The sequence below is a fragment of the Camelina sativa genome, chromosome 20 (assembly GCF_030686135.1).
Source record: "Camelina sativa cultivar CO46 ecotype springtype chromosome 20, ASM3068613v1".
Classification (NCBI taxonomy): domain Eukaryota; kingdom Viridiplantae; phylum Streptophyta; class Magnoliopsida; order Brassicales; family Brassicaceae; genus Camelina; species Camelina sativa.
Window position 1 is genome coordinate 12162349 of NC_141899.1, and position 123507 is coordinate 12285855.

General features: G+C 35.8%; 14 protein-coding genes, 2 long non-coding RNA genes and 4 pseudogenes across 19 annotated transcripts; 10 read left to right on the top strand and 10 right to left on the bottom strand.

Annotated features, from left to right (window-relative positions):
* The first annotated feature begins 9458 nt into the window (after nt 1-9458).
* Nucleotides 9459-11678, top strand: LOC147918757 (uncharacterized). Its single transcript, XM_087503686.1, has 5 exons — nt 9459-9742; nt 9816-9954; nt 10015-10139; nt 10251-10327; nt 10582-11678. The coding sequence occupies exons 1-5, from the start codon at nt 9459-9461 to the stop codon at nt 11676-11678; spliced, it is 1722 nt and encodes a 573-aa protein (XP_087359812.1).
* A 125-nt stretch (nt 11679-11803) lies between these two features.
* LOC147918758 (uncharacterized) lies at nt 11804-12313 on the top strand. The gene has a single exon (XM_087504802.1). The coding sequence runs from the start codon at nt 11804-11806 to the stop codon at nt 12311-12313; it is 510 nt and encodes a 169-aa protein (XP_087360928.1).
* Nucleotides 12314-14614: 2301 nt separating this feature from the next.
* On the bottom strand, nt 14615-15722 carry LOC147918759 (uncharacterized). Of its 3 annotated transcripts, none has more exons than XR_015592140.1 (3): nt 15550-15722; nt 15299-15466; nt 14615-14905 (listed from the first exon to the last, which is right to left on the bottom strand). It is a non-coding gene; the product is annotated as an uncharacterized LOC147918759 (long non-coding RNA). The 3 variants fall into 3 exon arrangements; XR_015592141.1 differs by having other exon boundaries at nt 15267-15466; XR_015592142.1 differs by lacking the exon at nt 14615-14905 and adding an exon at nt 14942-15198.
* Nucleotides 15723-26820: 11098 nt separating this feature from the next.
* Nucleotides 26821-27354, bottom strand: LOC147918760 (uncharacterized). Its single transcript, XM_087503687.1, has one exon. The coding sequence runs from the start codon at nt 27352-27354 to the stop codon at nt 26821-26823; it is 534 nt and encodes a 177-aa protein (XP_087359813.1).
* Nucleotides 27355-39681: 12327 nt separating this feature from the next.
* Nucleotides 39682-40008, top strand: LOC147918761 (uncharacterized). Its single transcript, XM_087503688.1, has one exon. The coding sequence runs from the start codon at nt 39682-39684 to the stop codon at nt 40006-40008; it is 327 nt and encodes a 108-aa protein (XP_087359814.1).
* Nucleotides 40009-40756: 748 nt separating this feature from the next.
* LOC147918762 (uncharacterized) lies at nt 40757-41915 on the top strand. Its single transcript, XM_087503689.1, has 3 exons — nt 40757-40999; nt 41048-41192; nt 41494-41915. Exons 1-3 carry the CDS (start codon nt 40757-40759, stop codon nt 41913-41915), a joined length of 810 nt encoding a protein of 269 aa, XP_087359815.1.
* Nucleotides 41916-48420: 6505 nt separating this feature from the next.
* Nucleotides 48421-49340, top strand: LOC147918763 (uncharacterized). The gene is made up of 2 exons (XR_015592132.1): nt 48421-48635; nt 49144-49340. It is a non-coding gene; the product is annotated as an uncharacterized LOC147918763 (long non-coding RNA).
* A 524-nt stretch (nt 49341-49864) lies between these two features.
* LOC104772460 (protein RETICULATA-RELATED 1, chloroplastic-like) lies at nt 49865-51808 on the bottom strand (annotated as a pseudogene). Its single transcript, XR_015592131.1, has 6 exons — nt 51528-51808; nt 51153-51373; nt 50923-50992; nt 50760-50835; nt 50546-50604; nt 49865-50157 (listed from the first exon to the last, which is right to left on the bottom strand). The product of XR_015592131.1 is annotated as a protein RETICULATA-RELATED 1, chloroplastic-like (transcript).
* An 8595-nt stretch (nt 51809-60403) lies between these two features.
* Nucleotides 60404-63265, bottom strand: LOC147918764 (protein RETICULATA-RELATED 1, chloroplastic-like). The gene is made up of 7 exons (XM_087506465.1): nt 62397-63265; nt 62215-62313; nt 61904-62127; nt 61675-61744; nt 61507-61586; nt 61279-61343; nt 60404-60875 (listed from the first exon to the last, which is right to left on the bottom strand). Exons 1-7 carry the CDS (start codon nt 62961-62963, stop codon nt 60682-60684), a joined length of 1299 nt encoding a protein of 432 aa, XP_087362591.1. The 5' UTR covers nt 62964-63265; the 3' UTR covers nt 60404-60681.
* Nucleotides 63266-63291: 26 nt separating this feature from the next.
* Nucleotides 63292-64780, bottom strand: LOC104772461 (F-box protein At1g30790-like). The gene has a single exon (XM_010497071.3). The coding sequence runs from the start codon at nt 64729-64731 to the stop codon at nt 63565-63567; it is 1167 nt and encodes a 388-aa protein (XP_010495373.2). The 5' UTR covers nt 64732-64780; the 3' UTR covers nt 63292-63564.
* A 1386-nt stretch (nt 64781-66166) lies between these two features.
* On the bottom strand, nt 66167-67738 carry LOC104772462 (F-box protein At1g30790-like). The gene has a single exon (XM_087506462.1). It carries the CDS (start codon nt 67593-67595, stop codon nt 66411-66413), a length of 1185 nt encoding a protein of 394 aa, XP_087362588.1. The 5' UTR covers nt 67596-67738; the 3' UTR covers nt 66167-66410.
* Nucleotides 67739-70268: 2530 nt separating this feature from the next.
* On the bottom strand, nt 70269-71424 carry LOC147918765 (uncharacterized). The gene is made up of 2 exons (XM_087503691.1): nt 71034-71424; nt 70269-70888 (listed from the first exon to the last, which is right to left on the bottom strand). Exons 1-2 carry the CDS (start codon nt 71422-71424, stop codon nt 70269-70271), a joined length of 1011 nt encoding a protein of 336 aa, XP_087359817.1.
* Nucleotides 71425-74068: 2644 nt separating this feature from the next.
* On the bottom strand, nt 74069-76542 carry LOC104770620 (uncharacterized). Its single transcript, XM_010495075.3, has 2 exons — nt 76145-76542; nt 74069-76052 (listed from the first exon to the last, which is right to left on the bottom strand). Exon 2 carries the CDS (start codon nt 76026-76028, stop codon nt 74391-74393), a length of 1638 nt encoding a protein of 545 aa, XP_010493377.1. The 5' UTR covers nt 76029-76052; nt 76145-76542; the 3' UTR covers nt 74069-74390.
* A 2990-nt stretch (nt 76543-79532) lies between these two features.
* Nucleotides 79533-82470, top strand: LOC104772463 (putative disease resistance RPP8-like protein 2). The gene is made up of 3 exons (XM_019241857.2): nt 79533-80475; nt 80579-80725; nt 80822-82470. The coding sequence occupies exons 1-3, from the start codon at nt 79557-79559 to the stop codon at nt 82468-82470; spliced, it is 2715 nt and encodes a 904-aa protein (XP_019097402.1). The 5' UTR covers nt 79533-79556.
* A 7486-nt stretch (nt 82471-89956) lies between these two features.
* LOC147918766 (uncharacterized) lies at nt 89957-90787 on the bottom strand. Its single transcript, XM_087503692.1, has one exon. It carries the CDS (start codon nt 90785-90787, stop codon nt 89957-89959), a length of 831 nt encoding a protein of 276 aa, XP_087359818.1.
* A 2264-nt stretch (nt 90788-93051) lies between these two features.
* LOC104772464 (uncharacterized) lies at nt 93052-96150 on the top strand. Its single transcript, XM_010497074.2, has one exon. The coding sequence runs from the start codon at nt 93052-93054 to the stop codon at nt 96148-96150; it is 3099 nt and encodes a 1032-aa protein (XP_010495376.2).
* A 3345-nt stretch (nt 96151-99495) lies between these two features.
* LOC104789092 (uncharacterized) lies at nt 99496-102808 on the top strand (annotated as a pseudogene).
* A 929-nt stretch (nt 102809-103737) lies between these two features.
* On the top strand, nt 103738-104393 carry LOC104789025 (ubiquitin-conjugating enzyme E2 4 pseudogene; annotated as a pseudogene).
* A 4809-nt stretch (nt 104394-109202) lies between these two features.
* On the bottom strand, nt 109203-113553 carry LOC104772468 (uncharacterized). Its single transcript, XM_087503693.1, has 13 exons — nt 113223-113553; nt 112396-112943; nt 111954-112298; nt 111814-111867; nt 111473-111643; nt 111249-111389; nt 111128-111181; nt 110993-111049; nt 110702-110898; nt 110512-110593; nt 109787-110227; nt 109563-109701; nt 109203-109452 (listed from the first exon to the last, which is right to left on the bottom strand). The coding sequence occupies exons 1-13, from the start codon at nt 113551-113553 to the stop codon at nt 109436-109438; spliced, it is 2577 nt and encodes an 858-aa protein (XP_087359819.1). The 3' UTR covers nt 109203-109435.
* A 1367-nt stretch (nt 113554-114920) lies between these two features.
* Nucleotides 114921-116627, top strand: LOC104772469 (F-box protein At1g30790-like; annotated as a pseudogene).
* Nucleotides 116628-123507: the final 6880 nt, after the last annotated feature.

Genomic DNA, 123507 nt, shown 5'->3' on the forward strand with positions numbered 1-123507 from the left:
TTTGATATCATCTAACTTACCATATTAATTTTCTTTGTTGAATTATTCATCAAATAAAATCTTTTGATATCTAACTTAACATATTGATTTGTTAATTATCATTATATGTCACTTCTCATTCTTATATATGAGTCAATTTTGTGAAACAAATAAATTATCGTATTATTCATTATAGTTAAAAAATAGTATTATTTCTGGATATACCATAAGTTCAATTTTTAAAAACAAATATAAATTGTTCAATCTATAAAATATTCAAGCTTTAGTAATATTATTCTTTAAAAATAATATCTATTTAATTAAAAAATTACTGAGTAAAGGGTAAAATTTTGAATATTTCAATTCAATTTCATATTTTTTTTGTTGAAATTTATAATTTTATTTAATATAAACTTTAAGTAATTTATTTTGAAAATTTTTTAAAATATTGAAACTTGATATAAAAGTTAGAAACTATAAACACTCTAAATTGATTTGTTATAGCAATGTCAATAATATGTCACTATGATATGAAAGAATTTCAAGAAAAAAGTATTAAAATATATTAAATTACACATAATATAATAACTCGCTTTTAAAACTAAATTTACAAAATTATGTCTTATAATGACATTCAAGTCATGATGTAGAATATACATTGTTGAAATAACTTCCATACATAAACTAATACAACATATTAAAATTTTCTAAAATATACAAAATTTTTTATAAAATAAAATTTAACCAGTGTTATATCATGGATACTTATCTAGAATCATTAACAATATAAAACTTACAAAATATGTGTCTTTTCAACGTATCTTATTTAGCATATGATTTTATTTCATAACGTTTTATCCAAAAAAATTATTAAAAAAATCAACATCACATAAATTATATTTATAAAAATTTAAATATAAATAAAATGAATTTCAATCTGTGTCCTAGCACGGATCTTAATCAAGTTCCGTATTAGTTTTGCTGGCTATATATATATATATTGTATGTTCGTGCTAACTGTGTAATTATGATGATGTTCTTATAATTAACTTTATATATATATATATATATGTATGAGTAGAGAGTTTATATTATGAGTATTCTGTCAATAACGTTTTGTGTTTCTTTATTTAAATTCTTTATTGTGGTTGTAGAAATTTCTTGTTATAAGTTATAACCAAATATCTTCTAGTTATGTCTAGCTGATGGCAAATTAAAATGAGACAAAAATCCAAATAGTTTGTTACAATGTGTTTTTTGTTTATTTTTGTTTTTACCAACTCTCTTTTTCTTTTTTTTTTGAATATTACGTTCGGACCAAATGAATGCTTTGTTGCCATGATTTGATTATTCAAATTGAATCTTCATTTATAAGTGTGTTGGGTTTCAGAAATATAACTTGAGTGGTGTATTAAAGTATTTGAAAAATATTTCTGCATATTTAATTGGCTTTTCGAATAGTTCATATCACTTGTATGATATTTGGCTTATTTATTTTCACTTTTAGTGTGAGTTTGTCAACAGAAAATTTGTTGTCTATAGATATGATTTTGCATTGGCACAATATAACAAATGCTGCGTTTGCGGGTGGTAGCGGTTGCTAGCGATTGGTACCAATCACACAAACCGCTCTTAATCGTTTCCAAACGCTCCCAACCGCTTGAAACCACTGTATTCCAAAAGCTATTTCCCACAAGCGTTTGCGGCTGCGATTGGATTTTTTTTATTTAATAACTTAAAATAAATCAATGATACTGAAATATTTTTTATATATCTTCTACTGAACCATTTTACCAATTAAGGATGAGAGAAAATGAAGTACGGATACGACTGAGAAAATTATAAAATAAACAATTACAAGAAAATAAGATTCCAATTAACAATAACCTGGAAAACATGATGTAAAATTAACGGCACATCGCATATAAGTTCAAAAAAATCTAAATAAATATAACATTTCATTAGAAATTTCAGAAAATAATATTATTTGTGAAAATATTAAAACAAATAACCACTGATTCTTCTCAACTCTCGCTTGATCATTCCTACTGATGCTTGATCATTCTTACCGATGCAACTGCAGCCCCACGGAACTGCATTACAAAAATCGTTATGTGAGAGTCAAGAAAACTAAAAATATGTCTCTTCCAAACATCAAGTACATTGGTCTTTCATAATTATTTTATCTTGGCCTCGTGATTCAATGTGAGGAACTTATTGAGGGCCTGACTGGTTCAAACGCAGCGTTTGCGGTTGCGGTTGTGGGAGATTGCGGAAGCGGGCGATTGCGGTTTTAAGCGTTATTAAGCGTTTTGAATGACTGGTTTAGCATTTTAAAATGGGTGCGTTTGCGGGAGTTTTATGATTGGCTGACAAACGGTTGCATTAGCAGTTAAAACATAATAAATGTAATATATAATTATATAAATGGTTAAAAACCAAAAACTTTTTATGTTAAAAAGGTTTAAGCTTTTTGGGAAATTTGTTATGTCATACGCTATTCAATAATATTACCAAAGTTCTACAATTTGTTAAAATAAGCATTAATAACCAAAAAACATTACATATCAAAACTAGCAAAATGAAACTATATAGATTTGATCATAGAGCTTAGCGGAATTACAAACTGATCGATGAACCTGCACTAACTTTTTCCATAAATCAAACACCAACGTTTAGTGGGCTCTGTTTGTGAATCATGGTATAGATTTACCTATACACATTACAAAAATTTGCTATTAAATATATGACGAGGTTTTTTTTTTTGATCTAACAGATGATCATTCCATTAAAATAGAAGGTAACATATAGGGTAGAGAAAGTTTTTAGGATACAAAATAAAGGGAACTTGTCCAAAGCATAAAACAACATAGAGACATAAGTAGATAGGGACAATCGATAGTAGCTTGAGAGCTATGGAGCACATGCTAGGAAGCAAACTGGAACATGTGAGATCAAGACAAGTCGATGTGAACTCCATGAGCAGGTCAATGGAGGAATGGGTGGCCATTGTTTTGGATCGAATATTATTTGGCGATGAAAGGGTCAAAGCTGACTGTCTCACCAGAGTGAGGGGGGCTACTCTAGGTAGAACTTTGATAAGAGGTCGAGCAAAGGTAGGGCTCTGAGGGCTGATCGCTACTAAAGTAGTTGCAGGTCCAAGGTTGAGTGAGAAGAGCTTAAAGAGCTTGTGGTAACCACTACTCCATAGAGTGGGGCCATAATGCCACTAATCTTCAAGTTTCTATGAGGGGACTTCATAAAGTAGATGATTTGCTATTTTGGGAGCTTTTTAATCAGGAGAGGTGGAGATAGGAGGCTGGTAAAAGCTCGGTAACCCCAACTATGTATAGGTGGGATCGTAATGCCAAGCTTCACCAAGCTTTCTCCATCAAAGAGAACATCCCTAGAAGATCCGATAAACACGGTTTTCAAAGGACTCTTATGCCAGTCTAGAAACAATGGTGACTTAGAGATCAGAAGCAGTCTTGGAACTAGTGATACCACTAAGCAAATCAAGCGTTGACTAGGGTGGAAGAGAGTGGAGTTTAGACCAAACATGGATTCAAACTGAACTCGACACAAAAGATACTCAAGCAAATTGTAAGAAACCAATATTCTGCTATCGTGGGAACCTCGTCTTGACCAAGCATAACACACCGGTGCTAAACAATTTGAACTTGATATAAAGCAATTTAAGGCAGGTGTGAGTAGGTTCCAGTGCAGGGATGAATCATAGTCTAGGCAAAGTAGACTATCTACCAGGGTTCCGAGATAAGATTGGGGACCAAACATGGGCCAAAGAGATAACAAGGTTGGGACAGAGCAAGCCGAGGTTATGGGTTTCTTCGTCAAGATCTTCAATGGCTCCAGCGTCAACACAGAGCTCTCGTCCAGCTTAAGCCAAGGAAAATACTTGGAGAGAGGATATAAATCCGAGGATAGGAGAGATGTTAAGGTTGACTATGGAAAAAGCCAGATCGAGAGATAGTCTCCAAGGTTACCAGGGCATTCGGGGGGTTGAGGGGTGAACTCAGGCAGTTGGGTACTCAGACGAGTAACCTCACAGAGAGAGGGAGACAGAAGCAGAGGAGAGATGGTAAGTAGATGAAGCTGATGCAATATCGGAGTTGAGATCTGGACTCTAAGGAAGACTCCGGTGAAAATAAAAAAGGACATGAGCGAGATTTGCAGAAAGAGGAGAGGACAGAGATGACGCAACCAAAGCCCAGCAACGCCGATCGGTCTTGGCGCCGCCGGGTAAAGGAACCTCGATGGTTGTGCAAGAGAGAAGAAGCAGCTAGGACGAACCCATAAATATATGAAGAGGTTAGGCAAATAATCTATAGTGGATATCGTAACAGAGTCTTATCTGTAAGTATCTTCTTCTTAGCCAGTTTTGGTTATAACTGGTTCTAATTTTCACAGTACGAGAACAAATAAATGAAATCAGATAGTGTGTTTTAAAAGGGAGTTCTAAATAGCACATCTAAGAACAATCAGATACATGATGTAATCTATTAAATAAATATAAAGAAAAATTAAACTATTTACAATCGTATTGGATCAAATAACAACAATTTTTTTTTCTTTTTATGTGGAAAACATGACAACAAATTTCCGGACATCAAAACAAAAATTGTAAACAAATCTAACTAAATTTCTGAAAAAAAATATGTATGAACATGAAAGTATCCACATATAAACAGAGAATATTACCCAAACTCTTTTGATAAATGAATGAAAGTTAAAAAAGAAAATTAGAATCTTACCATCTAATATATTAAAGGAGAAGTCGAGAGGGCTCACAGCCAATCTCACAAAATTTGACCTCTCTTGCCCTTAATGAAAATTACCCCTGAAAAATTTTCGGACAAGCTTTTGATCTCTATTTAGGTTGCTGAAACGCACCACATTCATCCTCAGACTTAAGATTACTAATTTGCCATTAATGAGAATCCAATCTGGACGTTTTTACCCTTCAAATTAATTTAGAAAATTATAAAAAGTTTAAATAATTAAATATCTAATCTATATAATCGTCAAAACGTGATTTAATAAATTTTAAAACGCTAAAACCTAAAATAATGGGCTTTAAAAAAAAACCCAACCAAAATATACTGACCTATTCGAAACCCTAAAATTATAGGTTGTAAACATATATATATATATATAATAGGTATAACCCTAATCATTCTCTATAATCTGAAATCTTTAAAATAAAGAAAACCCTAATTTTCTCTCATGTTCTTCAAATTATATATGTATTATAGTTTTGATGATCCCTTATATAGTTCTTCGTATTCGTGTTCGTGTTTTAATGATTCATGTCCTCTTTCTGTAGTATTTGTTTGGAACGCAGGTTCGAGCATTACCAAAACTTTGAGTATGGTTTCATTATTACTTCTTATATTATATTGTATAGGTTTCTTGATTTATTAACTGTTTTGTAAAAACGATTATACTAATTCTTATGTTTCAGGTGAGTTGGTACATGGTCGTGATCTTAGTTCTATATTCTCGGACAATAAATCTAGGTCTTTTATTTATTAATACTTTAAACTTTAATCTTTATAGTTTGATGATGCTAAATAGAAAGACTTATTTCTATATTGCAGGAAAGCTTCTGAAGATGATCATAGTGATGAGAGATGTTTGGTAATTTAAATTTTAATAGTAAATTACTCTATCATCGTTATAAAAATTAATTTATAAGTATGTGGTTCTAACAAATAAATATAAAAAATGAATAGGTGGAGGTGGCGAGGGCTATCGAAATTTTTAATTTGAATTCTGCATCTTCAAATATATTGCTAAAAGGTATGTTGCTAAACTTAAAATTCCTTATATTAATATATTTCTAATGATCAAATTAAATTTAAACATTGTTTAGATGAATCTACCAATGATCGTATGGTGAAAAACATGTATTTTTATTTTAAAAGGAAAATTAATTTTATATATAAATATATTTGATTCAGAAAATCATATTAACATTTGCATTTACTGACTATTATTGCAGAAAGACGGTGAATGGTGTCGATAATATCCCAAAAGTTATGGTATATTTTTTTAAATAAATTAATAGTTATTGTTTTAAATTAATAACTCTTATTTTCACGGATATAACAACATTTAGTGTGATTAATCAACAGATTAGAGTTTCAGAGTCAGCAGCACAACGTCTTTCGGCTATTGTTCGGTAGTAATTCTATGTTAAAAAGTGTTTTTAACACTAATTATTTGTTTGGATCATCCTCAAACGTTTGGTATTATTATACAAATCAAAAGTGTTTTGAAGTCATCTTGATACGAAAATTTAATGAAACAAATTATTACCATTTGTCTGTAAATTCTGATCTTAATCCTATTTTAATGAATATTTGCAGAGAAGCTATTGATCGCAAAAAAACAGAGTCGTTTCCGTTCCTTCTAAACTACACGGTAATTATCTTCAAATAATCTCAATCAAATTCCATTATATATAATTTATAACATTGTTATTATTTTTAAAAATAGGCAGCGTATGGAAGAAGATATGATTGGTGTCGTTGCAAAAAATCAGGCGTGAAGAAAGGAGGAAGACGATTTTTCAAGAATAGTAGGATGAATGTTATGCGATCTTATAATCGTATTTTTATTGATATTGTTTTAGATGGTTGAATATTTTATGAGATAGAAATAGTCCAATGATAATTTATTTTAATAATATAAGATTATACTTTAATAATGACAATCAAATGACCGAATACCAGGGTGCTTGATTATTATATAAGAACAAAATAAAATAATAAAATGTTATATTCATAACTATTATTAACATAAAAAATGTTTAAAATTATGTCTAATATTTTGAATAATTTTATTAATTAATGAAAACAATCTGCATATGGAAGAATAATCCTTGGTGTCGTAGCTCATATTCAGACGTAAGGATAATATAAGCATGATATTTAGAGAATAGTATTATGAATATTATGATATCTAAACGATCGGTTACAAAGGTTCTTGATTATTATCTCAATTTTGAAAAAAAATAGAGAAAAGACATAATGATGCTAATATTCTTAAAAATGTGATAATTATTATGTTCAAAAATTTGTAGATCATTGTTAGAAAAATCTAAAATTGTTATTTTATACCTTATGTAAAGTAGGGTTGAAAATCTTAAGAGATATTCTATATTTAAAACAGTTTAGAATATAATGTAAGATCATGATTTATTTTTTTTTAACAAAAAAAATTACGCATTTTAAGCCGTAATGATAATCATTAAGAAGATTACTATTTAACTCAAAAATAGAAGGAAATATAAAGATATATCAATGTCTGGAGATCTTTACAGAATAGTAAAATGATTTGGTAAACAGGAATTTAAAAATATCACTTCCGAAAAAATGTAAATTGCGAATATATAAAATTGTATATATATACGTCTATTCGACACTTTTGATTTTTTAAACCTAAATCAGAGAAGAAAACCACAGAACACACGAAAAAAGCAAGAAATTATGGTTAGGTATAGCCTTTTCGATGATGTTTCGCGTTTGAACTCTTCAAAATATGAATGGAAAATTCGTGTGAAGGTCTTATGTCTGTGGGAAGATAAAGGTCCAAGTTTGGAGATGGTTTTAACTGATATTAAGGTATTTACTTTAATTTAATTATAAGCTCATTATATATTTCAAACAATAAGTTTATATGCAATTATACCTGAAAGTTACAAATCATAAGGTTTTAAAAATATTTTAAAGACATGTAACAAAATCGTATTATCCGATAATTAATAATACTATGTTTTATTAGGGTGTAAAGGTCCAATGCTCCTTTCGTGGAGATGTTTATGATCGTTTTGTCTTAAAGTTCAAGGTTGGTGATTGGCTTGATTTCGAAGACTTTAAGGTTGTTGAACAGAATGGTTCATGTTTAGCTACTACACATCGTTACAAAATTGTTATTTTGTACAATACCAAGATAAGAGAGAATTCAATTGTTGGAGGGGAAGAATTCTATGATTTCGTCGATTTCAAACTCATCCATGATGGTACCCAATGTGAAGATTACTTAATCGGTAAGGGAATAATTCAGTTTTTTTAAAAAAGAAATTTCAAATACTATTTGAGATTCATTATATTTGAACTAATGTAAATTTTATACAGACATTATTGGTGAGGTTGTAAATGTTGGCGAATTCAGATGTAATTTCAGAGAATTACAACAAAAAGAGGAAATCAAAGGGGTGGAAAATAATGGAAAACATGAGGATGTCACACAAAGTGATAATATCCGTATGTTATTTAAGTACTGTACTCGATATGGTTCAGATCAAAAGAAAAACATTACTTTTCATGATCAATATGAAACAGATTGCACGATCTTTGAAGACTCTGATGATGACATTGATGTTGGAGATCAGGACGATGATGATTATAAAGAAGATGAAGAAGAGGATGATACTGAGGAAGAAACTGATGATGATAGCGAATACCAAACAGATAACAGTGGTAACAATGATCAAGATGACCAAGATTATGTCCAAGATTTTGAAGAAGATGAAAAAGATGATGAGCTGGAAAGTACTGAAGATAATCTTAAAATTAAAAAAAAGGAGAGGATATCTCAATTAATCACAAAATCTCATTTGATCTTCGTGATTTCAGGTAAATTTTAAAACTCATATATATTTTATATTATACATAATCATACTCTTAATCCATTATTTTAAATCACACAAATTTTAATTCTTTAATTTTAGTGGAACCCTACTAAGGTGTGAATTATTCGAAAAAACGGCTGGGGAATTCTATGATGCTTTAAAATCATTCCAGGGTGAACGTTTAATTTGTGTTATTCGTTGGGGTGTTATTGAAGATTTCCAAGGTATATTTCCAAGGTATAATTTGTGTTATTGCATATTTATGATGATCGTGTATTTAAAGGAATAAATTCTGTTATAACTTTGCAGGAAAAAGAAGTATATCTTCTACAGTTTGTACGCGAATAACACTCAATCCTTGCAATTCTGAGGTTGCGAAAATGATGGAATTGTAAGAATAACATCTTAGTTCATGCTATAAAATAGATGAAAACGAAATTCGTTTATAAACTTTTTCACGTTCTACTTAATTGAATTATAGGAGATCGAGGAAGAGGACTCGCGGATAGAAGACTGGCTTCCATGAATTTTTATGGCGTTCTAGGGATTTTATTGGATTTTAATTATTTTATATTTAGTTAGTAGTTGGATTTTAAAAAATTCTTGCTTTGATTTAAAATGAAATATATTAATTATTTATTTACATATAATGAGCTAAACAAATTAGTTACATATAACGAATTATGTTTTTAAAAACCAGTAGTTTTCTTTAAACATAACTTTAAAAATTAGCTACATATAAATTATTTAAAAAGAAATATGAAGTGGAAGACTTTTAGTTTTCCAATGAAGTTTCAACAATAAATTCTTCCCAAAACCATTCATGGATAATACTGTTGTCGACGATGCTGGCTATCCAATATATAGACGACGTAACGATGGGAGAATCGTGGAGAAAAGAGGATTTCAATACGATAATAGTTACGTTATTCCCTATAATCGTGATTTATCACTCCGTTTTCGTGCTCATATAAATGTTGAGTGGTGCAACCAGACACGTTCAGTTAAATATTTGTTCAAGTACATCACTAAAGGTCCGGACTATGTTAGAGCCAAAGTAGGAGAAGAAGATCAGGAAAATGAAATTAAAAAGTTTTTCAATTGCAGGTAACAACTTAATAGGATTGTTAAATATTCTCATATTAAATTATACGTGACAAACTAATCCAATATTTTTTAGGTATGTATCTGCATGTGAGGCTTCTTGGCGAATTTTTGCTTTCCCGATTTGTTATCGTACTACAGCCGTAGAAAAACTCCCGTTTCATCTTCCAGGAAAAGAATTGGCTATTTACAATCAGGATGATCCAATAGAAGATGTATTGCAACGTACAACAAATAGAACTTCTAAATTTTTGGGCTGGATGGAATGAAACAAGATTTATCCCCAGGCCAGAGCACTTACGTATGCTGAATTTCCATCTAAATTTGTGTGGAATAAGAGAGAAAAACTTTGGAAGCCAAGATCAGAGAAACGGAAAAGTTTTGCAATAGGCAGAATTACGTATGTACCGCCTTCTGTAGGACAAGCCTATTACTTGCGAGTACTGCTTAATAAAATTCCAGGACCAACAAGTTTTGACTATTTAAAAACAGTCAATGGTGTACTTTATAGTGATTTCCAAGAAGCTTGCTATGCTTTGGGATTATTGGATGATGATAAGGAGTACATTGCAGCTATAAATGAAGCAGGTGAATGGTGTTTTGGGGAATTTTTAAGAAAGTTATTTGCGATCCTACTGCATACAAAGAGTTTAACTGTTCCTCTTGAAGTTTGGAATAAAACGAAAGACATCTTGTGTAAGGATATTTTGTTTAAAGAAAGGAGAAACAGGAACGATCCAGGTATTTCAAAAAAATATTTTCTTTTATCAAAATATTCCGTTTTCGAAGAAAAAAATATATATATTTATATATAATGAAATGTTTAAAATTTTCTGTGGTAGGTCTAATGTTGTCGCGGACTCAGATAGAAAATATATGTTTAACTGAAATAGAACTCATGTTACGATCGAATGGGACATCTCTTACGGCCTTCGAGACAATGCCTAGACCAGATGATAGTATAATGAACACAGGAGAAAATAGGCTTATCGCAGATGAGAGAATATATAAGCCTCAAAAACAACAGGAATTGTACAATAAGTTGTTACCTATGCTAACTGATGAGCAGAGACGTGTTTATGAAGAAATTATTCACTCTGTGAATCACAGTAAAGGTGGTATGTTTTTTGTCCATGGTTTCGGAGGTACTGGAAAAACTTTTATGTGGACTATTCTTGGTGCTGATATAAGGTCTAAAGGTAATATTGTTCTTAATGTTGCTTCGAGTGGTATAGCTGCTTTGCTTTTGGAAGGTGGTAGAACGGCTCATTCAAGATTTGGTATTCCAATCAATCTTAATGAATATTCTGTTTGTTTGATAGATGCCGAATCTGATCTTGCTGATTTAATTAGAGAAGCAAAGCTCATAATATGGGACGAGGCTCCAATGATGAACAAGCTTTGTTATGAGACTTTAGATAGGAGTTTGCGAGATATCATGAAGTGTGACCAGATTTTTGGAGGTAAAGTTGTTGTGTTAGGAGGTGACTTTAGACAGATTTTACCAGTTATTACCGAAGGTGGAAGGGTAGCCACAGTTTTAGCATCTATCAACTCATCTGTTCTTTGGAATAGTTGTAAAGTTCTTAAACTTACCGAAAAGTTGAGACTTTGCAAAGCACGTAATAGTATGGATGCAGGTGCTCTTGCTACTTTTTCTAAGTGGCTTCTTGATATCGGGGATGGCAAAATTAACGAGTCAGATAGTGGGGATGTGGAGATAGAAATTCCGGATGATTTATTAATTAATACAAGTGGAAATCCTATTGAAGCAATAGTTAAAGAGATCTACGGAGAACAATTTACAAGGAGGACTGACCCAAAATTCTTTAGTGAAAGAGCTATTCTAAGTCCAAGAAATGACGATGTTGATAAGATAAATCAGTTTATGCTTACTAAGCTTCCAGGTATGCAAATTAAAAAGGATATAGAAATTTAATTTTTTGAAAATTTTCTAATATTCAAAACATATACGAAATTTAATTTTTAAATTTTGCAGGTGAGGAAAGACGATATCTTAGCTCTGATAGTATTGAAACGTCTGATACGAGCGGACTTGATGATATGATCTACACTCAGGAATTCCTAAACAGTATTCAAGTTTCTGGACTGCCAAGCCATGTTTTGACTTTGAGAATAGGAGCACCTGTCATGTTGTTAAGGAATATAGATCCTAAGGGAGGTTTATGTAACGGTACGAGGCTGATTATTACTCAGATGGCCAATCATGTAATCGAAGCAAGAATCGTGACAGGAAAAAAGGTTGGAGATAAGGTACTTATCCCTAGGATGTATGTTAGTCCACCTGATGCAAAGTTTCCCTTTCGTATGAGACGACGACAGTTTCCTATTACCGTGGCGTTTGCAATTACTATAAACAAGAGTCAGGGTCAGACGCTAGAACATGTTGGATTGTTTCTTCCGAAGCCGGTTTTCACACATGGACAGCTTTATGTTGCATTCTCTCGAGTGACAACCAGAAAAGGATTGAAGGTGTTAATTACTGATAAAGATGGAAAATGCCAGAATAAAACACTTAATGTTGTTTTCAAAGAGGTTTTTGAGACTGTTTAATTATTATGTTTTTAATTGAACATTGTTTTGGATTTTTAGATTAAATTTTATTTTCCATAATTAGTTAAACAAATTTTTATGAACTTTGAAATACAATGTTACTCATAATATTCATTACAATTATCTGTAATATAATTTAAATTGTGGTATTTTGCTATGTAATTAGAATAGAAATTATAATTATGTAATGGTAAAAATTATTGTTTAAGGTATGATAAAGTCTTAATTTTAACAATTAAATCTCAAACATATTTAAATTAGAACCTTGCAAAATATATCTATTAAAAACGAATCCTGTCTTTCACTTTGTTATCATAATTTAAATAATAATATATAATAGTGAAAAAAAAAAGTTGTATCACTAAACATTAAGCAAGAATCGTGACAGGAAAAAAGGTTGGAGATAAGGTACTTATCCCTAGGATGTATGTTAGTCCACCTGATGCAAAGTTTCCCTTTCGTATGAGACGACGACAGTTTCCTATTACCGTGGCGTTTGCAATTACTATAAACAAGAGTCAGGGTCAGACGCTAGAACATGTTGGATTGTTTCTTCCGAAGCCGGTTTTCACACATGGACAGCTTTATGTTGCATTCTCTCGAGTGACAACCAGAAAAGGATTGAAGGTGTTAATTACTGATAAAGATGGAAAATGCAGAACAAAACACTTAATGTTGTTTTCAAATAGGTTTTTGAGACTGTTTAATTATTATGTTTTTAATTGAACATTGTTTTGGAATTTTAGATTAAATTTTATTTTCGATAATTAGTTAAACAAATTTTTATGAACTTTGAAATACAATGTTACTCATATTATTCATTACAATTATCTGTAATATAATTAAAATTGTGGTATTTTGCTATGTAATTAGAATAGAAAATATAATTACGTAATGGTAAAAATTATTGTTTAAGATATGATAAAGTCTTAATTTAAACAATTAAATCTCAAACACATTTAAATTAGAACCTTGCAAAATATATCTATTAAAACGAATCCTGTCTTTCATTTTGTTATCATACTTTAAATAATAATATATAATAGTGAAAAAAAAAGTTATAACGCTAAACGTTAATACGCAACGTTTAATCGTGACTCTTTGATTTCTTACAGTTCCGAAATCCCCTTTTCGTCTCCGACAAAGAGAGAAAACAGAAAAACCCTAATTCGATAGAATCATGAATATCGATTATATTTCTGATCTTCATCGGGGAAAAACCAACTGGTGTATCCAAGCCAAGGTCTTGAATTCTTGGTATGTCTACGAATTCTTCAGCAAACGAGTTCTTCTACTTGTGGATGAAAGGGTTAGAGAATTTCCCAAATGATAATTTCTACTGATATTTGATATTTTTAAAGTCTTATATATTAGATTACTAACACAATTTATCAATTTTTGAAGGGTGACACAATTGAGGTGGCCTTTGTTCCAACAACACTGAAAAAGCTCCAGAAGTATATTTATGAGGGTAAATGGTATGAGATTAGGACTTTCAAAATCATCGATCCAACCCTAAGGGAGAGGAATACTCATCATCCTTTCCAAATCAAGTTTACGGAAGAATCAACCATGAATCAATTGGAATCAGTTAATTCAAAAAACTATTTCCGATTCGAAGATTTGGGTGATATATATCGTTCAAGAATCCATCATCCCATTTCTTTTGGTACGTTTTAAATATACGGTTTAAAAAAAATTCAATTATACCCTGTGGATAAAGATTTTTACTATCTTTGAGTTGTTTAATCTTTAGACTTTTAATAATTTTGGAACTTTGTGGATTGGTCCCTCCCATATAAAGTACAAATATAGAACTTATACATAAGTAGTTTTATGTGGATGATAGATTCAGAAACAATTATTCTTAGATATTGCTATCTTTGTGTTGGTGAATCTTTATACTTTACATAATTTTAGAACTTTGAGAATTGGTTCTTCCCATATAAAAGTACAAACAGAACTTAGAAACTAAATAGTTTTATGTATATGATAGATTTGGAAACAATTTTTCATCTTTTTGAAATAAAAAAATGTCTTTTTATGGCAAAAAATAGATGTTTGCGGATGTGTAGTAGCTGTAACTGACAACAGAGAACATGCTGGCGAAGTTGTTTTCACGCTATTAAATGGCAGGTAAGACACATTTATTCCACATTTGATGTTGCTAAGATTTTTAAGTCTCACTCTTTAAAAAATGTTTGTATTAACTTCATCTGTAGGTATGAATCTATCAAGTGTCGTGCAGTAAATGAAACGACCGACTTTTTTTTTTTTTTAATAATAAATAATAATAACAAATATATAATATAATATAATAATAAACTACAACTAGTGGTCCCATACCCACTAGCCACCTAACCACAATCACAATCATCAGCGGAAAACATTACCAATATCCAATAAATATAAATAGCCAATATTAATTACAATCACAAACTAATGATCCAAACAACATCCAAAGAACCAGCAATCCTAAACAACATTCTAGGACTCCACTCTAGCAACCTAACAGAAGCCAGACAACCAAACGAACCACTAGAACATCCTCCTCTTCATCGCCCTGATTCCACGGTCACACTTTGCCTTTACCTGCACCACAAACACATATTGCAATGCATGAGTGTTTAATAAACACTCAGTAAGGCAATCCTCCCATCTACTGTTCTATACACACAAGCAATAGAGACATCTCTAACCATCAACCATCAACCAACAATCATCAATAAACAATCAACAAGCCAAACAACACATAAACAAGCATATTAGAAAAAATCTCCAGCTTAGATAAGCCATGGTCCTGCACTTACTTAACAAGTGATTCACAAAACTAAATACAACCAAATGAGAGGCTTTCCAATATCCAAGAACAACCAAACTTGTTCCTACAACCAATCACAACAACAAACAAATATTGTAAACAAACTACCAGAAAAAAATAGAAAAGAACAACCTCACAAGTGAAACCACGAAACCAAAACGAACCGTTAACTTTCTAATCCCTCCGGTGAAAAGCAAGGTATATACGTCCAGAAGCTTCCCACAAAATTTCAGCACGATCAGATTATAGATGAAACCGCAATCATCCCCGTAACACCCGCTGGTCTCAATCCGCGAATGAGAAGAAACGCCCCACGAAAATGCCAATATCTCCTAGAATATTAATCCAAATTCACTTCTGTAAAAAGGCGAGTGTACGAAAATCTCTTAGCTACAACCCTACCAAAAATCAATACCTTTCAAAACGATTTGACCCGTCGGATCTTCCTTCTCCCAAACCCTGACAGTTCTGTTTCTCTCTTAACACTAAGGAAAAAGCTTGATCTCCTTCTCTTTCTCCTTTACACTCAATAACCAAGAGTTAACTCTCTTTCTCTCCCTCTCTCTGATGACAATGTCGACCAAAGCACAAAAAGGAGGAAGTGTCGACAAAAAGAAGAAGAAATAAGGGTTTTTAGTTTTATTAAACTAAACCAGAATTTAATTAAACCAAAAATCAATTCCTTCGGTTTTCCCTACATCCCAATTTTAGAAAGAGGATGTTACAGTAAACAACTATGCTACCCTTTTCATGTATTCATGGGAGTCGTCAGGATGCCATCTCACATATCGTAATGAACCAGTGTTTTGTGTTTTGCGTTTCTGGAGGGTTGGAGAGTATGAAGGTATGATTGTTAATAGGACTTACAAGTTTTAATAAATGTTAAAGACTATCTATTTTCTATACTCATTTACAAAACTTTTATAACACTTTAAACATCTCTAGGTGAACCGTGTATTGAAAACACATTGGCCTCCTCCAAGATCTTTTTAAAACCGGATTTTGAAGGTCTTGAGCATCACAAGACTATGTAAGTTTAAATGTTTATTAATACCATGTAGTATATCATGCTAGGGTTTAACTTATGAATTTGCTTTCTATACTTAGCTCCGAATTTGCTGGATGCTACTACATAAATCGTATGATGGAGCATGAAGAATAATCGTATAAGGGGCTTAAGGTGAAGGCAGGTTATTTAAATAAAAATTATTATGAATATGTAAACTTTATAACTATTTGTAATGTTTGTATGACCTATAATTTATATTACTTTCAAAAATAATTTCTATTGTCTAAACGTAGTAAATTAATGTGACGCAAATCTTTATCCATCGTGATTTAATTAACCATACCGATTGTATTGGGCTCATCAAATTCATGAAAATTGAAAATGGGCTTCAAAAAAAATATATAAAAGTTTACATATTTATTAGAATAATATATATTTAATAAATGAGTCCATTTTTTAAAAAGTGAAATAAAATTCTTAAGGTACAACTTAACTGCTAATTTTGTATAATTCTAAAAATAGCAACCAATTAATCTATTAGTTTAATTATTGATAAAATTCTGACTTACCTATCTTCAAGAAACAAAAATTTAAAAGGTTTGAAACAATTGTTCTATATTGGTAAAAACATTATTTCTTAAAAAGTCTTATAAACCTATTATATGGAAGACAAAAATAATCAGACGACAGTATCCATCACCATAGAATATTCTTAACTAAGAATATATAGTCATGTACAGTATTGTAAATAGATGAGTTTCAAATGATACTATTTAAGAATATAATGTCTCTAGCTAAAACTCAAGTAAGACTTCTAATTAATTGTCATCTATTTTGTAATATGAATATTCCTCATATTTTTATTGCAGTAACAACTTTAATTCAAGCAAATTGTATAATTGAATATAGTGCATTATAAATATGAATTAATCAATTATGTATTATAGTTTCGATTAAAAAATTTATTATATTATCAAAATTAACCAATGCATGTATGGATGCAAGGACAAAAAAAAAGTGTTATTCTCAAAGTCTTAGCAATGATTAACATCAAATATACCGACTATAAAAAATACTACTAATCTGTAATTATAATCATAATTATACCTATTAAAATTATAAATACTAAAAAACAAAAAAAAGACACTAAAACGATTAAGACGCAACGCTACGTTTAATCGTGACTGTTTATATTCTTACAAATCCGAAATCCCATTTTCGTCTTCGAAAACAGTGAAGCAAGAGTACGAAACCCTAATTTGGTAAAATCATGAGAATCGATTACATTTCTGATCTTCATCGAGGACGAACGAACTGGTGTATTCACGCTAAAGTCTTGAATTCTTGGCATGTCACTGAGTTCTTCACAAAACGAGTTCTTCTTCTTGTGGATACGAAGGTTAGAGCAATTAATCGAAAATCGTTTTTACATAAATCTTTATTTTAATAGTGTTTATATGCTAGATTACTCACACGATTTTAAACAAACCTTGAAGGGTGACACGATTGAGGTCGCCTTTGTCCCAACTATACTTAAAAAGCTCCGGAAGTATATTTATGAGGGCGAATGGTATCAGATTCGAAATTTCCAAATCATCAATCCAACCCTCAGGGAGAGGAATACTCATCATCCTTTACAGATCAAGTTTACGGATGATTCAACCATGTTCCCGCTCGAATCAATCAACTCCAAAAATTACTTCCGATTCGAAGATTTGGATGATATATCGTGGAAGGATCAATCATCACATATCTTTCGGTACGTTTTTCGAAATTTAATTGTAATTTATTTATTTTAACATAGTATAACCAAATTGGAATGGATTGTTTTTTAGTTTTGTGTTGAGTTATCTAGAAACTCTAAAAGAATTTTGGAACTTTGTGTATTGGTACCTCAATAGAAAAGTACAAATTGAACTTTTACCAAAAGCTTTGGATACAAACATTCTAAAAATATTCTTGACTTTTTTCCAAAAATAGATGTTTGCGGATGTATAGTAGCTGTTGATGACAGAAGAAATCATGGAAATGGTGTTTCTAAAGTTGTTTTAACATTATTAAATGGCAGGTAAGTCACATTTATTGCATCTTTACTCATATTAAGATTTATAAGTCTGACTTTATTTTGTAGAGTGTAACAAGTATATTCATTTGTAGGAATGAAACTGTAAAGTGTCGTGCAATGGATTACTATGCTAACCTTTTCATGTCTTCATGGGTGTCAACTGGATGCCATCTCACATATCAAATTGAACCGGTGTTTTGTGTACTGCGTTTCTGGAGGGTTGGAGAGTATGAAGGTATGTACTATTAATAGAACTTGCTAGATTGTAAAAATTCGTAAGAGTAGGTTGTATACTCATCTAAATAATCTTTTTAACACTTAAAACATTCCTAGGTGAGCCGTGTATTGTAAACACATTGGCCTCCTCCAAGATCTATTTAAAACCGAAGTTTGTAGGACTTGAGAATCACAAGGCTATGTAAGTTTTTAATGTTCAAAAATATCAAGTGGTGTATCATGTTAGGGTCTAACTTATGGATGTGTTTTCTATTTTTTTAGCTCGGAATTTGCTGGACGTTATTACATTAAGCACATAATGCAGCATGAAGAGTAAACTGGAGAAGTTTAAGCTGAAGGCATATTTGTTAACAATCTTTTGTATATGCTAACTTTATAATTATTTTGAAGGTTTGTATGATCAAGTACTATAAACCCTTTTAAGGGTTGCTTTCCAAATTTTCTTGATGGTTTAAACGAAATATTAAATTATTCTGACCCAACTTCTACCTAATTTAAATTAACCAAATAATATGGATCAGGCTCAATGGATTTTTCCCATTTTGCAAATGGGCTTAACATTTTTTAAAACAAAATAATATATATTGAAAGTCCATTTAGAAATGTCAGATTAAAAGTTTAAAATACAAAATTAATTACAATTTAAAACATATTTAAAAAGAACACAAAACTAATTTGAAAATAGGTTTTTTTTTTTGACATTTTGATTTTATTTAACTCTTGCCCGCACAAGCGTGCGGGTAACTCTCCTAGTACAAACTAAATGTTTGTTGTTCACATACAATCTCAGCTTAGCTAATCGATATTGGTTCCGGAATTTGCTTTAACTAGGAGATGGGTTCGATGATAAACACGATTGATTGAAAGATTTGGGTAGATAAAGAACAATACCGATCCGTCGGTTTCTTTCGTAAAAATTATAGCTGTTCATCTTCTCTATTTTTTTTTATTACTTAATTTCCCACAGGTGGTGAAAACAAAAACAGCTTTCTCGTGGGCCATTCAATTCAAAATTGAGGCCCATATGTGCATTGTACGTCACAATATATGTGAAAGAAGTAAAAACCAAACTGTAAAATTGGGGGCCTAGAATAAATAAGACCTGGTCCATCATATTTCATCATAATGCATGGAATTGTGTAAACAAAACTAAACCCAAGAATTTCAGTAGGCATATCCTTTTTTTTTTTAACATCTACTTCATTAACTTTAATATGAGATTACAAATGTATCAATGAGCATACAATGAAAGTTGACTCTACAATTCATACAACCAAAACTTAAGTAACCCGAAATAAACGAAAAAGCAAAATTACACGTTGCTTTCTTTATTAGATAAGCCTTACATGCTAACAGATTGATAAATCTGTTATTTTCCTTGATTGTCTTCGTCTTCAATCTAATTTGATCTTCTTGTTTGGCTATCACTTCTTTTATGAAACTCCAATACTTTTTTTCAAGATCAAAAGGTTGTGATCCATCAGTTACATCACAAACCATATAATCATTTCCATCTTCGGCGCAAGGCAATGGCATTGTTGTGGTTGTAAATATCACCCATGAGTGTATCATAATCTCTGTTCTCTTGTTGATAATCTTCTTTGACTTCCAGAAATGAACGGTCCTTATGATTGCTTCATGTAACTTCTTCGACGGGTTGTCCTCCATTAGCAAAAGGAAAATGAACGCACGAATGCGAGAACGCCTCACACATTGTGGGACAAAAGATCATATAACTTTCGTCATCCTATGTGTTTGGCCATTGATCGTCTTCATAACAACCACGTTAGAGATAACTGATCTGTAATTGATGTAGCCAAAGCAACACCGTATTACGACCGATGTTGTAAGCATTCGGATGTGAAATCAGAAGATAGATGAACTGTCCCGTTGGTGAATCCTTCCACAGAGTGTTTCCCGAATCACCATAGGGTTGAAAACAAAGAGAATCACAAGTGTGATTCCATACTGAACCGTCTTATTCTGTCGAATGAACAAACTCCAATAACAAGAAGCGAATAACGATTGCAGGTTTTGAATGACAAAACCCATCCCTCGTTCGCCTTATTTCAAAGATAAAGAAACTAATTACAAACAGATGAAAGAAAAAAAACAAGAGTACGTCCGACGCTGGAGCCGACGTCGGGCGGGAAATCTGTTAACAGAAGTTGACGGTTTTGTCGTCTCTTAGATCACACTGTTTGATAGAGAAAGGAATGTCGCTCCAGTAGGCATATCCTTTATACTATAAACTTGACCAATAAAAATGCGTCAAATATGATTTATTTTGATATTTTAATTAAAAAATCACTAATAACAAAAATAAAAGAAAATAAAAAACTGTCAATATAAAATATATATATATATATATAAAACACTTTCATCCTTCTTTTTCTTCAATATCTCACTTTAAAAATCAAAAGAAAAAAAAGATCAGTTTCCTGATCCCTAAATTTGTTCACACATCAACCACCACGTCGGCCGAAATGAAAGACAACCAAGTTTTCAAACTATTTTGTCTCCTATTTAACTCCCAATCAACTCAATTTCTTATATATGTTCTCACCCTTTCCATCGTTTTGTTTTCTGAAATTTTCATCTTTCTCCCATAGTTACATCTCTATTATGTTGGTTAACCTCCCAAGAACATCCTTTAACAAAAAAAAAAAAAGATGTCAGTTGATCTCCCTCTACATATTTGTCATATTCACATAAATGTAACAAAGAAGCTAAACCATGGCTACTCCTTACTCAATTTCATTTCTCTTTATCTCATATTATTTTTTTCTTCTGATTTTACTTGGTTCAGGTTCAAGATCCAATGCAACTGGATTGTACTCCTTGAAAAAAAAAGCGTGAAAAAAAGAGTTCTATCTTCATAGACGTGGGAATTTTATTCCAAAGAAGTTACACGACATCCGAATTATTCTCATGGATGGATAAAAAAGGTAGACAAACCTGATTTTAAAAGTGATGGAATGATGAAAAACCAATTAAATTTTAATCAATTGTTTAGTTTTGGTTTTGTTTCAGTTAGATTTATGTTGGCCATACGAGGATATGTACGACTATGGAGATAGCATTGCCAATAGCCATCAAAATCCAAAAATGGTCACATGGTGGTTCTCTACGAATACTTCTAACTTGTATAATTCTTAATTATGGTATTAGATGAAAACGATTTCTTTAGTTTAGATTTTGTTTAAACAGATAAGACAAATCTAAGCATTGCTTGATTTGTGACAGGGAGATGGGATTTAAGCTAACAAATAACCCAATATTTGCTTCCGCATAAAGGAGAGTGCGAGTGAACTTGTGACAACCCGTCCCGTGGACCCTACTAGCCCCCCGCTAGTTGTCTTAACGGACCGTCCGTGGACCCTACTAGCCTTCCGCTAGCCGTCTCAACGGACTCCAAGCTGGCCCTGCAGGGCATCGATCCCAGTCCATCATTGTGGATATCCCAATCCACCAGTAGGTTATTGGTGCGCCAGGCGTTCCTCGAACCCTGGTCCTCACCCTTTAACAACCTTCCCACAGGACAAGTTGCCACCAATTGATCTGTAACAACCCGTCTCGGGGACCCCACTAGCCCCTCCCCACCCCCCCCCCCCCCCCGCTAGCCGTCCCAACGGACTCCAAGCTGGCCCTGCAGGACATCGATCCTAAACTATTCATCCAAATCCACCAGTAGGTTATTGGTGCGCCAGACGTTCCTCGAACCCTGGTCCCCACCCTTTAGCAACCTTCCCACAGGACAAGCTGTCACCAATTGATATTGTATAAACCCAACCCGCGGACCCCACTAGCCCCCCGCTAGCTGCCCCAACGGACCGTCCGTGGACCCTGCTAGCCCCCGCTAGCCATCCCAACGGACCCCAAGCTGGCCCTGCAGGGCATCGATCCTAACCCATCACTGTGGATGTGGATGTGGTTCAATTTTTATTGTAACAACCCGTCCCGTAGACCCCACTAGCCCCCCGCTAGCTACCCTAACAGACCGTCCTTGGACCCTGCTGGCCCCCGCTAGCCGTCCCAACGGACCCCAAGCTGGCCCTACAGGGCATCGATCCTAACCCATCACTGTGGATATCCAAATCCACCAGTAGGTTATTGGTGCGCCAGGCGTTCCTCGAACCCTGGTCCCCACCCTTTAACAACCTTCCCACAGGACAAGCTGTCACTAATTGATTATGTGACAACCCGTCCCGCAGACCCTACTAGCCCCCCCGCTAGCTGCCCCAACGGACCATCCGTGGACCCTGCTAGCCCCCCGCTAACCGTCCCAATGAAATCCAAGCTGGCCCTACATGGCATCGATTCTAACCCATCACTGTGGATATAAAAATCCACCAGTAGGTTATTGGTGCGCCAGGCATTCCTTGAACCCTGGTCCCCACCCTTTAACAACCTTCCCACAGGACAAGCTGTCACCAATTGATTATTTGGATGAATAGTTCCTATCCACCGTGAGGGGTTAGGATCGATGTCCTGCAGGACCAGCTTGGAGTCCGTTGGGATGGCTAGCGGGGGGAGGTTTTTTATATGACAACCTGTCCCGTGGACCCCACTAGCCCCCCGCTTACTGCCCCAACAGACCGTCCGTGGACCCTGCTAATCCCTCGCTAGCCGTCCCTACGGACCCCAAGCTGGCCCTGCAGGGCATCGATCATAACCCCTCACCATTGACAGAAACTATTCATCCAAATCCACCAGTAGGTTATTGGTGCGCCAGGCGTTCCTCGAACCCTGATCCCCCTCCTTTAACAACCTTCCCATAGGACAAGTTCCCACCAATTGATCTGCAACCCGGCTTATATAAAGGTAATCTCTCCTCCTCCTCTTTATTTTTCAGTTTATTGCTTTTAGTGTCTTCTCTGTTCTTTGCTCATCGCCGGAAAATTCATCGAGTTTTTCAGATCAATTCTATTCTTACTCGAAAACCATGATTCCTCCAAAATCCCCGAGTAAAGTTGTCAAACCGCTCATCCCCGGTGCTTTCGGTCCTTACCAGTCGTCTGTTCTTTCCTGGAACGACGAAGCAGAAATAAGAGGGTCGTGCGGGATCCTCTCAGAGATCGAAATCTGGTTCCCTAAAGTGCACGAGTCACCGGAAAATCCCCCTCCCGGTTATTGTTGTGTGTTTGAGTCTTTTTTCTCTGCGTGCGGATTATCCTTCCCGCTTCTCGAACTCATCATGCGGATGATGTTCGAACTGGGCTTCGCCCTTCCTCTGATGTGTCTGAATGTTGTTCGGACAGTTCTATGCCTTCAAACTCTGGCAGAACAGTCTGACTACTCATTGTCCTTGGCCGATTTTCTCCATGTCTATTCCGTCAAGACAGGTCGTACCAAAGGAACCCTCTATGTGAGTCCGCTCTCTGGGCTCAAATTTTTTGACGACCTTCCGGAGAAGGATGAGAAATGGAGAAAGTCATACTTCTTTTTCCTTGTCATAGAGCTCCCCTTGGGCTACTAGCGAGCTCGCATATTTTGAAATGGACTTCAAAAATTGGTAGCGTAGCACACTTCGCTTAATGTTAACTAATCTAATATCATTACTTCTTACCAATACTTCTTTTTTGTTTCAGCTCACTTCGAGCGAGGCCAGCTATCCGCTACATTTGCGGAATACTTTTCCCGATTCTGCAGCCAAGGCCAGAACGCATGGGATTCCTTCCCATGCAAGAGGATTTAAGAGTCCGGAGCTAGACTCAGAAGGCGCACCCTCGTTCGGTCATCCCCTCCTCTAGTTTTTGACACTTTCAACATGGACTATAGAGAGGAAAAGATCTTCAAGAGGGAGCTCAAGAATGCAGAGAAGGAGGTGAAGAGGCAGATGGCCGCTGCTCTTGCTGAAGGGAAAGCTCGCATTTCTGCTAGGAATGCTGATTCCTCCACTCCTGATGTGAGCGGGCCCCCAGCTCCCCTCCTTGATTCTTCCGAACCCTCCGTGATTGTCATCAAGGATTCTAGTGAGGAATCCCGGGAGGTAGAGGCTGCTCTTCCAGCTCCAGATAGCGGTCGTGCTGATGGGAGCTCGCAGAGGGCTGAGCAGACGAAGAAGAGGAACGAACCTGAGTCTTCTTCTTCTTCGCGCGAGAAAACCCGAGCTCGAACCAGTTCCTCGGGGGACGAGCACGGTAAATCCTGCCTGAGGGATGTAGCAGCTCCCCTCTCGGAGAAGAAATCCAGGGATGGAGACCCCGTCTCCGAAAAGAAGTCCAGGGATCCCCAGAGCGCCAAGGAATCAGGAGGTTCCTCTGTTAGTCTCCCCCCGAAGGAACAACGCCCCTCACCTCGTGGTAAGTAGGATTCCCGGGGTAATGGGTGTACATTTTTGACTTTAAAGTTGTATAACTTATCTATTTTATACAGCTCCTCCTACTTCTCCAGCAGACTTGATGAGAAGCTATGCCCGACCTGGAGTTTGTTTCCCGGCTTTTGCTGATATGTCTGAGACCAACCGTGGGAACTTCTTCTGGTTTGCACACAAAATCGTAGAGATTGGTAGTCCACTCACTCGGGTTTAATACAAACGTATATTCCTTGTTTTGACTTAACGTGCTGACTCCTACAGATGATGATCGAGTTCGACAACTCCATGGCGTCTTATAAAGACCAGTTGTTTGCCTCACCTTCGGTCTCCAAACTGACAAAGCTAAAAAACAAGGTGTCCAAGGTAGATGTCCAGGTGGCGGAGTTCACCCGATTGGAGGCAATAAATGCCAAAACTGTTGAGAAGGCCGAGCAGATTCGTTACCGGATGAATAAAGCCAAACTCCAAGTACTTGGCCTCAGAATTGCCAACAAGGATCTCAGGGGGAAGTTGAAGAAAGCGGGTGACCTTTATTGCGTGGCCTTGGAGAGCGAGAAGGCTGCCAAGAACAGGCTTCATGAGGTCGAACTTCGCAACCAGCTCTTGGAGGCTAGTAACAGTTGCAAGATGGAGAAGGTTCGGAGGGAAGAGCGCCAATCGCTGAGACTATCCCTTCGCCCCTTGATAGAGGATGTGAGAGCGCACTTCGAGGAGAGGGAGCGTCTAAACCCAGCTCTGGTCAGGGCTGCTGAGATTAAGGCAAACTGGATGCTGATCGAGGAAATCTCGAAGGGAGAGATTACTGACCTCGAAGCTGAGCTCGAATCTATCCGAGCTGATGAAGAAAAGGCTGACAGCGATGTCGCGAAGGTAACCCTCCGTGACTTTGATATTTCAGCCTTCTCCAGCCTCTTGGCGGACTCTCCCCCTAAATTGCTGTGCAGCGAGCCCCCACTGAGTATTATAATCGATGAATCTGGGACTAATATCGAGCAGATGTCGAACAAGGAACTGGAGGTTATCAGAGCTAACACTCCCAAGGCTGATGCACCCGAGGTGTCACTGTCCGAGCTTTTTCCTGACGTTCCCGAGGAGTTGACCGCGAGTGTTGTGGATCTCTGTTCGGGTTCTGATTCCCCAACTACTTCGTGAATTCTTTCTTAGGGGTTGTTTTGGGCCCACGTAGCCCCCCAGCCCCTTGTTGTTTTATTTATTTATTTTTGACTCGGTTCGAAAAGTTTTTGGTCTTGGTGACCCTCCCATAACATTTCCTGTTTTATCGGTTGACCATTTTTTGCTATATTTTGCCTGCTCCGTACTCATTTAGAAAAATGATTTTTTGATAGTCGCAAAATTAAAAAACTACTCGCTAGGGTTTACGAAGTGAAGTAATTCACCGAATAAACTTAGCGAAACAATTTCCGACGAAGAGCCATAAAATTATCTTAGAGCCGATAGAAAATTGACGAGGATTATTCTTTGGTGTAAAAGTTAATACAAAGTAAGACTTCGGTTTAAAGTTAATACGAAGTTTGCGAAATCAACACCGATCACAACTTTAGTACGGGAACTCGTTTAAATTTACGGAGTGAGACTTCGGCTCAAAGACATGAAGCGAAACTTCGGTTCAAAGATACGAAGTGGGACTTCAGTTTTAAGGGGACAAAGTGTGACTTCGGTTTTAAAGATACTAATGTCACGAAGTAAGACTTCGGTATTTTTTTGACTAATATCACGAAGTAAGACTTCGGTTTTAAAATTACGAAGTGAAACTTCGGTTTAAACAAATGTCACGAAGTAAGACTTCGGTACTTAAAATTTAATGAAGTGAAACTTCGGTTTTAAAATTACGAAGTGAAGATTTAAACAAATGTCACGAGTAAGACTTTGGTATTCAAATTTTTACGAAGTAAGACTTCGGCTCTTAGTGGCTGTGCGAAGTAACGCAAAAAGTTTATAGAAAAATTTTAGTTTTATTAAATGCGGATAGCTGGACCCGAAGTGGGCTGCCTACGTACCATTTTGGGATCAAGCCAATCAAAGTTCGATACAATGTTTAAAGATATAAAGATTTCCATGACCTCGGAACTGGTTCCCCGTTTGAATCTTCCAGTCTATAAATGCCATTTCGGACTTTGCAGGTGATCTTATATGGACCTTCCCAATTGATTCCCAATTTTCCTACATTGTTCTCTTCGGTGTTTTCATGGACCTTCCGAAGGACTAGATCGCCAACTGCCAAAGGCCTACTTCGGATCTTGGAATTATAATAGCGGGCAACGGCATTCTGGTAATTCTGCATCCGAACTAAAGCTCGGTCCCGACGCTCATTTATGATATCGAGGGTATCCTGTAGAAATTCCTCATTCTCCACGGCTCGGAGTGGGTTTAGCGTAGAACGGACTCCGGGTACTTCTATGTAAGCTGGGATTATAGCATCGACTCCGTAAACCAAGGAAAAATGTGTTTCGTTAGTGGCTCGGAGAGGTGTTGTTTGGATTGCCCAAAGAACTCCTTGTAGCTCGTCTGGCCAGCACCCTTTGCGAGAACCGAGCAGTTTCTTTAAGTTAGCTAATATGAATTTGTTCATTGCCTCGGCTTGCCCATTACCTTGTGGGTAATGAGGAGTTCACTTGCTGAGTCAAATTTTCCATTTGGCACAAAAGCCTTCGAACTGCGAGCAGATGAACTGCGAGCCATTGTCTGTGACGATTTCATGAGGAACGTTGTACCAGTAGATTATGCTTTTCAACACGAACTTCTCTACTTCCTCACTTGTCACTTTCGCGTAGGCCGCTGCGTCCAGCCATTTGGAGAAATAATCAGTAAGAGCTAGTACGTACTGAACTCCTCCCGGTCCCCGATGTAAAGGGCCAATGATATCCATAGACCACCTCATGAATGGATAAGGTGCAGACACCGAGGACAGGAGCTCGGTAGGCTGATGGATTGACAGAGCATGCTTTTGACACTTCTCGCAGGTTCGAGAATATTCCTCGCAGTCGGCTATCATAGTAGGCCAGAAATACCCTTGTCTCTTGATTTTGAAGGCCAGCGTCCGCCCTCCGGAGTGATTTCCATTGGGACCGTGATGAACAGCCCGCATTAATGCCGCAGGCTCCTCACCAGCGACACACGTTAGATAAGGACCAGCTACACTTCGGCGTAGGAGTACTCCGCTATAGATGCAATACTGCGCACTGACAAACGTTGAATGATGGATTGCTTATCCTAAACATTTAAACTCTTAATCCTAAACTATGACCACATGGATTGCTTATCATGGATTCAGTAATATGGTTTTACTACTGAACAAAGATAGTCTAACCTGAGGAAAGTATTCCCCTTTTAAAATAATAATTTCACAAATCATAACTGAATCAGCAACCCAAATTGCAAATTCTCAAACTCCCACCAAATTACATCCACCAAAAACACCTAAAATCCAAAATTAAACTTTCTACATCTGAAAAGCATCATTCACTTATTGTTCAAATCAAACATCAATCTAATTATAGTTTGAAGATGAGAGATAAAGAGAGGATGGATAAGAAAATTGAAAAATGAAAGTGTATGAGATAAAAGAGAGACACGAGGATGGAGAAGAAAGGGTTGAGTTTGATAATGAGAGAAAGAAAGAGATAGATACAATTAGAGAAGCCATGGAAGGAGAAGAAATTAGAGGCTATTGGTGTTTTGATAGAGTGAGCAAAGGAGAGAGAAAATATTAGAAAGATAGAGATAATAGAGGAAGAAAGAAAGATCTTAGATGTATTGTTGTTAATAAAATTTAAGTTAAGATGGTAGCATAGTCAATAAACATATAAAAAGTATATCAATAGTTGAAAGTGAATGTAGGTGATATTACTTTGTAGAAAAGTGGGTGTTTATGCAAAATTCTTTTTTTTTTTTTTTTTTTTTTTTTGACAACTGGTGATTTAGGCATTTGTGATGGCAAAACTTTCATTTTAGGTATTTTTGTCCATATTTACAAAAATGAGCATTTTTTAGGGTAAAAAGACTAAACTGTCCTTGGTGGAGCTTTGCTTTTTTTTGCTTAGAATTTCTAATCGATTCAGTCAAAATTAAAACATGTAAAAAATATGTTTACAATATAAGAAATTTACATATTGTTTCACGTTTTAACACGAGTAGAAGAAAGAGAGAGAGAGAGAGTTGTTGACTTCTTCTTCCAGAAGTTCTCTGTCTTTGCAACCAGCTCATCGATGTCACACATGATGTGAAAGTCAAATTACCTCATGAACACAGTGGACAGCTAGGATGCTCTCTTTTGCTGGTAGACTTCAGCTCATTGGCTCAGTCTTGTTTAGTCTAACCAATTTCTGGATTTCAGCGTTTAGGCTCCCTAAATCCTGCATTCGGGAGATTGATCGGCTATGTTCAGCTTTTCTGTGGTCTGGACCTTCTTTGAATGCAAAGAAAACTAAAGTGGCTTGGTCTGATGTTTGTTTGCCAAAGAGTGAAGGAGGTTTGGGGCTAAGATCAATCGCGGAAGCAAATAAAGTGAGCATGCTTAAACTTATTTGGAGAATTTCTTCGGCTAGAGGCTCTTTATGGGTTGATTGGGTGAAGAGGTCTCTTATTCGTAGTGGTTCGTTCTGGGCAGAAAAGGATAACACAACGTGTGGTTCATGGATTTGGCGGAAACTTTTGAAATACAGGAGCCTAGCAAAGCAGTTCATTAAGATGGAAGTGCATAATGGTGAATCAACCTCTTTTTGGTTTGATAACTGGTGTTAACTGGGATGTTTACATGATGTATTGGGGGACAGAGGTTTTATTGATCTCGGAATCTCAAAGACAAGCACCATGGCTGAAGTACTGACTAGGCAGCGGAGACGGTGACATAGGCTCTCCCTACTTAATATTGTAGAGGACGAGATAGAGAAACTGCAGCTTCATCACTCTTGTGAGATGCAGGATGTACCGCTCTGGAAGGGAAAAAATGACTCTTACCGAACCAGCTTCACTACCAAGGAAACTTGGTCACACATCCATGTCTCTCGCCCTCAGCTCGCTGAATACAGAGTGATATGGTTCACACAAGCCACTCCTAAGTATGCTTTTCTTACTTGGCTGATTTTCAAGAACAGAGTTGCAACAGGGGAAAAACTGTAGCAATAGTCTCCACAGGCTAACGCAAGCTGTATCTTCTGCAATCACCCGTTAGAGACAAGAGATCACCTTTTCTTTCAATGCTCTTATTCACAGTTAGTGTGGGAAGGGTTAGTGAAACAGCTCCTCGCAGATAAATACACAAGTCACTGGCAAGATGTTCTTTCTCTTCTTGCGGGTAATACTCTTGATAAAACGTTAAGATTCATCCTGGGTTATGCTTTTCAAACTACCATCTACCTACTTTGGAGAGAAAGGAATGGAAGAATACACGGTGAACACCCACTAACGGCAGAACACCTGATTAAGCAGATCGACAAGTACGTCCGCAACCGGCTAAGCACACTTAAAGGAGGTCAAAGCACATCCATTCAAGTTTGGTTTCAAGCTAGATTCTGCTGAATGATTTATTTTCAACCTGTTTTAAAGCATTTTACCACATACACTTTGTAAAACGTTTATTTTTCTTTTGAATATAATTTAACATTAAATTCAAAAAAAAAAAAATTACCTCATGAACATGCTCCTTGCAGTGTTTACACCTGAAGAAGGATAAATATAGATGACCAAGTGATAAAGATTAAGATCAAACACTAACAGAATAATGTTAAATCAGACATCTTTGTGCAAAAATAACAAACGCAAAAGCCAACATTTTAAAAGCAAATAACAATGTTTACCATAGATCAAACCGTTCAGATTACAAAAGTGCAACAATACCATGAGGTGTAGAAGTTAATGACTATGAATACCGTTCAGATTACAAATACCATGAGGTGTAGAAGTTAATAACAAGGAATAGTCCTATATTTACAATACCTTTGAGAAAAAATGCTAATTAACTCGTAAATATATGTTCTCTAAAGCCAAGAATAGTAGGTGCTCGTACTCTTTGGTCTTTATTGAACTCTTCGAGCAAGTTCCTCATTTTCAGTGCTTCTTAAGTACTATCATTCTATCAACAAGGAATAGTGCACTATGTTTATGTTGTGGAAACTCCCGTTTCGGGAAAATTAGGTCACCTGGTTCATGTCAATAGACTGGAGAGCTTCTCCTCTTGTAAAAATGAGAGCGTTGTTCTGATTTTCGGATTTCCCTTTTCCTATTTTTGCTGGACCAGGCAATAATATCCGATATATTTCCATTAAAAAGTAACAGATTCAAAGTTCAAAATCCGGGGGTTTTCAAATAGATCATATTTTTTAGCTACCCTGTTAAGATTTCAAACAGTAAAACTACCTTCTCACAATTCCCAACAGCCTTGATATATAAGCGCCGAGTAGAACAGTTTTCCTTCTAAGGGTTTCTCAACCTCATCAATGTATGCTACACGGAGAGAGGGATTGCTGCAGCATTGGATATGAAAAATGAGCCTCACCAGGGAACTTAATCATTAGGTCCTTCGCTCTCCTGTCTCCATTTCACTTCTGATTTCCATAGTTCTGCAGGTAACAACATAAGTATATTTGCGGTCTACTAGTGCCTCTTAACTTTCTTTTCTTGCTCTCTGAAAGAATTTGTATTCTGCTAATATTTCTGCAAACACAACAAATGTTATAAGAACTTAACACATTGACCGACATTGCTTCAGTATTTTTGGTTGTAGAGTGTAAGAATAGCATAATACAGTCAGTTGAGAACAGTTGTGTTTCACCTGTAACTGATTTTAGTTTAACAAAAGTCAAGTAATCACGTCTGACCTGTTTCAGTGGCCATGTCAACAAAATTCTGAAGCTTGAGTGCCCGCCTATAATACATCATTCCTCTAACTGCAGGATACAAAAAAAGCTGTAAGTAACAAAAGACCATTTGTTGAATATAAGTAGGAGGGGATGGTATAAATTACCTGTTCTAAACAAAGTTTGTCCCCTTAAAGAAACCCAATGGCGAAGCTGCAATATATTTTCTTCACTCTTGAAAAAATCTTTTTCATCATTACAATTTACAACCAAGCCGCTCCAAGAAATAAGTCCACTCATCTGAAAAGGTGGGGCATATCAGATTACTGAAAGCATTGAGAAGTAACTAAATCCATCAACAAGGGCTCATCATAAGACATACCTGGGAAGTTCTTCTGCAAATAGTATACTGTATAATTCAGATATCGAACTGACTTGATTTTATTGAACTCCCAAACTTGGGTATTTATACAAAATACAATAAGCTTTAAGATAAACATAAATAACATAAACTTAGGCTAAAGCCTTATCTCAATAACTTAGAAGCCTTATCACAATATATGAGAAGTTATCCGCAATACTCCCCCTCACGTTGGAGTGTGTAAGTCATGAACACCCAACTTGGACAAAAGATAATGAAACTGATCCCGCCCCAACGCCTTAGTGAAGATATCTGCAAGTTGCTCATCAGTCCGCACATGTTGTAAAGTGATAATGCCGTCACGATAAGAATCCCGCACAGCATGACAATCATTTTCTATATGCTTAGTCCGCTCATGGAAAACCGGATTAGTAGCAATGTGAATAGCAGCTTTGCTATCGCAGAACAGACGAGCAGGTGAAGAGAGTTCGACACCCAAACCTTTTAACAACTTACGCAACCATTTTATTTCTTTCAAGGCAACCGACATAGCCCTGTACTCGGCCTCAGCAGATGAATGAGAGACAGTGTCCTGCTTCTTAGTCTTCTAGGAAATAGGAGAATCACCCAAGAAGACCACATAAGCACTGAGTGAACGTCGAGATATCGGACAGGAAGACCAATCAGAGTCACAATAAACAGTCAGTGTCAAATCCTTATCAGCCGTGAGAAGAATTCCCTGAGCAGGTACACCTTTAAGAAAACAGACAACACGCAAAGCAGCTTCCCAATGTGCCTCACGCGGAGACTTCATAAATTGAGCCAAAACATGAACCGAATAACAGAGCTCAGGACGAGTATGAAGAAGATATAGCAAACGACCAACAAGACGTCGATAGGGCTTAGGATCAAGAAGTAGAGGACCATCATCTTTACCCAGCCCATGGTTTTGTTCAAGAGGCGTGAAAGCAAGACGAGAACCAACATAAGCATTGTCAGAGACGATATCCATAGCATACTTTTGTTGAGAAAGAAAGATACCGTCGGAAGCACGACTGACTTCAATACCGAGAAAGTATTTGAGTTTACCTAAATCTTTCATGGAAAAACAGCGACTCAAGTAGTCCTTAAAACTTTGAATCATGGAGCCATTATTCCCACATATGACAAGATCATTGACGTAAACCAAAACATGAAGCTCAACACAATCACGAGAATACGAGAACAACGAGTAATCATCATATGACTGCACAAAGCCAAAACGAAGCAACGAATCAGAGAGCTTTTTAAACCAAAACCGAGGAGCCTGCTTTAAACCATAAAGAGACTTCCAAAGACGACATACTTTGCCAGGGTGAGTGTGACGAAAACCTGGAGGAAGCTTTATGTAGACCTCTTCATCAAGATCACCATGGAGAAAAGCATTATTAACATCCATTTGATACACTTCCCATTGATTAGCAGCCACCAAACGTAAGAGAGTTCGAACTGTGGTCATGCGAACAACAGGAGCAAACGTATCATGATAATCTTCTCCCTCAACCTGATTATTACCAAGAGCCACCAGCCTAGCCTTATAGCGTTCTATCGAACCATCCGCATTATACTTAGTTTTGTAGACCCATTGACAACCAATTGCAACTTTATTGGGAGGCAGATCAACAACATCCCAAGTTCTGTGAATCTCAAGCGCATCTACCTCCTTTGTCATAGCATTATTCCAGACTTGAAGACGAATAGCTTCTTTAAAGTGCCTTGGTTCGACATTGGAGACAATAGTGGCCAAGTAAACCCGATGACCTGCGGAGAAGTTATCATCGGAGATAGAAACAGTCAAAGGAGACAAAGTCACACCTGGAACCGAAGACAAGGAATGAGAAGAAGCAGCAGGAAGAGCGTGATCGGGAAAGTGTGTACTAACAACATTGTAGAGAACATAGTCATGTAGACAAACTGACGGAGTAGTCTGACGTGTACTTTTACGATTCTGAGATTGAGTCTGCAACTGAGTGGATGACAACGACGAACAGAGTCCAAAACTGGAACAGGTTGAGTGACAACAGTGCTAGGCGGATTAGGAATAGAGGCAGAAACAGAGGAGTCAGGTGGTGTAGAAACAGGGGAATTAAGACTCCCCCTGTCTACAGCAGTCTCGGTGACAGAAGAACTCCCCCTGTCTGCAACAGCCTCTAGGACAGAAGAACTCCCCCTGTCTACAGCAACCGAGTCAGAAGCAATCAACCAGTCATCATCAAGAGGAACATGCGAAGAAATGACAGGAGTGACAGATTGTGCAGCGGAGTAAGGAAAGGAGTCCTCACAGAAGACAACATCACGAGAAACAACGAACTCATTGCGCTCCATGTCATAAACCTTCCAACCCTTTTTACCAAAAGGATATCCAACAAAAACACATACCCGACTTCGTTCCCCAAACTTGTCCTTGTCGCGAGAAACACGATGAGTATAGCAAGCACATCCGAAAACACGAAGCAAGGAATAGTCCGGCTTACAACCATACAGAAGCTCATACGGAGTTCGACCTTGATGGATAGAAGACGGTGTGCGATTGATCAAGTAAGCAGCTGTCAAAACCGACTCTCCCCAAAACTTGATTGGTAAAGAAGCCTGAAAAAGCAACGCTCGAGAAACATTAAGAATATGCCTATGTTTACGCTCAACCCTCCCATTTTGTTGTGGAGTGCCAACGCATGAGGTGTGATGCACAATTCCATTCTCGCGAAAGTAAGAAGACAAACACATGAACTCGGTACCATTATCGGAACGAACAGTCTTAACCATCTTACTGAATTGTTTCTCAGCATACTTGACAAAATTAGCAAGAACACAACGAACCTCGGATTTCTCAAGTAATAAATAAGTCCACACTGCTCTAGAATAGTCATCGACAATTGTTAGAAAGTAAACTGCACCACATGAGGCAGGGACACGATAAGGACCCCAAACATCACAATGAATTAAAGTGAAACACTCTTGAGTTTTATTAAGACTTTCTGGAAACACTTCTCGTGTTTGTTTTGCATGGAAACATACATCACACGAGTCAGAACCAACAGCGGAAGAACATTGAGAAAACAAATGTAGAGAAGAAAGCACTGAAAAACTTGGATGTCCTAAACGTCGATGCCACAAAGCTTTATCAAGGGAAACCGTAGCTGCATGAACCTTCGTTGAGACCACATCCGTAAGATAGTACACACCGTCACGCTCTTCACCGCTTCCAATCAGGGTCCTCGAAAAACGGTCCTGTAGGAAGCAAATTGTATCAGTGAAAGTAGCTACACACTTGGTTTGTTTCAAAATTTGAGAAACAGAAATCAAAGTGCAGTTTAATGAAGGCACAAAGAGGACGTTTGTCAACGAGACTCTGTCCGTGAGTAACAAAACACCCACACTCGTAGCAAACGTATTGCTACCATCGGCAAAACCAACCGAACACGACGGAATGGACACAACATTGATCAACAAGGACAGTCTCCCAGTCATATGGTGAGACGCACCTGTGTCCAAAATAATATCACTAAGTTCAAGCTTACCAGACAGTTTATCGGAACCACTGTTGCCTGATTTTTCTTGAATCATCTGAGTCAAAACTTTCAACTGCTCAGATGTAAAAGCAGGAAAAACAGAGGAATTGGAACTAGTCGCATGAGCAGTCACAGGCTGCCCTCGTTCACGTCCTCCACCAGAAGATACGGAACCACGACCTCCTCTTCCTCGACCAGAAGAACCATGACCACTTGTATTGCCTCGCTCATTACGATCCATCCACCAATCTGGAAAACCAACGAGTTGCCAACAATCCTTATGTTCATGCCCGGTATGACCACAGTGAGCACAGGAACGTCCCTTTCCAAGTAAGGAACTGGTATGATCGGTTCGCAGCAAAGAAGAATCGCCACGAGAAATCTGCTCATGATTGTCACTACGGGCCAAGAAACCAACAGCCTCGTGATTTTGTTGCTGAAGTCGAGCAGAGGACATTCTTTGCTCTTCACGAATTACTTTAGAGTATGCGATGGCAAGACTGGGAAGAGGATCCATACTAATGAGAGTAGTGCAGAGTCCACCAAATCTTGAATCATCGAGACCCATCACAAACTGATGAAGCTTTTCTTCATCTCTCTCTGTCATGATTGCTGACAAAGTAACTCCACAGGAGCAAACAGGACTCACACGATAGTTCTTCAGTTCGTCCCAAAGATTACACAATCTTCCATAGTATTCCATAACGGTTTGACCATCTTGCCTACACGAAGCAAGTTTAGCCTTGATTTGGTGAACACGCACCTTGTTACCAACAGAGAACCGGTGTTGCAGTTCTTCCCACAAGTCTTGTGCACTAGAAACAAAAGTCACAGTTGATTTCAGTTTTGGTTCAATCGATGAACGAATCCATCCAATGATCATAGAATTAACTGTTTTCCAGTTTTCAAGATCAGGACTATCTGCAGAAGGTCTGGGAATAGTTCCGCTGATGAACCCTGTCTTGCGCTTGGCTTGAAGAGCATTCAGCATCTCTTCAGACCACTGGATATAATTATCTTCAGTTAACAGAACTGAAGTAATCATAGCACCAGGATTGTCTGAACTAGACAAGGTGTACGGAGAGATCACCGACTTAGCATCGGACTGAGCAACCAGAACTCCGGCGGAACCAGGAGGAATGATAGATTCATTGTCAACCATAGTTTTCTTGTCACGCAAGAAAGCACAAAACAGAGAAAAGAAATTTGAAAAGAACAGAGAATCGAAACAATCGACCAGAACAAAGAAACTTTTAGATCAATTCTAGCTCTGATACCATGTAGAATTCAGATATCAAACTGACTTGATTTTATTGAACTCCCAAACTTGGGTATTTATACAAAATACAATAAGGTTTAAGATAAACATAAATAACATAAACTTAGGCTAAAGCCTTATCTCAATAACTTAGAAGCCTTATCACAATATATGAGAAGTTATCCGCAATATATACCATCTTCATTTTCTGTTTCCAGGTCATTCATAGAGTAGACAGTTTCCTCACTATAGTACGGAGTTAGAACGCTGTAGATACAAAAATAAAACTGTAAAGGGAAGAGCTCTTCTCTGCAGTATTTGATTCATAATAGTTTCATAGTATCAACTACGTAGATTGTATATTTTACGTTCATTCAATCCTAAAGAAAAGAAAAACATGAAAAAAACTGGAACAGATGGATTCCTAGTAGGCTAGTAAAGAAATATAATGTATCATTTAGGAAGCATAGATTATGTTATCAAATGGTGATAAACAGAGCACAGACCTGAAGGAGAGCATATACTTGACAGGCGGAGCTCTAGGCATATCCATGTATAATGAATTTGTGAAGAAGGCAATACTTCATCGCGCTTCAAGGTTTTTCGGAACATCCATTGTAGATTCTTTGATTGTTAAAGAGTAAATGAAGACGGCTTATCCTACAACGAAAAATTAAATCATAGAGTTGAAAATGGTTTTCAGAATGCACAGAGTATCCCAGAGGATTAGCCTTATATCATGTTTTTTGATTTAATACCTGTTCATCGTATTGAGCTGGTCCCATTGGAGGAAACTTTATAGCAGGCTCTGCATTAATATCAGCAAAAAGTTGCCCTTCACTGGAAAAGTGGATTCCAACAACATATCAACAAAATTTGGAATCTTAGTAAGTGAACAACATCCTTAGTAAGGAGCCATTTTGAATTTTGTTGATATGTTGCTGCAATCCACTTTTCCTGTAGAAAGTACTTAAATCCAAATTTGCAACAGAAAAGTGTATACCTGAAAGTTGAAAATCACAAGTTTAGAGCGATTAACAGCTAAACGAAGACAAATCAACCCTAACAGAGAAGAAATCTCAACCAAAAAAAATCAAAAACCCAAAGAAATCAACAACAACAGCCAAAAAAAATGCAGAAAATAAACGAGTTTAGAGCTTTTCGTAGCACTAACAAAGAAGAAATCTAAAAAAAAAATCTCAAAAAACCCAAGCAAATCAAGAGTGATTGAACATGGAAGGTAGAAATCGAAGATCCTAACAAGATACATCAAACGATTTCAACTGTAAAAAATCATATACCTAGTCGTTCGTTCGTGGTGGAAGTGAAGAAAAGGAAAGGGTCTGATTTTTTTTTTTGGTTAGGTTGTTCCCTAAGGGTTTGAATGGTAACTGCGGTTAGAGCGGCCAAATCCGCCTACGGTGGACCGCTCCATTTTTAGGGCGGACTACAGACCGTTGCAGACCAACTCTATTTGTATGCAAAAATGGTCCGCAGTTAGTCCGCAGCGGTCTTGTCTCTGCTTTGTTTGGACGGCACCACTGCAGACTACATTTGCTGAATGGTAAATAAAAAATGGTTCAGTCCGCAGACGGATTTGTCCACCCCAACCACTGCAACCATTCACACCCTAAAACTTCACACACCCCCGAAGCAGACAAGAGTATTATTAATATACTTTTAGGAAAAATCACATTTTAAACATTTAAAGTGTCGCTGAGTAGTAATTTAAACCTTAAGATTTTTTCACTAACACTATAAATCTTTAAAATAATTTCACTAACACTTTAAATCTTAAAACTAACTTTCCTGTTTGCACCGCCATGAAAGATGATGGAACAATAGTAATATCCATCACAAGAAAATAGTTAAACTATGCTGATTTGATTTAAATACTTGTTTAATTAGTTTAATTTAATTTAATTATATATTACGATTGATAAAAAAAGTTTAAAATAATTAGAATAATTGGATGTTTAAAAAAGTTTAAAATATTTTGAGGAGCTGTTTAAACGATCGGATGTAAGTGGTATTACAGACATACTACAGGAGATTTCACCTATAATTACAGATGGTATGAACAGGAGTCTAATTAGGGAAATTACGGAGGCGGAGGTTCGGAAAACCTTATTTGCTATGCATCCGGAGAAATCTCCAGGTCCTGATGGTATGACGGCTTTATTTTTTCAATGATTCTGGCCCTCTTTAAAAGGAGATCTCGTGGCTTTGGTTAAAGAATTTTTAAGAACGGGTGGATTTGATCCTCGCCTTAATGAGACGAATATTTGTCTCATCCCTAAGGTGGAGCGACCGCAACGTATGACGGAATTTAAGCCAATTAGTCTCTGTAATGTGAGCTATAAGATTATCTCAAAAGTTTTATGTTTCAGGTTAAAGCGGTTTTTACCGTCTCTTGTTTCAGAAATGCTATCGGCCTTTGTTTCAGGTCGGCTGATCACTGATAATATTCTAGTTGCCCAAAAAATGTTTCATGGGTTAAATACTAACCAACGCTGCAAATCAGAGTTTATGGCATTCAACACGGATATGAGTAAAGCGTATGACCGTGTAGAATGAGATTTTCTGGAGGCGGTTATGACCAAATTGGGTTTTCATAGGCGGTGGATTGCATGGATTATGTGGTGTGTTTCTTCGGTTTCATATCAAGTTCTTCTAAATGGTCAACCTCGGGGATCCATCTTACCTAAGAGGGGTTTACGGCAGGGCGACCCTCTTTCCCCCTATTTGTTTATTCTTTGTACAGAGGTTCTGATTGCGAATATTAAAAAGGCTGAACGGGAGAAGAGACTTACGGGAATATCGATTGCTCGGGATTGCCCTTCGATCTCGCATTTGTTGTTTGCGGATGATAATCTGTTCTTTTGTAAGGCAGAGGAGTCTGAATGCAAAGTGGTTATGGATATTATAGGTAACTATGGAAAAGCGTCGGGCCAAAGAGGTAAACTTAGAGAAATCATCCATTATGTTTGGTAAGAAAGCTCCGCCGGATGTAAGGTCTCGGATAAAAACAGTAATTGGAATTTCCAGAGAGGGTGGAATGGGTTCTTACTTGGGTATTCCTGAAAATATTCCGGGTTCAAGGACTAAAGCTTTCAGTTATGTTAATGACCGCTTAGATGAGCGAGTTAATGGCTGGTCGGTGAAGATTTTATCAAAAGGGGGTAAAGAGATTATGATCAAATCAGTTGCGTTAGCTCTCCCGACTCATGTTATGTCATGTTACAAACTGCCACAGCAATAACGTCCAAACTTACGGGTGCTGTGAGAACTGAGATCAAGTTTCTCCTTCCGAAGTGATTCGAATGTGGAGGAGCTTATCGCCGTTTAATAGTTCCGAACTGAATTGAGAGAGTTTTGAGAATTTGAATTTGTATTGCTTTTTTTGGAAAATATTTCTGATCCATTACAAAAGACTCCCCCCTTACATATTTATACAGACAAATTTATTATCTAATTAATGCATAATTAATAGGGCACGATTTGTGCGACCCAATTAATCCTCTTGAATGTGGGAATCTTTGACCGGGCCCGAGCTGCGAGCTGACCAACACGGATCATCTCCGCGCTCACTTCCTTCCTCCGGGCCTGATGGGCCGATCAGTAATACGCTCTTGGCCCATTAGACAAGCCCGGCCTAGGCCCTTTTGCCTATTGCCCGAGATGGCAGATCGTGGGTACAACAGGTGCTATATCAAATTTTTGGTGGAAGTCTAATGATAAGGCTAGAGGTATGCATTGGGTAGCTTGGGACAAGATGTGTCTGGATAAATGTGATGGGGGTTTGGGATTCCGTGCCCTGGAATAATTTAATGATGCAATGCTAGCTAAGCAGTATTGGAGGCTGATCCACTACCCAAATTCTTTAATGGCTCAGGTGATGCGCGGTCGATATTTTAGGAAAAAACATCCTTTGTTGGCATTTGCCTACTCTTCAGGGGAGAGTTCTACTTCCTAATCTGCGGGTCAACCACCTTATTAATCCCCTTACAATGGACTGGCATTTGCCTACTCTTCAGGAGTTTATGGATCCGGAGGACATTCCGCTCATACGGAGTTTGGCGGTCAGTAAGTCTTTGAGGTCGGATAGACTGGTTTGGCATTATACTAAGTCTGGCAAGTATTCAGTGAGATCTGGTTACAGATTAGCACGGGAATTACAAAAGGATATCGAATACGGGCCGACGTGCACAGTTTTGCGGGCACAAGCTTGGAAACTTGAGGTTCCCTCAAAGGTTCAACATTTTTTCTGGTAGGTGGCATCTGGGTCTCTTCCTGTGAAGGAACGAATCACTCATAGGGGTATCCGGTGTGATGTTACGTGTCAACGGTGTGGCTCTGCGGTAGAGACTATCAATCACGCCCTTTTTGAGTGTGCACGTTCGCGTATGGTTTGGGAGTTATCTCCGGTCCAGCTGTCTTTGACTGGTTTCCCTTTTGGATGTGTATGAAAATTTAGATTTCTTATATTCCAACACCTTTTCTCATTCGGGGGGTCCTGGCATTGGTTATATATTGCCTTGGATTTTGTGGACAATTTGGAAAGATAGTTATAAGAAGGTCTTTCAAGGGATAGAGGCAGAGCCAAATGATATTATTAATCAGGCGTCAAATGATAAGCTCCTTTGGGAGGAGGCCAAGTCTGTTTCTGAGAATGACATAGTTCCCCAGTCTTCTATGGAGGAAAGAAATTCTTTGACTCGTTGACATGTTGACGGTTCCTGGAAAGGCTCGGATCCGTTTGAAGGTTTGGGTTGGTGGTATGGTAACAATGATGATAGGACGCTACTTATGGGAGCTCGTAGTTTGCGACGGAGTCCCTCTTCTCTTCACTCGGAGTTTCAAGCCTTGTTATGGGCTATGGAGTCTCTTCGGGCGGTGGGGATAGATTGTCCCATTTTTGAGTCTGATAGCTCCGAGTTGGTGGCGATGGTCCAGGCACCCGACGATTGGCCAGCATTCTCACATTTGCTAGAAGATTTCCAAGCCCTCAGAGCATCCTTCTCCTCCTTTACCCTGTCCCAGATACCGAGGACGTCAAACGTGCGAGCAGACTGCCTGGCCCGCTCTTCTAGATCTTTAGTTTCTGAAATTTCTTTTGTAAACTCTACTCCTCCAATTTGGGCAACCAACTTTGGAGTCACCTTTTAATTTATTTAAATGTTTGGTTGAAAAAAAAAAGTTTAAAAATACATTAAAGTAAAAAAAATGAAGAATGAGAGGGAAGGTTAAAACATTTGACAAATGTAAAATTCATGATGACAACATATTTAGAAGATTCATTGGTTTCCAATGAGAAGCCAATTGACTTGAATCAGAATCCAGTGGAGAAGCATTTATTAAAAGGATTAATAATGTGAAGATTAACGTCGTAAAAGTTTTGTCTATAATGAAGATGAACACAAATTTATCTTTTTCTTTTTTTATTTATTTATATAAAAAATAAAACTAATAAATATTGAAATTAAACCAACACAGTTTAACTATTTTGCGTTGACGGATATTATTATTCTGTTATTTTTTATAGCGGTACAAAAAATGAAAGTTAGTTTTAAGGTTTAATGTATTAGTAAAATTATTTTAAAGGTTCAAAGTGTTAGTAAAGTCATTTTAAAGGTTTATTGTGTTAATGAAATTCTCTCGAGGTTTAAACTGCTACTCAATGACATTTTGAAGGTTTAAAACGTGATTTCCCTATATTATTATCACACCTTACGGTTTTTTAATTTCTCTTATTGATTAATAGGGGAAAAAATACCATTTTATTAATAAGAAATAATTTGGTGAATAACCGGATAATTACATGTTTGTTTAATTGGAAACTATAGAATCAAAATATACTTAGTAAATATAATAAAATTGCTTTGGGGAAGTTATTTATAGAAAGGGTTTTTTATTTACAAAAGAATAACTTTATACTGTTGAAGATCCAAATATTTATATTGTTGAAGATAATGTTTCTTTGTTATATCTATTTATGTGGGATTTTAGTTTAAAATTTTTATCAATAAAAATCATTAAATATAAATATAACCATTTGAATTTTAAAAGATAAATATATATAAATGTCATACTTATTTACTAATCTATATATAACATATATTGTCTAGTGTCGCAATAATCTTTTCTTGGCAAATCAACAATATATCACGTGATAGCAAAAAATGAGTTAAGATCCTCACTCGAATAATAAACAATATTGTCGACAATCTTCTAATCTTTTATCCCTATAAGAATTCATTTCATATTCATATCCCATAAAACAACTTTATAAAAGTTCTAACGTCGAATGTTGATCGTTCGCCTAATTATAGATATCATTTAAACATATTGACATCAAACATTAAATCCAAATATACAAAATTTCATGAACATTTTTAGTGCTATGTCACTACAACGGATTGTCCAAGTGCCTCACCTGCCATAATAGAATTTTCGACCAAGTCAAGAATACTTATATGATGAAACAGTTAAACTCGACAATGAATATTCGTTCACTAATCTAAGTTACATATTTTTCTAAAACCCCATATGTTATTTTTTAGATGTTAATTTTGTGATGCAATCTCAGATTTGTCTTCTTAAAAAAACATAATTTACTTTAAATATGTTATTTCTGGCAATTTTTTGGGTTAAAAACATTTATTAAAATTGATGAAATCTCAAACTTGTTTTATAAATATAATAATAATTATTTTATAAAATTGTAGCTCCAGTTGATAATATCTCTTACGAGAGATGCTACATCACATGTCACTTTTTGTAAAGCCTTGCATATCTTTTTTCTATATTTTGTGACCATTGATTTTATTTTTTTAGATGGATTATTTTTTCATAGTTTTTCCAAAAAAAGTGTAAACCTTACAATGTCTTCATTTTAGATCAAAATTTTAAGTTGAGAAGCGTAATTAATATTTTATTTTTTTTAAGTGAAATTTCATAATAGATCTTTCTAGTTGATGTTTCTTAGGAACTAATGTTTCACTTCAATTTTATTTTTATATTTAGAATTTTATAAATACAATTATATAAACTGTTTTTTTTTTATTTCACCATGCATTATAATCTTACTTCCATTCTAAAACTCAATAACTCATGTTTCACTAATATCCTTCACTAGAAAAAGGTGCCAACAATGTATTTTTGTTTGTGTGGATACTATATGTAAGTACAAAGACACTAAACAAATTAACTTTCCAGTTCTCAAACTATATAAACATATATAATCCACTAACCTGCATTTATCTTTCATCATATCTAGAGTCACTATCTTAAGCATATCTTGCAACATCGGCTGTACTGAGTATCTTTTTTACGGGCACGCATCTTTCTGCAACATCATAAGTTATACATAATTATTTTGTATAAAAAGTATTCACTGCCACGAACAATCTTAAATCAATAACAAGGATGTTGTTCACTTACCAAGATTCCGTCAAGCTCAACAGATTTACTGAAAAAAACAGGTAAAGGAGCCATTTTTAATGTTGTTGATATGTTGTTGCAATCCACTTTTCCAATTATGTAATTAGGGGTGTCAAAATGGGTCAAGATTAATGAGCCAACTCAGTTCAACTCAACTCATGAACTCTAATGAGTTTAAAATTTTGACTCTAATGAGTTGATGGGTTAAATAAGTTGATGATTAAATGAGTTAATGAGTCAAATGAGTTTGGTTATAATGAGTTTATGATTTAACCACTAACTCATCATTTCTTCATTAATTATCAACCTAATACTAATATTATCAACATCGTAATCATAATACCAACATCATCATACTTGGCTAATGCGTCCGCTGGACGATTAGCTTCCCTATAAACGTGAACAACCCGGACTATCCAGTCCCTTGCAAGAAAGCCTTGGCACATGCGTACCTGGAAAGACGAAGGATGTGCCTCGGCAATCCCTAAGAACCCTACCACTACCTCTGAATTCACTTCGAGCTCCAAACGCTGAACCTGGTTGTCCCATGCAATGCACAACCCGTAGTACACACCCCCGAGCTCCGCAAGTTGTGCCAAACACCTACCAACGGTGACTGCAAACCCAGCACACCATTCCCCAGTTGTATCTCTCAACACCCCCCGCAGAAGCGAGACCCGGATTACCTATTGAAGCCCCATCTGTATTCATTTTATACCAACGAGAAACCGGAGCAATCCAACCTATCTCGCGGTCCACACGTGTAGTTTGCCCATCCCGAGAGTGCCCCTGTTCATTAGCCAATAGCACCTCAGCTGCCAGATCTTTCACAAAACGCACCCGATCTCTACAAGGCCTATTTTCACCAAAGACGTTACAGCACCGCCACTTCCATCCCCACCATACCGCAATAGCAAACAGAGTGGGCCAAGTTCCCACACTACCACCTCCTTGACCTGCTAGATTATCATAAACCCATTCGAACAGAGTTAACTGAAAGAAAGATTGTTGTTTAGACTGCGGTATAATCCAGGCCCAGAGACCAGCCATAGCAGGACAATCCCGGAGCACATGAAGAATAGATTCCACCCCTCCCTTGCACACTGAACAGACGTCAGAATCCGCTAAATGCCTCCTTTTTCGTTCTGCATTCGTCATGATTACCTGTTGAGCAACTAACCACAAGAAGCACCTAACTCGCTCCGGCACTAACACCTTCCAAATCCGATGAAAGAAGCTACTCATGTTTGGTTTAGCTGCATTATTCTGTGTTAACAGTCTGTAAGCTGAATTAAACGTGAAATTACCATCCGGGTTCGCTCTCCAAGACAGCCTATCTCTAGAGCCTGTTAAACTGTCCAAAGCTACAAAAGCAAGCTCCAGTGATTTCTCATTCGTGATATAAGGACGAATGTGGGTGTAATCCCAGCCCCCCTCCTCACGCCAAAAGTCTCGGGCTGTAACACCCGCAAACCCCGTAGGCAATTCCTCTGTTATCTCTTCCACCAGGGGTCTATCCGATAACCAACTGTCAGTCCAAAACCGTATCTGACGCCCATCCCCAACAACCCATCCTTGGCCTTTGGGCACCACCTCACGCAAGCCTACACCCACACTTCTCCAAGTGGAGGACCAGTTACTCTTCGCCACTGTCCAGCCATAGTTATGCACATCTCCAACTCTATACTTGTGTCGAACAACCCGTGCCCACAAGCTCTGATGATCATGGAGCACTCTCCAACAAACTTTAGCAATAAGAGCTTTATTCATATCCGACGCGGCTCAAATACCCAAACCCCCTTCAGCCTTTGGTAAACACACCCTCTGCCATGCAACTAAATGCTGTTTGCGCTTTTCTGCAGTGCTTCCCCACAAAAAATCTCGAGACACTCGATCTAACTGGTCCAGAGTTGCTTGTGGCAGTTTTATGGTACTCATTTTATGTACTGGAATAGATGCGAGCACCGACTTGGTCAGAGTTAACCTGCCCGCAAAACTAAGCAAGCGACCCCTCCAACCTGCTAGTCTCGAGGACACCTTCTCCACAACATCCCCAAAGGTCTCTTTATTTATTCTCTTTTGCAACACAGGCATACCAAGGTACTTGCCTAACTCCTTTGTTGACCTGATACCATTCTCCGCACTAATCAGAGTCTCCATATCTCTAGAAACATTCTCAGAGAAAAATATTTTAGACTTTTCTAAGCTCACCTTCTGACCCGAGGCCTTGCAAAACCGCTCAAGAACGCCTCTAATAACCCGAATTTGTGCCACCGATGCCTCTGCAAAGAGGATAAGATCATCCGCAAAGCAAACATGAGACAGCCTCGGTCCCGATTGTGATAGCTTAATTGGCTTCCACTTTTTCTCCTCCACTGCATCATCAATCAAATGGCAGAGCCTTTCCATACATAGCACGAACAGATAAGGGGATAGAGGGTCCCCCTGTCTCAAGCCTCTTGAAGGCTTAAAAGCATCAGTTTGCTCTCCATAACGGTTATTAGTTATGATACTGGTTTAAGTAAACTAAACCATTTTATTTCTCGCATAATAAATTACACACACCTCGTCTTTTCTTTTTCTTTTTTAATTCTAAAATCTCTTAAAATAACCTAATGTAATGTCTTAAAATCTCACAAAACCACAAACTATTTTTTCTTTTCTGAAATGAAATATCTAACAATTCCACAAGTTTCAACACACCCCCTAGGCTAAATTACAATCCCGTTCGTAACAAAACCGAACCGGTTTATTACTGGACGCCGGACAATTTAGCCCAATCTACAAATTGCATACCGCCATATACAGTAAAACCTCTATAAATTAATAATGTTGGGACCAAGAGATTTTATTAATTTATAGTGATATTAATTTATCTATAAATTAATAATTATTATTTATAGTGTAAATTAATAATTAATAATTTATATATTTTAATTGTTTAAATTTTAAAAGTTATGAATTAAGACAATTTTAGCAAAATAAGATTAGATACTTGGATGTTGTAAATTTTATGGTTTAGGAATTGAACTTGTAATATTTAGAAATAATTATTGACAATTAATTACAAATACTATAGACAAATTGCCTTATACACATGACATACATAAATTCAGATTTATGAATAATATTATCAATTGTCCTATTTTAATAGTCTGTCAAATTATCAAATTGTAAATGATGCATATCTAAAAATTGAAAACTTTAAAAATTTAACTATTTATATGACATGTTATAGACTATTTTAGAGATATAGTTATAGTTTGAAAACACAACATTACAATTGTTCTATACACTAGTAAAAACAGATCATATAGTTACAGAATATTGCTACGAAATAAGTAATAGCAAAAAATAGCCACGAAAAGTTACTGAAAAGGACAAAATATTAGATCAATAAATTTGTGGCAAATTAGTTAGTATTCGTAGCAAGGTAAAGACAAAAAGCTACAGATTAAATTTGTAGTAAACTTACTACAGATTTCGGGACAGAATTATTTGTAGCTATGGCGTAGTTACGAAAATGTCAAGTTGCGACAAATTATTCGTAGCAAAAAATATGTACAAGCACTTGTAGCAATTTAACGACAGAGAATAATAGTGTAGATAACTGTAGCGGACATATTGTGTCAATGTGTTGTGGGTAATTGTGGGTGTGAGGTATTAGTGTTTGCAACATAGAGTAGTGGAGATGATGACATAAGAACAAAGCAAAATTACATAGACATTAAGAACAAAGGAAAGTGGTGGAGACGATGACATAAGAACAAAATAACATAGACGTTATTAAAGCTAAAATGTTCAATTATCAACATTAGAACAAAGCAAAATTATATAGGTTAATCCATTCATAATCTACTAGGAGTACAAAACACAGAATGTCCTAATAATATATCCGACAATATGCATATCAACTGAAGAACAAAAAAAGGCATTAGTATATTGATATTAATACTAACAGAAAACAATCCAGCAGCCATTACATATTTCTCTTGCCATTAGAACTCAACTAACCAAGCGAGCTATAACATCATGCATAAAAATTGACTCTAGTTTATCAATTTATCACGAATTAAAAATTAATCTAGTAATTAGAAAAAATAATATAAGGAAAACTATTAAAATACAAATAAACAGACTTGTTTCTGATTGGCTAGTTCTTTAAGGTGAGGATCGCACCTCATTTGATATCCACCGTTGATAAAAGTAAAATCAACGGATACATTTACTTCTTTTACCTCGAGATTTACACACGTCTCTACGAGATCTTTGGCTTCCTTCCCTCTCTCATAGCCATGGCTGCTTTCACATGTACTTCTCGCCCTCCAGTTTCTCTCCGTTCGAATGGGATCTTTAACATCGGCTTCACACTCTTTGCTCGACGGATGTTCACCTTGTATCCTTCTTTCTCACTCTCCGGCTTCGTTGACCTCGATTCATCCTAGGGTATGTCTTCTCCTCCTTTTTTGTTGTCTTCTTCATTCGTTCTAGCTTCTGCTCAATTTAGATCTTTCGGTTGGGTTGGATTTAAATATGACTCATTTAACTTTTCGAATTTTCGTATTGGGTTTTTAACCTAATTAATGTTGATTTGAGATTCGAAGCATATGTAAGATTTTTTCCCGTTTGTAATTCTTGACATCAGAGTGAAACATGGCAAAAGATGATGCTTATGAGTTTAGGAGCTTCACTGAGATTGATTCAAAGCTTTTTTGCTTATCGGTGATTCTGGTCTGGGTTTATCATCTTGCGTACTCTCTCTCTCTTTAACATTGAACAGAGACACACACAAAAATAACAAATTATGGGTCCTTTGGAGTTCGATATTAGTTGTTCAAAGTCGTTATGCTTAGTTCTAACTTTACTATATGTATCATTGTTGCGTCTTTGTGTGTTTTAATATCCTGATATCTCCACTTTTAATTGATTTATGTTTATTTTCTCATTCACGCAGATATTGCTAAAAATTAAGACCCGTGTTCTTAAGGATATTAAAGAAGATGTTTCGAGGAAGAAGTTTCAATGGAAGAAGAAGTTTCAATTAAAAATTAAGACCCGTGTTTTTATGTATATAATTATTTTTGTTAACTTTTACTTTTTTTTTTTTGTAAATTACCAGTATTAATATTAATAAATATCTCATTTATCTCATACATATTTGCAAATAACTGAATTAATATTAATAAATATCTCATTTATCTCATAATTATAGCATAGTAATTCGTAACCATTTTATCACTAGTTATAGTGTAGCTAATTGTCACAAATCAATAACGGACATTTTGTTGGTTCTTGAAGCTAATTGTTACATATAATTCAAATGCTTTCCGTAACAAATACTTACAATAACCTGTGACATTTTGTAGCAATTTGCTACTATTTTGTTGGTATATATATTGTAGCAATTTGCGACAATTATCTACGACAAAAAATTTTGCTACGACCAAATAATTACTAACTATTTTTTGTCACAAATCAGTAACAAAATTAATTTGGCTACAAAAAATACATTATAGCTACAAATATTTCCGTAACTATATAATTTGTTTTTACTAGTGATAGAATTAAGCTTTAGGAGAAACATACATTATTATCTCAATATATATATATATATATATGTAAATTTACATAATTATTAATTTATGATATTATTGGGACCATATTTTACATAAGGATTTCAAAAAAAATATTATCTTATTATCTTATCGAATTTTGTTAATTTTTACATTGGCCCAACTTGGGACCAGCAAAATTTATTAATTTATAGTGTTTATTAATTTATAGAGTATTAATTTATAGAGTATTAATTTATAGAGGTTTTACTGTACATTGTTAGCAAACCGGACTCCCACCGTGAACGCCATGGCGACCACAGGGATGCGTTTGGCCGCACTAGAACCTTCCACAACACGTTCCAGGCCGTTGACAATTTGGTAACGCGCATTGGAAGATAAGCCAAGGAACACACCTGAACAAAAAAGCACAATAAAGAGAAAAGAGTGAGTCTCTATGTGAAAAACTTCAGGCTTGTCTCTGAAGTTATGCAACTCAGTTACGTCTCTCCCCATGAATCTAATATTGCAAACAACAAGACGAATCTAGCTAAATATACCTTCACTGAGAATTGTAAACATAATCGATTCTTAGTGTCATTGGCAAATTCAGGTTCATTCCTTTCTTAGAAACTAAGCCTAGTTAAGAACCGTATGGCTGATTAGTGAATAACAAGAACTCGGAAAAAGAATAAGACAACACAGTATTGACGGTTCAAAACTGTTAGATTTCATTCAATATCAGAGGAGAAAAAGCTTCGATGACTCTGCAGAACAATGTTAGAGATTAAAAGTAAAGCTTACCCCAAAGAGCAGCGCTTTCGAAAAGAGGTGGAATAGGGACGTCTGATTTCTTCACACTCCTATTGACATAGGAAACCCCAAATATGTATCATTGAAGAATAGTTTTAATTAGACAATCAACAAGTATCTTGGATCACATCATATAAAACGACAGAGAAACTCAGAAGATTCATTTCATCATTGAGAAGTTGCTAGCAAGATGGTGAAAGAATACAGTTTTGCTGTCATGATCAGATTTGCAATTCCTTGACCGATGAGCAGCCAAATCCAACCGACCCATACAAGAGTCCCTGGATGTGAAATCACATCAATTAATTAAACCAAAGGTAAGAAGATCCACAAAGAACATTAAAGCTAGCAATAGTTCTTCTCTATACCTTGTAGAAGAAAGTTGCAGTGCGCTGGTTAACTGAGAATTTACAACCTGGTCTTTGAGCTTCAAAAACACTTCATATGTACCCAAAAAAAAAAAGCCTGTATAATAAGCACATCTCAACCCGAATATGTAGCCACCAGCTCGATAGATATCAGTGGGAACAGTTAACCCATTTGTACATTACTTGGAGCCAAAAACGAGAGAGAGAGAGAGAGAGAGTGAGAGTCTTACCTGCTAGGAAGGGATGCACAAGCACGTTTAAGGTCTTATAATCCTGTTGATGCCACGGATGGCTTCCCAATACGTGCATAGTGAGCCAAAAGTCCAACCAAAGCAACATCAACCACAAGACCAACTAAAAGATCAGCAGCATACAACTCAAACTCTGACCAGAAATCTTCCCCTCTCTTCTGTACTTCTGCAAAAGTTGCACAGCAAGAGTCTATGGCTACCTGCATTCAATCCGTACATCGCCGGCGTAGAGAATAGAAACCATCACCATAAGAGTGAGAACGAATTCAGATCGATGAATCATGATCGGTTTTATTGCTAAACGATGTAACAAACAAGAAAACTGGAAACAGAAGAAAAGAAAACAAGGCCGACCGATGCCGGAGAAGCCAGCGCCGGCCGGAATCGAAGATCGGAGGAAAAAGTTGGTTGAAGAAAATCGCCTGGGTGTCGCACTGTTTGAGAGAGAAAGCATGGAATACCATTAGTGGTTTTAAGTTTGCAGAAGTTGACATAATATATGCATATATTTATGGGGTTTGTTGGCGAGTGTCTCTTTGTGGTGGTTGTATAATGGCGAGTGTCTCTTTGTGAGGAATCTTTTCTTGAGTCCAAGTTTATGCACATTACATATTAATAAATAGTTGTGTAGATCATCTACATATTAGTGAGGAATTCTTTGTTGAGTCCAAGTTCATGCACATCATCTACATTAACAATACAATTTTTTGTTAAATTTATCATATCCTACTATATTAATTGAGAAGTATAAATATAAAACTAACCTTAAAATATGTAAAAATTACATTCAATTGCTATAAGAAAAACTTAATTAAGATTAAATAATTTATTAAATAAATATTTTTAATTAAAAGAATGAAAATTGGGGACACATCAAATAAAATAAATTGTAGAAAAGTCAAAAAAAAAAATATTAGAATCAAAACTAATTTGTACTTAAAAAAACTAACAGATAAGATTTCTTTTTTACATGGTAGTTATATATTTTTTACATACTTAACAACTATAGCAAAGATTTTGGGTACTTCCACTCTAAACTATAACAAATTTTTAATCACAAACTATTATAAATAATAACATAATAACAAAATAAATTACTACAAATTTTCATCAAAAAAAATTCAGCGCACGGTTTTCCGCGGGATAGTACCTACTACTTACGTAATTACGAAAACAACGATATTCCTGGATATTAAAAACAAATAAGTATCACAACACATTAGGTAAGAATTTTGTTATTATTCTGTTATAACAAAGTACAAAAAAATAGATTTTCCTTCTCAATAATAATATAAGTGATATATATATATATATATGAATTCTTAAAAAAAATGATGAGATTAAAAACAAAATCATGGTGATGTGTACCGAATATCTATCTTTCGTATATCTTAAATGTCCTTTAATAAAAGCGCAAATACAACAAAAAGTAAAAACAATCTTCTAATTTCAAATAATGTAAGAGATATATATAACTAGCAATCGATCCGCGCTACGCGCGGTAGTTAGATTAAAGTGTATTCCGAGTTTTGTTGTGTATATTTTTTTTGGGTTTTGTAAATTCATCTTTACGTTTGTTTTTGTATTTAATTTTGGTTGCTTGTGTTGTTTTGTTGGATATTTTAATAAAAATATGTTTTGTAGTAAGTATAATTTAGTTTGCGGTTTTTAAAGGAAAAGTTGAGATCATCTTGTGTGTTTATAATGCTTTTTAAAAAAATTATTATTAGAAGTTAACATTGTTTAGTTGAAGTTGTTGTTTTGCTGTAACTGTTAATTGTCATTAATTTATTATTATTTTTCATTTTGTGGTTGAATTGTTATTTAATATTTTCATATGTATTTTGTAAACTGTTGGAGTAATTTTTTGTCAATGTTTTAGTGTTTGGAGTGAAAAATATTATGGATTTTATTAAGAAAAATAAATAAAATAAATAACTTACATTTCTCTTTTCTAGGCTATTTTTTGTTTGTTTCATTCGGGCCCAATTTCTTTGTAAGGCTTATAATTTGTAGGTTTATTGGGCCATTATTTGTATGTTATTGAGTTGAAATTTATTTGTTCTTTTTCAAAATCCGATGTCCTCGTGAACGGATAGGAGAAGAGCAATTTTCCGATCTAGAGGTCTGTTTGAGGATTGAACTTATGTCTTTGATGCTCGTAATCGTTTTTTTTAGTCATTCCTATCGTAATCGTTTTCCTTTGATTTTTTTTTGGGGGGTTTGCGTATTTGGTTGATTCCTTACTCGCTTCGCATCTGTTGGGATATTTGATTATCCCTTGTTGATTTTGTTAAAGGTGAATGTCAATTGAGTTGCAAATTTGATTATATGAAAATATGTTGGCTTATTTAGGTTTCCTAATTAAGTTGTGAGTTGTTTTGTGTTATTTATTGTAATTGTTTTTCCCGTTTATCCTGTGAGTGATTTTTTCGATTGATGTGAGTTGTGTTTTGGGGAAAATTAATTTTCTTGTTTATCTTGCTGTAATTTTATAAAGTCCGGGTTGTTTTTTTGTTTCTTCGGTTGTCTTTTTCATATAATTTTGTGTTACGGTTATTTGATTATGGCATTCATATATATGAATCTTTTTAGTTTATTAAATGTGTGTTCATCTCTTTGCGTCTTTGTCTTTGGTGATGGATTTGTGAAGTGCTGCCAAATAATTTTAATTGATTTCTAGTTGTGTTTCCTTGATTCTTTGAAAGTGTTGCTTGGACTGCCTTGTTTTGATATTTGAAATTTTAAATTATGATCAGTTTAATAGAAATCTTTAACTATATTATTACCACTAATAAAAAAATTATAGTATTGTTTTCTTATTTTAATATTTAATTTATTTTACATAATTATTTTTTATTTAAACTTTCGATTAATTATAATTAACAAAACATATGCACTAAATAAATATTTTAAATTTACTTTAAAATAAAAAATTGAATTCATAGGATTTAAAAATAGTGATGGGTCTAGAGAATTTGAATGAAATAGTGTTAGGCCTACAAATTTTAGATGAAATTTAGTTGATCAGTTTGTCATTTGTATGATTGTTTAAAAGGTTTATTAAAATCTGTAAGGCCCATTAAATTAAAGAAGAAGTGGCTGACGTGGCAGCTGAGGTGGCTGCACCAGGAGTGAGAAAAGCTAACTTTATATATATAGATTAGAAGATATGCTGAAATGAATAGAATATAAGTTCCGATTATTGAAGATGATAGTTGCTATCGGAGGAGCTATTGGGATGGGATGCTAATCCACTTCACTAAACTCACTGTGGGAGATATTCTCTAATGTCTACTGATGTTCATCCCAACCGGATGGGCACTAACTGTGCATTTCTCTTATTGATTAAAAGGGGAAAAAATACCATTTTATTAAATAAGAAATAATTTTGTGCATAACTGGATAAATTACATGTTACTTGGAAACTATAGAATCAAATATACTTAGTAAATAGTAAAATTCGGTTATTAGTTATGATACTGGTTTAAGTAAACTAAACGATTTTATTTCTCGCATAATAAATACACACACCTCGTCTTTGTTATGGTATATATATATATATATTGACTGGTAACTATATTTTTCTCCACTTCCAATTTGGAAATTCTAACTAGTTTTTCAAAAATATTAATTGATGATATAATATCAAAGATTATTTGGAATTGATAACTCTCTAATTCAAATTCTTGCTGACACATTATTTATTGAAGCGACCTTTTTTTCTAATCCTAGAATTATGTTTAGCATTGTTTGGTTTGGTAACTTGGTATGGGTGACAACTGTAAGAACCCTACATAGGGAAGGTATGATGGAATTAAAACACTTGATTGTCACTCAAATTTCTCCTAATATAAGAAAAACAAAAAATAAAAACAAATTCTCATTCATGGAAAATAAAAACCTACACATCAAATCTTTTTCATTTATTGAATAAAAAATATAGTGTATCAAGGTAGACGCGACGGGTGCAACCGTGCAGATGGATTTTGGGTCTCTTCACATCACTTTTGATATAGGTATTGCCGTATTGGTTATCGAATGGTATTGGTTAAAAGAACTAATCATATTTTTCTCAACTGTTAAATAACACATATAAGTATCATAGTTTGACTGTTTGACTAATCTTTTGCTTGTCATCATCGTCTCCAATTTAATCACTGTTTTGAAATTTGGGATTAGACTTGCGTTGCTAAAAATTTTCATTTTCTTTTACAATAAAACTAGATATGGACCCGCACGTACGTTCGTGATTGATTTCAAAAACTATGTTTACTATAAAGTTTTTAATATATTATGTTACTATGATTGATTTCAGTTTGTGATTTTTGAAATAATAAAAGTTTCAGCAAAAAATCAAGATTCATAAAACAACATATCTGAATCTAACGTTTACCGAATTAGTGATTAATCAGAATTGTATAAAACTTGTAAATTATGAAACGGATAAAAACCGTCAAAAAGATTAAAACTTCTAAATGACCCAAATTCTTAAGCGGGTCAAATCCGTCCCGGTAGCCATATTCCATCAATGGTATAATATTTTTTTATCTATAAAAACCCGTCCCTCGAAATCTTTAAGAAATAATATTAAAATATATATAAGATTTTATATTTTTAATATGTTAATTTTGAAATTAAGAAATCTTTAATATATGTTAGTCTTATATATCAAAAATTTTCTTTATGGAAAACTGAAAATTAGGATTTGCATAAGTTTAAATATTTTAATAGTTTAAAATAAATTTAAGATACCGTCAAATTGTTTTTTAAGATTTTCCAATATCTGTTATTCGAAATTAATTTCAATTTTTTTTGGTCAAAAAATTTTAAACAATAAGAAATAATATTATTTATATTTTTGAAAATATGATTTAAATAAATATTTTTTACATCTCATGTTATAATTTTTATTATATTATAATACATAGGTTTTGAAAATAATTTCGAAAACATGTAAGAGATAATATTTATTAATATTTAAATAATATTTACCAATTTTAGAATTTATAAGAATAAAATATTGTGTATATAAATAAATTGAATAGCAATAGCAGTTTCATGTAATATTATAAAATATTAAGGGCAAGTAATAAATTGGGCACAAAACTTTCTGGCGACGACACGTCAGTTTTTCTTCAAGAATGCTTCTCTTTTAATATATAGGAGATTTAATACTTTATTCCATAATTTTTATATAACGTTTTTATTTTCACATATACTTTTATCTTCGTAACCTTGTACAATTAATCGTATCTTGTTCTTCACAACTTGTCCAAGTTGATCTCTCCTGTTATTGAAGACTCACTTAGAGACAAAACTATTTGAAAAGCTTCAATCCATTGTGACTGGTCCGGGAACTAATCGTCAATCGCCATTACGTTTAAGCATCTCTAGTTCTTCCCGTATAACAGCCACCCACTCATCATTATTCAACGGTTCAGCAAGCTTAACCAGTTCAAGACTGAATACCAGATAACTGAGGTTCTTCAGTACAGTGCAGTTATCAGTCATATCACCAACAACCTCATCAGCAAGTGTTATGACTTTAGCTTTCCGGTAAACATGTTTGTTGCATTCCTCTGAAACAAGAACACCATAAGCATACTCAGATGATATGCTCTCCTGACTCCTCCCTACACCTTCATGTAGAATGGAACCTAGTTTTAAAAGTTCTCTCAACTCTACAGTGATAGACCTAGTAGCCTCCTCTGTAGCTCCGCCCTCCTGAGAGATACCAGACTGTTGCAGTTTGCAACAAACATCACACCTCCGACCTGCAGCATCATTAGCAACATCGACAGACAAGGTTCTAGATGGAAACCTCTGTCTACTAGCATTCTCCGATGCACAACTCTGTCCAATGGTAGCAATACGCATGGACTCTGAGAAAGTAAACATGGTCTCAAACACACCACCATCAGCAGATCTCGTAACTCTGCTCTTGTATCCTTCTAGCATCTTCTTGATGGATGTGATTCTCACAGTTTCTAGAATATTGCAGCTCACTCTTAACAGCACCTCGTTGGTGCACACCTTTTGAGATCATGTCTTCAAACACCAAAGAAAATTTCTGATTGAAGTCCTTGGCATGTGGATTGGATGACCTCCCCCATGTAGCAACTTTTCTCATATCGCTGACCTTCATGTCTGACATTGTCGTGGTCATCAGCAGCCTTACACTCGTTCTTGGTGAAACAACTGACTAATTCTGACTCATTCTAATCAGATTAGCATTCAAGCCCTCAACAAGATAGACATTATTCAGTACGGGCTGATCTTCACCACCAGATGTACCTTTACGGCTTTACCTCTGATTTTACATTCAGCTCCATCTCCAAAGGTGACCATGCCACCAGCATCTTCTTCAAGGGTGTTTATGTTCTCCTGATTTCTAGTCATGTACCTTGAGTAACCAATGACAAAGTACCAATGCTTTCTTCGAACAGTCTGTTTATCATCACTAGTATGAGCAACATAACAATACACATCATGCTTCTTGATGTACACTATTCTGTGTCGTTTGACATTTCTGTGACATCCCTTTATATGTGTGACTAGTGTACCAAGCAGCTTTGTAGTGATTTAGACTTCCACAACACGAGCATCATGTTCTTATGCTCTGCTCTCTAACACTCGGCAGGCTAGCCTTAGCTTCTAATCTTGTCTTCGCATTCACAGATCTGAAGCTTAAACAATTGTTAATTGTGGCGCACGAAGATCCAAGATAACACACTGATCATGCTTCTTGATGTAGACTTGGTTGATTCGTCTACTAACATTGTGGAACTTCTTTTGGCGTATAAGTTGGGTCATAAGATTCTGAAATCTCTAACAGTCAGCCTTAATGTGACCAGTAACACCACAATACCAATAACTGCGCATTCAGCTTTTCAGAATATTTACTGCAGCCATTTATGTAGTCGTCTGCAAACTAAACTCAAACACTCTACTAACAGTGTCACCTCTGATTTGTAGCATTGTTTTTTCATGATTCTTGCCAACAGTCTTCTGACCATATCCAGACTTATTGACCATACATGTGTGACCTCATGAGTTTTCTCCATGATTTTTTATACCACACTTTGCAATAACAATACCTTTAGTGAGTGGTCAATAGCTTGTCCAGATATTTTGCTCCTTTACTTAGCATCTTGCTATTCTTCAGCTGATGATCAAGATGCTGCTGCAACACAGATGAATTCATCTTCTTCTCAGACATCACTTTTTCAAGAGTGAAGACTCTTTGAAGCAACTCTCATTCTCAGACACCAGATCATGATTCTCCTTCTTCTAATGAATCATATCCTTCAACAGATTGATGCTTGTTCTTCTGCAGATAGTCCAACCTCATCATCCTCAGATTCCAAACCAGATTTCTGATTCTCTTGCTCATAATCAGTATAACTTCAAGTCACACACGATCTATGCATTGATTCAGACACCTCTATACAATCAGTCTTCATGTGACCATAGCCTTGGTAGTTATAACACTTCAGCACACTTCTCATATCAAGCATTGGACATTCTGATTTGAATTGCCCAAAACCTTCACATTTGGCACACTGCTCATCTGACTTTTGTAGGATCTTTCATGCATCAGACCTTGAGAGTGAAGGTTCTTGCTGAAGTTGTCAATTCTTCAACCTTGTGAGATGCTACTTGATAAGCAAATCTTCTTCGCCTTGGCCTTCTTATTGTTCTTCATCTGCAAGTCATCTGCCTGCATTATCCCCACACACTGATCAACCTTCTGATCATCAGACATCAACACACCTTTAACACCAGGTTTGTGAGACTGAAATCTGAGTAACACACTTCTGAGAAATTCCTCAACATTTTTCTTCGCCTTGTGTGCCCTCCTGAGTACTTTAGCCTTTAAACAAAGAAAACCTAGCTTCTTGTCAATATCATCAGATGATAACATATCAAATATGATTTGCATGACACTACTGGTTTCTTCATAAGCAGCCTTCAAGACATCTCAAGCTTCTTTCGTCGATGCATAGTCTTTCACCATCTTGAACAGATCCATCAACAAGTAGCTATAAATAGAGGATAACGCTTCAGCATTATGTCTCGCGTTAAACTTCTCATCTGGGCTTCGCCAAAATCTCAGCATTATGTCCATAGCTTGCAGGGCTTCGCCAAAATCTTCCCTCTCACCTTTGTTTGTGTTGGATGTGACCACCCATCTTCCACAGTGCACCAAACTTTCATATCACGACTCTGAATCAATTGTGTGATATGTGCTTTCCAGCCGCCACAATTCTCAGCGTCAAGCATCACCTGATCGCTTTCATCAACGAACTGTTGTGGTTTCTCCATACCTCGCCACATGATCTCACATGTTGAAAAGACGAACAGATTTTTTTATTAGGCGTCCGTTATGATACCAATTGAAGTGGTCTAGAGGACACAACAACACGTTGATTTACGTTTAGAACGCGCCAAGAAAACACTGACAGTAGGTACCTTTTTTGCATACGGCTTGTTGTGGGATATTCAAGAGTGTTATCAGGACGAATGGTGCTAGTACGGGGGTCGTTCTATATGGTTTCTTCAAACTTCTGCAAATCACGAGAATGCTATGACTGATTTGCTTGCTTTCGAGTATTTTGCTAACATGGAGGATAATGTGTTGCCCACCACCACCCCCAGAGCCAGAGAAGCATAACTGTGACGAGTCAGCACTTGTTCCGGAAGACCAGTTCATTGCTCAACATCCAGTATTGTTTACTTCAGAATTTTATCGTCTGTTTTTTCGTTTTTTTCTTCTTGACTTGACTTGCAGTCATACATGTTCAGGGTTCCTCTAAGATCATGGTTTCTATTCCAAACATCAACAATGCGCAAGTCATTAAGAATACAATGGAGTCGTTATCAGAAAACGTGGCAGGTTTGAAGCAGAAAATAGCTAGGGTGACCCATATTCCAACCATTATACATGAGTTAATTGGGTTGTTAAAGGCCGGCAAGTCACTTGCACATCACACTGTGGGAGCAGGAGTAATCTTAGCAGTGTCTTGTGAGAATGGTCCATGGAAGCAGCCAGGGAAAATGACGTTTTGTCACCAAATAATTATTCAAACAACATTTTTTAACATGCAAATATGCCCATCTGCTCTTTTGATCGATCATGGAAAAAAATATATATCTTATAGCATTACTAGCTGTATGTATAAAAGCATTACTTACTAGTTGTATGTGTAAAAGCATTACTAATTGAATGTATTAAACCAAATCGTTTATTTCATACGTACGATTAAGGATCATAAATCAGATAATAAGAAGACTCCATGAAGACAAATCGAAAATGTTGTATCGAGTATTCGGATTAAAAGAATCCGGTCCACATCATGAACTATTTCTTTGTCTACCTCTCGTCGGTCTATAACCTAATCACTAATGAGACAAACAACATCCCCATCAGATTAGAGTCTCCTCAAAAAGACATCAATCCTAGGCTAAATTACTATCCGGTTCGTAACAAAACCGAACCGGTTTATTACTGGACGCCGGACAATTTAGCCCAATCTACAAATTGCATACCGCCATATACATTGTTAGCAAACCGGACTCCCACCGTGAATGCCATGGCGACCACAGGGATGCGTTTGGCCGCACTAGAACCTTCCACGACACGTTCGAGGCCGTTGACAATTTGGTAACGCGCATTAGAAGATAAGCCAAGGAACACACCTGAACAGAAGCACAATAACGAGAAAAGACCGAGTCTATGTAATCAACAACAAATTCATAGAGTAAACTTCAAGATTGTGTATGAGCTCTGCAATTCAATTACTTCCCTCCCCATGCATCTAATAATGCAAACAACAGGAACAATCTAGCTAACACCTTCAATGAGAATTGTAAGCTTAATCGATTCTTGGTATCATTGGCAATTCAGGTACTTTACTTTCTTAGAAACTACGCCTAGTTAAGAACCCTATGGCTGATTAGTGATATCAAGAACAATTCGGAAAAAGAATAAGACAACACAATATTGACGGTTCAAAGCTGTTAGAATTCATTCAATATCAGAGGAGAAAAGCTTCAATGACGACTCTGCAGATCAAAGTTAGAGATCAAAAGTAAAGCTTACCCCAAAGAGCAGCGCTTTCGAAAAGAGGTGGAATAGGGACGTCTTCCTCTGATTTTTTCACACTCCTGTTGACATATAAACCCCCAAATATGTATCAGTGAAGAACAAGTTTTTTAAAACAATCATCAAGTTCTTAGATCACATCATATAAAACCACAGAGCAACTCAGAAGATTCATTTCATCATTGAGAAGTAGCAAGATAGAGAGAATCAATGGTGAAAGAATACCGTTTTGCCGTCATGATCAGATTTGCAATTCCTTGACCGATGAGTCCACAGCCAAATCCAACCGACCCATACAAGAGTCCCTGGATGTCACATCACATCAATTAATTAAACCAAAGGTAAGGAAGATCCACAAAGAACATTAAAGCTAGCAATAGTTCTTCTCTATACCTTGTAGAAGAAAGTTGCAATGCGCTGGTTAACTGAGAATTTACAACCTGGTCTTTGAGCTTCAAAAACACTTCACATGTACCCAAAAAAAAAGCATGTATAAATACATCTCATCCCAAATATGCAGCTACCAGCTCAATAGATATCAGTGGGAACAGTTAACAAAGTTATACATTACTTGGAGCCAAAAAAAGTAAAAATCGAGAGAGAGAGACAGTGACAATCTTACCTACTAGGAAGGGAAGCACACGCACGTTTAAGGTCCTTGAACAAACCTGTTGATGCCACGGATGGCTTCCCAATACGTGCATAGGGAGCCAAAAGTCCAACCAAAGCAACATCAACCACAAGACCAACTAAAAGATCAGCAGCATACAACTCAAACTCTGACCAGAAATCTTCCCCTCTCTTCTGTACTTCTGCAAAAGTTGCACAGCAAGAGTCTATGGCTACCTGCATTCAATCCGTACATCTTTCACATTCAATTCTAAATAAGTAGTAGTCCGAGAACAACAATGTTAAGCTTAACCGTTGACACACCTCAGTTCCAACTTTGAAAAGAAACGAAGGATCTGCAAGCATTCTATTTCGAAGCATCGCACATGACCTCATCAGAAACCCAAGCGGCCAAACAGAACCCTACAAACATGAATACATCAATCATACAATTACAATCACAAAAAAACAGAATCACTCCCACATTTTTCCAAAAAGCAAGAAACCTGTAAATCGAGGTAACGAAGAAGGAACAGTTTCCGAATCCCAACGGATTTAGCAGCCTCCAACATATCCTCTGGTAACGTGATCCCTCTACGTTCTGTCTCTTTCATAACTTCTTCAAACTTCAATATCGGACCAAACTCCTTCTCCTCAGCTTTATCTGCTTCATCCTCTCCATCATCTCCTCCTCCACCGCCGCCTCCATTACCACTATCTCCACCGCCGTCGTTATTCCCATTCTCATCGCCGCCATCACCATCATCAAGTTCCGGCTCGAGATCGCTTAAAGTCTCATCCTTTAAGCCACTATAAGCCCACTCCGGTACCGATCTACCAGAGATTTCACCCGAAACCACATCCGATCCCACACATCGGAGTCTCAAATTCCGAGAAGAAGACAAGTCTGTATTCAAATGGATCCGTCTAGATTCAATACCAGGGCTTCTACGGAAACAAACCGACCCAATTCCAAACCTTTGACCGGCTCTGCATTGCTTTCGCAGCTCTACAGTTTTGAACCCATCGTTGTAGACATTCGAAACGTGGGAGATTTTAAGGGAAATAGACATTTCTTTGCCTCTTCCAAGATTCTCGAGATTATATGATCTATGGATGAGAAGATCAATACTCAGATGCTTAAAAGCTTCTAATGTCTGAAATGGAGACGGAGTAATGTATGCTATGCGTTTTTTGATCAGTTGCGGAGGTTTTAAGGGTTTTGAAAATAGTACACACCCTTGCCTTATTGAGAAACGAGACAAGAGATAGAGAGAGAATGATCAGGTACGGTTGTGTCTACGGAATGCTTTACAAATGGCGACATGTTGTTGCTTTGGAAAGATTCAGTCAGACCAAAAGTGAAACTCTCTTCTCATTTTTTTAACAGAGCCGGCCTAAATTGTAAAAGCGCAATCCCCATGATAAATTAATTTAAACATTTCTCACATGAAAAGGTAAAACCAAAACTACAATACACAATGAACCTTAATGCAACAGTTTGTTTTAATTAGTTAGCAGATAAAGATTTTACAATTTCACAAGTCCAGCTTGAGTTTTTTTTCCGAAACTGTTCAACCATGTCTGATCAGTATATATGTCACTAGAAAATTATTGATGACTCTCCTCATGCTGACGAAGTCATGATTAGAAAAAAAAAACTCGTCACAGTACTCACAAGAACTTAATATTCTCAACGAAACCAGGAAAACTCCAAATCTCACGAGTTCGCTTACCAATCCCATGAAGACGTCTAAATTCATCATCAGCAATTCCTTCGATATCCACTCTTCGTATGTTCCTTCTTTGAAAATCGTAATAAAAAACACTAAACGGTATATGTGACTTTAACCGTGAATCAATCATAATAAGCTCACCCGCACGAATCTCTCCCTTAAGGATAACGTAATCCTCGGTTAAATCATCCAAGTCATCAGGTTGGGCACACCGCAATTCAGACCATTCTTGTTTCTCAGCATCTTCTAAAATCCACAACACCATCTCATCGAATCTAAAATCTACACAGCCCAATTTCCCATTGTAGTTTAAAAGAGAAGAAGAATTACGCGATTCTTCGGGTGCTTCAATCAGGTCCAGCTTCTCAGATCTAACATCGAATCTAATTATTCCTGAGCTGCCTTCAGCTATATAGTAGTATATAGCACCATTGATGCATATCCCTTCATGGACATCGTGATATCTAACACCTTTGGTGATTTCAATCTTTCTCCACTCTTTTTGTTGAGACTGCAATGTGAAAACGTAATGCTCCAGTTGGCAACCTTTTTTCCCACGCTTAGCGCGGTGACGATTGAACATCATTACACACAACACTTTGTATTGATCTCCCACCGGATCGTACCCGAGACGTGCGAAAACTTGTCTCCCGTTGGAGACAACATCCGGCAGTTTCACTATTTGTCTAGTGGTCGGATTACAAACCGCGATCGAGGAGCCACGGGTGCAGCAGACGAAACCGTTCACGGGACGAGTTCTGATGTAGTAGACCAGATCCGAGATCGTCATGTCGTGTCTGGCGACAACTGTGGGGAATTTGTTGTTTCTCTGGTGTTCTGGAGCTGAGAAGATGAAACGTTTCCGGGAATCAAAGTGTTTGAAGGTGAAAAGGAAACGAGGCCGAGTCTTTGACCTAATCAGAAACGAGTCGGCGAAATCTTTACTGCGGATGATTGAGAACCACAGCTTCGACACATACTGAAATCGGATGAGGGCTTCACCTGGAAGTCTACAGAGTATCTCTACAGTGAGATCAAGAGGGATGAATTTTGTGGAGCTTCCGTTGAGGCGCTTACGTGAGGGAGACGATTCTGAATCTTCCATGGCCGCTGGTGGTGATGAATCGTTGTGATGATCCACACACAACCCTAATAACAACTACAAAATTGTAAAGATGATGTTATTTACTCATGTAACAATATTTACAATTTTTAACTATACATTACTAACCCATTATGTTGCAGGCCCATCTAACCCATTATGTTGCTGATTTTGAGTTGACTAATCATTTTATTTTTTTCCCCTAATTTGGTTAGATCGAGAGAATTATCTTCGTTTAGGTAATCATTTCACTGTTGGTGTTTTAGAGTTTGAACTCAGGATACAAAATTATTACATGGACTACTAAAGAAGTAAAATTGTAGTTATTTACTTATTTACAATATTTAATTATGTTAAATAACCCATATTGCTGCTGATACTGTTAGGGCCATCTAAAGTGGACTTACGTTTACAAGTTTCAACTCAAGATTTTGGTAGATAGAGAGGAGTATCATTTGTTATTTCATCTATAACTTGGTGATCAAGAGGATACCAAAAGGCAATAAGAGAAGAGTACACTTATAGAGAAAATGAGTGGAAGAAGGATGCAATATCAGCCGATGAAGTTAACAAATGTGTATATTAAACAGGGAAAAGCTTGGAAAAAATAGAACAAGAAAATAAGTTCACTGAGCCTTTACTTTACATACAACTTGTAAGTTGTCATCATTTATTCATCATTTATTCACTTTCGTAATATTGGTACTGCTCATGGGTAGTTACAGATCAACCATTTTTATTTATACATATACATCAATCACTTCATTGATAAACATTTGTAGTTATATAGAGAAGCCAAGACCGAAGCAAGAAACCGGTTTTTCAAAAGGACAATTCAAAAGAAACCGGGGGACTTGATTCATTCATTCATGGTGCATACATACATTCTCATTCATGCATAATTGCTTCTTAGTTCACTGCTTGCTGATTAGATTCATTGTTTCCTCTACTTCTTCCTGTTTTTGCTTGTCTCACTGGTTGCTTCTTTCATGGCTTGCGTAATTTTAATTTATTTACTAGCCATAATTATTACAATTTAAATTGTGAATTAGTCTTTCATCTGTTTCAATATTTATTTGTATTTCTCTCTTTACATTTCAAAATTTGACAATTTCTACCGTGTTGTTTTTTTTTTTTAATGATTTATAGTGATATTATACGTTGTTGTTGAACTCAAATTGGAATTTGTAAACAGCCGGTGTGTGTGGCTTCAACAACTCCTTTGTAATGATCTTCCAATCAATAAAAAGCTTGTTCGACGAAAGGAAAAAAAAAAAGTTTAACTCAAATTGAACCGGACACAGAATGAGAAGAGTAGGAAAAACCGAAATTTCAATCATCTTCTCTGTAAAGGTAGACTTTTTTTTTTCCAAATTGAAGCAACTGTCGACATATTCATTCGAATTATCTAACCGAAAATGTTCCAAAACCAACTAAGTATTTTGTCTAGACAAATCAAATACCTTTACTTCTCATATCCATCCATCTACACATGCGATTCAGTTTTTCAGAATCAAAGCAATGTTCTCTTCCTTCTTCCTATACAATCTTCTTGCATAGATAGTTTCTCTGAAGTAGAACTTCAACCAAGATTTTCGGATAGAGTTGCTTTGATTGTAAATGTAAACCAAACAAAAGTCATACGATTGAATTGAATGGAACAAAGCTAATGAAATCTCATCTCACAAGTACATAATATTCTCAACGAAACCAGGAAAACTCAAAATCTCACGAGTTCGCTTACCAATCCCATAAACACGTCTAAATTCATCATCAGCAATTCCTTCGATATCCACTCTTCGTATGCTCTCTCTTTGAAAATCGTAATACCAAACACTAAACGGTATAGATGACTTTAACCGTGAACCAATTATAATAAGCTCACCCGTACGAATCTCTCCCTTAAGGTTAACGTAACCCTTAAGTACATTATACAAGTCAGAAGGTCGGGCACACCTTGTTTCAGACCACTCTTGTTTCTCAGCATCTTCTAAAATCCACAACACCACCTCATTGAATCCATCATATTCTATACCGCCCAATTTCCCGTTGTAGTTTAAAAGAGAAGAATCGTAAAATAACCTAATACGTGGTTTTTCGGGTGGTTGAATCAGGTCCAGCTTCTCAGATCTAACATCAAATCTAATTATTATTCTTGAGCTGCCTTCAGCTATATAGTATATAACACCATTGATGCATATTCCTTCACGGACATCGTAATAATATCTAACACTTTGGGTGATTTCAATCTTTCTCCACTCTTTTTGTTGAGACTGTAGTGTGAAAACGTAATGCTCCAGCTGGAAACCTTTTTTCCCACGCATAGCGCGGTCACGATTGAACATCATTACACACAACACTTTGTATTGATCTCCCACCGGATCGTACCCGAGACGTGCGTACACTTGTCTCCCGTTGGACTCAACATCCGGCAGTTTCACTATTTGTCTAGTGGTCGGATTACAAACCGCGATCGAAGAGCCACGCGTGCAGCAGACGAAACCGTTCACGGGACGAGATCTGATGTAGTAGACCAGATCCGAGATCGTCATGTCGTGCCTGGCGACAGCCGTGGAGGTTCTGTCGTTTCTTCCGTGTTCTGGAGCTGAGAAGATAAAACGTTTCCGCGAATCGAAGTGCTTGAAGGTGAAAAGGAAACGAGGTCGAGTCTTTGACCTAATCAGAAACGAGTCGGCGAAATCTTTACTGCGGATGGTTGAGAACCACAGCTTCGACACGGCTTGGAATCGGATGAGGGCTTCCCCTGGAAGTCTACAGAGTATCTCTACGGTGAGATCAAGAGGGATGAATTTTGTGGAGCTTCCGTTGAGGCGCTTACGTGAGGGAGACGATTCTGAATCTTCCATGGCCGCTGGTGGTGATGAATCGTTGAGATGATCCACACACAACCCTAACAACTACAAAATTGTAAAGATGATGTTATTAACTGTTTTAATTACACTAACTCAATTTTTAGTTAGAGGGGGTATTCAACTTATATTTTCAAGGATTTTTAAGTATTTTTAAAATCTTTTGTTATTCAATTGATGATTTTAAAATTTTTTATGAAATCCTATGTTATTCAATTAAGATTTTTATAAAATCTTTTAAAATAATTTAGAATCTCTTATTATTCAATCAATCTTATTATATAAAGTTGGGTTTTGAAAGTTAGCCATTAACAAGATTTTGACACGTGTCAAATTATTAATTTGAGATTTTGACATGTGTAAAAGTTAATATTTAATAGCATAAATTTGAGATAATGACAAAAAAACAAAAAAATTGTTTAAATAATATTAATAATGTAAAAAGATAATTATCAAAAATTACAAAAAATAAACAGTTTAAAAAAAAAATAATTATAAAGAGATCATATATTTCATAAAATTCAAAATTATAACATTATTTACTTATTTTTAATTTTAAGTTATTAATTAAAAAAAATAGAAAAGAGATTAAGAAAAATGTACAGTTGATTATTAATTCTAAAAAATGTAAATACTCACTTCTACATAAACATAAATCGTCTCACATTTTTCATCTAACAAAATAATTTATTCAAAAACACTGCTCTAAACTTTGTTCTATTGGTAAAAAAATTTTAATGAGAAGGTAAATTTTCTTTATTTTTTTAAACTAAAACTTTCTCCTACTTTCTCCTTTTTCAGTTTGGAATAAGTAAGAGATTAATATGTTGGCCCAAACAAAAATGTAAGATTAATATATGTGTTTTCTTTTTCTAATACTGTATTTAAATTTTATTGTAGTGTTTTTAGATTATTTTATTTAATTTCTATTTTCATCTCTGATTTGAGATTCATATATTACCTTGCTTATAATTTTCTATTATTTCTTTAATTATGTCAAATTAATTTTCTTCTAATTTTCAACTTTGATTGGTTGGTCATAGACGTTTTTTATGCAAACATAATTGTTACCATTCATTCAATCTCAAAGGAAGATAAAGAGTGGAACCCCATCAACATAATGGTTGGATAAAATAGGCTAATCAAACACAAACTTACAACAAACAATATTGATAGATAGGAAAAGCATAAACTGTTTTGTGTCATAATAATGTGTCAAAGACACTTCCATAAATACATTAAGAAATATAACATTAGTTACTATCAAAAGATTTTGTGACGTTGGAAAAGGGCTTTTAGTTTTATTGGTTGCCGGAGCATGCCACTTTGAGATAGCTAAAAGACGTAAACATGTTCTCTCCACACATGAGTAAGGCAGAGCCAAGGTTCTCTTCATGGTGGAAGAGGTTGGACGCCTGCAAGGTTATGTCCCCAAGGAAGGAAGGCGGAGCCACGGTTCCCTTCATGGTGGAGGAGGTTGGACACAAGGTTCTCTCCATAAGGGAGGAGGGCGAAGCCGAGGTTCTGTTTATGGTTGGTCATACACTATTGTGTGATACATCATTGATTAGTATACTATGTAATATACTTTTTATTTGAGAAGTTTCTTGAACCGATAATTTTAGTGTGTAAAGAAACTATGCAAAAGTGAAAATAAATAGACGTATAATAGTTGGCTGAATGTGTTTATATAGATATTTTCCTATGTGGTGGTAAAGAATATATTTGTAACATATAATATACTTAGATGTAAAAGATACACCTAATGGTTGGATAAAATAGGCTAATCATACACAAACTTACAACAAACATAGATAGATAGATTAGAAAACTATAAACTGTTTTTGATAGATCCATAGGAGCTCGGAGACAGAGGCTACATACATCATGATGTGTCAAAGACACTTCCATGAATACATTGGGAAATTTAACATTAGTTACTATCAAAAGATTTTGTGACATTGGAAAAAGGCTTTTAGTTTCATTAGTTGCCGGAGCATGCCACATTGAGATAGCTAAAAGACGTAAATATGTTCTCTCCACACATGAGGAGGGAAAAACCAAGATTCTCTCGATAGTGGAGGAGGTCGGACGCATGTAAGACTATCTTCCCAAAAGAGGAAGGCGGAGCCAAGGTTCTCTTCATGGTGGAGGAGGTTGGACACATGATTCTCTCCATAAAAGAGGAGGGTGGAGCCGAGGTTCTCTCCATGGTTGGTTATACACTATTGTGATGATACATCATTGATTAATATACTATGTAATATATTCTTTATTCGAAAAGTTTCTTGAAACAATAATTTTAGTTATTAAGAAACTATGCAAAAGCTAAAATAAAGAGACATATAATAGTTGACGTAATGTGTTTATATAGATATTTTCCTAGGTAGTGATAAAGAATATATTTGTAACATACAATATACTTAGATGTAAAGAAATATACTTTTTAATGGTAACAGAAATCAAAAATTTGTAAATGGATATAAAACAGTGTATTATAGCAAAAAATGTTTTTTATAAATAACGTATAACAAATTTTAATATATTTTTGTTAAATTTAATCTTATTTACAAAAGTTTAAAACCCGCACATCGGGCAGGTCCTTATCTAGTAGTTTATAAAACCAACTTCAATTTTTTTTTTTTTTTTTTTTGACAACAATAAAATTGACTAAAACAGCCAATCCGAAGGGACATTGTTAACGTAGGTAACTTGTTGCGGAAGCTTGCGGACTCGCCGTGCTAAATTATCCGCTTTACCATTCTGTGCGCGTGGGACGTAGACTACGTTGAAGGCAACGAACTCCTCCTTATCTGCCTGAATGTCCTCCAAATAAGGTAGAAAAGCTGGCCACTCTGTTGGCGAAGACACCATCTTCACTAAATCTGAGCAGTCGGTGAGGAAAATTACAGATTGATTATCCGCCCCAATCATGCATCGCATAGCCCAAATAAGGGCTTCGACCTCGGCATGAAGAGGAGTAAGGCTGCGTCGAAAGTTGGATGCCCCCATAGAAGGCGTATCACCCCAAGGGGACATACAAAACCATCCTCTACCCGTAAAACAATCCGTATCTTTCCAAGAACCATCAACAAAACACATATAGCTCGAAAAATAGCTAGGAACCTGAAACATCCGGTTTCCGCCAGGAACACCTACACTAGTATGTCCTGGAACCTCAAGCACATCCTCTATCTGAGCCAGAGCCCATGCTTTGGCCTCATCCTCCGCTATCCGTAAAATTGCAAGAGGATTCGAATCCAAATTACTGAACAATTTATCATTCCTCGCTTTCCAAATATACCATAGCATCCAGGGGAATACCTCAGAGGATGGTATATCATTGAACCGCCAAAAAAGACTATCCATGTTAGAATAAATTGATTCTGTTGGGAAAAAACCCAGACCCGTCGGGAACTGCGACAAAGCCCAAACCTGTCTGGCATTCAAAGAGGGTCTGATTTATCGTCTCCTCTTGAAGTCCACAAAGCCCACACAAAGCATCAGAACATATTCCCCGTTTCCTTAAATTTGCTGCAACCGCCACACAACCCGAAAGGACTTGCCACATAAAATGACGTATCTTCGGGGGACATCTAACCTTCCACAAAAACGCCCAGAGAGGAGCTATAGTCAGACCAAAAGTTGTCGTATCAGAGAAATCCCGCATATCTGAGCGGAGAACGTGATACCCTGACTTAACCGAATATTTACCAGACGTAGTAAAATGCCACCCCAACAAATCCGGTTTATCCGGTGATCGCAAAGGTATGGCAGAAATTACAGCCACATCTTCCGGTACAAAAGTAGCCTGAAGCTGAGCCATATCCTATGTATTAGAATCCCTGGTAATAAAATTTGAAACTCGGAGTAGGGGATCATGAAGAGAACCACTACTTAATGCTCGTCTTGGGAATTGAGCAGGAATCCATGGGTCCGTCCATACAGAGATAGAAGACCCGGATCCTACCCGTTTAATTAGTCCTTTGTTTACCAGAGAGCGAGCAGAAACTATACTCCGCCACCCATAAGACGAGGAGTAACATTACTTGGATCCAACGGATCAGAATGCCGATAATAGCGACCTTTAAACACCCGTGCAAAAAGAGAGTCGGGAACCGTAATTAGCCGCCATAATTGTTTAGCAAGTAACGCCATGTTGTATTCATCTAAACATCTGTAACCCAATCCCCCAGTATTTTTGCTGTGGCACAACTTGTCCCAAGCAATCCAGTGCATACCCCTCGTCTGCCAAGACGAACTCCACCAGAAATTCGAGACCGCACTAGTCAATTTCCGAGTTACCGTTTTTGGTAATCTAAAGCACGTCATCACAAAGGTCGGGACCGCCGTAGCTACAGATTTTATCATAACTTCCTTTCCCCCTCTAGATAACAATCGTGCAGGCCAACTACTAACCCGAGCCTGAAGCTTATCCTGAACAAACGAAAATATTTTTGTTTTAGAGCCACCCAGGCTCTCCGGAATTCTTAAATACGAGCTCATTCCACCTAGATTTGTTATCCCCAAAACTCCCTTTAGTTCCTCCCTAAGTCCTCCATCCACTGTATGCCCAAATTGGACAGAGGATTTCTGAAAATTGATCTGCTGACCAGAGACCGATTCATACTGCTTGAGAATCCCCAACACCACCTCACATTGTTCCCTAGTAGCCTTACAGAAAAATAAACTATCATCCGCAAATAACAAATGAGAAATAGGAGGGCTTGCAGTAGAGACCCTTATACCAGTAATAAGTTTGGCCTCTTCTGCACGCCTGAAATGGCCGATAAGCACCTCCGTACAAAGAATAAAAAGATATGGCGAGAGAGGATCCCCCTGCCTCAACCCCCGATCCCGAATAATGGACCCGTGTGGGGATCCATTAATTAAGACCCTGTACTGAACCGAAGTCACAGACCACATTATCCAAGATATCCACTTCTCACAAAAACCAAAATTTCTGAGCAAGTGTTCGACAAACTGCCATTCCACCCGGTCATAAGCCTTGCTCATATCTGTCTTCATAGCCATAAATTTTCCTTTATAGGATGGATTAGTACGGAGACCATGGAACATTTCCTGAGCAATTAATATATTATCCAAAATAAGGCGTCCCGCTACAAAAGCCGACTGCGTTTCCGAGACCAACGAAGAGAGGAGAGGATGTAATCGTTGACACAAAACCTTTGAAATAATTTTATACCCAACATTGCACAAGCTAATAGGGCGTAACTCTGTCATCCGGGTTGGTTTATCCACCTTCGGAATGAGACAAATGTTTGTTTCATTCAACCGTTTATCAAAAACTCCTTCCTGAAGAAAGGAATTGACCATGAAAACCAAATCAGCTTTGATCGTGCCCCATGCTTTCTGATAAAATAATGCTGTCATACCATCCGGACCCGGAGCTTTATCCGGATGCATCATAAATAGAGCCTGTTTTATTTCAGACTCAGTAGCCTCCCGGGTTAGAGAATCATTGTCTGCCTGACTGACCGATGGAGTAATCACTGCTAGGCTCTCCGCAAAATCTATGGGATTCGAAGAAGTGAAAAGCTCCTGAAAATAAGACACTGCAATATGTTGAACCTCACTGTCCCGTGTTAACCAAGTACCTGTCTGATCATGAAGACCAACAATTTGGTTCCGCACCCGTCTCTGTTTTGTCTGAGCATGGAAATAACTAGTATTGTAATCACCAAATCTCATCCATCGGCTCCTACTTTTCTGATACCAATATACCTCCTCATCCCGATATGCCTCCCTAAGTTTCCAAGTAAGCTCTGCTATCTCTTCCACCGACGTACTATCATTTTCTTGTGCCACCGCTATTTTTTCTTTTAGATCCTCAATTGTCTCCCGCCCATACTGTACCTGCGTGTGTCTCCACTGAGAAATAGCCCGCCGGCAAGTAGTAATTTTATCCACTAAAGAAGCATTCGAGGAATTGACCCCCGCACCCCATCCTTCCGCTACAGCTTCGAAAAATCCTTCTTTATCCAGCCAGCGTCTATCAAAGCGGAAATTGTTCCTCCCCTGCCGACGTTTGGCTTCAATAACAGCTAAAACCGGTTTATGATCCGAAGCAACCATTGGTAAATAATCCGTGAAGGAATCCGTGAACAAATCATGCCACTGTTTGTTTGCTAACGCTCTATCTAACCGACATCTTATCGGTTTCTTATTCCGCCAACCTCTCCATGAAAGGCTATCACCCAAAGAGGGAAACTCTAATAACCCACAATGGCGAATCATGGTATTAAAAGACACAAAGGAAGAAGCATGACGCAACTTCCCACCCCTCTTCTCATGGTTACCTTTGATTTCATTGAAATCTCCAATTAAAAACCAAGGTTGATCTCTGGCTAAGTTGCGTTTTGGAACCGGATCACCATAAACAAAAGATAAGTAAATTGTTTGTCCTTTATAAGTTAACTCCACATCAATTAGTCTATTAGACTCAAATAAAACAGAAACATTATTATTTTTATTGTCATTGTAAAACAATGCCAAACCACCACTTGAACCAATAGGGTCTACAGTTTTTAAAGCAGAATAACCAAAATGACCAACAAAAGGTTCTAAAATTGAAAAAGGTTGTCTTGTTTCAGACAAAAACAAAAAATCAGGCTTGTGCTGCTTCCATAAATCCCTGAGATATCCAACAGTAGCTTTGTTGCCCAGCCCCTGACAATTCCAACTTAATATCTTCATTTAATGAATTTCGGAACTGGTGGCTTAGCTCCACCTGCTATACCCTTCTCCACCTCCTGTGGTTTCTGGGCACCATTATCCGCAACCAAGGCAGCACTCTTGAGAGCGGTCCACAACTGTTTCTTGCCCAAGCGGAACCACAAGATCCCCAACGGAAACAGAGGGTGCAGGCACTTCGTGTTGTGACTCCCCTACATTCACCAAAGCACCCGAAGCATCCGTTTCTGCAGCAACGACAGCAACCTTTGGATCCTCATCCTGGAACAGAGCCTTGCGGACCACCTTAGCAGGACGAGAGTCACCCGCAATATCCTCACCAACCGGGACAGTCACCTCCGCCTTGGTCTCCGAATGAACAGCAGACCTCCGTGCTGCTTCTCCCAGATGCCGATGATCATACGTCTGATATCGGCGCTGTTTTGTTACCGGACCACCAACTGGAAACACCGGTTTCCCCTTGGACCCCTTGTCGACCCTCCCCTCGAGAGGCCTCTTCCCATCAGCCTTAGAACCTTTGTACCCCTCCGACTTAACTGCTCCCTTATAACTCTGATAACGCCTATCAGCATCATCTCGAGGCAGGACAGTTGGTTCTTGAGTAGGCTCCTCCAGAAGAGGACAATGATCTTCATCATGACACATACTGAAGCACTTACGACAATACCCAAACAATCTTTCATACCGTAGAGAGACAGTAGTTTCTTCACCATTAAAGAACTCTACCTCGGTTTCAAAGCTTAGACACTTGAGACCGTTGACCGTCACTTGAACCCTCCCCCCGTCAATATCCACATCCAGCACAGTCCCCAGGGCTTCACCAATACTCTTGAAGGTCGGAGCAGCCCAAAATTGGAAAGGGACTCCCATAACACGGACCCAAAACGTCAAGCTCGAAGGGTAGGACGAGTCCACATTCGGACACCAGCGGACCATGGAGGCCATCCAATGGTCGAAGTGAAATGGAGCCAGCTTCAAAACCTCCACCATATCAGTTTTGTCATCAAAGTCGAACTGAAACTTCCCCATTCCCAAATCTGCACCTACCACCTTGCCCTCAAGGTGCCAGATCCTGGGAAACATCACCAGGAGAGCCTTCATATCCTGAGCCCTCGGATTCAAGCATCGACCCACCACCGTTTTAGCATAACCTTCGATGAGCGCCTTATCAAAGAAAGGAACCTTGACTTTGTGCTTCACGACTGAAGGAATCACCCCTTTCGCACTCGAACTCTGACCCAACATCAAACTTTGAGACATGGTAACAAATAAGACCACAGAAGTTTCGAAAAAAAAGAAGACAAATTGCAACAAATCGAAGAAAGAAAGAAGAACACAATTGAGATGATGTTGCTGTCTGACTCGAGGTTCATATTTATACTCAACCGCCAACCCCATTCGCCAAATCATCACACCAAATCTAACCATTAATCCTCGTATCTGCATATCCCAGCAGAGAAACAATCTCCCCGTAATAAAGAAAAACCACCAAAGCGAATCAAACCAGAGAGAAATCAGGGCCAATATCAAAGCCCGTTCAACAGCACACAACCTCTGTACAAATCCAGAAAACCAAAGATACCAATCTTGCCGCTGTGTTGTTATAAAAATCTTCGCAGATACTCTCCACAGATCGCTGAACCGTGAATCACGCGACAGCTCATAGTCAACACACACATCGTACGAGAAACCACAGAAATCCACCATGAGAACCATAAACCCGTCGATCCACCGAATCCACTGCGAAATTGAAATCATCAATGCCAGAATCACCTTCTCACATAAATGAAAAGAAATCGTAATATGTAACGAGATAGAAGCAACCATCTCACCCCAACGGAAGGACCAGCCGATCCAGCTTTCCTTATTTGATCTGAACTCGCGAATCAGAAGATGCACCCCGAATTGCCATAGATCCGCTTTAAACAGAGACCCCCATATCTCCCCCAGATCAGTAGCCCAAAGCCCCGGAGATTGCTTCAATCGCGAGATACGCGTTGTAGCATCTGACCGAAAATCACACCAAATATCCCCCCATATCTCGTGGAGAAATCCCAGAAAACACAACCGAAGATCTCCATCAGATCGACCAAATAGATACCGGCAATAGCTCTGAGAGCCCCAAAAACGAAACCGACGACCGCCGCACAATCCCATCAAAACCCTAGAATCGCCATCTCCATTGCCTCTCTCTCTCTGCTTTTCTCTGCTTTTTGTATTGACTAACTTCAAATTTCTTGTTATTCATAATATCACAATTTGTTTAGAATGCTACTTTGAATGATTTCATTTTTAAAAAATAAACAGTCATAAAAGATAACTCAGGCAACTATAATCTCCTCAGATCAGCAGCCACCTTCTCCACCTGTAAACCACTAGAAGTCACTCATTGCGACGCTAACCTCAACTCAAAGCACCAGCAGCAACAAAACAAAACCAATATTAGGGGAAAAAAGTAAACCACGAAACAAGATATACTAATGATACTGACGAAAAGGAGATGTTATAAAGAACCACCACCGGCAGCCAAAACATCACCAAAGCAGTAACACCGGAGCTACTGGTAAGCTCAAAATGGAGACCCCAAGACAATAACCAAACACCCGACGCATCACAAAGGACACCCTCCTAAAAGATATGCTTCAGACATATTTGACCAACAGAGAAGCGTCCATTCTAACGCCAAGCCTTATCGTCGAGGAAGATGACCAAAACTGAAAATTACCGGAAGCATTGTCAAGAATACCTATCCGAAGGAGAGAAGCTAGAGTGGTCAGGCTTCAGCATCTATACGAGACGAAGGGATAAGCCGAGCAAAACAAACACGACTCGCTCCGAATCAGACACCAAATCCACTCGCAAAGGCTATGCTCCGACGGATGAGATCGATGCCACACGGTGAAGACAGAGACGGCAAATCTTCATGACTATGATTTATTTTAGATTGTTTTCATTCATGACACTTTGTTTCCTCTGTTTTGGTTTTTGTCACATTCATGTTTCACGTTTGCTTCTCTTTTATTAGACTAAATGAAGAAGAGGCGATGTGTTGGAGTTAACAGACACATAACAAAGACGTTAACAGAGCTTAAAAGAGCTTGTTTGTTAGACGTTAAGTCCATTGTTGTATAGTAATTTAGCTTCACTATATATGTGTTTGTACAGTGACTTGATTCATTCAATGAGAAAATTCAGATTACTTTACTTCTTCTAATATCTTTTTTTCTTTTTTTCCTCACATTCACGTTTTCTTCTCTCTCTCTCTGTTTTGGTTCTTGATTGTTTGCTTCTCTCTCTCTCCTTCTCCACGACATTATTTCCTTTGGGCTTTTCCTCATCTTCTTCACTTAGCTTCTTCCTCTGTTCTTCATCTCACTTAAAGCTTTGTTTCTTTGTTGCAGGATTTAAAGCTTCACAACTTTGTTTTGTGTCTTTTACAGAGTCTGTGAAATAAAGACTCTGTGGTGGTGTCTCATCGGCATCTCTCACAACTTCATAAATATTTTGCTATAGAATTTTTTTCTGTGTGTTGTAATTTACTATAAAATCTTATAGAATCTCATAAAATCACATTTCATTTTCTAAAAAGAAAAAGGGAATATTAGAAAAAAGATCTTTTCAAAAACATTTGTCCATCTATACTTTTTTTTTTGTAGGTTTGGTTATATAGGTTTTAATTTACTTTTTAACCCAGTTTTGCCCTCATTTTTCAAAAACAAAAAAAAATATATAAATAAATTTTGAAAGTAAATTTATATCCAAAAATAAGAAAACAAAATAGAAACCTAAGCCTCTAATTCACTGAGAGACTTCTACAAGACTAAAACCTTTTTTTCTTTTACAACGGGAGGAGAATCAACTTTAACCTTTGTGGGTAAATAACTGAATTCCACATCAAACATACTTTGCTCTAATTCATAGTCTTCTGAAACCATCACCTTCAACTTTTCAAAAGACGTAGTGGGTTGCAAAGTCAGTAAGCTCGCACATTTTTCTTCATCATCAATAAATCTTCACTCTTTGTTGGCATCTAGTGACCATACACCACAAGTAACGTAGATTTGTATCATAAACAAGTAAGTGAAATTTTCGTGGAAGGTGGAAGAGATGGTAAACAACCGATCATGAGATCATAAGTTATGTCGAATGTCAATTTTTGCTGTTTTTGTCTTTCTTCTAAATAATTTAGAATACACATTCTAAAATATAAATTCTAAAATACTCTACAGATTATAAATTCTAAAATGTTAATGATATATCTTTTACTTCTTTTAGTATACAGTGTAAAACGTAGAAAATATATTCTGAATTGATGTAGAATGAAGAAAAATATAGAATACATATTCTTAATTTGGTAAAACATTCAAAATTCAATTTCTGAAGTTTTTAGAACAAATTTTCTTCTAAACTTCTTGGAACATGTACAAACTGTAGAAGAATAATCTAAATTTTTCAGAATTTGAAAAAATCATAGAATGTCTTTTCTGAACAATTTAGACTAAAAATCATCAATTTATAAACTGATTTTTGACACCCAAAATATTTTTTTTACACAGTTGTATACTAACATGGGTTTACTGTTTATTTTTTGGTTTAAACTCCTAAAAATTTTACTATATCTATTAGTAAGGACATTTTCGTCACAATTGATAATCTTAAAAAAAAAGTGTATATGGACAAATGTTTAGTAAAAATTCATTTATTTATAATTTTCCCAAAGAAAAATAAAAAAAAATCTAAAACACAATCAAATTTTCCTAAAATTATCCTAAATCTTTCAAAATACTACCAAATCCTTTTTAAATTGAATACCCCCTCTTAAAGTTAATAACCCGTTATGTTGCTGATAAGCCCATCTAAAGTGGACTATCTCAAATGTTTTTTCTTCTTTGGGTCGGAAGAGTTGACTTTAAAAAATAAAATAAAAAAATTGTGCAAAAGAAATGCATTAATTCAGAGTTGACTAATAATAAAAAGCCGTATCGTCGTCGTCCTCATCAGAACTTAAAAGTGAGAGCTACTGAGGGTGAGTCCCGAGAAAATCAGAACTTCTCTTTTTGGGTATGAACTAAATTTTCTGATGTAACGATTCATTCACTAGAATTTTTTTTTTAATTTTTTTTTTGTTTCATATTTTGGTTAGATCGAGAGAATCGTCTTACTGTTGGTGTTTTAGAGTTTGAACTCAGGATTTTGGGTAGATAGAAGAGAATCATTTGTTATATTGAAATTTGGATTTGGTCGATGCATTGCAGAAGGTATACATCTCTGCCTCTTTGTAATGGCCGAGGCAGTATAGCATTTGGATTGCAGAAGCTATGGGAGCTACTAATTCGAGAATCGAATAGGCTAAAAGGAGTCCATGAACAAGCTACGGAACTCCAAAGCGATCTGAGACGGCTAAAATCGTTTGTGAAGGATGCAGAAACTAAGAAGAGAAAAAGCGAGAGAGTGAGAAACTGTGTGGGTGATATTGTAGAGATTGTGTATGATGCTGAGGACGTAATCGAGAGTTTTCTTATCAAAGAAGAGAGGCGTGTAAGAGAAAGAAGAGGGTTTAAGAAGCATTTAAAGAGTGTTTCTTGTGTTACATTTGCTAACCAGGAGTTTTGTTCACAAATCAGAAGCATTATCACTAGGATCTCCAAGGTAATAGATAACATGGAGAGATTTGGAGTGAGAGAGATCATCGACAAACAAGAAGAAGAAGAAGACCTATTGGGTCATCTCGTGGAGATACGACAATCTTTTCCTAGCGTTTCTGAAAGCAGCCTTGTTGCTGTGGAGCCTAGTGTTGAAGAGCTAGTGAGTCATATTGTAGGGGAGGATGGTGTTCAAGTGGTTTCGATATGTGGGATGGGCGGTGTTGGGAAAACCACTCTAGCTAGACAAGTTTTTCATCATGAGATGGTGCGGCGTCATTTCAGTGGATTCGCTTGGGTTTTTGTTTCACAAGAGTGTAGACAGAAGCATGTGTGGCGGGTGATGTTACAGAGCCTTAGGCCGAAAAATGAGGAACAGAGGATTTTGGAGATGACAGTGTCTGGACTCCAAGATGAGCTGTTTAAGTTACTTGAAACCGAGAAATGTTTGATTGTCCTTGATGACATTTGGAGCAGTGCAGCTTGGGAGCTTATAAAGCCAGCTTTTCCACATACATCAGGTGACTCGTAACCATGAATCATAATGTTTTTTTAGGTACAAAATGTTAGAAAACAAAAGCATTCGTCTCAGCTGGTGTCTAATATTAATTGAACCATGTTCAGGTAGCAAGGTTTTACTCACTTCTAGGAATGAGGGTGTTGGTTTGCATCCAGATCTAAAAGCCGTTATCTTTAGGCCTAGATGCCTAACTCATGAAGAAAGCTGGGAAGTTTTTCAGAAGATGGCTTTTTTTGGGAGAAACGATATAGGTATGTCCATTAATGAGTTCAAAGGTCTTTGCATTTTATGGAAGTAGTCCAATTGTTAAAACAGAATGAGCTAAGAGTCTTATGTTTTGTGTGTAGAGTTTCAGGTTGATGATTTAATGGAAGAGATTCAACAAATGCTCAAACATTGTGGAGGGTTACCATTAGCTTTGAAAACTCTTGGAGGGTTGTTAGCTACAAAACGCACTGCGTCCGGGTGGAGAAAGGTACACAACAATATTGGATCTCATATTGTAGGAGAGATTGGTGAAAATGGCGGCATTGGTAGTTTGGTATTCAATGTGTTAACTTTGAGTTATGAAGATTTACCTTGTCATTTGAAGCACTGCTTTCTTTACCTTGCCCATTTCCCGGAAGATTATGATATACAAACAGAGACATTGTTCAATTACTGGGTCGCAGAAGGAATAGTGACGGTGCATAATGAAGAGAATACTATTGTAGATATAGCTGAGGATTATTTGGAAGAGTTGGTTAAAAGGAGTATGGTATTAGTGGGGAAGAGGAACACTGTGACATCAAGAATTGAATCTTGTCGTCTGCATGACATTGTTAGAGAAGTCTGTTTATTTAAAGCCAAAGAAGAGAATTTCATACAATTTTTCAATGCTCAGAGCCTTGTCACGAATGCTACTAACGCTCCATCACCTACTCTATCCACCAACAGATCACGCAGACTCGCTGTACATTTGGTTGATGATGACGAAAATGAACCTAGTATATTTCAGCAGAGACAGATTCAAAACCCCAAAGCAAGGACCCTTTTGTATATCACTAGAGATTTCAGTCCTTGGATATTATCATCCGCAAGTTATCGAGGTTTAGGATCACTTAGAGTCTTGGATCTCTTTGGAGCTCAATTCAGAAGACGCAAGTTACCTAAGAGCATAGGGAAGCTCATCCACTTGAGGTACCTGAGTTTGAAAGAGACAAACTTGTCTGTATTGCCGTCTTCTCTAGGGAATCTTGTGCTGTTGGTTTATTTGGATTTAGAGATTTACGAGACAGTGGTTCACATACCAAATGTCTTAAAGAAGATGAAGAAGCTGAGATATCTTATGTTACCCGATGAACTCAGCACTAAAACAAAGTTGGAGCTAAGTGCTTTAGTGAAGTTGGAGACCCTCAAGAACTTCTCGCTACATCACAGTAGCGCTAAAGATCTCACCAATATGACCAAACTCAGAACGTTGTGGATCTATTGTGCCTCCATTAACCCTGGAGAGGAAGTTTTACCTTTGTCGCTTGGTGCATCACTGAAACAGTTGGAGGAGTTGATGTTATACAATAAAAGAAACGGCCAGGCCCAAGCCGTGACGATCGATGCAGGAGCCTTTGTTTCCGGTTTTGTAAGACTCAACCAGTTAAGTTTTGATATAAAGATAGATAAGTTACCTAATGAACTTCAATTCCCTTCCCGGATCGCCTCTGTTTCTTTATCCTCTTGTGACCTACCCGAGGATCCAATGCCAGTTCTCGAGAAGCTACATAGCTTGAAAATAGTTAGCTTAGAACTGAATGCTTTCACAGGGAGGAAAATGGTCTGCTCAAAAGCCGGCTTCCCTAAATTGCACACGCTAGAGTTTTCGATACTTGATAATCTTGAAGAGTGGGTCGTAGAAGATGAGTCAATGCCGTGTCTTTGTCATTTAGAGATCAATGACTGCAGGAAGTTGAAGAGTCTTCCTGGTAGATTAAGATACATCACTACTTTAGAGGAGCTTTGATATAGGAACCCAGATGAGGGAACCCACGTGGATAGATGGAAATAGGCAAATGGTTGATAACACTGTTCTGCCTATTCAGTGGATGATAGATGGAGTGCAGTGAAGAGATGGTGAATAGACAAATGGTTGAAAACACTGTTCTGTCTATTCGGTAGCAGTGGAAGATGAAAGGATAGATGGGTGGATTGAGGGACGCCACACAGATCTGTGAAAGGATCTATGATAAGTCAAATCTCAGTCTTCAAGGATTCACACACAAGAAGAAGGAGAAAAGGGTGGTTGCTTCTATCTCAGAAGATAACCTAAGAAAACTCTCATTTTATTTCATAAAAACTTGAAAGGTTACAATGCTGAGAAGGGACCTTATATAATGGTCCAGCAGCAGCGGACCTTCTAGGGTCGAAATTTATTACAAATAAAAGGACTAAACTTGCAAAAACAACAGACTCGATTTTAGGACTTAAATAAATAAAAAGACTCATAAAGACCCAACGGTCGATTCTTGCAAAACAAGAAAGAACCAACATTTATTATTTGAATTCAAACACTTACCTTGATAATAGCTCTCATGCACGCTCCAGCCCTTCATTGATTGCTTCGGAAATGATGAAAAGAACGGGTTCTTTAATTCCTTGTAGAACTGGCAAAAATGATGCTTGTGGAGTCTTCTCTTTGGAATCTTCTAGTTCAATGAGAGTAATCAGACTTGCAATGGACTTGTTGAATTGTTCCCTTAAGGTCCTTGCTCCCAGCCTTGTCATAGGTTTGTGTATCATTGTTGGCAGAACGGGTTCTTCAGGAAATGGTAGAACGGGTTCTTGGGAAATGGCAGAACGGGTTCTTCCGGAAATTTACTATTGATGTCCTCATCAAGCTTAGAGTAGGATGGATGAAGAATGAATTCAAGGATAAGTTAATCCAAGGTGGAGAAGATCACTACAAAATACAACATGTATCTTATGTTGTGTTCTACAATTGCGGGGACGAATAAGAAAGAAGTACGAGAACAATGATCAACATAAATGCTCAAATACACTTGTTTTATAGTGCTTTTTTGATAAAATAATATAAAAAGTATAATACTTTGAAAATACGATAATTATTTTTACATATTTAGTAAAAATAGCATAAAATTTATCCGTGTCTTAAGTGGATTACTAGTAATTAGCTTTAGAAACCTAGTTAAAATTTGTAAAATATCTTTTTACTTGAGTTGAGTAAATAACATCATCATCTTTAGGTTCTATAAGTCAATAGTGTTTGGTGGTGGATCCGCTAATGGTTGGAACCAATCCAGTAAATTAGAAGAAACTATATATATAGCCTCATAAGTATTAAAAAAAGAAGAGTTTATCCTTGGTGGGTAACACGTCCTCCATGTTAGCAAAATACTCTAAAGCATGCGAATCAGTCAGAGCATTCTCTCGATTTTCAAGCACTTTATAAAGAAGTTTGAAGAAACCATATAGAACGTCGGGCCCGTAGTAGCACCATTCGTCCTGATCAGGTTTTGGGAACGCCTTAACACTCTCGAATACCCAACAACAAGCCGCACATAAAAAAGGTACTTGCTGTCAGTTGGCTTCAAAAACTCAAACTGTGGGTTCTCAAACACACTCTTCATCAATTCCCGCCGAAAATAAATCCCATAAACAGCCACAAACTGCGCCGTGTGCTTGATAGTATAAAGCTCCTTGCGCTTGATCGTGACTCCTGGAGGAGGAAATGCGAACTTGAGAGGAACCCTGAATGGAGGCTGAAGATAGCATTGTGGAGCGTCAGGTTGGATATCCTTGTTCTGAGTAAGCTTTTCATGGCAAGGACCCAAGGTCCTGAATCTTGCATCATTCACATTACTTGAGGTTTCTGAATTTGCATCATTGTATGGTGCAGGTTGCATCATCCCCAATGGAGGCAGCATCTGTGGTGGTGGTGATCGCAACACGTTATCCTCCATGTTAGCAAAATACTCAAAAGCAAGCAAATCATACATGGCCATCTCCACTTCCTCCTTCTCCTCCTCCTCCTCCTCCTTTTCAAGAATTTGATAAACAAGCTTGAGGTTATTGAATCAAACACAAACTCTTTGACAAATAACTCTCGTATATTGCCTTAGAAACTTCTCAAAACTAATGCAATCTCAATCTCTCTAATCTCACAAGTGTTGTTACAACCCAACAACTCCTTATATATAGAGAGACCTTTTAATATTTCTTATTTAACTAAACAATTAGATAACTCCTCAATTGTTCTAATCCTAATCCTCTTAGGAAACCATTACTCGGTGGGATTAGGATAACTTAAACCTCAAGCTAGTTCAAGCTTATCCTCAACAATCACCCCCTTAAGCTTGAAGTTCTTGTTGGACACATCATGGACACCAATAGACTCTCTCATTTCTCTTAACTTGATCCTCCCAAGCGGCTTGGTTAAGATATCCGCCTTTTGTTCAACACCAGGAACATGATCAACCTCCACTTGTTCGTTCTCGACACACTCAAGGATAAAATGATACTTCTTGTGTATATGCTTGCTGCGGCCGTGGAAAACAGGATTTCTGGTGAGTGCTATAGCTGACTTGTTATCAATACAAATCATCACCTTCCTTAGAGCTTCTCCTGTAACTTTAGAAAATAACTCCTGCAACCATATTGCCTGCTTTGCAGCTTCTGTAGCAGACATGAACTCTGCTTCACAGGAGGATAATGCCACTGTTTCCTGTTTTTGAGAACACCAAGAAACTGGACACCCATTAAGATAAAAGATATAGCCGCCTGTACTCTTACTATCATCTTCATCCACATTGTGACTGCTATCACAATATCCTATCAACCCTGTGTTGTTTCCTCGCTTGAATGTAAGACCAAATTCTTTAGTCCCTTGTAAGTATCTCAACACGTGCTTCAGTGCTGCACCATGACTCTTCTTAGGGCTATGCATATAGCGACTCAACATTCCAACAGCAAACGAGAGATCAGGTCGAGTGTGAATCAAATACCGGAGACAACCAATACTTCTCCTATAGTCATGTTCATTAATAGACTGTTATGCCAAAGCCTTAGAGAGTTTAGTACCAGAGTCCATCGGAGTTTGAACTGCATTACTCTCATTCATACCAGCATCCTCGAGAATCTTTGAAGCATACCTCCCCTGTTTCAAAGTAATTCCACCATTTTCTTGCAAAACCTCAATACCAAGATAGTATGTCAATCTTCCCAGGTCACTCATCTCAAACCTGGCCGACATACTATGTTTATACTCATGAATCAATTTCTTGTTACTACCAGTAACAAGAAGATCATCAACATAGACAGCGACCACCAACAAGTCTTCTTTATCTTGTCTTCAATATAGAGCAGGCTCTTTGGCACAACGAACGAAGCTCAACTCCATTAAGATCTGATTAAGCTTGTGGTTCCATGCTCGCGGAGCTTGACGCAGACCATAGAGGGCTTTGTTCAACTTGTATACCAAACCCTCACTACCTTTCTTCTTATAACCTTCAGGCTGTGAAACGAATACCTCCTCTCTGAGATCGCCGTGTAAGAAGGCAGTTTTTACATCCAAATGATGTATTTCCCATCCTCTGGAAGCAGCCAATGCGATTATGAACCGGATTGTCTTGAGTCGTGCCACCGGAGCAAACACTTCGTCGAAATCAATTTCGTGTTTCTGAACATATCCTTTGGCGACTAACCTTGCCTTATGCTTATTAATGCTCCCATCTGAATTGCGCTTAACATTGAAAACCCATTTCAAGCCAATCGGTTTAATACCAGCTGGTAATTCCACTAAGTTCCATGTTCTGTTTTTTTCTATAGAGCTTAACTCCTCACTGCAGGCTTCTCTCCACACCTCTAGTTCCTTAGCCTCCTCATAAGTTCTAGGTTCATCATCCAAAGACAATAAAAGCTGCTCTGCCTCTATCTCTGCCATAATCATTTAGATAACTAGGTTTCACACTTGGTCGAGTTGACCTTCGCAAAACAGGTAGCACCTCTTCTGTTTCTTGTTCTTGAGTTTCCTCTTGCACCTCAACTCCATTCCCGGAGTTATTAACATCTCCACACTCCTCGATATGCTCTCCCAGACCATTGTTACCGAAATCACCAAAACTCACAGTGAACGATCCTCGAGCTTCTGTCTCATCAAGCGAATCACTCCAGTTCCACTTCTTAGTTTCATCGAAGATAACATCTCTACTAACTGTCACTCTTCGAGTGGATGGATTGAACAGTGGATACGCTTTACTTCCTGGCTCAGTTCCGAGGTGCACTAAAGCTCGAGTTTTGTCGTCCAACTTCTTTAAATGCTCGACTCCACTCTTGCATAAGCCACACAACCAAAAACTCGCAAGTGCTCTAGGTTCGGCTTCTTCCCTTTCAACATCTCATACGGAGTTTTCTGAACTAATGACCTTGTTGCAACTCTGTTTATCAAGTAGGTGGACTGTCTTACTGCCTCTCCCCATAGAAAATTAGGAACACTCATGTGTTTTAAAATACTCATGGTCATTTCAAGTAGTGTTCTGTTTCTTCTTTCTACCACTCCATTCTGTTGTGGTGAGTATGGAGCAGTTAGGTGTCTTTGAATTCCAGACTCTTCACAGAAGCTCGAGAATTCAGAAGACACAAATTCACCCCCTCTATCCGTGCGAAAGACCTTGATTGTTGTTCCTAACTCTTGCTCAATGAGGGCTTTAAACTTTGTAAATGCTCTGAACGCATCGCTCTTATCCTTTAACAGTAGAGACCACATGTATCGAGAATAATCATCGATGAGCACAAATCCTACTATATTAATTGAGAAGTACAAATATGAAACTAACCTTAAAATGTGTAAAAAATTACATTCAATTGCCATTATAAAAATTTAATTAAGATTAATCAATTAATTAAAATAATATAATTAATTAAAAATAAAAATGCTGACAGATCAATATAAAAAAAATCTAGAAAAGTAAAAGAAATCTATTCAAATCAAAACTAATTTGTACTTGAAAAAAAAAATTAACTGCTAATATAATAGAGTTTATTTTCTTCTTTAATTTTACATTGTCATGCCATTAATTTTAAATAATTATTATTAGTTAGAAAAAAATTTCTCTCACTAATAAATTATAGAAGAAAATTACAAAATATTTTTAAAAAAATATAAACAAAGCAGAATTTCAAAAACTAAGATTTTATATCCAAGTAGTCAATATAATTATTTTTAATAACAAGATTTCAAATATTTTGTAAAAATTTCAAATTATCATTCTCCTATCATCTTTATTATATTTTATTTACAAATTGTTTGAAATTTTCATAAAATATTTATGATTAATAAAATGTAGATTTTTTTCTACATATGTTGTGATTTGAACTTTTAAAAACAAAGATATATTACTCGATCTATAAAAATAAAATATGTGTTTTAATTTTCTCATTGGCAGGTTGATAAAACTAAATTTATATAACTGATAAATTAATAAATTTTATTTGTTCATAATTATAATATTAAAATTACTACTTCATATTTCATAAAATAATGATTCAAATACAGCAAATAAATAATATAAAACTGTAATATACCTCAAAAATAGAATATTATAATATATAAAATAAGGGACATTCTCAAAAATGCTCCTTTTTTCATATCCCTTTTTAAAAATACCCCTTCATGTTGACCATTTTTAAAACTACCCCTCTTTATATACAAAATGACCAAATTACATTTTTTGAGTGACAGCAAGAATGTACAGTCATCAAAATCAAAAATATTTTCCCGCCAAAAAAATTTCTCGCCAAAAATTTTTTTTCCCGCCAAAAAATTTTTTCCCGCCAAAAATATTGAAATTTATACCTTTTAAAAACATTGTAAACGCTTTTAAAAAACTTTTAAAAATGTTTACAAGGTTTTTAAACACATTGTAAACGCTTTTAAAAACCATGTAAATGCTTTTAAAAAGCTTGTAAATGCTTTTAAAAGGTTTTTAAACACCTTGTAAATGCTTTTACCTTTTTAAAACCCTTTTAAAAATCTTTTTAAAAGCGTTTACAAGGTGTTTAAAAACCTTTTAAAAATCTTTTGAAAAACCATTTGAAAACCTTTTAAAAACCTTTTAAAAACCTTTTAAAAATCTTGTAAAAGCGTTTACAAGTTGTTTAAAAAACCTTTTAAAACTCTTTAAAAAATCTTGTAAAAGCCTTTACAAGGTGTTTATAAGGTTTTTATAAGGTAGAAACCTTATAAAACCTTTTAAAAACCTTGTAAATTTTTTTTGGCGGGAAAAATTTTGGCGGGAAATTTTTTTGTCGAAATTTTTTATCAAAATTTTATTTGTCAAAAAAATTTTAGCGGAAAATTTTTTCGAAAATTTTTTGGCGGGAAAATATGTCGGAAATTTTTTGGCGGGAAAATTTTGTTTTTCTTTTTATTGAATAAAATAATTTTCATCTAAGGATAAAATGGTCATTAAAAATTAAAAGAGGGAAAAATTAAAAATGGCCAGAAAAGAAAGTATTTTTGAAAAGAGGTATATCAAAAGGGGCATTTTTAACAAATTCTCATAAAATAATTAGTATTCAAAAAATATATATAGATTTACAAAAAAAATTAAAAATAAATATTATCTCAAACAAAATATATATTTTTTAAATATAACATTAACTATTATTATTCTATTATATATGTTTTTTAAATGTTGACATGTGCTTTAAGCACGGGGTATTGCCTAGTATATACTTATTTTGTGCTGCAGTTGCAGGTGTGATAGGACCACAAAGATCCCCATGGATCAACTCGAGTGGTCGTTCAGCTCTAAAACTTGTTGCCTTTGGGAATGACTTCCTAGTTTGCTTTCCAAGTAAACAAGACGCACAAGTCTCCTTAACAGCTCTTATCTTCGGGATTCCAATGACTAACTCCTTTCTGATCATTAATTACATTACTTTAGCATTGACATGACCGAGTCTTTCATGCCACCTTGCAGCTGTATCATCAGTTTCTGTAACCTATAGTAGACTGGCTTCAGCTTCCATTCGCACCTTGTAGAGTCGATTTTGTGACCTGCTTGCCTTCACCAAAAGTTTTCCATCGCGATCATGTAATGTTAGATAGTTTTCCTTCATTCTAACTTCACAACCTGTCTCTGTGGCTTGTCCAAGACTAATGATATTACGTTTGAGTTCTGGAATCCAGTAGACTTGAGCTAATATTTTCTATCACCCGACTTGGTGACAAAAAGATTCGAACCTCTCCCTTTGATGTCAACTCTTGAATCATCACCAAATCTGACCTTACCTGTTATGGTCTCATCAAGATTGTTAAAATAGCTCCGATTACCAGTCATATGGTTACTAGCTCCATTATCCAGATACCAAACATTGTTTCCATCTGTCTTTGTCTCAAAGTTTTGTGGGTTAACCTTCTTCTCATTAAGGAATACAACCTCATGCATCAATAAGTCCTCAGCCTCCTGGTTATCTACCTCACTTGAGTCCTAAACCTCTTGAAGCTTGAGCAGTCTGTCCGGACAGTTTGATGCGTAGTGACCCTGTTTGTCACATCGGTAGCACACAATTGTAGTCGTGTCTCTGTTCTGGTAATTGTTCCTACCACGTCTTCTTCCATGTCCTAAGAAGCGTCCTCCTCGTGCTCCTCTACCTCGTCCTTGATCATGGTTCTCTTGATAATTGTTTGAGTACAGGAGCTTTGTTTGATCCTCTTCTTGATCTTCTTCATCCCGGATCCTCTCCTCATACGTCTTGAGTCTCCCAACTATATCCACAAAGCTTGTTTTGTTAAGATCAAGTACCTGCTCCAGAGCTGCAATAATGTGGATATACTTTCTCCTTGGTAAGCTATTCAGAAATTTCTTGACTAGCTTAGGTTCCTCAATACTCACGCCAAGAGCTCCTGATTTGGATGCAATTTCTGATCTTTTACCCACGAAGTCTTCTATCGTATATGTCGGTTTCATTCTCATTCTTTCGAACTCCGACATAAGTGTCTGCAACCTCGCCTCCTTGACTCTTTCAGCTCCAACATACCTTGACTTAATCGCGTCCCAAATCTCTTTCGGAGTACCTAGGTTACCAACTTGCAAAGTTAGTGTCTCCGGAATAGATTGGAACAAGAGAGTCCTGGCAAGATCAACCTTCTCGGCTTCAGCAACGTCTGTCTCAATTGTCTCCCACATTTTGTTTACCCTCAACATAACTGTCATCTTCATTGCCCACACCGTGTAGTTAGTGGTGGTAAGCATCGAGCATTGAAGAGTAGATGTATTGGTCTCCTTAGGTGCGGAAGTCATAGCAACAATATCCCCCATGTCTCTTGGTCGGTCTCGCTGTATGTAGAAGCTTTTAACCTAGGAACGAAAAAAAAATGGAATAGAGACGAAAAACAGAGAGACGACTTTGTGTTTTAAGAATTCAATGATGCTCTGAAACCAAATATTGAATCAAACACAAACTCTTTAACGAATAACTCTCATATATTGCCTTAGAAACTTCTCAAAACAAATGCAATCTCAATCTTTCTAATCTCACAAGTGTTGTTACAACCCAACAACTCCTTATACATAGAGAGACCTTTTAATATTTCTTATTTAACTAAACAATTAGATAACTCCTCAATTGTTCTAATCCTAATCCTCTTAGGAAACCATTACTTGGTGGGATTAGGATAACTTAAACCTCAAGCTAGTTCAAGCTTATCCTCAACAGAGGTAACCATCCAAAACGGCCTCCGTATTCGTCCTCAGGTTTTGGGAAGGTATCAGCACTCTCGAATACCCATCAAATAGTCGCATGTAAAAACTGTAATTACTACTAGTTTCCCTCACAAACTGAAACAGAAGGTTCCAATGCGATATGGTTTCCAATTCATTCTGGAAACGAATCCCATAAACAGCCGCAAACATCGATGTGAGGTTGATGATATGAAGCTCTTTGCGCGGTAAACGTATTTCAGGTCTGAATGGGAACATGAGAGGTGGAAGTTGAATAAACGGAGACCTTCGTGGAGGCTGAATATAGACGCATTGTGTACAGAACATTTTTTCCTACTACCAGAAAGAAAAGAAAAAAACACAAAGAAACATTCAAATCAGACTCGATAAATTAAGAAGAGGAGTGAATACTTAGGGTTTGAGAGAGTAAGATAACTCGATAAGAGTTCCGTAATAAGAACCACCGAGTCCGTACCTTAGCCGGGAAGGAAACAGCTGCAAGAACCGCCCTTACGTTGAGAAGAACGAACGGCTTCGAGTTCTTAGTCGACAACACAAGGAAACGAAGAAGATACTACTCTTGACAAGAAAAATATAACTTTATCCTTACGCTTCCCTCTGAACATAAAGGTGTTTAGGAAAAGAATCAGATGAATTTCCTAAACTAAGATAAGTATAAATATAAATTATATAATGTTAGATTTCCTAAACTCAATATTAACATTTTCTATTATAATTTTCTAAATCTTTCTAGAATCACATTATCTCGATTTCTATCTTTTGGTAACACGTGAGAAGGGGAAAAGGAGAATCGTTGGTAGGTGAAGACCGAAGAATGACGGCATTGAAATATCAATATTCATGTTGTTTCTATTTCTGCAGGTATATACACAAGAAGCAGAGCCTATGGTGTGCTTTTCAGATTGGTCATGCATACGCACATGAGAAAAATGGTGGAGACAATGAGAATTTACATCGGTACTTTAATTACTATGGTAGTTTTAATCTAATCCTAACAAAAATTTTCAGAAACTTTGTTTTTATTTTATTTTTACTATGGTTTATTTGGATTTGAAGATTTACGAGACAGTGGTTCACATACCAAATGTCTTAAAGAAGATGAAGAAGCTGAGATATCTTATGTTACCCGATGAACTAAGCACTAAAACAAAGTTGGAATAAGTGCTTTAGTGAAGTTGGAGACCCTCAAGAACTTCTCACTACATCACATATAGTTTTTTTATGGCCATGCGGCGAGTCCGCATCCATATAGTCTTAATCAGAAAAGATTCAACCGACAAGCCCTGGAAATCAAAAATTAAGAACATCATTACTTGAACATATGTTCAAAAATTTCTATGAGATAGAACATATGCATGTTCATGTTTGTTAGGAGTTTCATTTGTGTTATACTTGATTTTCTAAGGAGTTATTAACATATATAATGTATAGTATAGAATAACATGTATTCAGGGTACTAAGCTTCCTTTTACTTAGTACTACTATACTTGTATAAATACTACTGTAAGACTACACTTTACGGTTAATGAGAAATCTAATTCACAATTCTAAAGTGTTAATATGGTATCAGAGCTATAACAAACTTTTTTCTCATTTTCGAAGCTTCGCGAGCTCTAACGTCCTCATCAATGGCGTTTCTTTGTTGATTTCTTCTCTTTCTCTTCGATCTTCTTTGTATTTTTCTTTGGATTCTTCGATGAGTGCCTCGAATCGTCAAATCCTCTTTGCTTTCTTCGCGAATCTTCTCGTTCTCTATCTTCAGATCTGTTCTTCCGCGCTATCTGTTCTTTTTCTTTTTTTGCTCTTATCTTTGGGTTTCTGATTCATCGGATCTTTGATTCATGGCATCATCATCGCCGAATCGAGATTCCACTTCTAATTCTTCAACGGATCAGTATAACAATCCGTATTTCTTGCATAACTCTGATCATGCGGGAATGGCTCTTGTCTCCGATCGATTGAATACGGGAGCTGATTTTCACACATGGCGTCATTCTGTGCGCATGGGTCTCAATGTGCGTAATAAGCTTGGGTTCATTGACGGTACGATTCCTAAACCCCCTGAGAATCATCGGGACTATGGTTCTTGGTCTCGTTGCAATGATATGGTTACAACTTGGCTTATTAATTCTGTTAACAAGAAGATAGGAACAAGTCTATTGTTTATCCCGACTGCAGAAGGAATCTGGAAAAGTATTTTGTCTAGGTTTAAACAAGATAATGCACCTAGGGTTTATGAGATTGAGCAACAATTGAGTTTGATTCAGCAAGGTTCTATGGATGTTAGTTCCTATTACACTGCCTTGGTTACACTTTGGGAGGAGTTGAAGAATTATGTGGATTTACCTCTCTGTACTTGCGGACGATGTGAGTGTAATGCTGCGGCTCTGTGGGAGACACTTCAGCAGCGTAGTCGTGTTACGAAGTTTCTTATGGGGCTCAATTCATCTTATGAGGCTACCAGACGTCATATCCTGATGCTTAAACCGGTGCCTAACATTGAGGAAGCCTTTAACATGGTCACACAGGATGAAAGGCAGAGGTCTATTCCGTCAAGGCCAGATAATGTTGCCTTTCATACAACAAACAATCAGTCTACTGTTAATTCCCATCAACCTTCATCATCGTTTGATGGCTCTTATGATCATGCAGCTTTTGCGGCGATGCAAAACTATTTCAGGCCTAAACAATCTAGTCGTCCTCTTTGCACTCACTGTGGTCAGCTTGGTCATGTTGTTCAGAAGTGTTTCAAGCTTCACGGTTATCCTCCTGGTTATATTCCTGGTTATAAAACGTTTGCTTTGGGTTCTCACTTATCTCAGAGACCTTCCAACCAGTTTACTCAACCTCGAGGACCTCCAACTCATACTGCTATTCCACAACAGCAATATCAGCCTTCACAGGTTCCTCCAATGCGAGCTCAGACTCCTATTATGGCAAATGCAGTAACTTCTGCTTCTTTTCCGCCAACGAGTTCTCCTGTGACGAATGCTGTTAGTGTGGATCTCAGTCGCCTTAGTAATGATCAAATCCAGTCTCTGATTCAGCAGTATCAAGCTCATGTTACCACTTCAGAGCCTCCGGCTCCTTCCCCACAGCTTTCGTCCATCACAGATCATGGTATTATGGATCCACAATCATCCTCTGGTAATACTTCTTTTCCTACATCCTTTCCTTCTACTTCACTTCACTTTGAGAATAATCATCTTACATTCCAACATCAATGTCTTTCTTCACTCTCTGCAAATTTACCTCATGGTAGTTGGATAATTGATACAGGAGCCACCAGTCATGTTTGTTCTGACTTGGCACTTTTTAATGAAACCACGACAGTTTCTGGTGTCACAGTTAGTTTGCCTAACGATGCTAGAGTGGATATTACTCATTGTGGCACTGTGCATCTCTCATCATCCTTGATATTGCATAATGTTTTACATGTTCCATCATTCAAATTTAATATAATCTCTGTTAGTTCATTGTTGAATCATGATCAATATTCTGCTCATTTCTTTCCTTTTTATTGTTACATTCAGGAGTCTATTCAGGGCTTGATGATTGGTAGAGGGAATCTAATGCACAATCTTTACATATACAGCAACGATCGTCCTTTTTCTGCATCACAGTCGCATTTTACTGGATCCTTGAAGGTCGATGGACTTCTATGGCATCAACGCCTAGGACATCCATCTTCTGACAAGTTAAAGCACATTCCTGGTATCTCATCTTTGTCTTCTTCCTTATTGTCTGAGTCTCCTTGTTCTGTTTGTCCTTTAGCTAAGCAGAAGCGTCTTTCGTTTGAGTCTAATGGTCATAGGTCTACTACACCTTTTGATCTTGTTCACTTAGATATTTGGGGTCCGTTTGCTGTCGAGTCTGTTGAGGGTTATAAGTATTTTCTCACTATAGTTGATGATTACAGTCGTGTAACCTGGGTTTATCTACTACATAATAAAAGTGAAGTTTCTGTTAAATTTCCTCTCTTTCTTAAGCTTGTTGAAACACAATATCATACCAAAGTAAAAAAGATACGAACTGATAATGCTCCAGAACTTGCATTTACTGATTTAGTTAATAAGCATGGTATCATTCATCAGTATTCTTGTGCTTATACTCCACAACAAAACTCGGTTGTAGAACGAAAGCATCAGCATTTACTTAATGTTGCTAGGTCTTTGTTGTTTCAATCTAATGTCCCGCTGATCTATTGGACTGATTGCTTGTTGACTGCCGTTTTCCTGATCAATCGCACTCCTTCAACTGTTTTAAACAATCTTACTTCTTATGAACTATTGACCAAAAAGAAACCGGATTACAGTTTTCTAAAATCTTTTGGTTGTCTCTGTTTTGTGTCTACTTTACAAAAAGATAGGCATAAGTTTAGTCCTAGAGCTACTGAATGCGTGTTTCTTGGTTATTCTTTTGGCTATAAAGGTTACAAAGTTTTGCATTTAGATACTAATGTCGTCTCTGTTTCTAGGAATGTTATTTTTCATGAAACATTGTTTCCTTTTAAAACGAATCCTTGTGTTACTCATGATATTGATTTGTTTGGCGATGGTATCTTACCTTTATCAGTTCCAATTTCTCTTGATACATCTATTGTTACTTTACCTGCATCTTCTCATGCATCATCATCTCATACGACACCTGGTGCCACTGAGCATGCCCACTCTAGCACTGTTCCTATGGCTCGACCGACTGTGCCCTCAGGAACGACTGTTGTTTCACTACCAAGTGGCAGGCCACGACGAACTACTAAGGCTCCAGGTTACTTATCTGACTATCATCACTCTCTTCACCAAATTTCTACTTCTTCTATCTCCACCCCTTCCATATCTCCTTCTCCTTTCAAACCACACACTACACCTTATCCAATCTGTTCTTTCTTATTCCTTTATCAACCCGTCCTATCAGTCCTATGTTCTTTCTATTACTATTGAGACCGAACCCAAAACTTTTCAACAAGCCATAAAATCACTGAAATGGACTAAAGCTATGGATGTGGAAATGGAGGCAATGGAGCTTAACAAGACTTTTTCAGTTGTCTCTTTGCCACCGGGTAAGAATGTTGTGGGTTGCAAATGGGTTTATACCATCAAATATCATTCTGATGGTTCAATTGAAAGGTACAAAGCACGACTAGTTGCAAAGGGTTATACACAGCAAGAGGGTGTTGATTATATTGATACTTTCTCACCTGTTGCAAAGCTTGCTAGTGTAAAGCTTGTACTTGGTTTGGCTGCTAAGAAAGGGTGGAGCCTGACTCAAATGGATGTCACTAATGCTTTCTTGCATAGTGACTTGGAAGAGGAGATATACATGAGTTTGCCCCAAGGATACACGCCTGCTTCTGGTGTCTTGCCACCGAATCCGGTCTGTAAGCTTCATAAGTCGCTTTATGGACTTAAGCAAGCTTTAAGGCAATGGTATAAGTGTCTTTCTCAGGCTCTTCTTAATGAGGGTTATGAACAATCTCCTGCAGATAACACCTTGTTTGTCAAAGAAACTGATGTCTCTTATACTGCCATATTGGTCTATGTTGATGATATTTTGATCGCCAGTAATAGTGATGAAGCTGTTCGTGCTATTAAGGATGCTCTTGCCCGGAAGTTTAAGACGAAGGATCTTGGCCCGGCTCGTTTCTTTTTAGGCTTGGAGATTGCACGCAATGCGGATGGTATATCTGTTTGTCAAAGGAAGTATTGTCTTGACTTACTTGCTGATACATGTCTTCTTGGTTGCAAACCGAAGTCTACTCCTATGGACTATAAGAAGCCTTTGACTAAAGATACAGGTTTACTTCTTCCGGATGCGAAGCCTTACCGGGAAATCATTGGTCGCCTACTGTATTTGTGCATCACCATACCTGACATCACATATGCTGTGAATCGATTGAGTCAGTATTTGTCTTGTCCGACTGATGAACACTACAAGGCTGCTCTGCGTATCCTGAAGTATCTCAAGAATAATCCTGGTCAAGGTTTGTTCTTCTCTGCTCATACGGATATATGCCTTAATGGTTTTTCTGATGCTGATTGGGGAACATGCTTGGAGAGTAGGCGTTCTATCACTGGTATGTGTGTGTTTCTTGGTACTTCTCTTATCTCTTGGAAGTCTAAGAAACAGGATGTCGTTAGTGGTAGCAGTACTGAAGCAGAGTATAGGAGTATGGCGGTCACCACGAAAGAGCTTCTCTGGCTACATCAGATGTTGAAGGACTTGCACATCAAGGTTGATTGTCCTGCAAAGTTGTTTTGCGATAACAAGTCTGCAATGCATATCGCTAATAACCCAGTTTTCCACGAGCGCACCAAACATGTTGAGATTGACTGTCACATTACTCGTGATAGGGTTAAGAGTGGTTTTCTGAAGGTTTTACATATTTCTACAGAGAACCAGCTGGCTGACATTCTCACCAAACTGCTGCAGCCAGCTCCATTCTACTCTATCCTCAACCGTCTTTCAGTTTCAAGCCTCTTTCTTCCACGGGAAGCTTCGGCTTGAGGGGGGTATATTAACATATATAATGTATAGTATAGAATAACATGTATTCAGGGTACTAAGCTTCCTTTTACTTAGTACTACTATACTTGTATAAATACTACTGTAAGACTACACTTTACGGTTAATGAGAAATCTAATTCACAATTCTAAAGTGTTAATAGGAGTTTCTCTGGTTTTATACTTGTAAGAGTTTCTCTGGTTTTATACTGATTTCATAATTTTACTCTTACTCTGCAAAATTCTCCCCACAGAAAACAAAAAGTATCAGAAGAATCAAATTGTTCATCTTCACGGCTTCAACGAAACATATCATTTTCTTTTCCAAGCATGTAATTGCGGATACGAAACACACACAGAAACTACCAAGTCAAGCATGTAATTACTATTATTCATTATAATCGGGAATCTAATCTGAAAACAGTCGAAAAGGTTACCTTCAGGTTCAATAGAGATAGACAAAGAGACAGTAGACTTCTAAAAAATTTTAGTGAAGAAGAAATATGTAAGAGCCGTAATATGAACTTGTGCTGCTGTATTATAACCAAATTTTATGTCATCCATTTTGACAAACAGTAAGTAGACAAAACTTATGGAATTCAGCTTTTGATAGTGAAGAATCATACTTTTTTGCCAATAGTTTATGTTCCTTTGGTTTTCAATCTCGTTCTTTTCGTTAGATTGTATAAAAGTAAAATACATGTTTTCATCACCTCAAATCCTTTTTTCTACCTTCTATGTCGACAGATCTGAGATAAAGAGAGAGAGAGAAAAATATATATTTTAAATTAGATGAAGAGCACAAGATAATAAACATGACTACATTTCTTACATGAGAAAAAAATGAGAACATGTCAAGCAAAACGAACTCAATTCATGGTAAAGAAAAATGAAATGGAAATAGTTGCAAAACAGAGAAAAATGGTGAAAGATTTGAGATTTCTTGATTTTATATTGTTAGGAATACGGAAAATGAAGAGATTTTGAAGTTTTTTTTTTTGGTATGAAATCATGTTGGTGAAGAATTGAATAGAAGAAGTGGATATGATATGAGATCGTGGGGGTAGCAGTTGTAAAAGAGACATTTTTTCCTGTTGCAGTTATTTTTTTTCTTTTTGTTATGAAAATTCAAAATTGTAATCGTTTTTTTTTCTATTTTTTTTGAGAATTTGTTACTAATGCCCTTTCTTTGATATCCCTTTTTAATAATACTCCTTTGATGATCATTTTTAATTATACCCTTCCATTATTTTTTAAAGACATTTTTGCCCTTGTTTTATAATTATACCTTCCTTCGCCGTCGACCTTCTTCGTCTTCGTCTTCGTCTTCGTCTCTTCTTCTCCGGAGACATCTCTCCTTCTCCGATCGGATCTCTCCTCCGCCGTTATCATTGTTTCTCCCATCGTCATCGTCTTCGTCTCTTCTTCTCCCATCGTATTGAGCAATTGAATTTTTAGGTCTTATAAAGCAAATCTCTCCTCCGCCGTTATAAATTGAAATTTTTTAGGTCTTTTTCTCCCATCGTGTAAGCTTGTTTCTGTATTTTTGTTTTGATTTCAATTTCAATTTTGTGTTAGCTATTAGATTGTTGTTTCGATTTCAAATTTGATGTCAGAATTTTTTTAGGTCTTAACACTTGCTCTTTTAGATCTGTTCGTGATAATAATGTCCTTTATTAGATCTTTGGACATCTACTGTTATTCTTTGATATAGTTGTTCGGATCTCTCTTCTTTTAATGTAGTTTTATTGGTTTGTTTTCTCAGGTTTTGTTTGGGTGTACAAATGATTGAATTGTATTCAGTATGTGGTTTGTGGAAGTTGAACAACAACATTCATTGGGAATTTGAGATTGATAATGAAAGGGGAGCTTCTTTGATTAACATTGATGAGAATACTAGATTTAGTGAGTTGGTAAAAATTCTATTAGAAGATTTTGACATTGATATTCAGGCACAATGTTTAAAGCTAAGTTATTCATTGCCTGCTAAGTCTTCTACTATAGGTAGTATTCCTATCTTTATTAGAAATGACAGGCAGCTTGAAGCTTTTAAACTCAAATATGCACAAAGTGGAGGAGTTCTTCATCTATGTGTTACTGTTGAGGATTTTTGTGAGATTGTAGAGCAGGTATTTTTAGTAAACTCATTCTCTTGTTCTTTCTAATATTGTTTTAGAAAAGTAACTGATTTGAGTAATGTTTCTTTATCAGGGTCAACCTAGATCTACTCCTTTTATTGAGAGTGTTACTGCTGTTACTCAGGTAACTTTCTACTTTAGAATTTTAAATTATTTATTGCTTACAAAACCTTATAAAATTCTTTGAAAACACTTGTAAAACGTTTTAAATACTTTACAAATCCTTTCAGGATCAAACAAGCTCAAATCTGTTAGTTGGGAATGTTATTGATGTTTATACTCATACTCGGGTAATTTACAATGGTATAAATATTTTTATTGTCTTTTCAACCCGTTTTAAAAACCTTTGAAAACAGTTGTAAACCTTATTAAAAACTGTAAACCTTATTAAATCCTCTGAAATCACTTGTAAAATCTTTTTAAAAAACCATTGATTTGTACTTTCAGGGTCAACCAATACCAAATCCATATGTCGAGAGTGATCCTCCTGCTGCTTCTTCAAGTCAATATACTGGCACTTCTGATGATTTTACTGCTACTCATACTCAGGTAACTTACATTTAAACACTTTAAAAACCCTTTTGAAAACGGTTGTAAACCTTATTAAATCCTTTGAAATAACTTGTAAAACCTTTTAAATAACCATTGATTTGTACTTTCAGGGTCAACCAATACCAAATCCATATGTCGAGGGTGTTCCTCGTTTTTATTGTTCTCCTGTTGCTTCTTCAAGTCAATATACTGGCAATTCTGATGATTTTACTTCTACTCATACTAAGGTAACTTACATTTAAACACTTTAAAAAACCTTTTGAAAACGGTTGTAAACCTTATTAAATCCTTTGAAATAACTTGTAAAACCTTATAAATAACTTGTAAATCCTTTTAAATAACTTGTAAAACCTTTTAAAAAACCATTTATTTGTACTTTCAGGATCAACCAATACCAAATTCATATGTCGAGGGTGTTCCTCGTAACATGACAACCTCTGTTGGGTATCCATCTTGTTCTTCACACTCAACTGGTCTAATCGATGTTGATTCACTGTTTTGTGGAAAGTTATTCAAAGACAAAACAGAAATGAGAAGTCAGATGCGGATGTATGCAGTCAAGCACAGTTTTGAGTTTCATACTTTTAAGTCAGACAACAAGAGGTATGTTCTTAAATGTATTGATGAAAAATGTAGTTGGAGGCTACTTGCAACTAAGGCTAAAGCATCAGATAGCTTTGTTGTTCGAAAGTATAGTAGTCAGCACAGCTGTGACTCTGCTTTAAGGAATGTTAATCATCGCCAAGCAACTGCAAGGACTTTGGCTGGTTTGGTTAGTAACCATTTTGCAGGAGGAAAGCTTCCTCTCAGACCCAAACAGCTCATGGAAATTTTTAGGAATGACCATGGAGTTGGTGTCTCGTACTCAAAAGCATGGAGAGCTCAAGAACATGCATCAGAACTTGCTAGGGGTATACCTGCTGATAGTTATGAGGTTTTACCGAGTTGGTTTCACATGATAGAAAAGAAGAATCCAGGTACTATCACTTACATCAAAGCTGATTCTGATAATAAGTTTAGATATGGTTTTCTGGCTTTTGGTGCATCAATTAGAGGCTTTAAGTTGATGAGAAAAGTTATTTCTATTGATGGCGCCCATTTGAAATCAAAATATAAGGGAACTTTGCTTGCTGCATCAGCTCAGGATGGTAATTTTCAGTTGTATCCTATTGCTTTTGCTGTTGTTGATTCTGAGAATGATGCATCATGGGATTGGTTTTTGCGGTGTTTGAAGACTATTATTCCTGATGAAGAGGATCTAGTTTTTGTGTCTGATCGGGCTTCTTCAATTGCAACTGCGCTATCAGTAAATTATGTACATGCTCATCATGGGATCTGCACTTTCCACTTGCAAAAGAACCTGGAAACACGATTTAGAGCTTCTGCTTCTCTTCTTCCAGTTGTTCATGATGCTTCAAGAGCTTACACTCAGTATGATTTTGATTATTTGTTCACTCAAATTTCCAATGGTGATCCGGTTCTTGGAGAATATCTTTGGCAAGCTGATATTAGGAAATGGTCACGTGCATATTCTCCTTCTAACCGGTACAACATTATGACATCTAATTGTGCCGAGTCCTTTAACTCCAGGTTAAAAGAGACTCGTGAGTATCCAATTATCTGCCTGTTTGATACAATCAGGTCTATTTTGACTAGGTGGTTTAATGAACGACGTGAGGAGAGCTGTCGACATCCATATGCTGTTACTACAAAAGTTGGGAATAAGATGAATGAATCTTATAATAATACTACCCGCTGGCTTGAAGTTAGTCAAGTAAATGAAAATATCTTCGAGGTTAAAGCAGCTTTAAAGACATATATGGTGAATTTGGACACAAGGAAATGCACATGCTGTATGTTTGATATTGACAAATTCCCTTGTGCACATGGAATTGCTGCTGCAAAACATGTCAATCTCAATGAAAACATGTTTGTTGATGATTATCATTCCACTGAAAGGTTATAACTCTCTTCTTTAATAAGGTCTTTAAAAGGTTGCTAAAGTAACGGATCCGACAGGGTTTTTACAATGTTTTAAAAGGTTTTAAAAGGTTTTATAAGTTATTTAAAAGGTTTATAAACAGTTTAAAAAAGGTTTTACAAGGTTTTTCAAAGGTTTATCAAAGTTATATTAGTCTTATCTTCCTCTTTTTTATTTTACAGATGGCGTTTAGCATATTCAGAGAGCATTCACCCAGTAGGTGATATGGAGTATTGGGAGATTCCAGAGAGTGTTAGTTTTTCTATTCGGCCACCTTCTACTCGTATACCTAGTGGCAGGCGAAAGAAAAAGAGAATAGCTAGTTCATGGGAGTATGGAAAGGCTAAGACAAATTCAAAACAATACAAATGCAGTAGGTGCGGTCAGTGTGGACACAACAAATCTAGTTGTCTTGCAGCTATCTAACTCTCTCTCTCTCTTTAATTCAACTTGAATTTGTTCTTTTTAATAAAATACTTTCAGTCTGTGGTGTTGTAAACTCCATTTTCTCAAAACAACTTGTAATGCCTTTTAAAATAGCAAGTCGTACTGTTTTAAAATCATTTACAAACAACTTGTAAAATATTTTAAAACATGTTAAAAACCATACATACTCTTGTAAAACTCTACACCGATTAAAACCCATATATATACCTTTTAAAACAACTTGTAAAACCTTTTAAAACATGTTAAAACCCTTTTAAAACATGTTAAAAACCATATATACTCTTGTAAAACCCTACAACGATTAAAAACCATATATATATATATATATACTCTTGTAAAAATCAAGTCGCCACACTCTCTCTCTCTTCCCCTTCCCCTTCCCCTTCCCCTTCCTCTTACACTTCTTCATCTCTCTCTCTCTTCTCTCTCACTGCAAAAACCCTAAATTTCTTATGATTTCACCATCTTCAGTCTCCTTCACTGCTTCGTAATCAAACACCAAGCAAAACACTCCAACGATTTTAGATGATTTGAACAGATATAGAAGATTTCAAATTTTGATTTCGAATCGCTTAAGTTTTTTTTGTGGAAGAAGATTGAAGGGGTAATATGCGAAGAGTCACTTGGAAACAGCGAAGGGGTAAGTTTTGAAGGGGTAAGATTTTAATGGATAAGATTTCGAAGGGTTAATTTATTGAAGGGGTATTAAGCGAAGCGTCGCTTTGGTTCGGTTTTAATTAAGCGTTGAATGGGTACTTTTTGTAAACCAAAGCGACGCTTCGCCTATTATATATACTTTTTGTCTCACGATAACTCCTCAATCATCTCTCAGATTCGAAAAATCAAACCTTTGTCTCCTAAATCATTCTCGAAAACTCTATTTACATTCTTCCTCTAATCCGTCTGAAATGGCCCGTCGTCCTGCTTCAAGCCTTATAAAGACTGATCTGAGATGTCTGAACAGGGATCTTTCGCCAAACATCACAGCAGGTAAACACATGCATCTTCAGAGTAGATTTGTGTTACTGTTAAGGATAAAAGAGATTGAGTGTTTGCCTTTTTTTTAGTAACTGTTGATGACGACATTTTCTGTTGTGAGGCTACTCTAATCGGACCGGTGAATACTCCTTATGAAGGGGGAGTGTTTAAACTTAAGGTTACTTTTCCACCTGATTACCCAAGAAGTCCCCCCAAGGTATCTATTTTTGATTATACTCCTTTTTATTTTAGCAAGCATGATTATTAGGACTCCTTTTTTGCAGCAACTCAATAGTTTTTTAATTAAAATTTCTTGATAATGCAGGTTATTTTCATCACAAGAATTTGCCACCCAAATGTATCAGATAATGGAGGCATTTACCTAAAAGTGTTGAGGCGCGACTCTTGGTCTCCCATGTCCATTGTTAAGCTTTTCAAGGAATTAGTGGAGAAGTTGATTGAACCAGAGGTCAATGATGAGGGACAGACCATTGAATATCTTGCCAACCTCTACAAATCTGATAGGAGAAGGTTTGAAGCTATGGCTAGAGAGATGACTAATAAATATGCTGGGAGAGGAAACTGAAATAGTTCATATCTATTTTTAAGAACTATTGAATAATTTATCTTGTTTTTGTTCTTTTTAATAAAACATTTCAGTCTCTGCTCTTGTAAATTCTATTTTAATAAATATTTTATTCAGAGTTTACTGTTTTAATATTAGAAACAACTTGTAAAGCTTTTAAAAAAGCAAACCAAATTGATATATATCATTATAAACCATTTGTAAAACCTTTTAAAATTTCTAAAAACAAGATATAATCTTAAAGGTTTAAAGGGTTTAAAAGGTTATAAAACCATCTAAAAGGTTTTAAAAGGTTTTTAACACTTTTAAAGCTCTCTTAAAACCTTTTAAAACCTTTTAAAGCATAAAATAATTTTAACCCGTTTTAGAAGATTTAACATTTTAAAAGATTTAAAAGGTTTTTAAAACCTTTTAAAACCTATAAACAGTTTAACACCATTTATAGCATTAACACCATTTAAAAGGTTTTACAAGCAATAAGAAATAACTTAACATTAAAACAACTATTTTTTTAAAATATACTTGCAAACTAAACATTGAAATACTATTCTATTCAATATTCTTCTTGATGTGATCACGTTTATATAACAGCAATAATTTTTAAATGGTTTTTAAAAGATGTTAAAAAAGTTTTCAAAAACTTCTAAAACCTCTTTTTAAAAGATTATACAAGGTTTAGAACTCGTTTTAAAAGGTTTTAAACCCTCAAAAAGGTTTTTCATCTTTTAAAGCTCTCTTGAAACCTTTTAAACCCTTAAAACTTAAAAGAATATTAACCCGTTTTAGAAGATTTAACCTTTTAAAAGTTTTAACCCTTTTAAAAGGTTTTTAAAAACAGTTTTTTAAGCAATAACCTCGTATATTAGGCAAGTTTGAACAAACTACTCATGTTTAATTAAACTGTTTATAGGATTAAAACCATTTAAAAAGTTTTACAAGCGAAAAAAATAACATAACATTAAAAAGACAATTTTAAAAAATCTACTTGCAAACTAAACATTGAAATACTATGCCATTATTCTTCTTGATGCGACCAGCAAGATGCCAAATTCCTTAACCTACGTATTTGTCCTTGTACTCCTGCAAAAGAAAACAAAAATTATATCCCTAATTAATATTAAATAACTGTAAAATGTGCATAAAATCCAACAAAAGTCGAGGTTCACTGACCTTTAATTTTGTAAACATTCTGGTACCAAGGTATCTCATTTGTGGAGTAACATCTTTAGGAATTTTGTCAGGATGAAGAAGTAATATTGCCTTCCTTGTTACTTTTTTTACATCTTCTTTAGTAATCAAATCCATGGCATAGACTTTTTCCCACTTATTCCCTTGCCAAAGATACTACAATGTAGAACATCCAAATTTAATTAATGTTTAACACCTATGATAACAAGTATATGATTTTTTCAAACTTACGTTATCAATTGACGAAAGCATAGTTCTGATGTCCTTGGTCTTCGTCCAAGAAGTTATTACTTCCTCGATTTGTTTTATTTCTTCGTAACTTAAATTGTTTTCCTGCGTAGTAGGTGTTTGCACTAATACAAACAAAAGAAACAAAATATTATATGTCATTTTTCAACAGGGAAAATCATTTATAATAAAGACTTCAACAACTTACAACTGCCCATTTCCTGGCTGGTGTGATATTGTTGTTGGCTTGGGTCTTCTTGTTGAGTGGGAGCTTCTTGTTGGCTTTGGTCTTCTTGTTGAGTGGGAGCTTCTTCTTGGCTTGGCCCTTCATCAGTATCTGAAATATTAATACACTCTTCGTCATCCGATATAATAGTGTACGCTTCTTCTTGGCTTGAGTATACATTATCAGCACTGTTAGGCTTCTCATCCTGCATAAATAATGATATATTTTTTTTAACCATATGTAAATTATTTTCAAATATGTTTTTACAAGGTATTTAAAATTTGTCGATCATATTCAAGTAACACATACCTTATCATTATTCATATCCTCTTCTTGTGGATCATTTTCATTAGTATCCTGGGTTTTTTCTTCAGGAATAACACTTGGCTCCCCTCTCAAGTCAGTTTGTTTCTCATGTTGATTATCTTCTTTAGATACCTAGAAATGTTGTAAATTTTGTTTAATACATTTAAAACACTAGCAAAACCTTTGAAAACGTTTATATGATTTTGTTAAAAGCTCTTTAAAATACTTTTTAAAATGATTTTAAAAGGAATTAAGTTTTTATTTCACTTACAAATTCACTTTGAGAAGCTGGTACATCCTCTTCTTCAAAATCGGGGGCAGAGGCTCGTACTTCCTCTTCTTGAAATGAAGTGGCAGAGGCTTGTACTTTCTCTTCTTGGAAAGCAGTTGCAGAGGCTGGTACTTCCTCTTCTTGGAAAGCAGTTGCAGAGGCTGGTACTTCCTCTTCTTGGAAAGCAGTTGCAGAAGCTGGTACTTCCTCTTCTTGAAATGCAGTTGTAGAGGCTGGTACTTCCTCTTCTTGAAATGCAGTTGCCGAGGCTGGTACTTCTTCTTCTTGAAATGCCCTTGATTCCCACTGTGGTGTTGAAGCAGCAGTAGTGATCCCCACATAATTCTCCAGTCTCACTAATCTTTTGCGAGTAAGTTGACATGTTTTTAAAATCATGTCAATTTTCTCACTAAAAGATATTCTTTTTTTTTTGTTAGTTTGATTCAAGAATGGCCCTGCAGCTTCTCTCACACGCTTTTTTTGATTTTTTTCTCCTTTTTCATCTTGAATAAATCCTTGAATCCATTCCTCCTTAGTCATCCTATAGCCTTGGATTACAAGTTTAACAACTTCGTCGAAATCCTTGTCTTCATCATTCGGTGGCATAACCAAATGGCTATATTCATCGGGATCACCGACAATTGTTTTCACTTCAAACTGCAAAGATAAATTGATTCATATTATATCTCAAAAATCTTATACAGATATTTAAAACCTTTTAAAACTCTTTTATAACTCTAGAAATCCTTTGTAAATCCGTTGTAAAGTCTTGTAACCACTTTAAAACACATTGTAAATCTAAATTACATTACTAACATTTTTTTAAAAAGGTTTTACAATGTGTTTTAAAACTGTTGGAAAAAAAAAAAAATAGTTCTAGAGAAGTAATGGTACCTTGCAAGACTCGAAAACAAATTTTATTTCATTGAATCTTGGGGAAGATGTCTTTTGCCATTGCAAGATCAGTGGGAGATGTTGATTTTGGCTTGAAATGCTTTCCCTAACACCAAAATGTTCCCCTAGCTGTCGAACTGAAGATAACAACCAGATTTGGATTGCAAATGGAAAGCCAGCCATTCCATACTGTTTCTTTGCCAACGTTCCCACAGTCATTTGTTTCACATCTCTCACTAATGATTCGTAAGCAATTTCACCCCAAGGATACTTACAGAAATTCTCAAAACTACTGGCTCTCAGCAAATTCTTTAAGGGAATTTGAACTACTGGATTTTGAGCTATCAATATCCCCTCCACTAGTATCAAAGCACCTAATCTAATTCTTTCCTCAGATTTCATGTCTTTCCCTTTAACTTTCAAAGTATCAAGAAGACGTTTGCAGGTCATTTTATCATTCATCCACAAATCTTTTTTCGATGTAACAGTACCTGATGGAACAGTGCCTACGGGAAGGCCTGTTGTAATGACGAATTCCCTTAGCGAAAATCGCATAGGTTGATCATCAAATGCAAACCAGAGCTCGTTTTTCGCAGACAAAATCCTCCTCTGTAGTAAGTGGTGGACCAGTTGACTCGAGAACTTGATATTTTTCCGATTAACAAATTCTATAATTGGACCCAAGAAAGACTTCTCTAACTGCTGGAACTCTTTTATTTTTAATGCATTCTTTACACTCGCCAAAACAGCTTGCTCTGAAGAATATTTAGTAACTCTTTCTAATGTATCTCCCTCTGTGCCTGGCGTGATTAATCTTTTTGGAAAGCACAGTTTCTTCGCGGAATCTTCAAAATTACTCATATCGCAAAACCTGTCAACATTGTTTACAGAGAACATATTCAAGGCATGCACCCAATATCCCTTATAAATCCTATTTTAAAACCAATTTAAAACTTTTTAAAGACATTGATAAATTTCCAACCTTCGTATTCCGAGTTCACCAAAACATCATAAAATTTCATATTGAAATAGAAATTGAAGTCAAAATTAAATTCCAAACCAAACTTACAAAAGGGAGAAGAAGAGACGACGAATTCGAATAGAGGACTAAGAGGAAAAACGAGGAAGAAGAAGAGTCCGTAATTCGACAAAGAGAAATTGCAATTTGAAGTCCTCGCGTACCCAATCAGCCGACTTCTACTTTCAATCCGACGATTTCGTGACTGCAATCCGACGAAATCGAGAACCCAATTTAAGCAAATACAGATTTGAGTGAATTTCGCGCATTCAACCTCCCAGACGGAAAACTGTACTTTTTGAAAGAGAAACCCTAGTTTTTAGGGACAATTGATAAGGGGGGGGGGGGGAGTGGAGGTTATATTTTACTATTTGGGCCTAGGCCTAGGGCTTTCACCCTTATTATACAAAAACATTGTAAAATCATTTAAAATATAGTATTAAAACCATTTAAAAGTTTTTACAAGCGTTTTAAAAGGTTAAAAGGGGTTTTTTTTTGGGTATTTCAATGATTTTAAAGGATTTAAAAGTGTTTTAAAACGTATTTTAAAAGGATTAAAAGGGATTTTTTGGGTATTTCAATGATTTTAAAGGATTTACAAGTGTTTTAAAACGTATTTTAAAAGGATTAAAAGGGATTTTTTTGGGTATTTCAATAAATTTATAGGATTTACAAGAGTTTTAAAAAGTTTTTAAAAGGATTCGGAAATGATAAACAACGTTTTAAACTTCATTGTAAATACTTAATCTTAAACGAAGTATATATATAAAAGGAGTAACTTAACATATTTTTAGAATATGTTAAGTTATAATATTGTTCTTGATGCAATAATATTGTTCTTGATGCAATAATCTAAAGCACCATTCCTGCGATCACGTTCATATACCAGCAAGATGCAAATTTCCATTATCCTAGTCATTTTGTAATTCTGCAAATATAATATAATTGATGTTAGAACCATTTAAAATACATTGCAATACAAAAGTTGTTAACCCATCTAAAACCAATTTAAATAACCATGTAAAAACCTACACTGACCTGCAAAGATATCAACCGCCATTTTCTTCCGTAAATCACCAATTGACTCATTTTTAAGATTGCCATGTGTTGTTATGCTCATAGCCAAACATTCGATTGTCTTCAGCATGAAGACACCACTATCTTCAATCTTATCAACCTATCAAGAAAAAACAAAGTGAAGAGTCCAAAGTATTTACAGAGACCATATCAAAAAACTAGAAAACAAGCTCAACAGTATTTACCTGAGGTATGCAATTTATAATACTGATTCTGAACGGAGATTTCTTTGTATCATTTTTCATCCCAAACTTCTTCTGGGCAATATAAGGCATTGCAACAGCATATGCACCCACCTGTTTGTCTTTAATTTTGTTGGTGTAGAAATGCTTGCCCAAGTCGTAGATAATCATCTCCTTCTTCTCCAAATTGATCATCAATGGCATCCAAAGCCTTTCCTTAACCAACATTGGTGCCAGTATTTTGTTTGTAGGTGCTTCCTTGAAGAGTTGACTGAATCCTTCTTCAGGGAACTCATATTCATCTTTGTTGTCAACGAATATTGAGTAATATTCATCAATCTCTCTCAAAAAAGAAGTTTCAGCCAACGTCAATGATTTGCTTTTATAGAAGTGCGGATGACTTTCTTCTCTTCTGCTTAACAACTTCACAACTGTATCAACATGCTAAACAACAACAAAAAACAGATTAGAACAAGTCTTGTTGTCAAATAACTCATATAAATAAGTTCAGACCCGTTCACACATCATCTTGTAAACCAATTTAAACACATTGTAAATCTTTGAAAACGCTTAAAAGACATATTTTAATTCCTTTTAAAACCTTTTAAACCTCTTGTAAACACTTTTAAAAACCCTTTTAAAACTCTTTAAAACCTTTTTAAAACCTTTTTAAAACCCCATGAAACGTTAACAACACATTTGTAAAACCTTAAGCTTTGTTATCATACCATTGTTGTTAACGACTTCCCTGGCGTCTCTAGTGTTGTGAACCACTTGGCATCAACTTTTTTACCCAGAATTGTTAGTTGCCTACATCCAAAAATAAACAGAATAATCAAGAATACTTTCAAAACCATGAATACATCTGTTAAAAGACTAATTGAACTTTTACTTTTGTTGCTAGAAACTAAAACTTACTTTGCTTTCCTTGAATTCTTCCAGTCACTAAATACATCTAACCGGGTCTTATCAACTTTGGAAAAAGGATAAAGTATTGGGTCCTTCTTCTTCTCGGCCGTGTAAGGCGGCTGAGTGTGAATAGAAGGAATTGTATTTCGTTCACTTTTTCTTTGCACACCACCAACATCATCAGATTTAATCTTCTTTTTCTGTGGCTTTACAAAACAAAAAAATTTCGCACTTTATATCGATACACTGGAAAACATTTTAAATATCTCATAGAAATAAATAATTAAGTTAGATACATACCCCTTCTCTAGCTTGAATATCAGCATCTGGGTTGTCACTTGGTTTACGCTTCTTCCTCTGTAGTGCCTCAAGAAAATCACAATTTTTTGTAAAACATTTAATAAAATGTAAAACATTATACAACTAGTTACTAACCTCTTTTCTGTTCATAACATCATCATCACCATCATTGCTTTGCTTACACTTTCTCTGCAGTTCATCATTTCTTGGTTTACTTGATGAAATCTTTTAAAATACTCTCTTCTTAATGATTTACCTGTTTTCTCTCTCTCAAAACTCTCTTCTTACTGCTTGCTCCCTTCTCTTTATCAATGCTTTTATCTTTTCCACTATCCTCATCTTCTTCAGAAAGAAGATCAAATTTTGGTGTAGAAGGGCGTGGAGAAGGAGATTTATCCTTCAAAGATGATAACAATTGTGGTTTACAACAGGCTTTTAAAAGGATATTTGAGAACTTATAAAAATACTAGATATATGTACCTTTGGTGTTTCTTCAAAGTAATTACCATCATCACCACCAGTTTTTTGAGTGTTTTCATCATCTGCAGCGTAGCTCCCATCTTGTGTGTTTGATGGACGGACAGAATCTGCAGACTGGCTTTCTACGAAATCTTCTCTAGCAATATCTCCATCAACATTTTGTTTGCCAGCCTGCAACAAAAAAAAAGAACATATAACAACATCATTTTTAAGGTTTTACATTCTGTTTCAAAAGGGTTTTAAAAGGTTTAAGTCACTATGGTTGCCCTTTAATCAGTGTTATGCTGTAAATCCGTTAAAAACACTTTTTAAACAGAAAAACTTTTAAAATAGATACTGACCTCTTCATTTATAACCTCTTCATTTCTATTCTGTCCATCTTCATCTTCGTGAGACTGCAAAGGGAAAAGAAAAAAAAGGACCTCAGTTTAAAGAGTTTAGTGTCGAATATATGCGAAAAGGTGCGATCTTGTAATCTTACTCCTTTATCCTTATCTTTCCCTGATGTGGTTTTGACAGCTTCTTCAATGGCTTCTAGTCTTTTGTTGAAGTCATCTAACATAAAGAGGATTATGTCAAGTTTTTCTGAATCTGACAAATTTTTCTCCATTTTCTCTTGTTTCTCAAAGTCTGGCAATTTTTCCCCCATTTTGTCACCCAACTCTCCCAAAGCACAGTAAATATCAACTAATCTTGTAGACCATTCTTCTTTCTTCAACCTATAGCCTTTCATAACCAAGCCAATAACTTCTTCAAAATCATTGTCATCTTTATCAACCAAATGCTTATATTCTTCTGGATCTCCAATTATTGTTTTGACTTCAACCTACAAAAATAATCAAAATCCATCAAAACAAAACTCATCAAATATAGATAACCAATGAATAATCAAAACTACACTTTTAATAGAATTCAAAACTTACACAAGTTGCTGTCTTAATAGCTTCAACAACATCATCAAACCTTGCATAACGACTTGATTGCCAATTGAGAATCAGTGGATAGAATGTTCTGGAAAAATTACATCTTCTCGCAAATTTATCACCAAAAATTGGAACAGCACTCAAGGCCCATATATATAATGCCATGGGAAATCCCTTGACACTATACTGACCTTTGAACCAAGTATTTTTATCGAATTTCTGAATGCATGTGGCGAGAATGTTATACGCTTCCTTGCCCCATGGTTGGGCTGTATACATCTCGAAATCTGATGCATGCTTCAGCCTAGACAGAGGTATCTTCTCTGTTGAATTTGGTGTCATCAAAATACCTTCTATTAATACCACTGCAGCGAGGCATTCCTTTTCCTTGTCATCCAAAGGTTCTTCACCCTCTTCTGGTTCATTAAATAGTCGATATTGAAGTTGAGTTAAAGTGTAATCTCCTCTCACCGCCCAAGAATATGGTTCACTAATTGGATCTTTTCCGTTATTCCTTGGTTCTCTATGAATAGGTCCGCATTGAATCCCTATGTTTAATAAAACAATGATGTTAGTTTGTTCAAACTTTGCCTAATATAAACTGTTCTAAAACCCTTTTAAATCCCTTTTAAAACTCTTTTAAAACTCTTAAAAGGTTTTAAAAGAGTTTTAAAAGGGTTTTAAAAGGGTTTTAAAACATTTAAAACGGGAAAAACCCTTTACAATAGAGTTTTAAAAGGGTTTTAAAAGAGTTTAAAAGAGTTTTAAAAGGTTTTTAAAAGGGTTTTAAAAGGTTTTTAAAACCATTGCAAACACTTTATAATTACCTGTTGTAAGGAAGAACTCTCTCATGGAAAACCGAAGAGGTTGCATGTCGACTGTAAACCATAAGTTTCTCCCTCTTGTCTTCAGCCTTCTCAGCATCAAGTAGTGGAATATTTTCCCAGAAAATCCAATGTCTCTGGCAGAAAGATTGATGATGTGCCCAAGGAAGGAAGATTGAAGCTTCGTGAAAGATGCTTTTCCTAATGTATGTTTAACTTTGGCAACTAGGCTTAAGTCCGAATGTTTACATATGTTTGCTCCAACAATTGGTTCTAAACCCATACCATATGTTGGTTCTGGTAGTGCAAGGGGTTCAAAATCAGTTGATGCCATCTGTTAAAGAAACACACTTAATTAGACTTTTCAACGGATTTACAAGAGTTTTAAAAGGGTTTTTAAAAATCAACATCACACGTTATCGATCTGAAGTCATCTTATCAACACACTTTATCGACATAATTCAACTACGACCGATCTAAAAATTGATATCAAATGGTTTAACAGGGACTTTCAAAAAGTGTTTTACAAGAGATAACAAAAATCCAAATTTACAAGACTTTACTAATTTCAAATCCATATCAAACACAATTATCGATCTGAATGCATCAGATCTGAATCTGGATCGATATCAAAGAAATTGAAGAGGCTTTTAAAAACTGTTTTAAAAGAACATAAATCCAAATTTAAAAGAGTTTACATATTCCAAATCGATATCAAAGAAATCTAAAAGCCCTAAATTTAAAAAAGCGATAGTCCAAATTGATAAACCCAGAAAGAAAAAAAGAAAGAATGAACCTGCCTGCGATAGAACCAGAATCAATGTCGGGAATTACGTATACGAGAGACGAAAGCGCAGAATCGCCGCGAAGAAGGATCGAGAATAGCCGCGAAGAAGAATCGTGAATCGCCGCGCAGAATCGCCGATGAACGAAGGAGAGAGAATCGTCGGTTGAGGAAGGAGAGAAGCACGGCGAAGTGGAGAGAAAATTAGGTTTTCTTCATTAAGGGTAAAAAAGTCTTTTTCACCAAAAAAAGGGGTACCCTTAAAAATGGACCCTTCCCAAGGGCATTTTTAAAAAGTGGAAGGGAAAAATGGGCATTTTTGCTTTTCCCCCTTTTTTTTTTCCACAATCACTTTTTGTTTTACATATTTTTAAAAATTAATTTGGTTGTTTTGCTGCATGTCAAGTTTTTATTGGTACAGTGACTTGTGTTTTATAAAATAAAGGATGATTATAAAATTAAATATTATAAAAAAACTATATATAAATTAAATATAAATATCATAAGATTTAGGGAGATTCTCAAAAATAGCACCAAAATAAGTTTTTGTTCCAAACTTAGCACAACATCTTTAAAATTCCAAAAATAGCACTAATTAATCTTTTAAAATTAAATCCTAAATTCAAAATACTAAACCCTACCTCTCAAAACTATACCCTAAATGTGAAATTGAGAACCCAAACATAAAATAACAAATTCTAAAAATTAATTTTAAATATTTTAATATGTTAAATAGTGCTATTTTTGGAAATTTATGGAATGTGTGCTATAGTTGTCCATAAAACTTTATTTAGTGCTATTTTAGGGTATTTCTCTAAGAATTTATCCTTTAGAAACCTAATTAAAAAATTGTAAAATATCTTTTTACTTGAGTTGAGTAAATAACATCATCATCTTTACGTCCTAGGGTTGTGGATCATCACCACGCGATTTACCACCAGCCGCCATGGAAGATTCACAACCTTCTCGTTCAAGTAACCTAGATCACGCCAGAAACTCCACAACAGACATTCCCCTTGATCTCACCATCGAGATACTCTCTAGACTTCCGGCAAAATCTCTCATCCGATTTCAATGTGTGTCGAAGCTGTGGTTCTCAATCATCCGCAGTAAAGATTTCACCGACTCGTTCCTGACTCGTTCAAAGACTCAGCCTCGTCTCCTCTTCACCTTCAATCACTTAAAGTTATGGGAATGTTTCATCTTCTCAGCTCCTGAACACAACAACAAGGACTACGACGATAAAGCCTCCACGGTGGTTGGCAGACACGACATGACGATGTCGGCCGATCACGCCTACTCCATCGCATCTCGCCCCGTGAACGGTTTCTTCTGCGGCAGGCATGGTGATAATTCGATTGCGGTTTGTAATCCCACCACTAGACAAATAGTGAAATTGCCTGATGTTGTATCCAACGGAAGACAAGTGAACGCACGTCTCGGGTACGATCCGGTTCAAGACCAATACAAAGTGTTGTGTGTGATGATGTTTTATCGTTATCTCGACCATGGAAGAGATATAAAACAGGAACATTTCGTTTTCACGGTAAGCTCTCCACAAAAAGAGTGGAGAAAGATTGAAATCCCCCAAGGTGTCACTTATGACATGGTATATGGAGGGATATGCATCGATGGTGCTATATACTATGGTGTTGGAGACTCAGGAATAGTTAGGTTCGATGTTAGATCTGAGAAGCTGGTACTAATTCAAGCACCCGAAAAATCACATATCACGACAACAAACTCTTCCACTCTTTTAAACTACAATGGAAAATTGGGCCGTGTAGATTATAGTTACGACGATGAGATGGTGTTGTGGATTTTAGAAGATGATGAGAAACAAGAATGGTCGGAAACTAGGCGTGCCCTACCTTCTGAGTGGTATGATTTACTTTTTGCATAAAATTTCAGGTGGTATTAATTTTGGACTTTCTTACATAAGTAGTTTAGGGAGATGCCAACAACAACATCAAAGCCCGGGAGAACAAACCCGGGTTACACGAGGGAACCAAAAAAAGAAAAGATAGATTAAGGGTAAGAAGAGCGAAACCAGAGCATGAGCAGATCTTGGAACTTCGGAGAGCGATTCCTAGCCAGGCAAGTGTTGCGGATCCTTCTATCAAGCTTTGGGAAGAGAGCTTCGACTGGAGTACGTGTGCTGGTGAAAATCCGAGCGTTCCGTTCCTGCCAAAGAGTATACACCACCGCCTGAGCAGCCAGTAGTTTAAGAGTAACCAGTTTTGGTTCAATGTTGACGGATCCTAGCCAGGTAAGGAAAGAATCCCAGGTAGTGAAACCCATGAATGGGAGAGATACATACCGGTGAGATTATTATGACTGATCCACGGTTAAAGTCATCTGAACCGTTTAGTGTTTACTATTACGATTTTAATAGAGAGAGTATAAGAAGCGTGGAGGTCGAAGGAATTGCGGATGATAAATTTAGACGTGTTCATGGATTTGGTGTGTAATCTCGTAATAGTTTTTTTTGTTTTCCAGGCTATGTTGAGAACATTAGGTTCTTGTGAGTGAGGACTTATTTCTGTATACAATTTTACTTAGAAAGCTTTCATTATTTCCTTTAGCTTTGTGTGTTTCATGGAAGCAGTAATATTTGTGAGATGGCCTTATAATTGATATAAACGTAATTGCTTAAGTCAATAGTGTTTGGTGGTTGATCCGCTATTACAAATGGTTGGAACCAATCCAGTAAATTAGATGAAAGTATATAGCATCATAAGTATATAGTATTAAAAAAGAAGAGTTTACCCTCTGGCTCTCGTGGTGGTGGGTAACACGTTATCCTCCATGTCAGCAAAATACTCAAAAGCAAGCAAATTATACATGGCCATCTCCACTCCCTCCTTCTCCTTCTCCTCCTCCTCCCCCTCCTCCTTTTCAAGAATTTTATAAACAAGCTTGAGGTAATCATCAAAAACGGCCTCCGTATTCGTCCTCAGGTTTTGGAAAGGTATCAACATTCTCGAATTTTGTACAGGACATTTTTTCAATCAGAAAGAAAAGAAAAAAAAAACACAAAGAAACATTACGAATTCACTCTTGGATTTTTCAGGTTAGTTGTTTCCATTCATATTTTTTAGATTTTTTTTACTATTCAGTTGTATTGAAACTTGTTAATAGTTAGTTATTCACAATGGTAATGAAAACTTACGAATTCACTCTTGGACTTTTCAGAACTAAAGTGATGGCACTAAAGCAATCAAGCCTGGTTTTGTGGTTCTTCCAAACTTTCATTTCTTGTATTATAATTAAGGTACATTCCTCTTTGTTCATAAGTTTGGGCTAGGTCGTTAAACAGATAACTGAACGAATCTTTGGCATGCATGCATACATACATACATACATACATACATACATACATACATACATACATACATACATACATAATGCATTCATACATACATGCATGCCTTGATACATACATACATACATACATACATACATATACATACATACATACATAAATAACACAATCCTTCAGACACAACACATTCATACATAACACATACATACATAATATACATTGCACACATACATACATTGGTCTCACTTGTAGCCATTCATAATTCATTACTCCCCTGTTTCTTTGATTCGTTGACTTAATTGACTACTGGATTTGTCAAATTCTTTGTTTACTTACTTGGTTGCTTAATTTCTGCATTCATTGTTTGCTTCTTTCTTTTTTTGCTTGTTTACTTATTTTTTTTTTTTTTTTTTTTATAGTTCTTCCTTGTTTGTTACATCCATAATTTATACGATAAACTAGATTTTAACCCGCGGTATACCGCGGACATATAATTTTTATTATAATTTATATTTATGTTTTATCTATTTGTTAAATATTGGATGTTTTGTAAATAGAAAAATAACTAAATTTTCCAATTGTTGTGCAGATAAATGTTTATATTATTTTTTTAACCCGCAATACAGTTCATGACCATTTGTTTGTTATATTTAGTTTGTTTTGTTTAGTGTTTGAGATTCTATTTTGATTTTTAGTTATTATAACAAAAAATAAGAGATCTAAATACATAATAAGTAATTTATATATTGTGATTAAGTCACATTTTTCCTAATGATTTAAATATTTTACATAATCTTAGTTAAATGAACTTGATTTTATGTCAAATATTCTAATATTAGTAGTGTTGATAAATAATTAAATGAGGATTTAACCCGTGCTAACACAAATTAAATAATATTTTATTAATTCCAATATGTCTTCTTTATAACTCATCTACTTTATAACCACATTATATAGTATTTTAAATTTTTTTAATTTTACATATTCGTAATAATTAATTTTTTATTAAGTTTATATATGTTAATTATAATATTTAAATAAATGTCAATCGAAGTTTTTCTTACGTTAAGAATCAAACCTCACAAGTTTTGGAAAACAAAATGAAAATCAAATTGTTGTTTTCTTTGTTTGCGAAAAATTCATATATAGAAAATCTTCAAAACACAACAAAATGTGTGGCTAAATATATGATAGTTTCTATTTTCATATTGATTGCTGTCATTTATTTAGTTGGAATTAAATGTAAAATATTTAGGAAACAAAACCTGTAATAAAGTTAGTTTTGGAAATTTTTTAGGCACTAATGTTGTAAATAATTTTTTAAATAAACAAAACTAAAAGGGCATAACACAAAATGTACTTCAAAAATGTTAATATAAATGTGTAAAAGTAAGAACATATGCAAATATTCATATTTGGATATCCATATATACTTCATCTTCATCTGGTTGAAAACAAGAAGATCAACGAGCCACTTCATCTGTAAGTTATTATTTTATTGATCTCATGGTTATTCCTAATGCACAAGACAATTTGTTAATCGTACTGACTTGGTGGGCCATCTTGTATAGATTTGCACTAATGGTACACTATTTAACTGTATAACCGTTTTGGATTTTGCAAACATATTTTAGGAAAAACTTCAGAGCATCGTAATTCGATAAAAAGCATATTGGAGTCTTGGTGGTGCTACATTCAAAAAAAAAAAAAAAGAGTCTTGGTGGTGAACTTATTAAGCAGCACCCAACCGCACCTCTCCGATCAACCTATCCAACATGACTTTGATATCTGTTTGAGGTATTTGAATTTGGTCTCTAGTAATATGTCGTTTCAATGGACTTAAATCTATGTAATTTGTCATTTATGTTTTTTTTTGTATCTTTAAACCTGTGTATTTTGGATTTTTGGAAATAAAACTCTATGGTGTTAATAAGATTAATGGCTTTTAAATTATTAGCAAATTAATTTAATTTCCCAATAGTTTTTTTTAGTACATTTTTTTACTTAGCCACTGTTTTGTTGTGGCCAATTTGTGAAAAATAGTTACAGATTATTTGTAGCTAAGTTGTGGATACTATAGCCATTAACTTACTCGTAGCCAATTTGTAGATTTGTGGATTTAAGCTAAATCTACGATCAGATTTGTAACATTCGTGGCTAATGGTTACGAATTATTTTGTGGTTAAACTTTGGTTATTATAGACACAAACAGTTTTGTGGTGATTTCGTGGCTATTAGCTACAAACTCTGTTATGGCTACGTCGTGGCAATGTAACCATGGATAGCCACAAAATTCAATTAGTTACAACGCTATAGCCACAATTTTTTTGTTGTGTCTTTCCATTGCTATAGGCAATATAACCACAAGATTTGGAGCATAGCTGCAAAAAAATTTATGTTTTTAGACAGTTTTTCTTGTAGTGTATTATGTTCTCAAAATAAAATAAAAATACATAATATAATGTCGAGTAAGTTTCAAACATCTTAATGCTCATTTCAGGTCTATCTAAATGGTTCTCTGACATAATTATCATACGCCAAGCAGGTAAATGGACAAAGCAAATAACTGAAGATCACTCACCGTTTCTTAATTTGACTCCTTCTCCCAAAGTATGTTTCTCCAATTGTTTTAGTTTTTGCCTAATCTTTCGATTTTTGTATTATAGTTTGCACTTTACGGTAACTTTACTATGGTATTTTTAATCCTTACTGTTCAGATTGGTCATGCATACGCACATGAGAAAAATGGTGGAGACAATGAGAATTTACATCGGTACTTTACTATGGTATTTTTTAATCCTAACTAAAAATTTCAGAATCTTTGTTTTTATTTTATTTTTCCTAAGGTTGATTGTTGACCTCTGCTATAACCGTGATAGGTCGTTGGTAGCTTGGATGGAGAGAAAACCTCAAATTACTGTTAAAGGCGTAGCTCGTTTGACAAGTGAGTTCTCCGACCTCATAGCTATTGTACAGTTTTCTTTCTTCAACATAGAAACTACAACTTTATGTTGCTGCGAGTTAGCCATTTGTCCCACTTGTTTATCAATGAGAATCAATGAACTGTTTTCCTTTCTATAACAAGCAAGAAAAGTTAGACTTGTTGAAGGTGTATGTTGAAATCCTGCTAGTAAACATCGCAAACATACATACTAGTTGTAAATATATATATATACTAGAAAATAGTCCACGCGATGCGTGGGTTATGTATGCATTATTAATTTGAAATAAAGGATGAAGATTCTATTTAATTCTATATGAAATGTACATGTAACTGTTACTATATATATTGAAAAATAATTTTTATAATATTATGGTTTAACTACAATATTTTTATAGATATTTGTTATATGATGCAATTCATAAAAGAATCATTTTGATAGAGAAAAAAGTACACACAGTATTGTTGAAAATATTTAAATAATATGTTATTATAATAATATGACCATTGTTTTAGTTACCGCAAAATTAATTTAATTTGGCATTTTTGTTAAGTAATTAAGATAAAATTATATTTATTTACAGTTTTTTTTTTTTTTGGAAAAACTGATAAGTAGTCTAAAAATAAAATTGTAAGACCTTACTATATAATTACTTTGATAGATAATCTAATGTTGTTCTATATATTAATTTTACTTTCATAATCTAAAAGTAATACTTAACAACAAATAATTTTAAAAGAAATACCTTCTCTTGTAATCCATTTTAAATAATATCCTTATATATATACAAAATAACTAAATTTTAAACCCTAAACTCCAAATACTAAACATATTAAACATTATTATACTAAATATTATCTCTCAATCACTCTTGAATTAATTTGCCTCAACTTTTTATGTTTTGTGAATGATTTCATAAATAAAACATTTAACTTTTATAGATTTTATACTATGGAGTATTGATGTACCATTTTTCCATTGCTTGCTTTTTTTTACAATTCACTTTACCTTTGTATAATAAACTTTTATTTTGTTCGGTCCAAACGTTTGAAGTCCCTTTGATATGCCTCCATCTTCGTGGATAGTGATTCTCCACAATCTAGCCAATATTGTAATATGAAACAAAATCCCTTTTATCCAACAAAATGAAAATGTTGCCACAAATCATATTCCAGCCTTCTTTCCATTGGATTTTTTTTTATCAACATATAATCGACAAGACCTGATTCATATCCAGTCCCTACTAAGAGAGATAACACGACTTAGTGGAATCGAGCTCCTGTGGGATCGGTCGCAGAAATGTTACTGTAAGCACTTGACTAAAAACACTTCCCATCATTTAAAATTTTTAAAATTATATGGGACTGTATTAAATTGTTATATTAGACAATACTCCCTCTGTTCCAAATTAATCCATATTTTAGGATTTTCAAACATATTAAAATCCGAATTTACTTGCATTATTTTTGTGATTAATGAATTTCAACCAATAATATTCAGTTCTTTTTTTTTAATTTACAATTTGTCATTAATTACTTATTAAAAATATCTAGAAAACCTAAAAATTGTTTTTTTTGTGCAACATTTGTTTTTCTCTAGAAAATAGATTAATAAGGAATGGATGGAATAGATTATAGTGAGGAAAATATATTGTGACTATTATAATATACATATTATTTGATGGCTTTAAAACATAATATAAATTTGTGGTCTAAGGTTGTTTAGTCTGCTTCTCCTAAAATGGTCTAATATAACAATTCTCAGGAAAGTTAAAATAATGTTAAAACAAGCACATAAACCTAAAATAAAGACGTTTAACTAATTCTCAGGAAAGTTAAAATAATGTCTACATATATAAAAACCAAGAGTAAATTTTTATTAAAAAGTAAATAAAAGAATTTAGATTAAAATTTAGTTAATCATTTTTTTTAAGAATCTACCTTCTTGTATCTTGACAAGACTTTAGCTGAACCTTTAATATCCATTGATTCCATTCCATGGCTTCTATATAATATAGTTTAAAAATTTGAGAGTAAATATGAGTCCAAGTATTTAAGTAAATGTCTGATAGATGTTACTCTTAGGTTCAAAATATTTTATTAACAGTTACAAATTTGGGAATTAGGGTATTTGGTGTCATAACAGTTATATTTGCCTAATTTTACATAACACGGCAACATTTGGCAGCGTATATTTTTGACACATATCCTCACTTCTCAATTATTAATTTATTTTTCTCAAAACTACATACATTATTTTTCATATTCACTATATTTAAATGATATTTCTGTACTAAAAAATATATTGACATTTATATATGTAATGTCCTTTTAGTCATTATATATAGATATCATTTATCAATATCTTATATAATTACCATAAAATTAAAATTTTGCAAAAAAAAAGAATTATTAATATTATAATTTTGTACAAAATAAATTTCCAATTATTAATGATTTAATATTAATATCATAATTTCAGAAAAATATAATGTGATGGTTATTAAACTCTTTACTAATTTCAAGCTATAATAATATTATAATATTATAATAATTATTTTTGACAAAAAAGTTATAATATTTGCTTCACATTTTTGTGCCAAAAGATCAAATCAATTTATCCTAATATAGTTTAAAGATATAAAACAACATGATATTTTATTTTTCTTTAATAGTAATCATTAATACAATTTATTGCATATTAATTCTTTAAAATGTAACTCCAATGATATTTGAAAAAAATTTAAAACAAATCTTTCATCATATGAATACACTTTAATGTATTAACTGTAATACAATTTGTGTTTTAATATTTGTTAATATTTTATTAACAGTTACTTCTCTTTAATGCATGGTAAAAGCAATTTGTAACCCACTACATGATATTAAATATTAAATTTTAATACATTTTCCATATAAGAAATAATCAAACTTAATGATTTAATTAATACTATTTTAAATATGTCACTTACAATTTTCTAATGAAATAAATAGATAGAAAATCAAGAAAGTCTAACATATATGAAAATCTTCTTATATATATATGATTTGAACATGAGAACAATTCTGAAATGCTCTTGACAAGATCGATTTTATGTTGATATGTGTATTGATATGAAAGAAGATGCTATAGTTGTGTAATATATCATAATTTAATAGGATTTTAGTGGAAGTATGGAACTGACGAACTTTATTGTCTACTCAATGAAAGAAAATATTATATGATTTTAAAACGTGT

Coding starts and splice junctions, on each gene's coding strand:
- LOC147918757 (XM_087503686.1), top strand. CDS start 9,459: ATGGATAATACTGTTGTCGACGATGCTGGCTATCCAATATATAGACGA. Junction 9,955..10,014: donor AGGATGATCCAATAGAAGAT/GTATTGCAACGT, acceptor GAATGAAACAAG/ATTTATCCCCAGGCCAGAGC. Junction 10,328..10,581: donor TGCAGCTATAAATGAAGCAG/GTGAATGGTGTT, acceptor TTTCTGTGGTAG/GTCTAATGTTGTCGCGGACT.
- LOC147918758 (XM_087504802.1), top strand. CDS start 11,804: ATGATCTACACTCAGGAATTCCTAAACAGTATTCAAGTTTCTGGACTG.
- LOC147918760 (XM_087503687.1), bottom strand. CDS start 27,354: ATGAACAAATTCATATTAGCTAACTTAAAGAAACTGCTCGGTTCTCGC.
- LOC147918761 (XM_087503688.1), top strand. CDS start 39,682: ATGGAAAAGCGTCGGGCCAAAGAGGTAAACTTAGAGAAATCATCCATT.
- LOC147918762 (XM_087503689.1), top strand. CDS start 40,757: ATGGACTGGCATTTGCCTACTCTTCAGGAGTTTATGGATCCGGAGGAC. Junction 41,000..41,047: donor AACTTGAGGTTCCCTCAAAG/GTTCAACATTTT, acceptor CTTCCTGTGAAG/GAACGAATCACTCATAGGGG. Junction 41,193..41,493: donor GGTCCAGCTGTCTTTGACTG/GTTTCCCTTTTG, acceptor GTTCCTGGAAAG/GCTCGGATCCGTTTGAAGGT.
- LOC147918764 (XM_087506465.1), bottom strand. CDS start 62,963: ATGTCTATTTCCCTTAAAATCTCCCACGTTTCGAATGTCTACAACGAT. Junction 62,128..62,214: donor TTTTCAAAGTTGGAACTGAG/GTGTGTCAACGG, acceptor GATTGAATGCAG/GTAGCCATAGACTCTTGCTG. Junction 60,876..61,278: donor CGAAAGCGCTGCTCTTTGGG/GTAAGCTTTACT, acceptor GCTTCTGTTCAG/GTGTGTTCCTTGGCTTATCT.
- LOC104772461 (XM_010497071.3), bottom strand. CDS start 64,731: ATGGAAGATTCAGAATCGTCTCCCTCACGTAAGCGCCTCAACGGAAGC.
- LOC104772462 (XM_087506462.1), bottom strand. CDS start 67,595: ATGGAAGATTCAGAATCGTCTCCCTCACGTAAGCGCCTCAACGGAAGC.
- LOC147918765 (XM_087503691.1), bottom strand. CDS start 71,424: ATGGCTCAGCTTCAGGCTACTTTTGTACCGGAAGATGTGGCTGTAATT. Junction 70,889..71,033: donor CCTCTTTGAATGCCAGACAG/GTTTGGGCTTTG, acceptor ATATTTGGAAAG/CGAGGAATGATAAATTGTTC.
- LOC104770620 (XM_010495075.3), bottom strand. CDS start 76,028: ATGGTTCTCATGGTGGATTTCTGTGGTTTCTCGTACGATGTGTGTGTT.
- LOC104772463 (XM_019241857.2), top strand. CDS start 79,557: ATGCATTGCAGAAGGTATACATCTCTGCCTCTTTGTAATGGCCGAGGC. Junction 80,476..80,578: donor AGCTTTTCCACATACATCAG/GTGACTCGTAAC, acceptor AACCATGTTCAG/GTAGCAAGGTTTTACTCACT. Junction 80,726..80,821: donor TTTTGGGAGAAACGATATAG/GTATGTCCATTA, acceptor TTTTGTGTGTAG/AGTTTCAGGTTGATGATTTA.
- LOC147918766 (XM_087503692.1), bottom strand. CDS start 90,787: ATGGGGGATATTGTTGCTATGACTTCCGCACCTAAGGAGACCAATACA.
- LOC104772464 (XM_010497074.2), top strand. CDS start 93,052: ATGGCATCATCATCGCCGAATCGAGATTCCACTTCTAATTCTTCAACG.
- LOC104772468 (XM_087503693.1), bottom strand. CDS start 113,553: ATGGCATCAACTGATTTTGAACCCCTTGCACTACCAGAACCAACATAT. Junction 110,899..110,992: donor ATATTCAAGCTAGAGAAGGG/GTATGTATCTAA, acceptor TGTTTTGTAAAG/CCACAGAAAAAGAAGATTAA. Junction 109,702..109,786: donor TTATAAATTGCATACCTCAG/GTAAATACTGTT, acceptor TTTTCTTGATAG/GTTGATAAGATTGAAGATAG.